This window comes from Pinus tabuliformis, chromosome 6 (assembly GCF_031772625.1).
Source record: "Pinus tabuliformis cultivar Carrire ecotype Pingquan chromosome 6, CPIR1, whole genome shotgun sequence".
Taxonomy (NCBI): domain Eukaryota; kingdom Viridiplantae; phylum Streptophyta; class Pinopsida; order Pinales; family Pinaceae; genus Pinus; species Pinus tabuliformis.
Window position 1 is genome coordinate 25,847,665 of NC_142292.1, and position 144,179 is coordinate 25,991,843.

The 144,179-nt window shown below is 39.3% G+C and overlaps 1 protein-coding gene across 1 annotated transcript; it reads left to right on the plus strand.

Annotated features, from left to right (window-relative positions):
* Positions 1–15,837: 15,837 nt before the first annotated feature.
* LOC149257043 (uncharacterized) lies at positions 15,838–93,752 on the plus strand. Its single transcript, XM_089413521.1, has 5 exons — positions 15,838–16,356; positions 16,568–16,804; positions 17,259–17,342; positions 92,209–92,338; positions 92,901–93,752. Exons 1-5 carry the CDS (start codon positions 16,139–16,141, stop codon positions 93,531–93,533), a joined length of 1,302 nt encoding a protein of 433 aa, XP_089269647.1. The 5' UTR covers positions 15,838–16,138; the 3' UTR covers positions 93,534–93,752.
* Positions 93,753–144,179: the final 50,427 nt, after the last annotated feature.

Here is a 144,179-nt window from a genome sequence, read left to right on the forward strand (position 1 = left end):
TAGCCAGGCGTGTTACTAGGCCTTCTGGTTCAATTCCCACAACTAGGCGAGAGTGTTGATCCCTCAAAGCACTAATTTCTTTGATGTTTCACCAATAACATTTTGATCCTCTAACTTGGCATTGGTTATGCTCATCTTCTTGACCCTAGGGGGCAGATTTTTGAGATATAACATGGTCAAAGGAATTTTGTTCCTCTTCACTCCTACTATGATTATCCTTGACTTTGTATCCAAATGTCATGCAAAAAGGCAGATTATTTCTTTGAATTCAAAAACTTCACGAACATGTGCAACATTTGTTATCCCACTAGTCCAGATTTTGTTGCTTTGTTTTTGTTCGATCGACAAATTTACATACCATTGGTACACAATTGACCAATGGAAGTGTTTATATTGTCAGGCAAGCGAGTTAAAAGTGTCACCACAAATTGCTTCCTTATTTTGGCAACCATCTTCCCATTGTACTCATTAACATGTAAATAATTATTGATGTTCTTAGTGGCTCTTAGCTATGAATTCCTCAGTCTCTGACATACTTACTAGTTTTCATCCTTTCATGTGTGAATTACGTTGGGCGGGATAGGCCAATAAATAGGAATTTAATACATTAAGGCATTGTTTATGGGAGGTGATAGAAATAAATCTCGAAATTCCACTGGCATCACGTCCCCTTAACTCGGAGATTGATCTGCTTTTAATGTTGCTTATAATATTCTTGATATTAGTACTATCAACAACTGGGAAATTAATGACTTGAGATGATCGTTATTTTATGAAATATTTTATAATCATGACGAGTGGTGTACAAATGATTTATTGTGTGAAGCAAGAAAATGCGTGGGAATGGGGTGTGTAGGAAATAAGATGTGTGGAATGCGGGAGGTGTGCAGAACAAGAAGGTGTGTGTAGTGGGGGATATGAATTTTCTTCCACACATGTTAAATTTTACTAAATATAAAAATATTAAAGAGAATGCAATTTTGGGGGTCAACAACTCCTTTGGCAATTTGATTCCTTTCTTAACAAGTCAACTTCTTTTTTCAACTTTCTGTATCTTTTCCACCTGGGGGATTGTTTCATTTGTCAAGTATAACTCCCTTTTTTATTGTTCAAGCCCCTTTATTATATGTTTGACTCCCTTTCTTGCCTCCCTAGAGTCACTAAGGACTTTTTGTTTATTTTACCAATTCAAACTTCCTTTTCTTCAACCATTTGAGTCCCTTATTGAATGTTCAATTCCCTTTAATATCCTTACAAGTTACTTGTGTATTAATGTCCAAAACCTGGACCACATTGTTTAATCATTAAAGCAATTATCCAATAAAACTAATCCCCTTTTCATATTTTGAGTTTAACCAAGATATAAAAAAATTTAAGCCATTTTTCTAAATTTGAGACTAAGGTTTAAAGTGCTCATTAGCTAGAAGTCAGTGGTCCCAACTTGAGGATTAGGGCCAATCTCAAAACCAATTCTAATAAATATTCCCAATGTGGCAATCAAGGTCGATCACTAAATAATAACCCCTTATCACTAATTGTAGACAAAGATTGAGTCAATTTTGATATCTGTCCAATCACAAAATTGGGGCACAAGTTTACGTAGAGGAGCTTGATTTCAAAATCTAGACTATATAAGGTTTTTTCACTTTGTCAAAATTGAAAAGAGGGAAAGAATTGAAAGGCTTGAGAAAATTTTGAAAATAAGGAATAAATAATTAACAGAGAAAATATCAAAGTTTTGGAACCTAAGGCCCTATTGGTTCAACACATCTCTTGAGCTTTTAGAGATAGTGAGTCAGAGGATCAAATAACAGAGGATTAACTAACAGGAAATGGTGTATCAAGAGATCAACTATAGTCAAGAGATCAACTATAGTCAAGTGGTTGGATAATAAAGAATTCAACTGTACAATCAACTAAGTGACTAAATGGTTAGTTCAACTCAAGTAGTTGACTAGTTGATGAAAGATGAGTCAACTAGGGAAGTCAACTAATTAATGAAACAAGTAAATTACAATGAAATGGTTGGAACTACTAATATTATGTTATTCAAGGGAGTCAATTAGATTCAAATACTATAAATAAAGGACTTTATGGGTTGAATATGTATTGACCATTTGATTAATTATTTTCTCACTATCGTGAATTATAACATCATGATCACAATGTGTTGTTGTTAAGTGTTGTAATGGTGTCCTTAGACACCAATCATCATCCTGGAGCATGATTACTCTTATTTTTATTTCTTTTATATTATGTTATCTATTCTTTATTCAAGTTCATTCCTCAACATGGTACTGGAGCTATCGATTTTAAATCATGTTGAGATAGATATTGTAGTGATTAACTTTGGGTTGAATGGTTTGTTGACCAAAATCTATTTGAACAAATTCAAATCTATAAGAAATTTGAAGATAGATTCCAAGATTGATCCAATCATTTTGAAAGGATATAATTATGTTTTTTGGGCACCAAACATGGAAACCCTACTGAAGAGCAAAGGGATTTAGCAGTATATGAAGATGTTATTCCGTATCCGAAGGATGACCAAATGGAGTTTGTCATTGATAAAAAGAAAGATTAGAGGGATTGACTATCCTCATGAAATCTAGAAGAAGTTAAAGACAATATTTGACAAAGCCAACAAAAGTCTATTCATGCAATTAGAGAAATAGTTGATCTCTCTTGATCCCCAATCCTTTGAAAGGATTAAGAACTATTTAGCTTATGTCAAGGAGTTGTAGTTGAAGTTAGGAGAATGTGGGATGAACTTTTTGAAGGTGCAGGATAGGGGTGGTTGATAATACCTTTCTTGTTGAGAGGGAGTGTTGAAATGCGGCAAGAAAATATCAGTTTGACTTTGCCTTGGTCAAACTAGAGAAAATTCGAATTTCCACACTGCCCAGACAACTTCGATGTTGTTAACTTGTGTGACATGGCTTGTGTCACCCAGTTTACTTAGTGAATTCGAGTTGTAGGAGTTAGAGTTTAATTCTGCATGTTTGATTGCTAATTTGTAGCAATCTATTTCGGTTAATTTGAGTTGTGGAAGTGGAACTTCAACCAACTCAATGATCAACTAGTTAACTGATAAATCAACCCAAAATAATTGTTGCACACAACAAATTCGAGTTACCCAGTTGAGATGGAGATTCCAAGGTAGTGTACTAACATTTGTAGAATATTCCAACGTGTACAGGTGATGAATGCAGTCAGAGGAAGGACCCCAGGAAATTGCGCAATTCAATAGTAGGAAATTCTTAAATAATAGTGGCCAATTTCCCAAGGAAATAACACAAGGAAATAGGAGCTTGGAGGGATTGAAAATTAGCTAAGTGTTGAACAGAGTTAGTCAGTCAAGCAGAGGGATATACTATACACTTGCAGGGTGTGCTCAAACTTGAGCAAGCATATGTATTTCATCTCTATTCTCTGATTAATGCAATATAGATAGTAAGGGGTTTTGAGCAGTTGCTTTCCCCTAGATAAATCTCTATGCATGTGTGATGTTTCCTTTTGCATGTCTATGATTCTTGTTCTAGATGGTGAATTAATTTTCACAGATCAGTAGAGTAATTTCAAGTCTTGTGATTTAGCAAATTTCATGAGTAGTATTGAATCTACACATTAATTTCTACAGTAAACTTGAGTTGAGGGACACTATGATAAGACTCAACCTATATGAGTTTAAGAAAATGGAGTCAACAACTTAATACCTTACTGATTTCCCTTAGGTGTTACAGGACCTCCAAGAGCTACCCAACCCCTCACAGTGTCCAACCCCTGAGATAACTCTCTTTTTCACTGATCTGGGCTCTTAGTTGCTCCCTTAACAAGGCCTCTAAGCGACTGTAAGCCTCCAGTTGCTCCCATAGGCCTGCTTCTGAGTGACTATGAACTTTTTTAGTCAGTTATGTGCTATCGACCTGGAATTCTAAACCACTTTTTCAAGGCTAGGACTCAGGCCTCTGCCCAAAACTCGATGAAACTTCCATAAACGATGAATAACATAGAAACAAAGCTTCTAAACTAAGAACTTGAGCAAGGACTTGACCTTACCCCTCCCAACCAGGATAGACATTATGTTAAACACATGGTAAACATGCACCCTACAAGTCATGAATTCACATCTAAACATAGGGATCTGAAACTTATATGAGGCTTACCAAGAAGGACTAGTGCCTTCTCACAATAGTTGTTGTAACACCAATTAGGTCATGCATTCATTAACCAAACATTCATTAATTAAAATGTGATAAGATCCATACTTAGATATGTCATATAACCATGCTTATAACCAGCATATAACCATGTAGATAACAATGATAAAACAACCATTAAAGCCACATAATACAAATATAGTTAAAAACCAAAGACAAGAGAAACTTAGCTCTTATTAACCATCTGCAAAAGCCAACCAATTCAAGACTTCCACGTACCACCTGGCCATAGATTGGGCTGAACTAAATCTTCCTTTCAACGAATCACCCCCATGTCATATTCCAAGCATGAATATGGGATCTCATGGGATAAACCGATCCATAAACAACCAAGGGAATCCAGAGGTTAAACCACCTCCACCCTCACCATATAGTGATCTCACTTAAACTGGTCCCTAGATCACAAAACCAAACTGAGCTTGGATGCCTCAGAATTCCTTCACCATCCCTTGAGGAATTTTCCTGTATCCACCCACTTGTTGAGGGTTTCCTGGAGAAAACCATCTCCACCCCCAACCCTTGGGATTTTACTAATACCACCTCACCCAAATCCAAAATGTTCAAGCAATCCAAAGGTCAACCAAGAAAGAATCCCATCACACCATGGTTGTCCGAAGATGGTAAGGCAAGGCTAAAACCATTGTCGAAACCCGACAAAACCCATGTTAATGACAACAAATGAACCAAATACACACATGCACATACCATGCATGCCAAAACCAACTGGGAAATCATACATGCAACTTGTTACCTGCAAGTATTCCCATTGAAGCTACTTGATCCAACCTTTCCTTGCTTGACCCTGGATTTTCTTTGCTTTCCTTTTCCATCCTTTGCTTGCTTGTTTTCCTTCTTCTCTTGGTGCTCTTCTCCTCTTTAAGACTAAATTTAAAACAAAATTGAAAAAAGGCTGAGCAACAAAAGCTGAGAACTGATCCTTAGAAGCCTTTTTATTATTGAGACCTCTATTTTCTTCATTTTCCTTAGTTTTCCTTCATTTTCCTCCTCACATGCAACTTGTGGCCTTTCACGTCCCTCTTCTCCTATTTTTCTTTATTTTCATAAATAAAATACCAATAATGCCTTTTTGCCATTGTCATTGCCAATTTCCCCTTAGCCATAATACACGACAAGTGATGCCCATTAGGATGTTTTTCCTAACATTTAGCTTGGAATACGTGTCCCATGACCTTGGTCTTATTTTTCCTTTATTAACTTTATTACATGAGTTTTTAACCCATGGTTGTTACACCCTGAAACCCTCATAGTTTTCTAGCCATTCTGTTTTGGAAAGCTAGGGTTTTAGAATTAGAAGCTTTGTTGCAAGCCCTCATGGCCTATCCCTCCGACCACTAATTTTAACATGTTTTCATCAATCTTTAGATGTCCCAGGCATTGGTTCCCTTATAGCCAGGAATTATCTTCAGGGAAATACCATATTTGACATGTATTAGAATTGGTTTCTAGTTATGACTGGACTTGTCAAGGATTTGGAGTCCCTTGAGAGATGATATATGTACGTGTTCAGTTACAAGGCAGTGTGCTTGGAACAACAAGGGGATCACATGGAAAAAGAGACTACCATGAAATCTTGATGAAGGGTCAGGCTGCACTTTCCATTGGAAGCACTAGGAAGCCATGGGGGTTGAGTCATAGTAATTGTTTCTAGTTTTGTGCTTTCAGTCTTTTGTGATTTGTTTGCACTTGATTTGTGGTTTTGATTATGTCTGGTGCATGGGCATGGCACTTTGTTTGTGGTATTGTATTATTATCAGTTTTTCATGGTTTTTATTCTTGTTTACTTTTTGTTCTTGCCTTCTATGTTTTGAGGGTCTTGGGAACTGGTTGGGGAAGGAGGAAAGTTAATGGAGTACGAGGGGAGTTGAATGAAACCCAATAGGTAATGTAAGACGAGGGTGAAGCCCGATGCATTTATAAGGGAAGCTGAAGACAAGAATATGACAATCAGTTGGATTGGTTGGATCCATTGGGATAAATGGACGGTGGCATGATAGTCATGAGAAAGGTAATCAGGAAAGGTAAATCAAATGGGCTTAAGGTAACATATGCCTTGGTTAATTTGGGAATTGTTGTTCTCAGTGTTCAGCACGTTGCACACGAATAAAGGCAGTTCTCTTAACCTTAACCTTATGATATCTGGTAATTATGTTGTGATCATGATTATGCTAATGTCTATATATGTATATATGTATGTATGTATGTATGTCGTTGTCTGAAAAGGTCGTCAGGGATCATGATTGCTTATGCAGGTGAATGGCATGAAGAGGTTCTTGGTTTATGAGGAATCAAGAGTAGCCCTCACAGATCTATGAGGTTAGTATCATGTGGATAAGATTTAATATTATGTGCTTACAATTATACCTATGTTTATGTTATGGATAAGTAATGTTAAGGGATACATCAGCGAAATGAAAGCAGTGCGGTCTGTGACATGCTAGGACGAGCATGGATAGTGAAAAGACACTAGAAACAAGGTTGCTTGTTAGAGACAGTGTGGTCACTGGTTATGCAGTACTACTATTGTTTACATGTGCAGGTGGTGCTATGTACATGTGGTGTCGTGTACATGTTGTATATGTGGTGTCGTGTACATGTGGTGATATGTACACGTTGTGCAAGTGGTGTTATGTGCATGTGGTGTTGTGTGAATGTTGTACATGTGGTTTTGCATACATGTTGTACATGTGGTGCTGTGTGCATGTGGTGTTGTGTACACGTCGTGTAGGTGGTGTTGTGTACACATTGTGTAGGTGGTGCTATGTACATGTGGTGTTGTGTACACATTGTGTAGGTGGTGTTGTGTACATGTGGTATTGTGCACATGTCGTACATGTTTGTGTTGTGTATATATGGTACTATGTTACGAATATTGTGTATTCGCTGTATTGTATAGTGTATATGTATATGTATTGTGTTGTGCACCAGGTGTATGTGTATCTATTGTGTTGTCCACCAGGTGTAGGTGTAGGTGTATGTGTGGTGTTGTACACCGAGTGTAGGTGTATGTGTCGTGTTGTACACAAGGTGTAGGTGTATGTGTTATGTTGTACATTATGTATGTGTATGTGTATGTGTATGTGTTGTACAATGTGATGGGACATGCAAGTATGGGACTGTTTGGGCCCTTGTTGTTAATATTGAGGGTTGAGGTGGTTTAGTCTCTAGATGCCCTTGTTATTGATAATGAGGGTTGAGGCAGTTTAGTCTATGGATGCCCTTGTTGTTGATATTGAGGGTTGAGGAGGTTTAGTCTCTGCATGCCTTTGTTATTGGTATCGAGGGTTGAGGCGATTTAGTCTTTGGATGCCCTTGTTGTTAATATTGAGGGAGGAGACGGTTTAGTCTGCAGATTCCCTTGTTGCTTTGAAGAGAAGAGAAGGCACTGGGTGCTTATCGGGTTTGACAACTGATCTAATGTGTGTACAAGATTGAAGATAAGAGAAGGCATTGGGTGCTTACCAGGTTTGGAAATTGATGCAGCGTGTGTACATAAAGGACAAAGAACAAAGGAAGAAGTAAATAATCATTTGAAAGATAAGTATCCATATTTTATTTCAGTTTTAATTATGCATGTGATCTATGATTTTGATTAATGATGGTTGAGTTTTGAGCTAACTGGATGTGATATGTTTATACATGCTGATTTTATCAAAGAGCTAGTTTGACTTGTTGTGACAGGAAGTAAACTTAACTGCAAGTGTACCTTATTAACGAGCCACCAATGAGGTATGATTTGAATTTATTTCAATTCCTTTTTAGTCTAATGTCAATTATGTGCTTGGTACAGGAAAGCAAGGAAATTCCCTGTTTGGGTGATTGAAAATAACTGCAAGAATTAGTAGCAGTGACAAAAGGAATTGGAACATGCAACAAGATGCTGGTATAGTACTTCAAGAGTAGGGTCATTGTGGGACACTGGTACCCAATAATGTCCATTGATTGCCATGAGAATGATATAACCAATATGATGGTTTTGAGGTAGGCACATGCCTTGGTTTTTGGACCTTTTGATGTGAGGAAACCTTGCCAAGGGATAGATTGCTCAGGAAGGGAATGTCGGGGAACTTGGAAGCTGAGTGAGTGCACAGAAGGGGTGATCGGATTGCCCAAGGGATTGTGTAGCAGAGAAGGGAAGGCTGACGAATGAATTTGTTTTGGTCATTAGAATTGCTAGATGGAATCAGAAGCACCTTGGGAGTGTGCCCTAATATAATGAGTCGGTAATTATTCACTGAGGGAATTTGTAGCACAAGGATCGTAGTGTTGGACATTGGATGCAAGTTTGACTTTGGTAGCGGATTCTGCACTTCCTAGGAAGGAGGTGAATCTTGGTATTTATTTTGAGGGTGTATTTGTGAAACTCTGGACTCCCTTGTTGCAGATGCATGCATCATATCCTTTTATTTGTTATTTAAAGGAAATGTGCATGCGTATATATGTGTATATTATTGTAAATATTGTATTGAGCTAGATTTATAAAGCTCCATAGACAACATGATTATTTGTTGGTGGAAGTAAATGTACCGAAGTATATGTGGTTGCTATTGTAAATACCGCAATGAGTTGTGTTATAAAGCTCTAATAAGCGGTATGATTGTCATGTTTGTCATGTTGGTCATGGTTTTCAACAATTCTTCATTGTAAATACATGAGCTGGGTTATAAAGCTCCAAAGGCAGCATGTTTTATTTTCAACAGTTTGCTGGTCATAAGTGTCATAAAGCATCGAGGACAGCGTTCCCCTAAGGGGGGGGCGGTTGTAACAGCCCCAGGTTAAGTTTCCATGTAAATAAAATAAGACCAAGGTCATGTGACACATATTCCAAGCTGAATGGTAGGAAAAACATCATAGTGGGTGTCACTTCGGTTTATTTATGGCTAAGGAAATTGGCAAAGACAAAGTGGTATTAATTGGTATTTTATCTATGAAATAAAGGAAAATAGGAGAAAAGGAAGGTGAAGAGACACATATTTTCATACTAAGGAAATTAGAGGAAAAGTGAAGGAAAAATGAAGAAAATAGAGACATCAATGATAAAAAGGCACCTAAGAATTAGTTGACAACTTTTGGTTGAGCTTTTGCCAAATTTTAGAGCATGCATAAAAAAGGAAAGAGAGTAAGCAAAAGGAAGGACAAGGAAGCAAAAGGAAGGACAAGGAAAGCAAATAAAGGAAGAGGACAAGCAAGGAAAGCAAGGATAAACAAGGAAACCAAAGACAAGCAAGGAAGGTTATATCAAACAACTTTAGTAGGAAGATTTTGTAGGTAATAGGTTGCATGTGTGATTTCCTAGCTAAGGTGTGAATGCATGGTACATGCATTTGTGTATTTGGTTCATTTGTTGTCATTGGCATGCGTTTTGCCTAGTTTGACAATGGTTTCAACCTACCTTGAAATTTCCTAGATATCCATGGTGTGACGGGGTTCTTTCTTAGTTGAGCTTTGGATTATCGGAAGGTTTTAGAGTTAGGTGAGGTGGTCTTAGGAAAACTCCGAAGGGCTGGGGGTGGAGATGGCTTTTTTCGGGAAGCCCTTGACATGTGGGTGGAGATAGGAAAATTCTTTAAGGTGATGGTGAAGAAATTCTGAGGCATTCAAGCTTGTTTGGGCTTTGTGATCTCTTGATCTGTTTTGGGAAGGTCGCGATAGCCTGAGGGTGAAGGTGGTTTAATCTCCGGGAAGCTCTAGTTGTTTATGTCTTGAGATCCCACATTCATTCTTGGAATATGGCATGGGTGTGATTGGCTGAAAGAAAGATTTGGCTCATCCCAATCTATGGTTGGGTGGTGCGTGGAAGTCCCTGACTTGATTGGCTTTTGTAGAAGTCAATAAGAGCTATTTTCCTATTGTAATATATGAGCACTTGTACTTGTTATTATGGTGATTTGATGGTAGTTCTGTCATGGTTAATAATATGGTTATATGCTAGTTATAGGCATAGATGTTTAATGTGTTCTAACTACGACTTGATCAGGATTTGATAAATATTTGATGGTTAATGAATGCATGGGCTAACAATTGTTAATGCAACTATTATGAGAGGGCATTAGACTTTCTTGGTGATTCTCAAACAAGTTTCATACTCCTATGATCAGATATGCATTCATGACTTGCAGCTTACATGTTCACCATATGTTTGAGGAAATGACTGCCATGGTTAGGTCTAGTTAAGTCAATTTCTTGTTTAAGTTTTGTATGAATTACATTGTCATTATGTCATTTATCATTATAAGAAGTTACAAACAATTCTGGGTAATGGTTTAGAGGTTAGCTTGGAAAGGTGGCTCAAATCTCGAGATTGCGCCCTCTAGACTAGGGATTTTGGGCTATAATCGCACCCTTGCAAGCTTGTGCATGTAGTTGGAAAGTCATAACCGCACCCTTACTGGATTGTGCATACAGTTGTGGCTGAAGGTCAAGGAAAAAAAACTTCAACTCAGGGTTTGGTCACATGGGGAGGTTCTTTGGCCCCTGAGTGTCCTGTAAGCCTTGAGGGATATATGTGAGTTTTCAGTTGCCGACCCCACTTCCATAACTGAACCTTGGAGGTCGGGTCATGTCATAGTAACTCTTCGTCTCATGTTTACCCTAACAGGGCAATGAAATTGGGTAAATGTGGGAGGGGGAGGTTACAACCAAATCCCTGAAAATATGCTGATGAGGGCATGATCTCTCATTACTCTGAGAGGCACTCTACAACCTAGTAGGGGGGAGATGTGTAGGTGTAGTGTAAGAAAGTATGTATGTCAACATTTTTTTATCATCTTTCTAAGTGGGTTAAAATTATAATATTCTTAATATCCATCTATTCTTAATATTTTTTAAAATGATTTATATCTATTGGTTAGGGTTAAAGCATGAGACATGGGATAATATATTTCTTGATATAATATTTTATAATTTACAACTATCTTAGGGTTAACCTCATTTAATATACAAAACATTTATTATAATAAAAATATATACCTATAAGTTAGGGTTAAAGAATTATAAATTAGGTTCAAAGCACCAATACGAGTCGGAGGCAGAAGCAATGTGCGTAGTCAAGCTCGAAAGGATACACAAAATGGATAGAGTTGGCAGGTCATCGTGAGGAGAGGATTGCATAGACAAAAGTTTAATAGCAATCAATAAATTTCTATTCACCATGTTTTTACTCTCCTTTTAGATTTCTTCTCCTAGAGCTTGGAGCATATTTGGAATAGGATTGAGGGGTCATTTTTGGGCATCTTTGTGGAATGATTTTTTGGGTTTAGTTTGTGAGTGTATTGTTTCACTTTACTCAATAGATCAACTTCAACAATGCATGATAAGTAATGACTATTTATTTTTTGTGGATCGTGTATCTAGGCTCATAATAAGGTTTTGAATCAAAATTAAGTTTTGAATCAATGATGACTATGTTTGCATTCAAAGTAATAACAACTAATTCTAGTATTACCAATATATGAGGAACGTTACCAATACGCTAAGAAAATTTAAGGTCAAACAATTTTACCTTTTTATATGCTTTTATAATTGACTCAGTTTTGCACCACTTGTAAAATTTAATAAATTTAAATATAAAATTCAAAAGTGAGAAAATTGTTTTTTAATTATGAATGTAAATAAGATTTTATAATATTATTATGTTAAGGTTATTAATATTGTCAAAGAGTTTTATAAAGATTAATAGAGCCATCATAGTTTAAAATATAAACTCTTTATCACATGATTTCACTTGATCACGAGGTTTCTCTCTTTTAAACTTATTCTCCTCGGTTTTTGGGCATATTTGAAATAGGATTTAGTTGTGAAATGTTTTTTTTGGGTTCAATTTTTTTTACTCTCTTTTTAAACTTATTCTCCTAGATTTTTGGGCATTAGGATTTAGTTGTGAAATGTTTTTTTTGGTTCAATTTGTGTGTTGTTCCACTTTACCCAAAAATAAAAGAGATTGACTTCAACAATGCATCATATGTAATGATTATTTAATTTTTTTTAGACTAGACATCTAGGCTCATAATCAGATTTTGAATCAATGGTAACAATTTTGTTTGTTTGTTTGTTTGTCAAGTTGTCTTTGTTCCTCCAGGCTTGACCTGTGGTTTGAGAAACTGTGACCCAGGGACATCTAAGCCGTTAAAGTCACCCGAGGATCGCACCTGGCCTGGGCCACACCAACCCTAAGTTGACTAGATTTTAGCATGTCTCTTCCCCTGAGCACGGGTGCAACAACCTCCGTGAGGTTTGATCCTGGGCCGCCTTTCTAACAAGGCCCATTCTCAACCGGTTGTGCTAGTGAGACTTGACCAATGGTTACTATGTTTACATTCAAAATGATAACCATTAATTTTTTAGTATTACCTATATATGAAAAACGTTACTAATATGTGAAGAAAATTTAAGGTTAAACATTTTTATATGGTTTTCTAATTGGTTTAGTTTTGCATGGTAATTTACAAATTTTTTTATAAAGTTAAATATAAAATTCAAGAGTGAGATTTTTTTTTTTAAATGTAAATAAATTTTTATGGTATTGTTTTGTTTAGATTATTAATGTTTTCAAAGAATTTTATAGATATTAATAGAGGCATTAAAATTTAAAATATAAATTTTTTACCGCATTATTTTACCTTTTTTTTTGTTTGTTAAGCTTGGTAGGACCTTTCATTTTCTATTCATAATAGGCAAGGTTACAACACATGGATTGGCTAGGTGGCCTCAACTTGCCTAATGGGAAACCAAGTCGGTTGGCCACCTATCCTCATTGTAAGTCATCCAAAAACAATAAAGTTTCAATCTCTATAGCCAAGCTATATATGTCTTTGTTTCATGACCAAACTCTATATTTCTATTTATACATATACTTGCACGACGAAAAGTAAATGCGAACCACATATATAACAAAAGTAAACATGAGAAACTGACTAGCCCTTTTGCTCCTTTGAGGCCGATTCCATTGGCGCAAGATCCTTAATAGTTGCTCCAGGAATCTCCGACAATTCCAGGATGCATGGAATGTGTCTTTCGATTATGTCTAGCTTAATATCCTGCTTATCGAGTTGGAATTGAATTTTCTGCAAATCTTGTTTGTAGCTCGGCATACCTTGGCGAGGGACCGCCATACCAACCGAGATATGTTCCATGGACTTACCCAACAGGCTTTTCATTAGCCAGTAGAGGTACAATGTTTGCTTAAATTGTGTTATCTTGCCTTGGTGTTCCAAGGATTTGGGACGAGTGTCCTCCAATTTTCCATATCCTCCTCCATCTCACTGCCCTGCTTAATTTCCTCTTCCCATTCCTCTAACAGATTCCGGATGCCTTCATCCGTGCCCTCACGATATGCCTCAACAACTTCACTGATAAGATGCTCTACCGATTTCCTCCCTCTGCGGGGCTCCGACGTGCTTGGGTCCTTATCCTTTCTGGGCTCTCGACCCCGTCTTCCACGTCCGCGACCTCTCACAGGCCGAGCCATGTCAACGATGCTCGAAACCTGTTCACAGCAAGAATTTGTTAACCAAAAGCAATTTGACATACTATGGCATTGTTTGCTTCCCTGAATTGAATTATTGATGCCGTCAGCCTCCCCATGCTTCTCCCTTTTCCTTTTACTATCAGTACCGGAGCCATAATGGGCGGAGAGCCAGTCCTTAGAAAGGGTTGGTCTCCAAATCCCTTCTGTCATCTCACACCTCCACCCCTAGTGCCTCTCATATGCTGTAAGGTTGGCAATCCCTGGCCAAGGGCACGTAAGTGAACCCAACTTCAGACCAACAGGTTGCCATCCATGAATTGCAACCCCTTCCCCTCTTCCCGGTAAACTAGAGCAATACCACTGTCATTTTCATACCCGATGTCCCCCTCAAGGGCCCTAGCAGTTCTCTTAACACGAGAATTTCTCACAGTACCCCAACAATTGCAATGGTTTCGGCAACAACGCCAAGCGCCTATGCAACATATTAACTGACCCTCACTTCCATCAGCATCAGACTCATAACCTCTGCCTACCAGACCCCATCGACCAACCCCACTTAGCCCTCGGGGTGTTGTACCTAGGTTCTGATTGCCAAACAATGCAAGATCAATACAACGAGAGGCATAGTCGATACGCAACAAACACAATACATAGACGAATAACCAAACCATTGCAGCCAGTCGCCTCCTCCATTTCCCCCAATTACCATTCCCATTTATCCCCCTCTCCCCCTAGCAGAAACCCAACCAAGTCGTCATTGCAAAGGAGGCGAAGAGCCAAGAAACATACCTGTTACCGATTGTAGGTTGTCTCCAAGCTTGATGCCGCGGATGTTGACACCCTCCCTTTCCCCTGCTCCAGCTCCTTCATCCGCAAGCAAACTCACCAGCCTTACCCACCTGTCTGCCCTTTGCTTCTATAAATCCCGCCCCTCCGCTATCGTCTCTGCCACCTTTCCCACCACCCTTGCATGCACTCATGCCAAGGGCCACCGCACCCATCGCTTTGAGCGTGTGGGGGTGGTGGTAAGTAAATCATAAGTACGCCTCATTACTTTCCACAGGCGTTTCCAACCACCGACACGCGCCCCAATCGGGGTACCACATTATTTTACTTTTACTATACTACTATATTATATTAAGTTTACAAATTTTGATCTATTAATTTATAAAAAATAAATACTATATAGATTTATAATATTTTTATTAAAATAAAATATATGAATAAGAATAAAACATCTACATATATAGTATTACATATATTGTAATTTATAATTAAAAATTATAAATTGAAAAAAAAGATAGAATGAACTTGGTATTAAAGGATATTTTATTTAATTTATAATTATGAGAGAAATAAATTAAAATATAATAATAATATATAACATATAAACGTCACAATATATAAAAATTATAAATGAGTCGATCCATCTTAATTTTAGATCTATCAAGCTCTAGAGATCAAATCTCTCAAAGTATAAATTTTTCCTCAAATTTTACACTCTAAAAATTTAATTACTAAACACTTAAATTCAAAATTAAAATAAATCTAAATTAATATATTTACTATAATCCGCTATTCTAATGCATTTAACCTCCAATTTTAGATCCACTACTTTAGGAAGACAACTGCTACCACGGTATCAACATTTAGCATGGATCATGGTTAAGGGATGGTTTGGAGAATCTGATTGTCATGAATTGGTTGTGTTTTGGGGGATCAAGTAAGATCATTGAAAAATCTATTTTGTGACTCCGAACGAACCTCACCGAATAATATTTTACAATAGGAGGGAGACCCACTAGCCCCACTCCCTCGTACAACGATTGCCATGGGCAGAGCTTCATATGGAAGTGAGATTGAGAGTGGTACAGTGCAATTTTTTATTTAAATTTTTGAAAAATAATATATTCAATTTCATCACAATTCCATAAAATAAATATATTTACTATAAACTAAATTAGCGGATTTATATGAAGTTCAGTTTGCATTATATCACTTATTAAAAGTGAATGTCAAACTGGTACCCACCAACCAACGCATGCGCCGCTAAACCTTGGTTTTCTCGTCATTTTTTAAATGCGACCGCCACTTTTCAAAAAAAAAACACCATCCTTACTCAATTTCTGACCATTTCCAAAAAAAAAAAACCTTTTTGATTCATGTAGTGCAAGGTACAGGGTATGGCACTTGCAAAATGACCGTTGAAGTACTCTTAAAAATTAATGCTGCACAATGCCCACAGCCTCAATGTCTTTGATAAGTGCGTATCAACATTTCCTCTTCCTTTTCTACTCGCCATATCACAACTGAGCAGCACAAGGAGAAAAGATCATAGCTGGAGGAGGAGGAGATTACTTAGACTATTATACATACCTTCAGCTCTGCCCTTCCCTGACCAACCTGAGCTATTGTTATCAAAATAGCAGCAGAAATGGAGGAGGGAGGACATTCACAGCCGCAGACAGTGGATTATGAGCATCTCAGGAATGCACGCATAGAGGAGAACAAGAAGCGAATGGAGCAGCTGGGTTTGCCTAATCTATGCCAAAGCCTATCCAAGCGGCTTTCTGCAAAGCGCCAAAGGCCATTCCGTGCAATTCCAGAGAGTAGGCCTGTTTGGAGCCCTGCACCTTCTAGGCGTTCTTCAAGGTAACCGCCAATTCAACCCACTCGCAATGATTTCTTTTCTTTTAGGCTTATTCGCTTATTTCGCCACTTGATTTAGGTTTTGACCATTAAGTCTTTCCTCTTTTTCGTAAGGGATTCAGTGAGATGTATACATATATTTGGTTGTTTTTAAGCTTCAATTTTTTTCATTGTAATTAGCTTTTCAATATTTTTTCACTTTTTTGATTTGCAGGCTGCAGAATGTTACCCCTGTTTCATATGTGGAAATTCCGCCAACGTTTAAAGAAAATTCCGATTCGAGGTCCATTCGTCCGCTTCAACAGGGAAACAAACCTGAGATTTATACAGAGGAGCACGAAAAACTTTTAGGGTCATGCGAGACTGAATGGGTTCTTTTCCAAGATGGGTATGGGCCTCATGGAAACAGGATTTATGACCCTGTTCGGGGAAAGACATGTCATCAGTGCAGGTAATGACATTTCAATGTTACGCTGTTCTAATAGCATTTGCCCCTAGGGCTGAGTACATGTATTAGATTGAAGTGTCACCCACCCGGAGAACGTTGCTCTTTGAAGAACTAAATTGATGAAATTTGTACCATATTTGACTTCGTCATTAATTCCTGGAGAGCATTGCTCTTTGGAAAAGTGAACTGATGAGACTTGTGCTATACTTGGCTTCGTCATCAGTCCCCAGTGTTGTTCTTAGTTCCTTGAAGTAACTGCGGAAACCCTTCTTTGAAATGTTCTGCAGATATTCAGACACTGTTTGAGATAGTAGCCACTTAATAATATAATTTTTTGCTAGCATTGCACCGTATGGTTGAGGTTCTTGTGACGCATAGTTAGAGTAGGGTCTTGTACAAAAATGTCATTGACCAGCGTTTTTACATGAAGACTGATGCCTGATTATTGTAATTTTAGGCAGAAGACACTTGGGCTACGGACACATTGCAGCAAGTGCAGCTTACGTCAAGGCCAGTTTTGTGGGGATTGCTTATATATGAGGTTAGTATTGGTGCACTCTAAGCAGGCAGTTCTTTGATGCTGTCTTTTGAGTCATTGCTGTTTGCTCCACAGTTTTTGATTGCGCACAGCTCTCTCATCATCATTTCAACACAAAATACTTATGAACCTTTATTGAGTTATCAAAACAAACATTGCAGAAGGCATGAAGGAATGTTTGTCTAGACTCCATGGGAGGAGTTGCTAGACTCCATGTATGCTTTTTTCTCCAAATTTTTTGATTGCGCATAGCTCTCTCATCATCATTTCAACACAAAATACTTATAGACCTTTATTGAGTTATCAAAACAAATTTTGTAGAAGGCATGGTGTGATGTTTGTTAAGTTTCCATCGGAGGAGTTGTTTGCTCGTTGTGTATGCCGTGATATGGTTACTCAATCAGATGCATTGTCTTGATTATTAGTGTTAAGGAGAAGATTACATTCAACACTAAATCACCATGGAAGCTTTAACCCCCATGCTCTTGCACATGACCTAGAGGGAAACTGTTGGAAAATATAAAGTGGTAGCTTATTACTTCAATTTTTCTTATCCTTAATATTTGCTTGTGAACTTAATTTATCTTCTTTGTGTTCTTTAGTTAGATCTTTTCATCAAACAAATATCAAGAACAAAACAACAACAAAGGACATATAAATTAGGCTCTTCTCTTCTCTTCTTATAGAATCTACTTAAATTGAGATACAAAGACCCAAACCCTAGACCAAGTCCTTCTCCAAGTACCAAGTCAGCCCTCCAACAAGTCTTTCTTGATCCTGCAACAACCAACCTCAATACTGCGACTTTGACTTGCTGGCTTCAATACTGCAACACGTACTGCTACTTCGACCTTTCAATTTCGGCCTTGCAGCTTCTATGGAAACCCTAATCAAGCCTCCTCCTGAGACCTACCTAGAGCAAGATAGCTCTCCAAGGTCAACGAGGTCAATATAGGGCTTTCTTCCTTCCAGCTACAAGAGTCGACACTTTGTCCTATTGCAACTTAGGACTGCAACTTCGGCCTCCTTTTGCAGCACCAGAAACCCTAGAACTTTGCACCTGTGAGAGAGATAGAGCCCAAAACAAAGATTTTTTGTCCTTCTTTCTTCTGCTAGACCTTCGCTCTTCTCTTTTCTACTTCTCAGCGACAGATCGAACTCTTTCATGATAGAACGAACTTGTGAAGTGAGTGAGTGTTAAATGAGGTCAAACTACACCTTTATATAGCCTTCTTAAGTGGTCAAATTCCCTCCTTTAGGTTGACTTGTAATTGCCAGGGCTGACTTGTACTTTTGGAGTTTCTAGGACTTTCTAGACTAAAAAATAATTCTTTTTACAATTACATTTTGCCTGGAAGGGTCTTATAAACACGATGTTGACTTCTTTGACTCATGACAATAAATCCTAATACCTAACAAACCCTAGAAACATGAAGAACACGCTTTTACCTAGAAAACCATCAATAAAGAGCATGAAACCCATGCTTTTAATAATAATAACTAATTTTTTTCTTCTCTTGTTTGTTACATAGGATACATATTATTTTTCCCTGTAAGAGAAGTCGTAATTTTATTAAGAATAACAAAATTACATTTTTTAGATACTAAATCGCATATGCAAAAGCAGATCAAAAGACTGCTGTCAAAAGAAAAGCCAGAAAATAGAAATTAATGTACAATTGGGAAAATTTATGTTTTTCTCCCTTTTTTCTTCTCAACCTTTCGCCACTCCCCTTATGTTGGTGAGGACGAAAAAAGTACTAGAGAAGTGTCCTCCACAGGGTGAGGATTGTCTTTGTTTGAATCGGTGTGGTCTAGAGAATGATGTCTTTTGGCTCCACTGGTGTCCGCTATGTCTGGTATCTTCTCCGACAAAGAGTCCATTAGATCCTGTGCTATAGATTCCTTAGTTTTTGGCGCCTTGTGTGTCTTGGGAATGGTTTCTGTAGCTACCTCCTCAATTGGCCCATCATCAGGAACTGGTGGAGGGATAGTTGCCTCCTCATCCTTTGCTGCTTCATATAGATTCTCTGTGCGTTGCCAGCCTCTTGGTTTTTGTGATTGCTTCTTATTTCTTCTGGTGTCTTTTTTGACTTGCAGGCAGTTACTGAGAAGGTGACTTGTTTGTTAACAGCCATGGCACCTGAATGCCATATTCTCATAATTTAATGGTTGTTTCCACAGTGTGTTATTATGGATCAGAATTATGCTGTCGGGTAAGCCTTGACTAAGGTCTACCTCTACAAAAATTCTCGCAAAAGTATGTATGCCTCTTGAAACTCTTTCCACGTCTATCTTGAGGTATTTTCCTATCGCATTCCCCATTGCTTCGAAGACTCTGGGTAGCCAAAAATGTAGCGGGAGGTTGTGTAGTCTGACCCATACTGGCATTTTGGAAACCACCATAGTAGTGGCATCAAAACCTGGGAACCAGGGAATCATGAAGAGTCCTGCATTGCCCCAAAACCATGGACCCTCATGGAGGACATATTCCCTTTCCTTGACCGTGTCGAAACTGACAATAAAAAAACCTTTGGAGCATAAATGGAGATCACAATTTGTTTTCCATGTGGAAAAGATCCATTGTTGTAATGCATCTGTTTTAGGCCAGAAGAATTTGCATATGACGGCCTTTGTGTAAAAATTAGTATAAAAGTTATTTACCTCAGGCAGATCAATTGTCAGTACTGGAGTCTGCGCTTTTTGTTCCACAATATAGGGTCCAGGTAGGTCTTGAGGTGGTGTTGGTTTGTTGATGGCTTCCCCCTTCCCTTTGACGACATCCTTGAAAGAACCTGTGCCCTTTGAGCTAGATCCAAAGCTGCCACCTCTCAGCCTTGTGTTTAGGATGATAGTTGAGTCTGACACAATTCCATAGTCCTATACTGTGAATTGGTCTTGTAAGATTTGTCCTGCATATATCAAGCTTTGCATGTTTGCTGGTATGCATGTATATGCTTGTATTTCATACTTTATTTCTTCTATCAACGTCCCCTTCCCAGTTCGCTTGCAAATCATTCTTCCTGACAGGGTTCTGATAAAGATTTGTATCAGTTCCTTGCAGACTGTGTTCCCTTCCATAGATTTGATAAAGAGTGAACTTTGTTTATCCTCAGGTATTTCAGGATCTGATCCCTCCAGATCTATCTTAACAGATGCAAGTCCCTGAGTCAGATCTACGCTCTGGGGCTGTGATCCAGTGCAGAAGAGAGCCTTTGTGCAAGCATGCCTCCAGGTTTGAGCTTGGGGTGGGCTGATCCATCTGTTTAGCACCAGAGCTATTAGATCATTGGCAGATCTGAGATTAATCCCTTCCATGATGAGGGAGATCGATCCAAGGCCATGCACTGCAGAGATTCCTCGATGAGAGGAGTGTAAGCTTATCAGATTCCATGCAATTTCAGGGGGCACCAGATCTAAAGTACAAGTGCCTGCTATTATCAGAGGAGCCCAAATCTCCTGATGCAGGATGGATTTTGCTTGGAAAATCCAGGTCATGAGACTTCCCTTGAGGGCCTCATAGAGCTTTGAATACTGCCTATTCCGTGTATGCTCTGGATCGGACTGGCCTTTGTCAAACACTGGTTCCTGGAGGAGATATGCATAGGGCAGTTTGTCCCTAACCTCAGAGCCAGTGGCATGTGGGCGGTCATATCCAGGATTGTAGTCATCATTATTCCTCGGATCGCGGATCTGGGCGTACCCATGAAGGAGTCCTAAATGTACCCTCTCTGCCTGCTTCGCGCTTGTTTCTTCTCCATTTTCCTTATACCTTATTCTGATGTAGGTGATTAGAGCTTTGAATACTGCCTGTTCCGTGTATGCTCTGGATCGGACTGGCCTTTGTCAAATGCTGGTTCTTGGAGGAGATACGCATAGGGTAGTCTATCCCTAACATCAAAGTCAGTGGCATGTGGGCGGTCATATCCAGGACTGTAGTTGTCATTATTCCTCGGATCGCGGATCTGGGCGTACCCATGAAGGAGTCCTACATGTACCCTATCTGCCTGCTTCGCGCTTGTTTCTTGTCCAGTTTCCTTGTACCTTATTTTGATGTAGGCGATTGGGATCTCACGGCATTTGTTTTTAGTCTCATCAATCGGCCTCTCAAGGGGAAGAGTGAAGTCCTTGAGGTCCCCGCAGACGCTCGCCGGCCACCAGTATTCTGATCCGCGTTCGTTCTTCCCCTTACCAATCTTTGCCCCAAATAAATCGAAAGCACCATCAGATTGCCAGAGGACCGGACCAATGGGTCTCTCAACGTTGAGCAGTGGCACGACGGCAACAGTGAAACTGCTTCTTCTCGGTGATTCGCTTCCCTTGTGGCAGTAGAGCCGTGTAGGTGAGAACACGCAAGAGCTTGTTGTTCCAGCCATGGTTTCCTACATAGGATACATATTGAAATGAGTACAACAACAATTATGAAGACTAAAACTAGTTACATTTTCAACACTCCCTTTTAACTAGGAAGGTATTCATAATTGTACAACATCATTCTCAAATTGAAGAGTTCTCATAAGAAGAGTCAGATTGATAAGTCATTTTGTAAGCATCATTATTATGACCAACGCTATCTCTAAGGCTTAACTAGACAAACTCTTATTTCAATCAAGAGCATTATGCTGGGAGGCCTTACGTGTGATACCACACTACCTCTAAAAGGCACATAACCCATTCGGATGTCCACAATGTATGCCCTTTTAGGACTATTCTTATCTTGGATCTCCATACTTGAGTCCTCAAAGAATATCAGACCTCGGTCCTCTTCAACCATTCTTCTCTTGGATTCATGTTCCATCCTCAAAGAGTGTCGGTATATTTCCTTTCTTGGATGTTATATCCTCAAGGAAACCACATATGCTTATCCAATCCTCTGCCATTCTCTCTTCATCACTTGAAGAGGAAAATGCACATGTAATGTCAAATCATCAGTCCCTCTCAACTAGAGAGGATATCCCTATTCTCTTTGTAATAAGAGAATATATCCTTGCTCCTATTCAAGGAGACTTCCTTACTCGCTGTAAAATCTAGAGGAGATTCCAGACTTCCTTTCTATTTGGGAAGTCAACACCATAAGTCTTATAGCTTTTCTTCATCAAAGTATCAGCTACTTGATCTTCATAGCTACATGGCTCCCTCTTTCTTCCACATCTTTGGCATTGAGCTTGCTTCCTTTCAAGGTATCAAGGAGCCACCTTCGCTCTTCAATCTTGTGATAGGATCCAAGTCATCTTTCTTGCTCATCACTTTCATCTACGACATAAAGGCATTGCATTAAGCCTTTCCAAACTTTATGTTGATCATAGCTTCCTCATGAAAGTGATCTTCTTTGACCTTTAGGTTATCTTCTCGTACTGCTACCTTTCAATCCAAGATGGACACATCTTGAATCTACAATTGTTAGGTACTAGATATTGAGTTTCCCTCAATACTCTTCATTCATATAGTTGAACTTGTCTCAACTGTCATCATGTATTCCTACAACACTTTTCTAGGCAGCGAAATAATAGGTTAACCAAATAACCAACAATTAAAATCAGACTTACCTCATTATGAAGACCTTCTCATTCCATTAATATCCTCATGGTCCAGATCCATATGAATCTTCCTTTATGCATCAAAGTGCCTAAGGATTGAACTTATCTCCCAGAGATTATATTAGGATGTTAATCAATGTTGTATATTCTAGAGAAAGTCTTAATTCTACGTTCATCCTAGAGAAAGTCAAATTCTTTGTTTTCAAGCATCAAGCATATTTTATGAACAACTTTGTTTTCACGAGATTCTATACAAATGAATCTTATCCAAAGCTTTATACCCAACATGCATTCCTGTGCCTTCATCGAATTATCTAGCTATCTATCCTAAAGTGAGCTTGCAATCTGACCCATTGCATTCTTTCATCCCTTTAACAGTATTGATTCCACATTACATCGAATGTCTACTAACCTTGTCATGACGCTTTTCCCAAAGACCTTCCAAGTATTGAAATGTGTATCTAGTTTCGGTCTTCATAATATTCTATGTACTATTGATTTTATATATTTGATGTAAAAGAGAGAAAATTATTATTGTTATTTTTTATAGCATGGGTTTTATGCTCTAGGTCAAAGCACCCATTGTGTGCTTCTAGGTTTTGTCATAAAGCCAATAAGTCAAAAGAGTCATTGCCATATGTGAAAAACCCTATTGGGCATTTGTATAGAGTCAAAAGAATTTATTTTTAGTCAAAATGTGTCAAAGTATCCCTCCAAGACCAAATCAGCTTTCTGAAGATAAGTTAGCCCTATTTAGGGCTATTCGTTCTCCAAGGAAGGAGACAATCCAAGCAAGTTCGATCACAAAAAGAAGAAGTCAAAAGGTCCGCCTCAGATCTGCACTCCAAACGTAGTCCAAAACTCGTCCTCCTGGCCTTAGATTCCACTGCCCTGTTTCAGAGGTATTTCATGATGAGTTGGATGTATCAATAATGATATCACACCTTGTATTTATACCAAAAATAAGGGCTCCACGAATTTGTTGAAGAGACATGTCTCTTAGACCAAGCCTTGACTGTCCATAATTAATTTTCAATTTCAAATATTCATATTTCAAGTTCTAGAGCTCCGATTTGGGTGATTTTTGAAGCATTGGAATCGACACGCAAAGATCTATCACCTCAAATTTTCTCATGCTCAAATTCTTCATGGTTTTGGCCCAAATCCCAGTGGGTGCAAAGCCCCATGCTTGGGTTCCAAGCCCACAAGCCTACTTGTGGCGCTTTTCCCTCCAAACCCCAAACACTAGCTCTTGGAGTACCTCCCAAGCTACACAAAAGTCAACACACTTTGCCATATAACCCCTAGCAGATTGGGGTGGCAGGAAGGAAGAACAATGCCATAGTAGGGGCAACGAGAGCCATGTTACATGATCAAAAGCTACCTTTCTTTTTGTGGGATTAGGCTTGTAACACTGTAATATATTTGCATAATGTGGGTCCACATAGAGTGTTGAGGAGTAGGATTCTCGAGGAGGCTTTTTTTGAGAAGAATCTTGAGATTTGACACATAAGGATTTTTGGGTGCCTTATTAACATGTCCACGAGGAGAAGAGGATAAAGTTGGAACCGACCGCAAAGAAGGACATTTTGTGGGTTAGGACGAGACCTCCAAGTCCTATTGCATATATATTTCTGCCAAAAGGAAAGTTTGTTGTTTTTCCATGGCACATGAGAATCTAGGTTTGGGTCTTAGAATCTTTGGCATGACGAACTCAAATGCCACGACAAACTGCTTTGCACTACAGATTATAAACAACAGTAAATCAACACATGCACAAACACACAACTTTTTACAAATTTTCAACAACCCAACTTCGTTATATTTTCAACCTATAATACAATAGTCTAGGGCTTTCGTACTAGGGATCATGGCCCTCATACATTCACTGATACAAGGAATACAACTAGGGTATGGTGTCAACAATTATAACAAACAATCTACCCTAAACAAGATACAACTGACGGTCTAGCTGGTGTAGTGCACAATCACAACTCCTCTTGGTCGTACCCTGAACACATTTGCTGGTCCTTATGCTGCTCCCAATCTGCAACTTTGCCTCTATATATGGTCCTGCTCCTTAAGGTCACTAAACACGACTCCACTATGCCTTGTAGATGTACATTAGTCCATCAATGAATCAATACATAGAGACTTCCTGTGAGTTGTTCACAATTTTGTTTGTGAACAACTCCTTGAATGGCCACTATTGCTCCTCAGCTCTTAGGGACTTCTTTCCTCTATTGCCTTCTTGTGCTGCTCTGATGAGGCAAACTTAGGGTATGGAGGGCTGCACTCTATTGTTGCAAGATGTCCTTCTCTTCCACAACTTGGGCTAAAAAAATTGCTCCACTTGGCTTCCTTCTTTGGTCCTTCAAAGAGCAGTACCTGAAGCTCCAAATCCTCGCCTCTCCTTGCACAACTATAGTCCTTCAAGGTCCGCACTTAGGGCTCCCTTGAACACCTACTTGCTGCCCTCGTAACAACTTTAAGATCCTCCAACAATCTGTCCTACACTATGAAAACTCATCCACTAGCAACAACACAACTTGAAACACCAATCAACATTAACTTCGGCCTGATTAGGGCTTATTAACAATCGTTGTTAACCCTCTTCATCTGCTGCCAAAGTCCTTCCTCAGTCGCGGTCTTCCCTCTTGAAGCTTTCGACCCTCTTGAAGCTGCTCCAACAGAGCTCGACCTACCTACAATTTACTCAAAATTTTTGTGGCCCAAAACACAGAGACGTACCACTAACACTCACATAAAACAACCCAGAATTGCTCTTCTAGCCTTGACCAACATTCCCAATCAACTTGACCCCTCAAGAAGTCACACAACTCGTCCTCCTCACATTCGCTTGAGCTCCTTCTTATATGCGGCCTAATCAGATGATGTTTCCTTATGAATCTTTGCACTTGGATGTGGTAGAATGAGCCTCCAAATGACTTCTATTTATATGCTTTTCAAGGGTGTGCAACAACTAGCCCTTGGAGGCTTATTTCATGTTAAGCCTTACATGAAACCCTTTTGCAAAACCCATACAAATCATATCAAAATTATTTTCTCAACTTAGAGACCTCCTCGTCTTGGTGCTTGAAGTTGCCCCTTGCTCCTCTAAGGGTGCTCTTCCATCTCCAAGTGTCCAATGAACAAAATCATCTTTGATTTCACACCCACAAGCTTGGGTGCAAAGCCCACATCTTGGGTTCTTAGGTCACAAAGACCCTTTTGTGGTGCCAATTCCTTGACAATGCTGAACCCTAGTGTTTGGGCTATCTCCCAAGCTACAAATCTCAACAAAGTTGTCCCAAGGCTGAACGTGATGTTTGAGGAGGAGAGGGCCTTGAGGAGGTCACGAGAGGATGATCATATAGAGTTGTGAGCTTCTGAGTAGAGGAGTACACCACAGGTTTAAGGATCTTTAGATTCACAGAGTTCGGAAGGATCACTGACTTTTGGGATGACAGGTTCACAGAGGTCAGGATCATCGAGCACAAATTCCTAGAGTAGAGGTTCACGACATGTTACAGGAGAAACCAAGAGGTAGAGGAAGAGGCTAATTCAAGGAAGAGGAAGCCAAGATGGCTTTATGAGACCTTGAAGGAAGCATAAGAGTCAGTGGGAAAGCCCAAGTGGTTAGTTAGGGAGAGAAGATCACCAGAGTAGTTGGGTGGCAATGTGGCTAGTGTAGTGGAGACTGAGACATATAGTTACAAGGAGGTTGTGAGTCAACAAATTTGGAGGGATGCCATGGTGGAGTATGCTTCCATCATGAAGAATTATGTTTGGGAGATAGTGCTGAGACCCGAGGGGAAGTTACTGGTGATTTCTAGGTGGCTTTATAAGATCAATCACGTTGCGGATGGCAGCTTGGAGAAGTTCAAAGCTCGATTTGTGGCAAGGGGGTTCTCACAAGTAAGGGAGTTGATTATGAGAACACCTTTTGTGGCTCGATACACCTCGATTAGAGCAGTGATCTCCATTTCAACAGAGTTGGGGTGGAAGATTCAACAGACAGATGCGAAGATTGTGTTTTAAATTACTCAAGGAAGAGTTCTTGATTGGGTTTTAAGCGTTTTGCCCTGGATGAGTGCCTATATCTTGTGTCCGTGATCTTTGGGTTTTGATTTTGGTAACTACTTCATGAACTAAGATAAAAAGGAACATAAGAAAGGTAATAAGAATTCAAAGATATCACAAGTAATTATCAACTATAGAAAATCTCTCTGCCTCTTTGATTTTCTAACAAGAAGTGTTAAAAAATATATAATTTAGAAATATATTTTAAAAAAGGTACTTGGAAGTAAAAGTTAATGAAGTGACTATTTTATAGCAATTCAAAAGTTTATAAAGGGAGTTATCAAAGCTTTTTAAATATATATACACAGAATTATTAAAGGAGTTATAAAAGGGTTTTGTGATCGGCACACACAATTACTTGAGTTTATTGTGTCGCATTCACAAAGGCTAAGTGTGAAAGTATCTCTAAAAAGTAAAATAATTCATATATCATATGGAATTGAGCTTAATACTATGGGCATTGACATAAGAATAAATGGGGTGTAATTTGGAAATGACGGGAAGCCCTAGAAGTTGGAAAGCTGATTTGAAAACTTGAGAGGACTTGAAAACTTACAACGAAGACCTTTTAATTGACCATTTGTAATATTAAGTTACAATTTATTCATAAACATGTTCATTTCATCATAAACTTGTAACTTAAAATGCATGTAAAAGAACTTGATCAAACAAAACATGAAACTGTTGATCTGGATTGTCATTAATGTCAATATGGCAATATTCTAGGATACTAAATGATGATATGAAGCCAAGGAGAAGTAGAGCAGATCCGTGAAGAAACAGGAGCAAGAAGCCAAGGAGCAAAGCCATCAGGGAAGCCATTGGAAAGACATTGGAAGCCAAGAACAGGAGCAATCAAAGAAGAGCTATCAGAAGAGTTCATCGGAAGTAGTTTATCGGAAGCCATCATGAAGTCAAAGCGTAAGAGGAAGAGGTCATTGGAAGCCACGAGAAGCAAAGAGGAACACATCGACGGAGGTGCATAAACAATGTTATCAGAGGAGTTAACATATCGGAGGAGTATTGCAGAATATCAGAGCAGAGAATATCGGAAGTCATAGGAGCTATCAGAGCAGAGAATATCAGAGTAGAGCAGAGCTATCAGAGCAGAGAATATCGGAAGTCATAGGAGCTATCAGAGCAGAGAATATCAGAGCATAGAAGAGCTATCAGAGCAGAGAATATTAGAGCAGAGAAGAGCTATCAGAGCAAGTAAAGAAGAAAACAAAGAGCACAACTATCGGAAGAGCGGGGGTAGGAGTGTATGTCTGTTTTGATCGTGGCTGAAGGCCTGCACTAAATCCTAGCCGTCGATCAAGGAAGTCAACCCTTAGATCACGGTCAAACTGCGGGGGTTAAGGCCGGCTTTAATCCATGTGCTAGTCAAAGTCCCGCAAACCTCCGATTGCGATATGTAATACGGACCCGACTGCACCACTATGACATAACTTAATGCAATATCACATCCGCCTGTTGGAACTTTCATATCGCAATTCATAAATGGATGTCACATTAATAACTGCGATTGCGATATTATTGTGGACCCGCTACACCATTATAACATGATTTAATAGTATATCGCATCCGCATTGGAAGTTATGTATCACAAAGGAATGCCACTTGAAAACTGTGATTGCGATAGCATTGTGGACTGTCGCACCATTATAGCATGGTTTAACTAAATATCACATCCGTTGAATCGCAAAGTTCAAAAGGGTTGACACCGTCAGACTGCCGATTGCGATAAGTCTTGTGAACCCAATCGCCGATTGCGATATAAGTTGTGGACTTGATTGAGTTATCAAAAGAAGCTTATTGGAATATCACATTCGTCGGAAATAGGGGCATCGACAATGTTATATTGTGAAGCCAAAGGGTTGCGATTGCGGGAGTTTCCGAAAGTTGTGATTTCGAATTGAGGTAGTGACGTGGCATGTGGGACCTCCCTATTGGTATAGCCTCTCCTATGAAATCCTCCGTAAGTATTGAGTCTATTGTATAAATATTTAAAAGGGCCTCTCTGATATAATTTTAATATGCAACACTTTTGTAATTCAGCCTCTCTTCCAAATGAACGTGTTTTTTGAGTATTGGTGAACTCGAAGAGACAGAGGAAGCTGAAGAGCGAGAAGCCAGAAGATCAAGCGAGCGAAAAGGAAGCCAAAGGTCAGGGTGTATCGGGCATCTATAACAGAGAACAAGGAAAGTTTACAGGTGTGTACTAGAAGAAACAGAGGAAGCTGAAGGTCTAGTAGACGTGGAAGAAGCAGGAGGACAGAAGTAAGTCGTAGGTCCAGTAGGGTTGGGAGCAGAGAATTACTACCAAATATATCCAGACAATTTACAATAGAGGGTTGGAGCCCTTGGGATTGGTGCCTCAGAACTGGAAAGATTGGTGTCTCGGGAGTTGGTGCTCCTAAATCCAAGGTTGGTGCCTTGACAAGATAGGGTTGGTGCCTTGACAAGACAGGATTGGTGCTATGGAGGTTGGAGCCTCACAAAAAGTCTAAGTTGGTGCTTGGCAACTGGGTGAAGCCCTATATACATTATACTTGATTTGTTGCAAAGATTATATTAATAAAAGCATTTATTCCTGTTATTTATTTCTGTGTTCTAAATATAAATGATTTAACTGATGAAAATAACAATTGAAAAGAAACACTGATTCACCCCCCCTCCCTCCCCCTCTCAGTATTTCCAACAATTGGTATCAGAGCCAACTTCTTCATATCAACCTAACAGCTTGAAGAAGGATTCTTAGTCACGATGAGAAATCAAGTAGTGTCAGGAAGACCTCCCTTAATCTCGTACTACTTAATCTCCCTTGGATTTGAAGTTTTTGGCATTCGGTTTTAAATGAGTACACATCTCCTTCCACTCTTCCAACAGATCAAGACGAAAGGAAAGCTTACATTGCAAATGCAAAAGCCTTAAACTCCATCACTAATGGAATCACTGATTCTGAATTTACAAAAGTCATGAATTTTAACTCGGCCAAAGAAGTATAGGATAAACTAATTAGCTTATATGATGGGGACTCCAAAGTTAAGAAGGCAAAGCTTCAAACTCATAGAAGGCAATTTGAAAGTCTGAATTTGGATGATGAAGAAGATATTGCATCATACTTTCTTCGAGTCGCTGAAGTGGTCAACTCTATTAAAGGATTGGAAGAAAACATTGAAGAAAACACTATTGTTCAAAAGGTCTTAAGATCTCTCCCAAACAGATTTGACTCCAAAGTAAGTGCTATAGAAGAAATGAAGGATCTAGATACTCTTAAGATGGATGAACTTCATGGAATCCTCATTGCCTATGAGTTGAGAAAAGGATGCCCAAGTTCCAAAGATGCAGCATTCAAGGCCTCAAAATCAAAAAAGGGGAAAGAATGGAATACCAGTAGTGATAACTCCGATGTTCAATCCGATTTGGCGCAATTTGTACGAAGACTAAAGAAAGGATCTAAGCTAAAAGGTAAGTACCCTCTTATATGTTTCAAATGTGGAAAAATAGGTTATTATGCTGTAAAATGTCCTCATAAGCATGATAGTGATGGTGAGGAAAATTCTAAAACGATGGTATACAAAAAGAAAGGCTTCAATAAGAAGAATTTCTTCTCTAAGCAAGATGAGTCTGATGAAGATGAATTTGTAGTCATAAAAAGGAAATCAACTAATCAGTTCCCTCACCGTAAAGGAGGTAATGAAGAATCAAATGAAGAAAATGACCATGCTGGAAGCCAAGAAGTATTATTCATGGCATTCACAAATGATGATGATTCAGGGCTAGAAGGAAATGTAGATGAATTGCTAATGAGTGCCATTGAAGAAAATGAGAAATTACGAAATAAAATCATCTCTCTCAAGGTAGAAAATGAGGAAACAAAAAGAAGGGAAGACCTCTTGAAAGATAAGCTAAAAGAAAAAGAAGAAGTTTGTGAAGAACGTGAAGCCGAAATAGTATCTCTGAGGAAGGAATTGGAGCAAGTCAAAAGGGGTTGGGAAAGCTCTCAAATACTTGACACTATCCTAAATAATCAAAAACCTCAACAAGACAAATCTGGAATAGGTTTGAAGGTAGAATAATCAAGTATTAAGAATAATGCGAAAAGCTATGTCGACGTACTTTCCAGCAACCCAAAAGAAGAAAGATTATTTCATCAAAGGCCCATCTCAAATCCAAAGAATGAAGAGAGAGTAACTCCAAGGAAGAATGTTGATTCAAATCATGGCTATTACAACAGGTACAAAACTATCTTTTTTGGGCATTGTTTTTATTGTAAAAATTTTGGTCATCAAGCTAGACATTGCATGGCTCGTAAGAATGAAACACCAAAATTGAAGGATCAAACAAACAAACCATATGGTCCCAAAGGGCAAGGACAAATCAAGACCTACAACTCTTTTGACTCCTTGGCCAAATTTGATCCGATCTGCTCATTATGTAATGATAATGGACACAATGAACAAAATTGCCCCCTCAAAAGAAGAAAAGCAAAAAATGAGAATCCCAACACGGATAAATGTGGCCTAGCTCTATGTGCTCACAGTGATGAAAATCATTGGTTTGTGGATAGTGGGTGCTCTAGACACATGACAGGGGACAAAAGGAAGTTTGTCTCATTGAACAAAAAGGAAGGAAATGTATCCTTTGGAAGTGGATCTGCCAAAATTGCTGGAAAAGGAACTGTTACCCTTATTAATGGAAAAGGAAAGGCTCAAAATGCTTTGCTAGTAAACGGGCTCAAACACAATCTCCTGAGTGTTAGCCAAATCTGTGATCAAGGAAATAATGTTTTTTTTAGCACTAAAGATTGTGAAATAAGGAACTCTTCCTCAAGGGAACTTGTGGCGAAAGGGGTTAGAACACCAGACAACATCTACATTCTGAACAAAATTCAAGAAGATAAATGTTACTTAAGTCAAACAGATGAAAGTTGGCTGTGGCACAAGCGACTTGGACATACAAGCTTCAATAACTTGATCAATATCAACAAGATTAATGCAGTGCGAGACATCCCAAAGTTATTCAAGCCAAATCAAGGAGTATGTGGTCCATGTCAACATGGAAAGCAAACTAGAACCAGCCACAAGACCAAGGAGTTTTCTACATCAAAGCCTTTGGAGATCATCCATGTTGATTTATGTGGACCAACTAGAACTCTGACACTCCAAGGAGAAAGGTACTTTGCTTTATTTGTTGATGACTATACTAGAATGATGTGGGTATATTTCATAAAATATAAATCCGAAGCATTTGAGTGTTTTAAGAATCTTAAAGCTCTTGTAGAAAATGAAAAGGACTCTAAGATTAAATGTCTCAGAACAGATAGAGGGGGAGAATTCACATCAAAAGAATTTGATGAATTCTGTAAAGTACATGGAATCGAAAGAGAACTCTCTGCTGCTAGAACACCCAAGCGAAATGGGGTAGTTGAAAGAAGAAACTTGAACAGTTCAAGAAATGGCAAGAACAATGTTAATAGCAACTGACTTACAGCCAAAATTCTGGAGAGAAGCAGTCGGGACAGCGGTCTATACATTGAATCAAACTCAATTAAGACCAAATAATGAGAAGACTCCTTATGAATTATGGAAAAGAAGACTTGCTTCAGTAAAATACTTCAAGATCTTTGGAAGCAAGTGCTTCATAAAAATCAATGATGGCTCACCAGGAAAATTTGATTTTCGGGTTGATGAAGGGATATTCCTTGGATATTCTACAAGGAGCAAAGCCTACAAGTGCTACAATAATCGACTACAGGAAATAGTGGAAAGCATTGATGAAGACCTTCCAGAAAAAGAAATTTAAGAACATGAAGTTGACCCTCTCATTGAAGAAGAACCTAAAAAAGAAGAAAAAGATCAAGAAAACACAAGGAAAAAGAACCATCTCAAACCCCTTCAAAGATGAAGTTTCTCCAAAAACATCACCCAGAAGAGCAGATTATTGGCAATTTAGATGAAGGGATGCAAACTCGAAGAAGGATGACAAGTACACCAAAAAAAAATGATGTTGCTCTTCTATCCATGATAGAACCAGAAACATTTACTCAAGCAAGTAAGAATCCTCATTGGGTAAAGGCCATGGAAGAATAAATGTCTCAAATCGAGAAGAATGAGACATGGGAGCTGGTACCTTGTCCAAAGGATAACAATATAATTGGAACCAAGTGGGTGTTCAAAAACAAAATAAATGAAGATGGACAAATCATCAGAAATAAGGCAAGTCTTGTTTGTAAAGGCTATTCACAAATTGAAGGAATTGACTTTGAACAAACCTTTGCACCAGTAGCTCGTGTGGAAGCTATCAGTATGTTCTTGGCATTTTCTTGCGCAAAAGGATTTAAAATCTATCAAATGGACATAAAATCAACGTTTCTGAATGGGGAACTCAAGGAAGAAGTCTACATGGAGCAAACATAAGGGTTTAATCTAGTAGAAGGAAAAGACTTTGTTTGTAAGTTGAAAAAGGCATTATATGGGTTGAAAACAAGCTCCTAGAGCTTCGTACGCAAGATTGGATCACTATCTACAACAACAAGGCTTCAAGAAGGGGGTGGCAGGAAGTAATGTCTACATAAAGACGGATGAGGATAAGTTACTAATCACACTAGTCTATGTTGATGATTTGATTTTTGCTAGTAATAATGATGAGATGAGCCATGAGTTTGCTCAAAATATGTCAAAAGAGTTCGAGATGTCGATGATAGGAGAGTTATCTTACTTCCTTGGACTACAAGTATCTCAAACCACGGCAGGCATGTTCATATCTCAAGCCAAATATCTTAAAGACATGCTTAAAAGATATGGAATGGAAGACTATACACCCATGAGCACACCTATGACCACAAATTGCGAAAAGCAAAGATGACGATTCTCCTCCGGTAGATGCAACTCATTACAGGTCAACAATTGGAGCCCTTCTATACTTAATTGCTACGAGACTCGACATTATGCAAGTAGTAGGAATGGTGGGAAGATTTCAATAAGCTCCTAAACAATCCCATTTGTTGGCTGTAAAAAGAATTTCTCAGACACTTGAAAGGAACTCCTGGTTTCGGTCTTTGGTACCCTAAGAGCTCAACTCTTACTGTGACTGCATACACCGATGCTGATTGGGTCGGAAATGTTGATGATCGAAAAAGTACTAGTGGAAATGCATTCTTCCTGGGAGACTGTCTAGTATCTTGGCTCAGCAAAAAACAAACATCCATTTCACTATCTAGTATCTACAGCTGAAGTAGAGTATATAACTGCCGTAGATTGTTGTACTCAAATATTATGGATGAAGGAAGCTTTGAAAGATGTCAACATAGGTACAAATCAACTAATCATCTTCTATTCTGATAACACAAGTGCTATCAACCTTAGCAAAAATCCAGTGATGCACTCAAAGACTAAACATATACCAATAAAGTATCATTTCCTTCGTGAACAAGTAGCTGAACAAAACATCATCTTGGAATATATCAATACTAAGGAGCAGACAACTGATATTTTCACAAAACCTCTTCCGCGAGAATCATTTGAACATCTTCGTCAAAAGATGGGGGTTATTTCTTCAGCATCACTTTAAGGTAAAGGTAATATTTAATTTCAAATAAGTCAATGTTGCAATACACTACCTCACCTCATCATTCCTCATAGGGACATGTTTGCTTCAAAATATGTTTCTAACAAAATGGAGAATAATTTTACAAAAGTGAAAGAGGTTTTTGTCCATTATAGTCCAAGGAACAAAAACCTCCTTTAGTTTATGCACAGGTGTTATGATTTGAAAGAAATGCCCAAAATACAATTGCTATGGGAGAGTTGCTGCACTTCTAGACAACTTGACTTCAAGACAGTTTTTCAGGGGTTTGGAGTAGGTTTTGGCAGTGCTTGAGGACTCTATTGTGTAGCAGACATCCTAAGCTTTCCAATGGTACCTTCAGCTTGTGATTTGGATTAGTGGAAGGCATCCAAGATGGCGCTGCGCTCTTGTCAGAGAAACCCTGAGTTTTTGGAGTGACCTTGGGAAAACCATTTTTTCTCCCTCATGGAGTGTCCAAATTACATGCTTGAGGTGTCCATCTTATCGCAGACTTCAAGAGCTTTCCAACGAGCTATCAAGCTCTTGATTTGGAGGAGTTTAAGGTCTCCAAAAGTGGTTTGGAAGATCGGCGCTGCGCTCAGGAACATTGTGCTGTGCTCAAGAACACTGCGCTGCGCTTGGGCTAGAGTAGCTCAAATTTGCCTGAAACTCACCCAAATTCAATTTTTAAGCTTGCTCACCTGTTTTATTGCAATCCTAAGCTGAGCTACAAGTAAGTACACCATCTTACTTACCTTTTTGTTTTGCAAAATGAATCCAAGCCAAGAATTTCTTCAATTAGGGTTTCTAGTGAATTTCTCTTGAAAAATGATAGGGTGATAATGGCCATTTTTATTTTTGGCTTCTAAAACATGTAAAATGGTTTCCTACACCTGCATACTATTAGAATATATTTCTATTTAGTAATGCTCAGTCTTTTAGATGTTTCTATTTTTCTTTTAGCAGTTTCTTAGATGAAACTGTTTGTTCTATATTCTACATAGAAACCTGATGTTTCTATTATTGTAAATATCTTTGTATTATCATTGAGCTGTTAGCTCCATGTGAATTAATTCATTCAACATTCTTTTATGGTATCAGAGCAAGGTTAAGAGATTTCTTGAAAAGTAATTCTCTCTGCATCATAATTTCTTGAGTCTTTTCTAAGGTCGAGCCCTCTGTAAGCCAGGCAGCCTTCACTGAGTCTTAGCCTCGGCTTTGCTCGCTGTGATAAAAGCTTACAGTTGTCCATCTCGATACAGAAATGGATTCTTCCCTTGCATGATCATTTTTCTAAGGAAATAACTTTGTGGCGGTGACTGTTTTCGTGGAAGCGGAATTTTTTTTTGGCTGGCCAGTTTGCTTGGAATATTGAATCCAGCTATTTTCTTCGACCACATCGTGGAATTCCTCAGCAATCGTGATCCAGGTGTTTTCTCTCGGTTTATAACTTATTTGTTTTTTTAAAATCGGAGTCGTGGTCTGAAAATTTGATCTGCGGGCAACTGTCTATTTTTTATTTTTCAAACGCTGTCAAACTTGTGATATACGCTTATTGATTTCAAGCCCGAGGATATTTGAAACCCGTGGATGATATTACAGTTAAAACTCGTGGATATATATATATATTTCAGAACTCTTAGATATATATCTGAATCTCTGTGGCAGAGATATCTGTCAAACCCGTGGATATTTGAAACCCTGTAATTCGCGTGTAATTTCAAACCTGTGGATATACGCGTTGTTGTAAAACCCGTGGATATATTTCAAACCCGTGTATTCTGATATATTACCACGTAGCTAAGACGTGTCGTAAAGCTTTGAAAATTCTGTGGCGTGGATATCCGTCAATCTCTGTGGCGTGGATATACGCGGGTGTTTTATTTCAAAGATTTATCAGACCCGTGGATATAATACGGGTCCTCATTACCGTCCAGAATACGGGTATTTATATACAGTCCATAATACACCTCCATATATACAGTGAAACCCGTGGCAGTTGAAACCCATCGTATACACCTGTGGATCTATATAGCTGAGCCGTATAGTATATCTCTGAGTCGTTTACAGCTGAGACGTGACGTGAAGCCTTGATAGCTCACGTGGGCCATTGTTTAGATCTTCATCTATTTTCTGTGGGCCATTTTGATACCTGAGACGTATATATATATCCGTAGTGTTTGCTGGCAGTGGGTTACCATTCAGCAGAAGCGTGAAACTGAGACAGCACATGTGGGTCCATTTTTCAACATTTGTATTTGCTGTATTTGTGGTTCTGGTGGCCGGCAGTGTGTTACCAATCAGCGGAATTTTTTTTTCTTGTGATCCTGACAGTGTTCATTACAAACTCAGACCTGTGACATCTGTAGACCGGCATTCTCTTGTGGAAATCTGTATTCTCAGAACTGTATTAGCAGTATTACTATTGTTTTAGACAGCAGAAAGTTTGTTCTTTAAATTTTCACCAGCATAAGCAGTCAGCTACATTGTTCTTGTGTGTCATACTTTTGTATTCTCTTTGTGAAAATGGCCACACTTCATCAGACAGCGAATGTTGCAGAACATTCCGAGCAGACAGATTCTGCCTTTTACGCCTTTATGGCTAAAAGGTCTTCAGAACATGTTCCTTCCTCTGCATGGTACATTGATTCTGGTGCATCACGCCACTTCTCTCACAGGCGTGACTGGTTTATTGACTTCTCACCTTTCAGTGATTCAGTAGTATTTGGTGGCGGTGAAAAGTACACTGTTGCTGGCAGGGGTACAGTTCAAATTCAGTCTGGTGGACGCACGCTCATATTTCTAAACGTATACTATGTTCCTGGTATGGAGATTAATCTGCTCTCTGTCAGTCAGATTATGAGGAATTCTCCTCAGCTCGATGTTGTGTTCAGTGCACACAAGTGTTCCATCATTGACAGGGAGACCAGTCTGACAGTTGCTACTGGCCTAGAGGACCATGGTCTATACAGGCTACTTGACACCAGTGACTTTCCAGAAGTGGCTCTAGCAGCTCGTGTCTCTCCCATCAGTACTCTATGGCATCAGCGATATGGGCATCTCAATATGCAGTATCTCTCTCAGCTCTCTCGGGAGGGACTTGTGTCAGGATTACCTGATATTCAGACTCAGCAGTTGGGGGTATGCAGCGCCTGTCAAGCGGGAAAGCAACATCGGTCGTCATTCAAAAATGGAGAATCTTGGCGCGCATCCCAGGTACTTCAGTTACTTCATGCTGATATTTGTGGTCCTATGAATACAGCTTCTATCACTGCTTGCAAATACTTTTTACTTATTGTAGATGACTTCAGTAGAAAGATGTGGGTGTATTTTTTAAAAAATAAATTTGATGCTCTTAGTACCTTTCAGAAGTTTAAAACTTTAGTTGAAAACGAATCTGGTTGTAATATCATGACCCTTAGGACCGACAATGGGGGGGAATTTTGTTCCTCAGCTTTTGCCAACTTCTGTGATATTCATGGCATCAAACGTCAATTAACCACACCTTACACTCCCTAGCAGAACAGTGTTGTCGAGCGTCGCAACCGCACGGTTGTTGAAATGGCTCGTTCCATGTTACAACACCGGAGTGTTCCAAACAAATTCTGGGCTGAAGCAGTATTTACTGCTGTTTACCTTCTTAACAGATCCCCTACTCAGGCTGTTAAAGGGAAGACTCCTGAAGAATTGTGGTCTGGTCGTAAGCCTAAGATCAGTCATCTCAAAGTTTTTGGCTCAGTTGCATATGTTTGGATTCCATCTGCTAAGCAATCTAAGTTGGATTCCAAAAGTCAGAAACTCATGATGACAGGTTACAGTGATCATCACAAGGCCTATAGGCTGATAGATATAGCCACTGGTCGACTTAGCTTCAGTCGAGATGTAGTATTTGATGAAGACAGAGGATTCTTTCAGTCCTCTTCCTCTGAGCAGCTCTCTGAGGATCCGCCTCACAGTGTTCTTCTTCCAGTTAGTCCATCTGATGGGAGGGATGATGTAGCATCAGGGTTTGATACTACTCTATCTGAGCTTCCTCCAGAAGCTAATCCTCCTCTTGCTGTTCCTATTGCTCTTGAGCCTGCTTCTCTTCCTCCTGATATTGGTTCCTCTAATCCTGATATTGGTTCTTCTTCTCTTCGGCCCAAATGGTGGGCTAAAACCATAGGTGATCTCCGGGATGACGAGCTCCTTGAAGGTAGAACTTCTAGGCATAAGAACAGACAACAGTCTACAGTCAATTTTGCTCTTATGGCTAACCTTCACAGTACTTTTGAGCCTCAAACATATTCAGAGGCTAAGGGTACATCTGAGTGGGAACAGGCTATGGAAGCAGAATTTCAGAGTCTTCAGAAGAATCACACATGGACCCTTTCTGATCTTCCTGCAGACAAAACACCCATAGGTTGCAAATGGGTGTATAAAGTAAAATACAAAGCTGATGGAACCTTAGACAAGTATAAAGCTCGGCTTGTGGCTCGAGGATTTTCACAGAAGGAAGGCATCGACTATGAGGAGACTTTTGCTCCTACAGCCAAGATGAGTACCATAAGGCTTGTTCTTGCCCTAGCAGCTCAGTTCAATTGGAAAGTTCATCAGATGGATGTAAAAAGTGCTTTCCTAAATGGTGATCTCCAAGAAGAAGTCTACATGACGCAGCCTCTAGGATTCAAGGTTGCTGGTCAAGAACAGAAAGTGTGTCGGTTAGTTAAAGCAATCTATGGATTGAAACAAGCTCCTCGGGCTTGGTACATGAAAATTGATCAGTACCTGACAGATCAAGGTTTTCAGCGTAATCCATCTGATGCAAACCTGTATATCAAGCATACTGGTGATGATATCTTATTTGTAGTCGTCTATGTGGATGATCTTATCATTACTGGCAGCTCTGCACATTTGATCCATGGGATCAAACAAGATCTATGCAGAACGTTTGAGATGACAGACTTGGGACTTCTTCATTACTGTCTGGGAGTTGAAGTGTGGCAGACTGAAAATCAGATCTTTCTTTCTCAGTCCAAGTATGCTAAAAATCTTGTGGAAAGGTTCAGAATGCAGGATTGCAAACCGGCCACGACTCCTATGGAACCAGGGCTCAAACTTTCAGCACAGTCATCCTCTCCTCCTGTGGATGAAACTTTATTCAGGCAATTAGTGGGCAGTCTCATCTATCTTACTGCTACCAGACCTGACATCAGTTTTGCAGTAAGCTACATTTCTCGCTTTATGTCAGCTCCTAAAGCTGATCATTGGATAGCAGCAAAGCGGGTACTACGATATGTGCGTGGTACTTCTGATTATGGCCTCTTATATACCCGCAGCTCCAATCCTATTCTCAGTGGCTACACTGACTCTGACTGGGCCGGTTCGGTTGATGACCGTAAATCTACAGCTGGGTATGTGTTTAGTCTAGGGTCTGGAGCTGTTACTTGGACTAGTAAGAAGCAACAGGTAGTGGCTCTCTCCTCAACAGAAGCAGAGTATCGGGGAGCAGTTAAGGCAGCCTGTGAGGCAGTTTGGCTTCGTAGTATGCTTGCAGATATGCATGTTTTTCAGACAAGGCCTACTTCTTTGTTTTGTGATAATCAGGGAGTGCTCAAACTTGCCAAGAATCCAGTCTTTCATGAACGAACAAAGCATGTGGAAACTCACTGCCACTACATTCGACAGCTGGTTGAAGACGGCACAGTTCAGTTGCACTATGTTCCCACAACAGAGCAGCCCGCCGATATTTTCACCAAGCCTCTTGGTCCTGATAAATTTGTAAAATTTCGCGGGTCTATTGGTGTTGTAAATAGATTGAGCATTAAGGGAGGGTATTAGAATATATTTCTATTTAGTAATGCTCAGTCTTTTAGATGTTTCTATTTTTCTTTTAGCAGTTTCTTAGATGAAACTGTTTGTTCTATATTCTACATAGAAACCTGATGTTTCTATTATTGTAAATATCTTTGTATTATCATTGAGCTGTTAGCTCCATGTGAATTAATTCATTCAACATTCTTTTACATACATGTTTAATAAACCATTTTAACCATTCAATTCACCTCAAAACAAAGTTTTACCCCTCAAAAAGTAAAACCCTTGCTCATTCCTAGAGGTTTTGGGCATTTTTCATTACAAACCTTGTTTTTCCTCCTTGCAAGCAGATCACTCTTCCATTGTTTCTTCACTCATTTTCATCAGCTTCCAAAGTTCATATCCACCTTTTTCAAACTCATTTTGTCAAAATCCACCTTCACATCACTTCATTTCCATTCATACCTCACAGTTTATTTTTCATTGCCTGCTGCTAGGGTTTTTTGTCATCACTGGTGTTGAGTTCATTTTTTCAGTGGTCTCCATCTCACTTGCAACAGGGTTACCGGACAATGGTGAATATTGGTTCAAAGGAATGAGCCTAGATCTTGAATACTACAAGCCTTTCTTAAAAACACCATACAGGGAAAAATATGCCCCTTTCAGGGAAGGGTATCTTTGTGGGCTACAGTGAGACCTCAAAGGCATTTCAGATTTACATTCCCGCACAGAGGAGAGTTGTTGTCAGATGGGATGTGAAGTTCGAGGAGGACAGGGCCTTTAGGAGGTCACGGGAATTAGAGTATCTGGATCAGCCAGACCCTCGGCAGCAGTTGAGTCAGTCGTAGGGATCCAGTGGGCAGGGATCAGGAGGATCATGAGGTACATCTATGAGGATGTCAGGTCCGTCAGTGAGCAGTGGCTCACCGAGCCAGAGGGGTGGTGCTTCGGGCAGCATGCAGAGCAGTTCACAGAGCAGTTCACTAGGGAGTTCACTGATGGACAGTTCACACGGTACCTCAGATTCTACAGGTTCAGGTGCAGGCAGGAGGACAACAGACAGACAGTTAGGAGTTCAGGCTCTTGATGATGATGAGGAGGAGGAGTTTCATTCTCCGTGGGAGAAGTGCGCTCAGGGAAGAGGAAGCCCAAGTGGCTTCAGGACACCTTGAGAGATGCCACTTCTGTTGCTGAGCCGAAGAGGCCGGTCAGAGAGAGTAGACCACTTGAGAGGTTTTGTAGCTATATGGCGATGGTTACCAGCATCCTTGACTCTGAGCCTTCTAGCTATGAGGAGGCAGCTAGCCAGCAGGTCTGGAGAGAGGCCATGCAGGAGGAGTATTCTTCTATCATGAAGAATGATGTTTGGGAGGTGGTGCCGAGGCCTGAGGGCAAATCCGTGGTTACTTCCAGATGGCTTTACAAGGTAAAGCATGCTGCAGATGGCAACATTGAGAAATTCAAAGCAAGGTTTGTGGCTAGAGGGTTCTCCCAGGTAGAGGGAGTTGATTATGAGGAGACCTTCGCTCCCGTGGCTCGATATACTTCGATCCGCTCCATTACATCGATAGCAGTAGAGATGGGTTGGAAGATCCACCAGATGGATGTGAAGACTGCATTTCTCAATGGCTTCATACAGGAGGAGGTGTACATTGAGCAGCCAAAGGGCTTTGAGGTGCATGGGAAGGAGTCCCATGTGTGCAGACTGAAGAAGGCCCTTTATGGCCTGAAGCAAGCTCCCAGAGCTTGGTACTCCAGGATAGATACATATTTGCAGGGGATGGGTTTCACAAAGAGTGAGGCAGATCCGAACCTTTACTTTATTGTGATTGGTGAGGAGCCTCTCATTTTGGTGCTGTATGTGGATGACTTGGTCATTACAGGTGTAGAGAGACTCATAGAGCACTGCAAGAGAGATCTTGCGACGGAGTTTGAGATGAAGGACATCGGCTTGATGCATTACTTTTTGTGCTTGGAGGTGTGGCAGGAGGAGGGGCATTTCTTCCTGGGGGAAAAATATCAGTGTTTAAATGTGTTTTAATGGCTGTTTATTACTGCTGATTTTTATTTCTGCAATTTCCAGCATTCTGTAAAATTTCCAGAATTTGTGTTTTCAGCAAATTTATTTTTTCCAGCTTGTTAAATGTATGGTTATGGGAAAGGGCATTTAACTATATGGGAGAAATAAGGAGAAATTGAAAACCGGGGTGGGAAATGAGAAATTTCTACATTTAGTTGCTTTTCGCTCGTGAATTTGTAGGGACTTTTTTGCAGACATTAAAGTGGGCTATTTGTGGACCTGTGGAAGTTTGGAACTTGGACTATTGAAGACACTATGAGGCTAATCTTTGCGGATGACTAGAGACTTCTAGCATAGACCTACATTAACAACTTTTTGCAAGATTTGTAAAGATATACTGAGGTTATTCTCTGTAGATCAGTGGAAGACTTCTAGTGTAGACCTACAGTGACATTCTTTGAAGACCAACGAAAATATTCAAGCATCGCTAGTGCAAATCTATAGTGACAGACTTGTAAAGACATTGGTTAAAGGGAAAAGATTGTCTTGCAGTGAAATACCTCTCGTGTGTCCAGGTTGGAGGCTAATCTTTGAAATCATAATAATAGTTCTTGGTTTGCAGGCGTTAAGGATTGGGAGTACAATATAGAAAATCTTGTTTGGAGGAACATCTTTGGAGCATTGTTAAGGCCTGGAGCAACATTGTGAGTGCATCACTTGTAGTAGGCAATACTTGAAGATCAGTGTTGTGAGTACTTTGGCGAGTTATCTAGAAGTCCATATTACCTTGGAAAGTATATGGGGCAAGCATTGTTGAATACCTATTGAAGACTCTCGCAGAAATTGATCTTGGAGGCATTTTTGGAGACCTTGATGCATGATTGAAGCTTTGATGGAGTAACCTTGGAGAAAATTGTTGGGTATCGTGAAGAGTGTTGGAGATACCTTCTATGGTTACTAAAGTTGTTGTTGATGAACTAAGTGTTTTGGAGATTGATTGAGGACATTGTTGGAGGCGATCTTGGAGGGATTAGTAGGACTTGTTGTAGAAGAGTTTGGAAGTCTTGTAGCACTACTTGTACCTATTTTGAAGAATTGAAGTAGAGGGTTGGAGCCCTAGAGGATCGTAATCCTCAAGGAGTCGAGGTTGAAGCCTAAGCCAGAGTAGAGGGTTGGAGCCCTAGAGGATTGGAGTCTTCAAGTTGACTAAGTTGGAGCTTGGTGAAGTATATAGGTTGTAGCCTGGTCACATTGATGATTGGAGTCTTCATCTAGGGTTGGAGCCGTTAAGAAATCATAGGTGTGATTGTATCGATTGGAACTTGAATTATTGTAAAAGAGGATTGGAGTCCGCATTATTTTGATTAATAAAATTATTTATTTGTTGTTCATTTTATTTTCTGTTATTAAGTGATCTTAATTGGCATAAAATAACAATTGTAAAGAAACGCTGATTCCCCCCCCATGCCCCCCCCTTCATTTTTTCCAACAACTGGAATTCGAGCTAGTGCCTTCACTCACAACCTAATAGCTTGAAGGTAGATCATTAGAACACAAATGGAAAAGTCAAGAAAGAAGACCTGTAAACCCTTCGAAGTTGTCACCTCTTCAATGGATAATCAGATGTGCGTTGCCCCCATATTCAATGAAACAAATTTTGAAATATTGAAAAGAAAAATGCAAGCTTATTTGATGACCTTTGGATTTGAGGTATGGGAATTAGTGACTATGGGAAGCTCAAGAGAATTAAATGAATTCAATGGAGTAGCTATGAAGGCGATTATAAGCAATCACCAGATCCTATAAAAGTCAAAATAAAGAAATGCTCATCAACAAAAGTGTTGGAATCACAATTGTCGTTAGAACAAAATCCGCCGGCATTAGTCTCTGACACAATCCCCAGAGTTAGGATCCATGAGAGTGATCTGATAATGAGATCTTAGACAATTATTAAGGTATTACAGACTCATGTGCATGGATTTGCCTATGTTACTTTGTGCAATGGATCGATAAGATTGCGAAATACATAGACAATGAAGCAGTTAAAGAACATAATAGACAAACACACGTAAACACAAGTTTAATAAGGAGTTCACCCAACACTCCTGGGTTACGTCTCCTGATCCAGCGTTCAGTGGTGACTTCTTTGTTATGTCTTCAGAAGCAAAGTTTTTACAAAAATGAGCTCAATTTGAGTCTCACACAACAGATACAAAACAACAAGGCTTTACTTGGATCCCCCAAGTCTTTCTGAGTACACAGACTCTCCTCACTGACTCTCTGTCTCTGTTTGCTCTCTGTCTCAGCACTGCTTGTCTCTATCTTCTGTCTTCTGTGGCTTTAAAGCCAATCGGCGCTGTCTGTTCATTTCCCCTTCTTGGGCTCTCTGGCTCCTGGCCTCTGTTTGCTCGAATCCCCCCTCTGAGCATTAGCAATCATTGCTAAACGCCTTTAGGGGAGGTGGCCACCTGTTCTGCAACGGAAGAGTCCATCGGGCCTTTGAAATCCCCGAAATACATTCAAATACGGGAAAAATCCGCCAAAGCACAGTTCATTAGACTTCAAATATTCATAAATCCGTTTTATACTTCCATCGGGTCCACCTATAATCGCTTATTGCATGTCGCAAGTGCTCGTTCCATGGTTTCGCTTTGTATTAAAAAAATACATTGAAAACATTGAAAAATCCCGTAAAATGGCTTTAGACGGATTTGAAATATTATATATTGGCATCTACAAACCCTTTTGGGTCCGGTTTTGTCGCATCGCTCATATATATGCAACCCCGCTCCGTTGTATTGCTCCGGCGTGATATTGCGATGCGACTTGTCGCAATCGCATATCGCATAAGCCCCGGGCCGTCTGGTAAGCGCTCCTTTGTATTTCTCGATTGCGATATCGCACGTTAACCTGGGTCGTCGATCTGTGTGCTTGATCGACGGTCCTCGTTGACCCACACTAGTCGTGATCGTAACTGTTATATGGTTGTCCTCGATAGCCTCCGCCTGTCACCGCTGATTGTGATGTGCCGATCGGATCTGGACCGTTGATCGGCCAGATCTGACGGCTCCTGTGCATCGCTGCCAATAACTTGCTTTTCCACTGTTTCTTACTGTTTTTCGCTGCCGATAGTGTTTTCCGCCTTTTCTAAGGGTTCTTCCTCATGCGACTTTTAAAAGATTTTGAAGACTTAGAGGGTTTTTGGATCCATTTGGATCACGCCTTCCCACTGGAAAAGCTTTTGGACCACCAAAAGTTGGTTTTTAAGCATCAATCAAGTGAGGATACAACTTCCTCACTTGTCCAATCTCTATCCATCTTGCACTACTTGGTTTTGAACCCTTGAGTCCAATTCTGAGGTAGTCAATATACCCTCTGCGCGTAGTTCTCACCTTCCTGTCCAGAACTGTATCTTCCTGCAACTCATTGAGATATTCAGGCAATAGATCATCAATAGAAGGCAATTGACTTTGCTCTTCGGGATCTTCAATTAATGAAGGTTCAAACAATCTTAAATTTTATGTATTAACCATTGTTGTTAAAAGCGCGATCGGGATTTAATCGGCGTCGGGAAAAAATCGACAAAAGCGAGAAAAAAGCGTTTGGCATAAAAATATTCATTTTTTTTTCATTTTTTTTTCAATTTTTTTAATATTTAAACCATCTACAACATAAAATAAATACATTGACACATAAATATGATAAAAAAACTAATATATAAGATGTTTAATATCATTTCTAGCGCTAAAATCACACATAACATTGAATCATGTCCTGAATAGTAAGTCCTGAGTCCCAACTCAGCCTCAAAATATCAACAAAAAATATGATAATGTATCTCATCATGTCATAATGTCATATACAATAAAATGAAAGTCTAATCCTATTGATTTCCTCTCCCCCTCTTGCGAGAAAATGGCACAACTTTCTCTTTCCCTCTAGATGTAGAAGCTAGTGCCTGTGCTGGTGGAAATGGCAGTGGAGTCTGACGTGCTCTAGAAGCTGAAGAACTAGTAGTAGCAGCTACAGGAGGCTAAGGTAGACGGAGACCACGTCCTCTACTGGTGGTAGTGGTAGCCCGGGTAGGCGGTGTCACCTCCTCCTCCTGCTCCTCCTCCTCCACCTGCTCCTCCTCCTGCTCCTGCTCCTGCTCCTCCTGCTCCTCCTCCTCCCCCTCCTCCTCCCCCTCATCCTGCACTAACCAATCATCAGTGGGATCCATGAGAGGCCTCTCGGTCTCAACCCTCCATTCAGCAGTGGTGTCAATCCCATCCAATGAGATGGCTTCCGTATCAGGTGTCTTCTCTAGTTGTCTCACCCACAATCGAAGATTGTAGTAGACATAGACCATGTCATTAAGTCTATGGGACTCCAACCTGTACAAAGTTCATGAAATAATAATTAATAATTAATATTATACAAAAAATATTGTTTAAAACTTTAATGAATTCAAAAATTTATTTGGAAATTTGCAATATTTTAAATGTTTAAGTGTTAACCTATTGCGCTTCTTGTTGTGTATTTTTTCAAATACACTCCAATTCCGCTCACATCCCGAGGAGCTGCATGTTTGGCTGAGGATGCGTACGGCAAGCTTTTGCAAAAGGGGTACTCTGACACCATACATCTTCCACCATGCATCTACAACAAAATTACAAATAAAATTTTAAATAAACATAAGAAAAAAATGGAATTTGAAGAGACAATGAAATTTGAAACAAAGTTACAAAGTACAAACTAAAAAATACCTGGCATTTTAATCGTCCTATCAGTGACAGCCATCTCAAAGCCAAATGTGCCACCTGACATCTTATATGTCTCAATTTGTCTAGAGATCTCTATACGTTCTTCTGGAGATCTCACCATCTTCTGGACACAGGTTAATAATCCTTCCACGACCTCAACATCAAAATCAAACCCACATGCATAAGAAAATGCAGGGTTCAGGAAAAGCCCAGCAGCATGAATGGGACGATGGAGTGTGTTGTTCCATCGCTCATCAATGACTTCCCATAGAAGGAGTTGTCTCTGAAACCCATCATCTCCCTTATCATCATAGTAGGACCGAATGGCTTCTTTGGCCCTGTCCATGGCTTCATACAAATAGCCCATTGCGGGCTTCTCACCATCAACCAACCGAAGAACCTTTACCAAAGGTTCAGTAACAGCGCACACCTCCTGCACTCCCGCCCAGAAGTCTTCCTGGTATGAAACTAGTCTGCACACGGCCTCTCCTTCTGGTTTGCGGCTCATTGACGAAGCACGCCACTCCTCTGAAAGAAACATTCTCTTCAAATCCCACATAGAATTCAAGAGGGATTGAAGAGATATGAAACTCGTCGCAAACCGTGTAATGGCGGGGCGCACCAACTCTTTGTTGTTGGTGCATTTTCTCATCAAGCTAAGCACAGATGTGTGATTGTAAATAAATTTTGTGATGCTTTTTGATGAGTCAACAATCTCTTTGACAAAGGGAATTTTCCCTATGTCCTCTAACATCAAATCAATACAATGGGCAGCACAAGGTGTCCAAAATAAAGTAGGATGCCTGTCCATAAGCATTCTACCAGCAACAACATAATTTGCAGCATTGTCCATTATGACTTGGACAACATTTTCTGCACCCACCTCCAAAATAAACACATCCAGCAAATCACATAAAGTTCTTGCATCTTTGATTTGATGAGTTGCATCAATAGATTTGATAAACATAGTCCCCTTGGGACAACTAACCAAGAAGTTTATAAGGGTTCTCCCCTTTTGGTCAGTCCAACCATCTGACATAACAGTGCATCCTGTTTGTGCCCATGATGCCCTAAAATCCTCCAATCTTTGGGTGCAGTCACGCTTTTCATCTTGAAGAAGCCGACCTCTGAAATCATGAAGAGAAGGGATTTTGTACCCCGGGCCAACACTGGCAATAGCATCAACAGTAGGTTGGAAAAATGGATTATTCCTTATAATGCTGAAAGGAATATCACTCCAGAGGAGAAATTTTGTCATCAACCTGTCAGCTTGTTCTTTTTCAGTTCTTTTTAGCATTGAATAGATAGTTGGTTGTGAACCAGGTGTGGTTCGAGGAACAAAATATGATGATGCAGCTACCGGATTGACTGACGCTGCAGTAGAACCAGTGCCACTTGGCCCACTTCCTTCAGCTGACCTTTTTAGTTGCCTTTTGAGTTCTTCTTTGGCCTCTCTAGTGTGCTCTAATTCTCCCAATGCTCTCATGGCTCTTTGGATAATTTCAGCAGTTGTATTTAGATAGGGCCCCACATCATGTCTAGGGATTTGTGCAAGGTGGAACTTCAACCTGTACACCCCCCCGAATATCTCCTTTCCACACAACTTGCAATACAAGTTTTGTCTATCATTCGGAGTTTTAGGTTCACCATATTCCCAGAAAGGATCCAATTTCCTTGGCATGTTTGTTTTTGAATTTTGAATTTGCAAACCTATGGAAAAATAAGGATTAGGAAATAGGAATTTAGGATTACATAATACAAATTACAATTTAGCATTTACAAAATTACAAGTTAATTATTTCCAAAATCCCAATTTCCAAACCCAAGTTACCCAACCAAATGCCAATGGCAAATGCCAAAAAACAATGAAAATTCAAAAAAAATAAACAATGTTTAAAAAAAATGAGAAAACAAAAATACAAAATTGGTTCTCATAGTCATAACAAATTACCCATCCCAAATCAATGAAAAATTGCAAAAGATTCTTTAAAAACAATGTAAAACAAAGTTTTTATAGAAGCAAAACAAAAAAAAATTAATCTACATACCTTTTTTATGGACAAATTGGTGATCTTGTCTTGGATTTCTCCTAAAACCACTTGGATTCGCTCCCAAATTCGACGGAAACCCTTCAGCTCCTCTCCCTCACCTCTTCTCCTCCTCCTCCGCGCGCAGACAGCATAATGAGAAAACAAAAATACAAAATTGGTTCTCATAGTCATAACAAATTACCCATCCCAAATCAATGAAAAATTGCAAAAAATTCTTTAAAAACAATGTAAAACAAAGTTTTTATAGAAGCAAAACAAAAAAAAATTAATCTACATACCTTTTTTATGGACAAATTGGTGATCTTGTCTTGGATTTCTCCTAAAACCACTTGGATTCGCTCCCAAATTCGACGGAAACCCTTCAGCTCCTCTCCCTCACCTCTTCTCCTCCTCCTCCGCGCGCAGACAACATAATGACATAAAAAAAATCGTTTTTGCCTATTAAAAGCCCGCTGCCCCGACCCTCTGCGATTTTTATGGAATTTTTTTTCAAAAAAACGCGATTTTTTCCAAAAAAATTGGTATAAAAAAAAGGCCGCGATTTTTTGGTATAAAAATCGCAATTTAAGCGGGTAGGGGATAAAATCGCGATTTTCCGAAAAAATCGCGATTTTAACAACACTGGTATTAACCACTGAATTGATGTGCATGTACGCTGGAAAATCAAGGTGAAAAGCTTTCTCACCAATTTTCTCAAGTATCTTGAAAGGCCCATACCTTATTGGCTTCAACTTTTTTCCTTCACCTTGCATTCTATCTTTGCTGATGTACAAACAGACTTGATTGCCAACTTGGAAGTCAATTCAATGCTTATCATGCCTTGCCTTGTACTTGGCCTGGCTTCTCCAACTGTTCCTACACTGCTTGGTGAATTTCTTGGATCTGTTCAATGAACTTGGTTGCTTTGTCCACATCACTGTGTCCATCAACTGCTATGTCTTTACTAAAGACAAAATCCAAGGGAGACCTTCGTATAAAGCCAAAACAAGTCTCAAAAGGAGATCTTTGTGTAGAAGAGTGCTTGCCACGGTTGTAAGCATGTTCCACATAACACAAATGTTCATCCCAAAGCTTGGGATGCTTGCTGCAATAGCCTCTGAGCAACTAGATCACTGTCCTGTTGACCACCTCTGTTTGGCTATCTATTTGTGGATGAAAGGTTGTGCTCTTCTTCAGTTTGGTATCCATCAGTTCCCATAGATTCGACCAAAACTTCCCAACAAATCGGGAATCTCGATCAGATACAATGGAAGTGGGTAACCCAAAATGAACCCATACATGCTGAAAGAACAACTTTTTTGTTTGTTCAGCTGTAATCTGCTTGTTACAAGGTAATAAAATACACATTTTGCTGAACTTGTCCACAATAACATATAAATAATCATGACTTTTTCTAGATTTTGGCAATCCCCCAACGAAGTCCATGGAAACACTTTCCCAAGGATGAGAAGGAACTGGAAGTGGAGTGTACAAGCCTAGTTTTCTATTGCTGGGCTTGCTTTTTAGCACACATGGTACACCCTTTAATATATCTAGACACTGTTTCATGCATTCTTGGCCAATAACGGAACCTTTGCAGTGGTACAACTGTTTTACTTACACCAAAATGACTCGATATTAGAGAAGTATGTGCTTCTCGGATTATGTAACTCTTTCAGTGTGAAGAATGCATAACTTTCCCAAATGATACAAGAGTTGGTCCTTAACATGATAATCCAATTCTTCTACTTGTTTGCCCTGACTTAAAGTTGCATATACATCTTTAAAATCTACATCTTGAGCATATTGTTCAATATAGCTTTCATGCAATACTGAATTATGCTCAAGTATAGCAGATGCATTTATGATTGGTCTTGATAACATATCTGCAACTTTATTGTGTATGTCCTCCTTATATCTGATGACTAGATGAAACTGTTGTAGAAAACCCATCCACCTATAGTGTTTTGATTGCTGCAATTTAGTTTGTGAGTGCAAATACTGAAGTGGTTGATGGTTTGTATGGATGATTGTTTCTTTGCCCATTAAGTAATATTTCCACTTTTTCACACTCTGTACTAATGCATACAATTCTTTATCATATGTGGGATAATTAACTACTGTAGAATTAAATGTTTCAGAATGATAACATATGGGCTTACCATGTTGCATCAACGCTGCTCCCATGGCATAGTAACTGGCATCTGTTTCAATCTCAAATGGTCTTTGAGGATCTGACAATGCTAGTACTGGTGCTGTACTAATTTTTTCTTTCAAGGTCTCGAAGGCTTTCTGCTGTTTGCCTCCCCACTAAAACACCTTATTCAATCCTGTTAAAGCATGTAAGGGAGTTGTAATCAAGGAAAAGTTAGCAATAAACTTTCTCCAATATTGTGTTGCTCCTAGGAAGCTTCTAACTTTAGTAGTAGATTTGGTTTTAGGCTAGTTTACAATGACTTCAACCTTAGAGGGATCTATCTTCAATTCACCACCCCCTACAATATGACCCAAATAATTCAAGGATGTTTTGCCAAATTCACATTTTGATAATTTAACATAGAGATTTTCTCTTTTCAAAACATCTAGAGTCTGCTTTACATGCTTCAAATGTTCTTCCCATGTTTTACTGAAAACAAGAATGTCATCTAAATATACAATTACAAAATCATCAATAAAAGGTAGGAGCATTAGTTAAGCCAAAAGGCATAACTAGCCATTCATACAGCCCTTGCTTTGTTTTGAAAGCAGTGTTCCATGCATCTTGTTCTGCAACTCTAACCTGGTGTTAGCCACTACGCAAGTCCAATTTGGAAAAGTAAACAACTTCTTTCAATTGATCTAATAGATCATTTATGCGAGGAAGAGGATAACGATCTTAATCATTATTTTATTCAGTGCTCTGTAATCAATGCACAACCTCCACGAACCATCTTTTTTTCTCACCAACACGACTGGAGATCCGCATGGTGATGTGCTTAGCCTTATGAACCCTTTATCGAGCAGCTCTTGTACCTGCGTCTTGATCTCTGCATTCTCTAAAGCGGATAACCTTTTATACCTGTAGCTGTGACTGTTGTTTCATCACCTGAGTCTGACCCCAAATCTTTTTGAATAGCAGCAACAATCTTCTTCTTTTTGCCATCGAACTTCTTGGGTTTCAGCTCCAGATGCAAAGACCAACAATGTTCATCATCATGTCCATCCTTTTTGCAGTGAGTGCATGAAGGTTTGTCTTTCTATACAACGTTTGCCTTCATCTCTTTCCATTTCTGCTTCCTCTTTTCCTTGTTCTTGCTTGCAGTGGGTTTTGATGATCCCCCAAACTCTGGGTTCACATTCTTGCCTCTAGCCTCGAGATGTGTAGCCTGAACTGATACCACATCTATGCTAGTAGGGTTAAACATGAGAATGGTGTGCCTCAAATAAAGCTATGTAGACCACTTATATACTTCAGCAAAGTTTCAGGTGAGTCTAGAGAAATGCCTAGAGTTAAAGCTCTTTTTCTAAATTCTTGGGTATAGCTTTGTACACTTTGCCCCTTTAATTGGTTAAGAGTTTTCCAACTCATCATTGCTTGCCGCCTATAAGCTAGTGGATAGAATTGTTTTTTAATGGCAGAAACAAATTCACTCCAGGTAGAAAGAATTTTACCATGCTTCTTCAAATCAGCTTGGGTCCTGCCTTGCCACCACACCAGGGCAGTTCCTCCGAGGCGAAGGCTAGCCAACTGAATCTTACTCCTTTCTGAATTGATGTTCTGCACCCTGCAGTACACATCAATCTGTCTAATCCAGTTATATGGCTTTTCTGCATTTAATTCTCCATCATAGATTGGCAAATCAAACTTTACATCTAATTTAATCAAAGATGTTTTTTTTGTGTTGTTTATATTTTCAGGGCTAGAAGGAGGTGTTGATAGAGGAGGCTTTTCTCCTTTACCTTTGTCTTCTGGATGGCCATCTAGAAGAAGTTCCTCTGTCCCTTTGTCTTGTTTGGAGGTTGAAGGACTTTCACCTTGACCCTTCTTAAATTCTCGATACATTTCTTCCACCATGGCTCTCATGGTCATGAAATTGTCCATGACCTGAGAGTCTGATTCGAAGGGAATTTCTTCTGCCATTTTCCTCCTATGATAGACTCTTCCAATTTTTAGGTTAGCCTCAGCCAGTTCTCCTTCTCCTAATTTGAGCTTTGACCTAGTTAGGATTCAACAATCCAGCACAAGCTTGTCTAACCTTAGCAAACCTAAAGCTCTGATACCTCTTGATTTGATAATGAGATCTTAGACAATTATTAAGGTATTACACACTCATGTGCATGGATTTGCCTTTGTTACTTTGTGCAATGGATCGATAAGATTGCAAAATACATATACAATGAAGCAGTTAAAGAACATAATAGAAAAACACACATAAACACATCAAGTTTAATAGGGAGTTCACCCAACACTCCTAGGCTACGTCTCTTGATCCAGCCTTTAGTGGTGACCTCTTTATTATGTCTTTAGAAGCAGAGTTTTTACAAAGGTGAGCTCAATTTGAGTCTCACACAACAGATAAAAAATAACAAGGCTTTACTTGGACCTCCCATGCCTTTTTGAGTACATGGACTCTCCTCACTGATTCTCTGTCTCTGTTTTCTCTCTGTCTTAGCACTACTTGTCTTTGTCTTCTGTCTTTTGTGGCTTTAAAGCCAATCGACGCCGTTTGTTCGTTTCCCTTTCTCGAGCTCTCTGGCTCCCAGCTTTTGTTCGCTCGAATCCCCCTCTGAGCATTAGCAATCATTGCTAAACGCCTTCAGGGGAGGTGGCCACTTGTTCCGCAATGGAAGAGTCCATCGGGCCTTTGAAATCCCCGAAATAGCCATTCCTTGTTTACACAGAGAAATACATTCAAATACGGGAAAAATCCGCCAAAACACAGTTCATCGGACTTCAAATATTCATAAATCTGCTTTATACTTCTATCGGGTCTGCCTGTAATCGCTTATCGCATGTCGCAAGTGCTTGTTCCATGGTTTCCCTTTGTATTAAAAAAATACATTAAAAACATTGAAAAATCCCGTAAAATGGCTTTAGACGGATTCAAAATATTATATATTAGCATTTACAAACCCTTTCGGGTCCGGTTTCATCGCATCGCTAATATATATGTAGCCCCGCTCCGTTGTACTGCCCCGATGCGATATTGCGATGCGAAATCGCATATCGCACAGCCTTGGGTCGTCTGGTAAGCGCTCCTCTGTATTTGTCAATTGCGATATCGCGCGTTAACCTGGGCCTTCGATCGGTCCTCGTTGACCCGCGCTAATTGCGATCGCAACTGTTATATGGTTGTCCCGATAGCCTCTGCTTGTCACCGCCAATTGCGATGTGCTGATCGGATCTGAACCGTTGATCGGCCAGATCTGATGGCTCCTGTGCATCGCTGCCGATAACTTGTTTTTCCACTATTTCTTACTGTTTTTCGCTGCTGATAGTGTTTTTCGCCTTTTCTAAGGGTTCTTCCTCATGCGATAGTTTTGATCTTTTAAAAGATTTTGAAGACTCAGAGGGTTTTTGGATCCGTTTTGGATCAGAGAGGCAGTTAGTCCATCTCGTGAAACACACCTGGAGTGCTGAACCCAATGTCCAACAATCTCCTCTCCCTAGCGCAAGCTGGGTGAGTATCGAACTCGAGACCTGTCGCTCTGATACCACTTCTGGAATCACGATTGCCATTAGACGAAAATCCGCAGGCCTTAGTCTTTGCTACAATCTCTAGAGTTAGGATCCATGGGAGGTGATTAGTCCATGTCGTGAAACACACGAGTATTGCTGAAGCCAATGCCCATCAAAAGGAACTTTGGGAGAATTTTCAAGATCTTCACTCAAAAGGATTGTTGGTCGTGAGCTTTAGTCAAGAAGATGATGGCAAAGAGCATAAAGATGAACCAAAGAAGACAATTGAAAGCAAAGATGAAGGCACCAATTGCATAAAGGAATGTCATGATGAAGAGACCTCTAAAGTTGAAATTGAAGTAGACCTCAAGAAAAAGCTTGTAGTTGCTTGCCCTAGAAGAGATAAGAAGATTGAATAAGGAAAATGAGGAACTCAAGAAGCAAGTACAAGATGCTAATGAGAACCTTGACAAAACAAAGGAAGAAGTTATTTTTAAAGCATCAAGAACAAGAAAGAGATAGGGAGCTTAATAAACTTGAGGAATTGGATTAGAACAAGAAGAGACACCGTGAAGAAGTCATTTCCATGACAACCCAATTAGAAAAAGAGAAAAGAAGTGAAGATATTTTGGAAACTTGTCTCAACAATAGATTTGAGGAATTGAGTAAATATGTAGCAGAAATTGGTCAATGTAGAGAAGAAGTCACCTCTCTAAAAGTTCAACTAGAAGTAGCAAAGAAACAAATGCAAGGAGTTAAAGTTAAGAATTTAAAGGAAGAATTGGTCCTCCTAAAAGGACAAGTTGATGAAGCAGAAAAGGAAAGAAAAATCATGGCATGCCAACTAAAAGAAAAAGATGAAGAGACTAATAGATTTGAAGTAGATGTCATCTCTTTTAAAGTCCAAGCATGTGAAGCAACAAGGATGAAGGAAGAAATGGAGAGTCAATTGGCAAAGAAAGATGAAGATTGTGAGAAGATGAAAGAAGAGATTGTTTTTCTAAAGAAAGAAGTTGATCAACTAAACAAGAACTTGAAGAGTTCTCAAGCCTTGGATGACATCCTCAGTCATCAAAGATCCCCTCTTGACAAATTTGGTCTTGGATATGCAGGTGAGTCTTCTAGCAAAAATGATGCAAACCTTAATGCATCAAAAGACAAGAATGTGGAGAAGCTTGAAAGTTGTGCTAATGGTTCGAGTTCCAACAAAAGCAAGGATAAAAGTCAAAATAACCTTGAAAGAACCTATGCTCCAAGAAGATATGTTGATGATGTAAAAAATATAAGTAGCAATAAATATTATCAAGGAACTTCAAGGCAGAACAAGTTCAAAAATGGTTCATGACAATTCTCATCTTCCAAGTATCAACCAATATTTTTTGGCTATTGTTACTCTTGTACAAATTTCAAGCATATGGCAAAGGATTGCGAGGCATATAACAAAGAAGACTTCAATCAGTTTCCCATAAGTAAATTTGTCGGGAGTTACAAAAATTATGCTCCATCATTCATGTAACAAATTGAATGCTTCAAATGGCATAATGTTGGACATATAACTAGAGATTGCAAATTAAAGTGGGTCACTAGGCAATCCGAAGAATCATCAATCGAGTATGGAAAAAGAGTCACAAAGGTTTGGAGGAGGAAGTAGGTTGCACTAGAAAAATATCATGTCGAATATGCTTGAATGCTTAAGATCTGGGTCGCTGATCAAATTAGGGCATCACAAGCAAAAACTATGTTCCACCAAGGTTTTGCCTCTTAAGAAGATAATGCATACTATTAGGGGAGCACATGTCAAACACTTTGATAGCAGAAGCAACTCTATGACATGAAGACCAACATATTGTCAGGGTGAGTTATCCTTGCGGAAGATAGGGGGAGCAACATGATGACAAGGAGGAGAAACACCATGACAGGTGGAGCGTCATATGAAGAGGTTTCCATTGATGTCTGTTGTCGCTTCGATTGTGTACAGGCACTGTGACAACGACTCAGGTAAGGGGCTGTCACTCTGATCCCCGACCTCTCTGTTCTAGTTGTCTCCCAACAACAAGGTATGGGGGTTAGTCCCTATGGAAATGTGAAGGCGAAGGACAAGCTGGTAACCAACAAGTCTGGGAGACATAGTTGAGTGGCCTAGCTACTTGGTTAAATTTAGCAAGTTCTTAAGGATTAGATTAGATTTAGATATGAGACCAATGCCTTATGGAGTCAAAACTCTTGCGTATTATTAAATTAAGACCAAGTAACTGGATGGGCTGCTTGGATGATTAACTATGCTATATGCTATTATGCAAATCCTGGGATGTAGGTTTGATGCAAGGATCTTTGTTAATTTTAAGCTATATGCCTAATCTAAATATGACCTTCCCTTAACTGTTTTGAGACCAATCTTTACCTTAACTGTTTTGAGACCAATCTTTAAAGTAGGTTGTGGGATGGAAGCCAGCGGGGAGAAAGCAGAGGCTTGATTAGTGATACCTCCCCCTAATTATTTGAGTTAATTCTTTTATTGATTCTGGTGCTTCTTCCTTTATTTCTTTTCCCTTAGATTTGACCAAACCTCTTTCAAAACTTGAGATCTTTGACTTACTAAAGCATTCCTATCTTTTTCTAACTCTTTAGCTCTACTCTGGGTAGCAGCGAAAGTAACAGGCTTGGCACGTTTAATCTCATATTGAGTATCAACATTGAAAGCTTCTAGATACTGTTCTAACACCATCTTGTCAGGAGGCCTATAGTCTTGAGTCATGTCCTTTAGAAGACCATTAAACCTTTGGTTAATTTCTTCCATTGTTTCATTCTCCTTCTTAATAGTATTGAGCTCTTTATCCAAATACTTCCTTTCTCTTTTATCCCCAAATTTATCTTTAAAAGCATTAGTGAGGGCTTTTAAAGAGTTAAAGGCATTGTCCGCTTTGTCATGAAACCATTCAAGTGCATTATCTTCCAATGAGAGGACAAATGGCTTCATTGTGACATCTTCATGATTATAGGCAGTGGCATGAGCATATATCTGCACGAAGGTGTTGAACTTCTTTATGTGAGCTTCGACATTGATGGTGTTGTTCTCTTGAAAGATCGGGAGTTTGTTCATGGTAGAGTCATCTGGCAAATCATGCGGATATCCATGGATGTTGGTGAAGTTGCAAGGCTTGTAATAATCAACCATGAAGTCTTGATTGGCAGGATTAACGAAAAGCAAATGGAGATTAGGGAGGGTTTCCTATCCAAGAAATAATAAATGCACACTAGAATGTAATTTGTTTAACTAAGCTCTTAAAACCTTTTTAGGATTGGGAGCGGGGTTAGCCAAGCTACTAGGATTCCTTCTAGAGTAAGCTCTTGTGAATAGATGAATAAGTGGAGTCACCAGCCAAACAGGAAACCAACCTAAATTTTTAGGTGCTATAGGTGCGAATAAACAAAATGAAAGGCTTAGTGAGACGAAAAGGATAAGGTGATGAAACGATGAAAGGAGTGTGCTAGAAAATGTTGTGGAGATGCTAGCTAAGATGAATGAATTAGAACATTATGAAGGTTATGAAGATTGTTGTAAACACTGACAACAAGAAACTTGTCTTCGACAACGGCGCAAAAAGATTTGTCGATTGATGGGCTAATGAAATCACGAGTAAGCTCTTGTGAATGGATAAATAAGTGGAGTCGCCGACCAAACAAGAAACCAACCTAAATTTCTAGGTGCTAAAGGTGTGAATAAACAAAATGAAAGGCTTAGCGAGAGAAAAAAGGATAAGGTGATGAAATGATGAAAGGAGGGTGCTGGAAAATGTTGTGGAGATGCTAGCTAAGATGGATGAATTAGAAGATTATGAAGATTGTCGTAAACCTCGACAACAAGAAACTTATCTTCGGAAACAACGCAAAAAAATGTGTTGATTGATGGGCTAAAGAAATATGAAAGATGGAAGATTGAGAAGATGTCGTTGAAGCGCTGAGAATAAGATATCCTCGACAACGACGCCAAAAAATGTTGTCGCTCAGATTGTACAGGCACTGTGACAACGCCTTAGGTTAGGGGCTGTCACTCTGATCCTCGGCCTCTCCATTCTAGCTCTCTTCCAACAATAGTTTATGGAAATGTGAAGGCAAAGGACAAGCTGGGTAACCAACAAGTCTGAGAGACATAATTGAGTGGGCTAGCTACTGGGTTAAATTTAGCAAGATCTTAAGATTAGATTAGATTAAAATATGAGACCAGTGCCTTATGGAGTCAAAACTCTTGATTATTATTAAATTCAGAGCAAGTAATCAGATGGACAACTGCTGCTTGGATGATTTATCCTATATGCTATGCAAATATTGGATCTAAGTGATGCAAGGATCTTGATTAATTTTAATTTATATGCGTAATCTAAATATGACCTTCCCTTAACTATTTTGAGACCAGTCTTTAGAGTAGGTTGTAGGATGGAAGCCAACGTGATGAATCGCTCGAGTTAGGTGAGAAGGGTGGCGCTAAATGTTTCTCAACCAAGCGTATGCTTGAAGGTAAATTATTAATGCAACCAAGCCTAGAAGGATGTGAGTGAGTTCTTAGTTTAAGATTGACTTAATGTTTAAGTACTTAAAGTTATGATTAATTTTCAGTGACAAGAGTACTTATCAAATAAATGGAAAGACAATCTTATTACGAAGAATGTGCCAATTATTAATTGCCAATGCCAATGATGATCTTATGCCAATATTGAGATATGTTCACTTAGAATAATAATCAACATAAATTAAGATGTGAATGGTTAAATTATCAAAGCTTCTTAAGATGGTGAAAGAGAACAAGATTATGTGCTTAACTTAGAGCAATTATCCAATAATTTCTAAGCAATGTTTAACAATAATGCCAATTAGATTGCAAGATAATCAAGAAGGAAATAACTACCTCAATGCTTGTGGAGTACAAATAGAACAAGATACTCAAATGGCAATTTATATCAAGAAGCAATATGACTTATAATCACAAGATACCAATATGCCCAAAGAGAGGTAAGATATTCAATACCGAGAGATTGTAAGATATGAGTGCTTTAGTGAGTGTTTATTAGATGTGAACTTGAAACTTACAGATCAACTCACAACAACAAATGTGTTAGTGCACTTAAGTCAATTTGCTTCAAAACCATGAAACAAGAGCAAGTATAAAGCATGAGCACAGATAGAGCTTATATCTTATAAGCACTTGTTAAACTCTTAAGACAACAACAAGTAAATCACTCTAGATCAATAAATTATCAAGCATATCAAAACTAAATATGACCAATCAGGGACCCAATTGTTGAGAAATCTAGGGCATCAATAGTTAGGTGATTTCTCTTCTATTAGTAATGCTTTTTACTTCTCTAGATTAGGATCTTCTTCTTCTTATATTATTAGCGTTCTTCTTCATCAAACAATAACCAATGCATGAACATAAATAGACAAGAGACACAAAATGTAGGCTATCAGCCAGGGCCAAAACCTCTCACTCTTTGAGAGGAAAACCCGCACAAATTCTTCTTATAGAGATTCCAATTGACGAATACCAAGACCAAGACCCTTGACCTATTAGCCACTCCAATACCAAGACACAAGTCCTCTTCCATCTTTTTGTTTGTTCTCTCTCAATGCCTTCTACTTCAAATTTCACACCATATGTGATGACACCGAATTGTGATCACTGTGTTTTGTTTAGGATACCAAACTTTCTCCTTTAACAGTAACACCGAATCCTGAAGACATACCACTGAACCATAGTCATTGCCCTTTTGAGATACCACCGAGATCTTCTTCCTTGTCACAACAATGAGATCTTGTCACACACTTGTGAACTTCCTAGTGTGGGGTACCTAATATAGAAGCCCTTGTCATTGTAATCCGAACTTGTTTCTTTTTGTGTCACTTTAATGTATCCATCTGAAGTCAGAGAGAGATCTGAACTTCTGTTGACTGTGATCAGCCCTAAACAGAACCTTATTGTCCCTTCATTTCTTCCTCGTTGTCCCTTCCATCCGAACTTGTCTCCGTATTAGAGGTACGAACTTATATCTGTTCTGTCCATTCGAAAATCTCAGATTGATGTCTGAACTGTCTTCTTTGCGGAGATCTGAATTGTATACTGTGACTACCCATCCGAATTCAGAGAGAGATCTGAATTTTTGATTTGTCCTGATGCGAGGACCCTTCACGCCTATTTATAATTGTTGTCCTATAAATAAGTTGACCTGTGCTTTCCGAATAGGTGTGTCTCTAGTTAGGTGAGTCGACTTGATCTTTTACTTCATCTTGAGGCGAGGAGGACATGTGCTTGTCATTGGAGGGCTTCTAGACAATACTATAGACTCATATACATGTGTCATATCCCCAAGAAGGGTTCTTCATACATGACATTGACTCTTTGACTTTTATGACAAATCCTAAAGGTTCACAATGAGAGCCATCTACAATAAAATCCCTTGATCATGAAACCCATGAAGCAAGCCTTACAATAGTAATTTTATTTTCTTTTTTTATATCATTTACAAAAGTCACAATTACATGTCATTATGAAGACCGAACCTAGTTACACTTTTCAACACCAATGACTTGCCAAGCAACTGTATGAGGTGTTTAACCTTCTTATGGTGAATTATTCAGAGCTATATTAGATCTGAAAACACTTTTAACAATGGTAAGACAAACATGCGAAAGTGTGTGACAAATTGTGTCCTAGAATTTCCAAATGCTAGAAAAAGTTTGACAAATTGAAAAATTAGATTTTTTAGCCTTCTTAGATGTGATCTTTAGGTTTATATCAGATCTGATCAAACCTTACAAACAAAAAGATCCTTGTTTAAGAAACAATGCCCAAATCACCAAATAATTAGCAAAAATTTACCATGAAACTCTTAGTGTGTTTGGATTACTTGGATATGATTTTCAGGACATTCAAACACAAATTTTATCACTGTTATAAATGATTCAGAGAGTTGTAGAAAACAATGAGGAAATATGAGGGTTTAGAGATCAAACCCTAGGCCCCCAAGGCCTTGAAGAATGCTTGCCCAAGTTGTCAAAATTTTTCCAATGATTGTGCCTCCTAAAATCACATATTTTGAGCTAGTTTCACCTGCAAAACCCACCAATCTTCAGTCCAGAAAATTTAGAGATGGACAAAGAACAAACTAGGGCGAAGGAAGGCTAACACTAGGCCCCCAATAGGGCTAGTGTTGGGCTAGAAGAGGCCTATAAAAGGCAACGACTAGGGAAAAAGGTTGAAGAGAGGCTGGAAAGGGTGAAAAAGAGGCCAAAAGGGAGAGTAGAGGGTTGAAGAAGGAGGAAAAAGTGCTAAAAGGGCTGCAACCGAGCCTCCTTGGAGGCCTTGAGGGTCCACGACAAGCCTTCTAGGACTTATGGCCAAGCCCTGTAAGTGTTAGGATATTCCAACACATAGGAAATAGTTAAGTATAACTTGGTATAGTGTAGAGTTAAGTAAAGTGTGCTTCTTTACTATGTACTTTTGTAACTTAAAATCTGACGGTCACAATATGTTCTAGACATGAAGTGATCTGACGGTTCATTCTCTCCTCGGTGTTATCGACACTTGATCCCTGGCTTAACACCCGATTGGTCCATGATCTCTATTTAAAGAGCATGGAGGAGGGTCATTTGTAGCGTAACTGTTCATGAGAGAACTGGCTTAGACCGTGCACTGTTTCCTTCTTTGAGGGTTTTAACCACATCAAGAATACTGGTGTATTGATCTGTGATCTGTTTGTGAGCGGTGTCCTTTGGTGTTCTGTCTGAGGAACTTACCCTGTAAATTCCTACATGGTATCAAAGCTATTTGAGGGCCGCATCCGTTGGCGATCCAAATCTGAAGCGGGTACAACTACATCCGACTGTCGTTTCCTAGATCTACTGTTTCTGACTGCTTTCGGGCCGAGAGGATTGCTCTATTGTGTCAGGAGCCTCTGTTCCAGTGAGGAATCGCTTTCGTTTCACGCGAAATGGTTTGCGGTAGCCCTAACTACGTCATTTTTAAGATCTGGAGGTATACATTCTTTGTTTGCGGTTCTAGCTATTCATCTCTCTGTTTATTTCGGTTTATTTAGCTCTCTGCTTTTTATTACCGGATCTATACTTTTCATTTGTGTGTGTGCTCTTTGCCCCACGACTCTGTGAGATTTGGACAAATCAGAAACAGAAAAGAATGATTTTTCTCATGCGTATGCTATTTTGTGATCCCGGAAAATTAGAAACATTGAGGAAAATATTTAGTTTCCGGCTAAAGCTAACTTCAAGCCGTAAGGTTTGTTTTTTTTGTATGTCCGTGTTGGGTTTTGTGGTTTTTGTTTTGTAGGCAAAAAATAGCTTTTTCAAGTAAGCATGCAGCCAAAGCTTCAGTGACTAAAAAAAATGCCCGTCCTCTTTTCCAAAAATTCTAAACCTTTTAATAAACTAGCTCACTTGGTCCAAAGTTACTTTATGAGAATAGAGGTCTTGAGTTCAAGTCTTTCTTTTTGTTGAGTTACTTTTTCAAAAAACACATGTAACTTATGTTTTAAAGTTACTTTATGTAAAAGTGTTTTCACCCATTATAAAAAGTGAGTCACTTATAATTCTAAAGTCTTTTTATCTTTTATTTAAGTTACAATTTAGTGGGTAGCTCAGAAAGTACCATTGTGAAAGTGACTTCCACTTATTTATAAAAGTGAGTCACATAATTTTTTTTTTAAAGTGAGCTAATTAGATTAAGTTTGGAGGGGGGGATTTTTTTAAATATAACATTATCATTCATTTCCGCATATTCACGCACTTCATCGGCATCTTCAACAACTTTTCTTCAAAAAGCCATAACTTCTTCATCTGGAAGCCGTTTTTTTGAATCAACCTAATTTTTCGAGATCTTTCCATTGGAACACTTAGTTTCAACATCTACAGTTTCAGTTTATGTTAAAATGGAAAGTCCATGCCAAGTTATTCTTGACAGCACCAACTACTTCTAGTGGTGGTTCTGCATTGTGGATTTACCAAGAAACCAAACTTCAAGATGAAGATAAGGCAACCAAACGGGAAAATAGGCAAAGATCAAGCATGTGGGTTGATAAGGATGTCTATTTCTCCAGACCTTAGATTCCATATCGTAGAACTTGATACTATTAATGAAGCAATGAAATAACTCACTAAAGTTTTTGGAATTAAAAATGAAATTAGAGGTCGTCAACTCAAAAATGAGTTGCTTACATTGGATTCCAGCGATTTTTCTTCCATTGAAGATTTTTTGTCCAAGTTCAAGACCCTTAGACTTCTTTTGGAAGATGTTAAGGATAAGAAAGAAGATGGTAGCCTTATCTATTCCATTCTTACTAAGTTGGGACCAACCTACTCTGTGTTTGTTTCCACCTTCCATTCTACTAAAGAAGCCTTTATTTCTCAAGGACAAGACTACAAGTCCCCCTATTTTGATGCCTTTTGTGATTCTTTAATAAGAGAACAAGAAAAACTCTTATATCTTGGTCTTCATAATCTTGGAAACTCTTCTAAGAAAGTCTTAGCCGCCCAGCAGCAACCAAATTCAAAGAATCCTAAGAAGTAGTATCTTAAAAAGAATGGTCCTAAACCAAACAAGGGTCCTAAGCAATTTCAGTCTCAAAAAGAAAAATCATTTCAACAAAATGATAGGGCAAATAAAAACAAAGGGAAGAAGACTGATAGACATTGCCACTTTTGTAATCAAGATGGCCACTTAGAATCCAAATGCTTTAAGAAGATGGAATCCTTGGAAGCAACAATGAAGAAGCATAATATCCATTTGGAGCACTCTTCAACTTCAACTTCAACTTCATTTTCAGGAATAACACTTTCTGCATGTAGTTGTCAAGCATCTCTTTATGGTTATGCACTAAATGTATCTTCTTTTCATTCTCATGAGTGGCTAATTGATTCTGGAGCTTCTTATCACATGGCCAAAAACAAAGCCATGTTTTCTTCTTTAAATGATTGTAACACCAAAAATATATATGTTGGTGATGATAGATCTCTTAGTGTTGTAGGGATTGGAATTGTTCATCTAGACAGTGGTCAATTAATGATGTATTATGTGTTCCAACCTTATCCTGCAACCTTCTATTTTTACATTGCATAACTCATTTAGGTGAAGGTGAAATCGTTGAATTTTCACCTCACGATGTTGTAATTAAGGACCTAAGAGATCCTAGACAAATTTTAGCTACTGGCATTGCTGATGATTCTACAAGGTTGTATAAGTTTAACAACTTTGGGTCATCAAATCTTCCCTCAGTATTTGGTGCTCATCATGATGAAGTGAACAAACTTTGGCATGAGCGATTTGGTCACTTAAACTATCGCTCCCTTCAGAATCTATGTAAAGAAAATATAGTGACAGGTCTTCCAATGGTATCTTGCAGAGATGGTGTTTGTTTCGGATGTGTACTCAGAAAACATCATCGGGATAGTTTTGAAAAACGTGCCTCTTGGCACGACTCAGCCCCTTTACAGCTTATGCATAGTGATTTATGTGGTCCGCTTCCAGTTGTTTTATTCTCTGGCTACAAGTATTTCGTAACTTTCATTGATGATTTCTCAAGACGCACTTGGGTATACTTCTTAAAACTCAAGAGTGAAGTATTTAACATGTTCTTGGCCTTTAAGGCCTTTGTCGAAAAACAATCTGGACATCAAATTCTTAAGCTAAGATCTAATAATGGCGGAGAATATGTTAACAACAAATTTATCAACCTTTGCACTGAGAATGGAATTCAAATGCAACATACTGTTCCATATACTCCACAACAAAATGGTGTAACTGAAAGGAAGATTCACACCTTAAAGGAAATGGTTAATTGTATGCTTCTATTTAAAGGACTTAGTCTTAATTTTTGGGCAGAAGCAATTAATTGTGCAAATTACATAGTAAATCGCACTCCTACTAAGGTTTTAAAGAATATCACTCCAGAAGAAGCATGGAGCTCAATTAAATCAGATGTAAGTCACTTTAATGTTTCTGGAAGTGAAGCAAGGGCCCATATTCCAAATGAGAAATATAAAGCTTTAGAACCTAAGAGTGAAAAATGTATTTTTGTTGGATATTTTGAAGAAGTCAAAGGATATAGACTTATTCCACTTAAGTCCAAAAATGTTATCATTAGAAGAGATGTAAAGTTTGCTGAAAATATATCGGCCTACGAGCCTAGTTTGGTGGATGTGCCACCTCTCTCTATCCCTTCTATCTCTGAAAATATTTCTTCTTTAGATGATGACATCGAGGATGACAATCCTCCCCCACCTTCTCAGGATCCTCCTTTAGCTCCTCAGCTTCCAAAATGGGTCCGTGCTACTCGGGATGCAGCTGGTGCTCTTGCCGATGATGCTACAGATCAATGACGTACACGTTCTCAGTTCGATAGAGCCTCTTCTTTACTGGCTCAAGCTTTAGCGAATTATGATCTTGACACCTTTGCAGAAGCTTCAGGCCATCCAGATTGGGACACAACTATGAATGAAGAATATCGTTCATTATTGGCAAATGATACATGGGATCTTGTTCCTCTTCCAAAGGGATGAAAACTTGTTAGATGCAAATGGGTTTACAGAACCAAGTATGGACTAGATGGAAAAGTTGATAAACATAAATCACGTCTTGTTGCTAAGGGGTTTTCACAAGTTGAAGGCATTGATTATACTGAAACCTTCTCCCCTGTTGCCAAAATGAACTCTATCCGCCTTGTTCTTTCCCTTGCTGCCTCTTTCAAATGGGAAGTCCATCAGATGGATGTTAAATCTGCCTTCTCACACGGGGACTTGCATGAAGAAATCTATATGGAACAACCTACTGACTTTATACAAATAGACTCCAGCCTTGTATGTTGGCTTAAGAAATCCCTTTATGGTCTCAAGAAAGCCCTCCCTCGTGCTTGGTATGCCAAAATGGATAGCTTTATTTTAGAAACTGGCTTTTCTAGGTGTCATTCTGACAATACTGTCTACACCAAGAAAGTGGGCAAGTCCCTTATCATTCTTGTTTTTTATGTTGATGATCTTATCCTTACTGGTAGTGATCCCAACCTTATAAACCATGTGAGGTCTAGCCTTGAAAAGAAGTTTGAAATGACAAATTTAGGACACTTGCATTATTTTCTTGGTGTTCAAGTCTTGCAATCCAAGGAAGGTATTTCCCTTTCCCAGTCCAAGTATGCGTGTGATCTTCTACGCCATTTTCACATGGAAAACTATAAGCCAACCCCTTCTCCCTTTCAGTCTGGAGCCAAACTTTCAGTCACTTGTACTTCCCTTGAAGTTGATGCTACCTTATACTGTCAACTTGTAGGAAAACTTTTGTATCTGACCCATACTCGTCCTGACCTTTTCTTTGATGTTGGCCTTATTGCTCGGTTTATGCAAAACCCACATGAAAGTCATTGGAAAGCAGCTAAAAGAATACTTCGTTATGTTCGAGGTACAGTTCAGTTTGGGATTCATTACAGTGCTGAAGCATTTCCTCTATTGGTTGGTTTCACTCATTCCGATTGGACTGGTGACCTGATGATCGGAAGTCTACTGCAGGTTATGTTTTCACTCTTGGTTCAGGACCTATTACATGGGCTTGCAAGAAACAAAGTGCCATTTCTCTTTCTTCAACAAAAGCAGAGTATCGTGGTGCCGTAGAAGCTAGTAAGGAAGCCCTGTGGCTTCGTCAGATCCTGTCAGAATTTGGCTTTTAGCAACAACATCTGACTACACTTTGGTGTGATAAACAAGTGCCATTCAACTATGCAAAGATGCAGGCCAACATCAGCACAACAAACACATTGAATTGCACATGCACTTCATCAGAAAGCTCATTCATGATCATGTTCTTGAAGTGCAATATTGTTCAACAGATGATCAAGTTGCAGACATCTTTACCAAGGCTCTCACAGAGGCGAAGTTTACTAAACTTCAATTTATGGTTGGAGTTCAGGAAGTTGTCACTAAGGGGGGATAGGGTCTAATGCCTCCTTCCTTTTCCTATTATGTCATATTTGTAGATCGTTCAATCCTATCCCAAGTCGTTCTTAAGGGGGGGATGTTAGGATATTCCCACACATAGGAAATAGTTAAGTATAACTTGGTCTAGTGTAGACCAAGTTAGGTAAAGTGTGTTTCTTTACTATGTACTTTTGTAACTTACAATCTGACGGTCACGATATGTTATAGAGATGAAGTGATCCAACAGTTCATTCTCTCCTCGGTATTACTGAGACTTGATCCATGGCTTAACACTCGATTGGTCCGCGATCTCTATTGAAAGAGCATGGAGGGTCATTTGTAGGGTAACTGTTCATGAGAGAAGCTTATGTAAATTTTCATTCTTTTATTAATAAATTGCCTGAAGTCGCCGCATTGGCTTAGGTCGAGGACTGTTTCTCCTCTTTGAGTGTTTTAACCATGTCAAGAATACTGATGTATTAATCTCTGATCTGTTTGTGAGCGGTGTACTTTGGTGCTTTGTCTGAGGAACTTACCTTGTAAATTCTTATAGTAAGGGCCTAAAAGCCTATGGCTAAGGGAGGAAGGCCGAGGCCCTTAAGGGCTTGCAGCCAACCTTTAGAGGCCAAAAAATATGACTCAAGAGGAGAAACGCTGATGCAGGCGGCCAAACAGGTTAGATGGCTAGCCTGGAGGGGAAAACTAGGCTAGGGTAACTTGAAAAATGGAAAGTCTTGCTTCGAAAAAATATTTTGCTTAAGATCTTCAATTTCAATGCAAAATCCTCAATGGCTGGACTTGTAAAAATTTTAGATGCTAGATCTTCTCACTTGATCTCACATGCACAAATGAATTCACAAATACCCAAAACCCTAATATATACAAAATTTCAAAATAATATCAAAACCCCAAAAACCCCAACGATGGACAAGGATTAGAAAATAAAATTGTTTACAAAAATCTATTTTACAAATATATTGACAAACTATACATGTGTACAACTTTGAAAATTTTGAGATTTTTTCTTTTATTAAATTATAAATATAAATCTTTGATAATGGCTAAATGTATTTTCGAAAAATATTTGCAAGCTACAACCTTAGCGAAGTTAGAAAAACCATAAAAATCTTTGTAGTCCAAACAAGGTTGGTGTGTGCCCATAGTTTGTGAACTTGGAGCTGAAGGACGGTGGGAACTTGCAAACACTATATAATTCGTTTAGCATAAATCGTTAGAACAACAATGAATCAGATCATCTAAGATAAGCCCAAAACTTATCAATACAATCTGCCTATCATTTACAATGAAATAACGATTCAATTTTAAAATTTAAACACAGTAAAGGAATGCTCGTACCCAACGCATATCACAAATTAGTAGAACATAGACACCATGAATTGCACCTCAAAGTCTTTATTATGGTTATTCAAAAACGTTCCCAGCAGGACAATAAATTTACATCATTTTTTTTTGCAGCATCACATTAGCCAAACATCAGATGGCTTGAGACACAATGACTCAATTTATATATAAATCCTCCGAGTGGAAAATAATGGCTAGTTGGCTTGATCCCCGTCAAAATATATTGACAAACTATACATGTGTACAATGCTTGAGAAAATTTTGAGATTTTTTTTTTTTATAAACCCTTGATAATGGCTAAATGTATTTTTGAAATATAAATGCAAGCTACAACCTTAGCGAAGTTAGAAAAACCCAAAAAATCTTTGAAGTCCAAACAAGTTCAACATCTGTCGATAGTTTGTGAACTTGGAGCCCAAGGATTGAGGAACTTGCAAACACTATATAATTATTCAAGCATAAATCATTAGAACAACAATGAATCAAATCATCCAAGATAAACCAAAAACTTATCAATATAGTGTTCTTGTCATCTACAATGAAATGACTATTTAATTTAAAAATTTAAATACAATATAGGAATGCCCGTACCCAACACATACTACAAATCAGTAGAACATCGACAACATGAACTGCACCTCAAAGTCTTTATTATGATTAATCAAAAATGTTCTCAGCGGGACAATATTTTTACATCAACGTTAGCCAAACATCAGATGGCTTGAGACACAAATGACTCTTAATTTATAGATAAATCTTAACAGCGAGTTGGCTTGATCCCTATCGAAATAGTCTCGGCCGTTGATAAATCTTTGATGATCTTTTAATTTCAAGTGTTAAAATAATCATTTTTTGAGGAATTTTCGAATTTTTCATTAAACCTCTTTTTTATTAGCTCAAAAATAAATTTTTTGAGCTAATTTCCCCAAAAAAATAACTTCGACTTGACCACCAAGGCTCAAGGTTCCAATTTTTCTTGAAATTTCCAATATTCCTTTGGTGGGGGACCTCAAAAAATTAATTTCTTTAAGACCCACAAATTATTCCACTTGGAGAATTTAATTTTTCTAGGACTTTAATTTTTGACGCTAATTAATTAATTTTTTGGCTTAATATTAATTTTATTTTTGCTAGAAAAACTAATTAATTGACATATGGGGGGATTAATTGTTTTTTCCACCCTCTAATATTTTAACCATGATGTCTAAGTATGAGGGACCATGCACTAAAATATTTTTTACATAAGATAATTAAATTTCAACTCTCAAAGGGGGAATACTCGTTTGTTATAGACCCCCAATTAATTACCAATTTTGCGACATAATATGATCCAGTAAACCAAACGATTTGTAATAAAATCACTTAGCCAACTAGCTTAAATTATTCCCAAATCACGTTTACATAAGACTCGACTAAAACATTAGGACTCACCTAAGACTTTGACAATAAATTCCACCTTAGCTTTGGGGTGAGGCTCAAGGGAAAAATAATGCCGATCATCTGTGTTTAAAAACACAGTTGAATTAGTGAGACTAAAACCTCCTAGGCTAGTTTACATTAAAAATTTGCAATGACTCAAAAAGTGATGATTGATGATCTCGATTCTCTGAAGAAATTGGTACATCTGCGTCATTGGAACTTTGGTAAAATGTGGGCAACAATTTCAAAGGGGGAGAGAATGCTAAAAGGAGATTATTTCCATCAATGACAAAGGGGGAGATTGTTGGATAAGGTTGTCATTGATGTCATATCTAACATCGTTGAAACTAGCCCTTTCTGTTATTGATGATGACAAGCCCTTGATATTTGATGGCTATATGTTGCCCTGACACTAGTGATATTCGAAAAGTCCTTGTATGCATTTATGAAACCGTGAGATGCTCTATTAAAGATGCTCATTATGACCTTGTCATTGTTCCTTATTTAATGAAGAAACCCTAATCCCAGGAACCCTTGTTCATGATGATGCCCTAAATAAAACTGTAGATGCCATCGCCTAACTTTGTCAAAGCCCTAACATTAAAACCCTAGTTTATATTGAAGCAAACCCTAAATGCATTAATAAGACCCTAGCATTATATGTTGGAGCTAGCACTAAGTCCTAAATGCATTGCCAAATTTAAACCAAACCCTTAGCCCTAAATGGAAATGTATATAACAAATATGTGAATTAACAACCTTGCTTATATATGTAACCAAGTCATGCATTTTTTAACTAGATCAATACATAGTCAAATTAAGTTGCCAAACGCTGTATACAAGAACGTATTAAAAAAGATTTTTAATGTTGTACGTGTTGTATACTGGTCTACTCCAAATAACACTTGGTCGACTCTCCCACAATCATGACTATTTGACTCGTGAAAAAACATATAAATGCAAGATCGAGCACATCGGTTTTTTGAGCAGATCTCTCGGTGAAGAAATGAGAAGAAAAGCATAGAGCAAAGCATTCGGTGTAGTAACAAGGACAAGTTCACATCTTGTTAATGAAGCAAGGAGATCGAAGACTAATCTGAAGCTTGCGGACCAGTAAAAAAATTGTTGTAGAAACTTTCTTGCAGATTTGTGGTAATTTTATTGCAAAATACGAAAGCTCTCTTGCAGATTTTGTAGTGACCTTATTGTTAGTCATATAGTAGCTATGTTCTTCTGGACGTGTATAGATATTTCATTGTAGATTAGAAGTAGCTCTCTTGCAGATTTGTGGAGGCTATATTGCAGAAGATTTATTTGTTTGTAAGAGAAGCTATTTGTGGTCTTGCGGAAATACTTCATTATAGATTTGAAGTAACCTTCTTGCCGATCTTTGGAAACTTTATTACAGATAGGGACTTGATTATAGACATTAAAGTGGGCTATTTGTAGACCTGTGGAAGTTTGGAACTTGCATTATTGAAGACCTGTAATAGTTTTCTTTGTGGATTTATGAAGACATTCTAAGGCTAATATTTGCGAATGACTGGAGATTTCTAGCACAAACCTACAATAACACCTTTTTGCAAGATTTGTAAAGATATTATAAGGCTATTCTCTGCAGATTAGTGGAAGACTTATAATGTAGACCTACAGTGATGCTCTTTGCAGACCAACAAATATATTCAAGCACCTATAGTGCTGATCTACAGTGACAAACTTGTAAAGACATTGGTTAAAGGGACAAGATTGTCTTGCAGTGAAATACCTCTCGTGGATCTAGGTTGGAGGGCTGATCTAAGAAAGCACAATAATGGTTCTTGAATTGCAGGCCTTATGGATTGGGAATACAATATAACAGATCTTCAAGCACTGCTTGTACCTATCCTGAAGAATTGAAGCAGAGTGTTGGAGTCCTCAAGTCGACTAAGTTGGTGCTTGGTGAAGTATAGGTTGGAGCCTAGTTACATTGAAGATTGGAGTCTCCGTGTAGGGTTGGAGCCCTGAAGAAATCATAGGCATGATTATAGTGATTGGAACTTAAAAATATGATAGATGAATCAGAAACCGAGGAACATTTGCATCTCAGAAATCACAAGCAAAATCTACTCACTCAAATTAAGAAACTTAAAGATGATAATAAATCATTTAAAATCAAACTAGAAGAACTTCAGACGTAAGTCTTCAGACGTAATAGTGCAAGTTGAAGAAAAAGAGAATAATATTGATCTCGTCAATATCACAACTCAAGATGATGATAAACTAGTGGAAGTAAAAACTTATCCCTTGAGCTTGGGAGATGATGATATCCCTTGAGCTTGGACTTGGAGCATCTAGAACGAGCTCAGATCTATTAAGGACCAGTGATCAGAGTTGTGCTTGACCTTTGGCAGTTTGGATTTGGAATATTTGGCACCATTTGGAGCAGATTTTGAAGTATTGAAGTCAAGACATGCAAAATATTTGACTTCAGACCGTTGGAGGCATCCAGGCATTTCTATTGTAGACCTATAGTGACAAAGTATTGCAGACTTTCGTTGGATACATAGTTTTTTGTTTGCAAGCACATTTTTGGCCTTGGTTTGTTGATCTCTGGAAGCACAATCGTTGACAGAGATTCGAGGCATTTTGAAGCCATTATTTGTACAAGGTTCTATGTAGACTGTTTGAAGCAAACTTGAAGGCTATCTTGACATTGTTGAGTTGCTTGTTTAAGGTGCTTACAACAGTGTTGAAGGCGCATTGTTTCTCGAGATTTATCTTTAGACCTGGAGCAATTTGTGGAGAATTTTGGAGCTGTTTGAAATCCTTTTCAAAGCAGTGTTTCGAAGTTGTTGTTGAAGTTCTTGTTAGAGTAGCTTTGTTGTGTAAACCTTGGGTTGGTTGATTCAAGGCATATCTTGGAGACATATTTTTGAAGGCTTGTTGAAATAGATCTAGTAGAGCATTGTTAAGTGCACTTGAAGATACTTGAAAAGCAGACTTGTTGAGATTAGCCTTGTGAGTCCCTTGGAGAGTCATCTTGAAGCAACTTGATCTTAAAGACTATCTTGGAGCAGTTCACAGAAGACATCTTGTTCGGAAGCATTGTTGATGACATATTAAAATCATTTTGAGAAGTAGAATTTGGAGTTATTCTTGGAGAAGTTGTTGACCTTATAGCCCTCATGGAGTAACCTTGAAGAAAGTTGTTTGGGTATCATGAAGAATCTTGGAGACACCTTCTATGGTTACTAAAGTTCTCAACGATGAACCAAGTATTTTTGAAGATTAATTGAGGGCATCATTGAAGGCGATCTTGAAGATATTTTTAGGGCTTGTTGTAGAAGATATCTGAAGCCTTGAGGAACCGTTGAACCCACATTGAAGATTTGTTGAAGCAAAAGGTTGGAGCCATAGAGGATTGGAGTCCTCAAGAAGACTAGGTTGGAGCTTCAACCAGTTGACAGGGTTAGAGCCCTAGAGGATTGGAGTCCTCGAGAAGACCAAGTTGGTGCTTGACGAAATACAGTTTGGAGCCTGCTGGATTGAAGATTGGTGTCTTTATTTAGGGTTGGAGCCTTGAACTATTATTGTATTTGATTTGTTGTAAAGAGGATTGGAGTCCTTGCCAATCTTATTAATAAAATTATTTATGTTATTATTGTTCATTTTTTGTGTTCTATTTAAGTGATCTTAACTGGTAAAATAACAATTGTAAAAGAAAAAATACCAATTCAACCCCCCTTTGTATTTCTAAGAAACTTGAAGAATTTCAAAGAATGCGATATTGCAAGACACTGAGACAGATGACATGCCTTGTCCTCAATAAGCTTTGAGGACAAAACTTTTATGAAGAGACATGTCTCTAAGGACATGACCGTTCATGAAGGGGCATGTTAATTTTAGGTATGTTCTATGCTAGAGCAATTTATTTAATTTCTTTTCCATATTAGCAATCACATCAGCATAAAGTAAACTGCAGATAGAACATAAACATAAATCACACAAGACAAGCCAAGACAAGAGGACACAAGATGTGGCACGAGCCAGGGACAAACTCCACAATGTGTGGGGAAACCCTTTGATGAAATCTTCTTTTATCTTCAAAGTTTAGCAGAGAAAGAGAGAGAGAGAGATAGTACATTTACAACAGAAGTCAACACTTTGACCTGTCTAGATCTAAGCATAGATCATATCCTATAACGATGAGATTAGTTGAAGACATTCTGCTTCCACTGATACCTATCATTGTGTTGCACCTGGTCCTCTAGTTGCACCATTGCATACTACACCATGCTGCTACCCATGTCCATGATCTTATCCATCATAATGCCACTCAAACTAATGTGCATCATCATCATGTTGCTGCCCCTGCTAATGTATCATTGTACTGCCCATGCACATGATCTCATAGTGCTAACCACCATGCTACTGCCTCTGCCTTCTCGTTGCTTCATCATGCTGCAACAATTTGCCTATGTTGATGTCAGCCTTAGCTGCTTGCTATGGCTTGCAGCCTAGCAAAGCAGCTAGGGTATAGATCCTATTCAACATACTTCTTAACCTATCCTTTTTTCTACGTTAACAGGTCTCCATGTGTTAACAGTTTTCCATTACAATGTTTACAGGTCTCTATTACAGTGTATAGAGTTTCTCCATGAACCAGTGTATCATGTTGTTACCATGATAGCGTATGAACATGTACAGTGTAGGTGTCTCCCGATCTGCATATATATATTCATCACTGTATTATCATGTACAACATAGGTGTCCTCGAATCAGTGCATATATGTCTTCATCATGTACAGCGTAAATGGCATCATGTTGACTGCGTGTAGAAGTCTCCTTTTGTAGCGTATTAACTTAGGTTTATGTACAGCGTATATGGCATCACATTGTACGTGTCTCCATTGCTGTGCGTTAGAACTCATTGCTGCGTACATGCATTCCAGACATCATTGCGTCCCATGACTGTCCATATGACTTGTATATATCTGCATTCAATATGACTGTGTCCCATGACTATGACTCGATTGCCCAGCGTATATATTGCCAAGAGTTTGCTGCATATCCACCTACGATGTGCATATATATATTGCTTGAATCCTGTGCCTCTATGTATTTGCACCTGCGTATGTCCATGACTATTTTCCATACGTCATGAAGCATATATATATGATTGCATTCCAAGATATGGTGACTGTGTGGGATATGACAACGTTCCAAGATATGATGACTGCCTGGGATATGACAACGTTCCAAGATATGATGACTGCGTGGTATATGACAACGTTCCAAGATTGCGGTGCTCCCTTTGATTGTGATCATTACAACGTGTTGGGGTTTACAACGTATCAGCGTACCATAAATAGCGTGTAGGGTTTCTCTAGAAGATTCCATATATTGCGGTGGTTCAATTCGTAGATGAATACATCTCAGCGGATGGCCTGCGTATACATATATATATATATATATATATATATATATATGTACGCAGGACATATATATATATATATATATATATATATATATTGCTGTCCTGCGTATATATATGGCTGCAGCTCTTTTATTTTATTGCAGCTACATTTATGTTGGACTGTGTATAGCTGTGTATATACTAGTATATCCATCCATGCATAAGCTAGGGCGTCATCCCTTACATCTTCTTGTGTGTCTCTCCTTCACCAAAAACCCAAGACGTGGTGAGGAGGAGATCACATGAAGAGTGTATCTAAATGACATCAAATCCTCTTGTATTTATAACAAAACGTATAGGTTGAATAGACATGACGTTTGGGCTTCTTGAGCCTACATAAGTGTTGGTCGGCTGATAATAATTACATAAACAAAATAAATTCATATCTCCATAAATACTTATCGGAATTGGATGATCTTTGGATCAATCCTCCACCTCTCGACGAGAGGGATCCAATAAAAATATCAGCTGCCATAAATAAGCCGAACCACATGGAGTTTGGCACTAGTTTCCAATTTAACACTCCCTCTCAACTAAGGAGAACTCCATCCGTTGATCCAATAAAAATATCAGCTGCCATAAATAAGCCGACCCACATGGAGTTTGGCTCTAGTTGCCAATTTAACACTCCCTCTAACTATCAGTGCTCTCATAGTATGCCTAGGGTGTTTTGCTTCAAGTCATAGAGGGCTTTCTTCCACCTGTATACATGAGATTCCCGTTCATAAATCTCAACCTCAACGGTTGTTTCAAACCGTGGGGTCTGCTACATGAGGGGAATGGTCCCTTTGTAAGATTTTCCTTTGGTACATCTCAGACATGTACTTTCATGCTCTTTTTGAATTCAGGCTTCCCTGTCACCATCTGACCCACAGACCTCAGGTGCTATGTGTCAATGGACATGGTCCCTAGTGGACTTCTTGTAACTTAATACAACCCTGAATGCAAAAGCATCTTTGAAAATTCTATTTTTAAACACGTACCTTTCCATCGACAAATGCCACCTTAAAAACTTCGACTTCCGTTCCTGGGGTTCCTTGCTTCCTTGAAGAGTCGGCCGTGTCCTTGATGAGCTGCATCTCTGCCATTCGGACACTCCTTCGCATAAGGGCCGAACTTATAACCAAGACATCTGCCTTTCCTTCCACCCTTAGATCCGAACTTCCCAATGAAGTGATCTTTAGGTAGGCCAACAGAAGTTCCACTGTGCCATTCTGATAATATGTTAAGCTTTGACTTCACCCTATGTGAATTATGAGGAACCCATTGATCCTTCCGTGATGTCCCAACTGCCTTTGGTGATTGCTCTTTCACTCTTGCTTGGGCATTGTCTTCACCTCACCTCTGATACCATGTTAATTTTAGGTATGTTCTATGCTAGAGCAATTTATTTAATTTCTTTTCCATATTAGCAATCACATCAGCATAAGGTAAACTGCAGATAGAACATAAACATAAATCATAGAAGACAAGTCAAGACAAGAGGACACAAGATGTGGCGCGAGCCAGGGACAAACCCCACAATTCGTGGGGAAACCCTTTGATCAAATCTTTTTTTATCTTCAAAGTTCAGCAGAGAAAGAGAGAGAGAGAGAGAGATAGTACATTTACAACAGAAGTCAACACTTTGACTTGTCTAGAGCTAAGCATAGATCATCTCCTATAACGATGAGATCAGTTGAAGACATTCTGCTTCAACTGATACCTATCATCGTGCTGCATATGGTCCTCTAGTTGCAGCACTGCATACTACACCATTGCTGCTGCCCATGTCCATGATCTTATCCATCATAATGCTGCTCAAACTAATGTGCATCATCATCATGCTGCTGGCCCTGCTAATGTATCATTGTACTGCCCATGCACATGATCTCATAGTGCTGCCCACCATGTTGCTGCCTCTGCCTTCTCGTTGCTTCATCATGCTGCAACAATTTGCCTCTATTGATATCAGCCTTAGCTGCTTGCTATGGCTTGCAGCCCAGCAAAGCAACTAGGGTATAGATCCTATTCGGCATACTTAACCTATCCTTCTTTCTGCGTTAACAGGTCTCCATGTGTTAACACTTTTCCATTACAACGTTTACAGGTCTCTATTACAGTGTATAGAGTTTCTCCATGACAACATATGAACATGTACAGTGTAGGTGTCTTCCGGATCTGCGTATATATCTTCATCACTGTATCATCATGTACATCGTAGGTGTCTTCGAATCAGCGCATATATGTCTTCATCCTGTACAACGTAGATGGCATCACGTTGACTGTGTGTAGAAGTCTCCTTTTGCAGCGTATTAACTTAGGTTTATGTACAACGTATATGGCATCACATTGTAAGTGTCTCCATTGCTGTGCGTTAGAACTCATTGCTGCGTACATGCATTCCAAACATCATTGCGTCCCATGACTGTCCATATGACCTGTATATATCTGCATTCGATATGACTGTGTCCCATGACTATGACTCTCATGCCCAGCGTATATATTGCCAAGACGGTGTTATTACTGTGCGTGTATATATTCATTGAGTTTGTTGCATATCCACCTGCGATGTGCGTATATATATTGCTTGAATCTTGTGCCTCTATGTATTACGGCCTGCGTATGTCCACCACTGTTTTTCATAAGCCATGAAGCGTATATATATGATTGTTTGGCCACTACAACGTCATTCCCATATATGATTGCATTCCAAGATATGATGACTGCGTGGTATATGACAACGTTCCAAGATTGCGGTGCTCCCTTTGACTGTGATCATTACAACGTGTGAGGGTTTACAACGTAACAACATACCATAAACAACGTATAGGGTTTCTCCAGAAGATTCCATATATTGCGGTGGTTCAATTCGTAGATGAATACATCTCAGCGGATGGCCTGCGTATATATATATATATATATATATATATATATATATATATATTGCTGTCCTGCGTATATATATGGCTATTGCGTTTATGGTCTCCTCATGTTATCACTGCAGCTCTTTTATTTTACTGCGGCTACATTTATGTTGGACAGTGTATAGCTGTGTATATACTAGTATATCCATCCACGCATAAGCTAGGGCGTCATCCTATATATCTTCTTGTGTGTCTCTCCTTCACCAAAAACCCCAAGATGTGGTGAGGAGGAGATCACATGAAGAGTGTATCTAAATGACATCAATCCTCTTGTATTTATAACAAAATGTATAGGTTGAATAAACATGACGTTTGGGCTTCTTGAGCCTACATAAGCGCTGGTTGGCGTGGTAATAATTACATAAACAAAATAAATTCATTTCTCCATAAATACTTATCGGAATCGAATGATCTTTGGATCAATCCTACACCTCTCGACGAGAGGGATCCAATAAAATATCAGCTGCCATAAGTAAGCCGACCCAGATGGAGTTTGGCCCTAGTTGCCAATTTAACAGGGCACCTGCCTAGGTTTATATGCAGACCTTCATTTGTAACAATCTGATCATTGCACACACACACACACACACACACACACACACACACACATATTCTCAATTTACGTTTTCATATTCCAAGTATTCTGGAGTATTTAGCTTGTGAGAATGAAGTCTGTTCATTACATGTAACCATCCAATAGAGAGGCCCACTGTGGAGGGCTGCATTTTTTGATGAAACACATCCACACAAAGATTGAGCAGCGCTATTCCCCTCACAAATATGTTTGATTGTTTGCATGTTCTCAGAAGTTTCAAACAGAGTTATTAGAGAAAGAAAGAAAATATGCACTTAAAAACCCTTAATCAAAGGTTATTAGAGAAAATCAGAGTTTTAAAAGATGAAAAGCTTGAATGCCAAAACAATGAAAATAAGGTTGATGAAATCAGACACTGAAGAACCTTTTCATCTCAAGAATCACAATCAAAATCTACTCACTCAAATTAAGAAACTTAAAAATGATAAGAAGTCATTGAAAAACAAACTAGAAGAACTTATCACGTAAGACACATCGAATTCTTTGGACATAACAATGCAAGTTGAAGAAAAAAGGAGGAATACTAATCCAACCTGTATCTCCACTCAAGATGATGATAAACTAGTTGAAGTAAAAACATATCTAGATGTTGTAATTCAAACGAGGAAGATTTCAAGTGAAGATCTAGCGATTGACCAAAAGACTTTTGTGTACTTGAAGAAAATCATATACTTCAAGTAAATTAAGTAATCAACCCAAACATGCTAAGGGGAAATCAAATCACAAGAACTCCTTATCGACATCCGAATCAAAAGATTAGACATCTCAATCAGTTTGCAAATTCATATTTACTTAGTCTAAAAACAATTGACTTGTGTTTCAAAGACCATTGATGTCAATTCAATTTTGTGTTATTTTAAAAATTCATCCAAAGTATCTAGTAACTACAAAATTCCACAAAAGGTTGATTTAGGATGGTTAGACCCCTTCTCTGTTCTACAATTTTGTCTATCACTCAGGGGATCCTATCACCTTGTATGATAGACTTGTTGAAGTAAAAATAGATTAAGATGTTGCAATTCAAATGAAGATCTAGTGATTGACCAAGAGATTTTTGTGTACTTGAAGGAAATCATATACTTCAAGTAAATAAAGTAATCACCCCAAACAGGACAAGGGGAAATCAAATCAGAAGAACCCGTTATCGACATCCGAATCACAAGAATAGACGTCTCAATCAGTCTGCAAATTCATATTACTCACACTAAAAACAAGTGACTTATGTTTCAAAGACCACTGTTGTCAACTCAATTTTGTGTTATGATCAAAATTCCTCTGAAGTATCTAGTAACTGCAAGATTCCATAGAAGAATGATTTAGTATGGTCAAATTCCATCTCTGTTTGACAATTTTGTCTATCACTCAGGGGATCCTATCACCTTGTATCATCAAAGATTGCAAGCAATAAGCTTTGAGGACAAAGCTTTTCTGAAGAGGAAGGCAATGTTATGATAATAATATATATAAAAATAATGTAAATATAAATAATAATAACAATCATAATAATAATTAATTAGTGATTAGCATAGAAGAGGCATGTCTCTAACGAGACTGTTCATTAAGGGGCACTTGCCTAAGTATATAAGTGGACCCAAATTTTTAACAATTTGATCATTATATTGTCATATATATATATATATATATATATATTCTCAATGGACGTCTTCATATTCCAAGTGTTCTAGAGTATTTAACTTGTGAGAACGAACTTACATGCAACCATCTCGTAAAGAGGCCCAATGGGGAGGGTTTCGTTTTTTGATGAAACATGTTAGTTGTAATATTCCTAATTAGCTATGGCTAATTGGAATATTCGATTTTGTACGATTTTTGCCTTCTATAGTTATTTGTAAATAAAAAAGTGAGGATGGGGGACATAACTCACCTTTAGAATAAAAAGTCACTTTCTAGTAGCACAACGTTGTGACTTAGAGGGGAGCCAAGGGGGCCAAAGTGAGACGCAGAAATGGAGCACACGCAGACACATGGAGGGACTGCGCAGGAGGGAAGAAACACGTGGCAAGAGAGGAATCACGCAGGAGGAGGTGAGCCTTGGGATTGAGAGAGGCAAAAGCTATAAATGAGAGAGGAGCCCCCTCATTTTGATCATTCTGGTTATGAGCATTTGTGATAGTCATTTCGACTTAGAGCACGGTGGCTGTTTAGCTAGTTTGCAGCACTGTTTAGTGCATTGAGTGTCTCCATTCAGAGATCTCACCCTTAGCCCCGGGGGACTTCGAGTGCCTGCTCGGGCAAGGTATTTCCATTGGCATTCCAGCAGTAGATTTATCAGCATTTCAACAGCGATTTTATCAGCACTTCAGCAACAGTTTCGTCAATGTCTTTGAGGAACTGCACAGAACCCCAAGGGGGTGATTTTCGAGGGTCGGCCATTTTAGAAAAGCTTTCTAGGTTTTTTTTTGAGTAGAGTCCGATTCTAGAGTTTCAGCCTTTTTCTGAGGAGGGGAGCAACCCCAAATCCTCATTCGGTTTCCAGCAGTAGCAGTAGCACGATAGTTTTCCAGCAGATGGGATGCAGATCAATGTGAGGCTATTCCAGGAAAGCTTTCTGGGTTTCTTGAGTAGAGCCCAAATCCAGAGTTTCATCTTTTTTCGAGGAGGGGAGCAGCCCCAAATCATCATTTTTTTCTAGCAGCAGTAGCAGCGCAGCAGCAACATCCACACAGAGAAGCCATTCTTGTCATTCTAAGAGTATTTCTTCACTTGCCTTGTGCAAGTCGAGGTGCCATCTGTCTAATCACCTCTTGTACTCATTTATTGCTCAGTATAATAAATTGGCTTAGCATTTCTCGCTGCATTTCTTGTGTATGTGCTTATATTTCCGGTTTACATTATTATATGCTGTTCCATTGTTATTTTATCACTTCTGGGTTATTATATCATTCACACACATTTGGTTGGAGTTTTTACGAGGGTTTGAGGAATATTATGGGTTAGGAATAATGCATTAGTTTTTTGTAGCATTAGAGGTGTTTTAGTCTCGAAACTTTGTGGAGAGGCTAAAACACATGAGATCTCGAAAACCCATAAATCGTTTTTGGAAATTCCACCTAGAGCTAACTCAATTAGATTATTAGTGATTTTTAAATATTTCCTAACTCTAAACTTATGGAATATGGTTAATTAATCAGTATTAATTGAGATAAGGTGAGAATTCTATAGAAACACTCACATGGATCGACAGGGAATTAATTTAGGCCCTTGATTAAGTTCTAACCTTGGCCGTTGGTGCTCCAACAAAGGATTATGAAAAGAAATCGATGTTTAAATGGAGAAGACATTTGTGAGAAGCATAGAGAGTTTGCTTTCTTTGGAGAGTTCGATTTCCAAAGAGCAGTAGCAGTTGCTGGAAATCCATAAAAGGAAGCAGAGACAGTGCGGGGCAAAGACAATGAAGCTGGAGGAAGATTTCTAGATTCGGCGAATGCATTTGCAGAGAGGCCGAGATTTCTCTAGGAGGCTGTGTAGTCCCAACGCAGAAACTTCATTGGGCAATTCGATTTGCCGAGTGCCGGCGAAACATTTTTCTAACTGACAACGGGCAGGATGACTTGATTAGTAGACGATTCGGGCAACACGTGTGGCAGGCAGCCTCAGGTTGACGCAGAGCCTGTGCAGGCCCAATTCGACGACTTACTTATTAGTGGCAGTCGAGTGCTGGGATTGCTCGGAGTGAAGGTAATTTCCCTCAAGATAATTTTGCTAGTAGTAATAAAACCCTCAGCGGCTGCAACGGTTTTCCCAAGTTGAGTTTTTGTGGGGACATTTGTTCAGAAATAATTGTCATACTTTTATGTGTGTGTGCTAGATTTTCTTGGTTTCCAGTGCTATTTTTCTTCCGTAGTTTATTGGTGAAAATCATAGTGTGAATTATTTGATATTTGCCATAGTAGATAAATTGTTAAATAAAATTAACAATTAGGAAAATAGTTTGTAGTTGCTGTGATAGATGAAATTTTCACATGCTATCAGAGCATGAGTGATCAACTGGGAAGGTCAGAGGCGAAGAAGGGAATTTCGCTAATCAGAGGGAGCAGTAGGCCGAAATTATCAGAGGCTACACAGTACCCAAACAGGGAGATCAAATTGCTAGGGCAAGGGTTTGTTTTTTCGTTGGAGGTTGCAGAAAAATCGATTTGTTCAGAATAGTGATTCCTGATAGTCGTAGGTTCGAAATGTCGATTTAATATCAACCTGAATGGGATGGATCAGAAAATCAATTACAACTAATGAACATGGCCATAAATCTTAAATCTGAAATAGTGATTCCAACGGTCAGAGGGAGTAGCAACAACTTAGATTTTCCCTAAGTAGATTCTTTGGTTGGACGCAAAGGATTTTGCAACAGCAAAATCAACGCCGGGTGGAAGAGAAAAGCACACACGTTGGAGAATTTCTCTCAGGGAACTTCGAGTTTTAGAAGTTGGAGTTTCTGGCAACAAATTTGCAGTAGCTGAGAGCAGATTTCCTCACTCTAGAAGGGAGTGCATATAGCATAACCAACAACCAAGCAGAGGGAAAGAGGGAGTTTCTGACAGATTTAAAGATGGCCACAATAGGGCTCGGAGATCAGGATATGTTGGAGGAAACCTCCAACTATTTCATTTGGAAGACTAAGATGTCCTTCCTTTTGGATGAACATGGCCTGAAGATCTATGCAAAACTGTGGTAGTAGTTCCTTAGGACCCCAATCAACTAAAGGAGTACAAGAAGGAAATGGCAAAGGCAAAGAGGATGATTTTGGATGGAGTTCGAGATCATCTGGTCTCACATGTGGCAGACAAGGGAACGGCCAAGGAAATGTGGGATGCTTTATCTGCGCTGTTTCAAAGTTCATCCGATCAACGAAAGATGTTTCTCCACGAGACGCTGAGGAACACCAGGATGCAGAAGGGTGAGAGCATAAATGCTTTTCTCACTCGGATTTAGGAAGTCCAAAATCAACTTTGAGTCTTTACGGAGCCACCCCAACCCACAAAGCTTGTACGATTAACACTGAATATTGTCTCAAAGGACTGGCAGGTATTTGTCCAGATTATCTTGGGCAGATACACCTTGCCGATGTGGGACAGAATGTGGTCCGATCTACAACAAGAGGGGTTGAGGAGGGTTCTCTGTTGAAGAGTACCATCAACGTAAAAACATCAAGGATATGAAGAGTGAGGAGGAGAATTTGGCTCTAACATCTAAGGGTCCCAGTTAGGGGTAGGGGGAACAAAAGAAGAACAATGACTTGTCAAAGGTCAAATGCTTCAGATGTGGTGAGCTCGGTCACTACAGTACGTAGTGTCCTCTCAGGAAAGACAAACAGGAGAAGCAAGACAAGGCGACAACGTGTGTAGAGATTGACAAGTTGTCCTCCAAGCTGGGGGATGAGTTTGCCATGTTTGCAACCAGTCCTCCAGGAGAGATGTGGGGCGATTTGGAGCTGTAGTTCGAGAGACTGTAGAGATTGGGCAGGGTCCATCGAGGAGTCCACCTCATCATCAATTGGCTGCAAGGGCCCATGATATTCAGTGGCAGGATGGATCCATGTCATATACGCAGTGAAATTTTAGTGTGACAGTTGCAAACTAGTATCTGTTAGGTGCTAGGGAGCAAAGTGCAGAGTTAGCAGTAGCGCAACTTCCTCGGTGGACAATGCAGTGGCTAGTAGCAGTCAGATACTCAGGAGACAGATGCATCATACTGAACGCAAATGATTCAGTATTTTGGATGCCTCTCAGTTGTAGTTGTTGCGTTTGCAACAACAACAGTTGAGAGGGAGTTGCAGCGCAGTGATTGAGGAAGCAACACTGTGACTAAGGGAGTAGTATTGTGATTGAGGGAGCAACATAGTCATTTCCAGCAGGGTTTCCTCCTAGAAATAAGCAAAGTTATAAAGGGCTGATACAAATATAAGGTGTTGTAGCAACGGTCGTGTAACATTAGAACATCTTCCTTGTTAAGAGGGAGTGTTAATTTTTTGTTGCATCGAAGGTGTTCTAGTCTCGAAACTTTGTGGAGAGGCTAAAACATATGAGATCTCCAAAACTTATAAATCGTTTATGGAAATTCCACTTAGAGATGGCTCAATTAGATTATTAGCCGATTTTTAAATATTTCCCAAGTCTAAACTTGGGGAATATGGTGAATTAATCTATATTAGTTGAGATAAGGTGAGAATTCTGTAGAAACTCACATGGGTTGACGAGGAATTAATCTGGGCCCTTGATTAAGTTCTAATCTTGGTCGTTGGTGCTCCTTGGAGAGTTCGTTTTCAGAGAGCAGCAACAGTTGCCGGAAAGCCAGAGAAGGAAGTAGAGACAGTGAAGCTGGAGGAAGAATAGCAGATCCGGTGAGTGCATTTGCAGAGAGGCTGAGTTTTCTCCAGGAGGTTGCGCAATCCCAACGTAGAAGCTTCAATGGGCAATTCGATTTGCTGAGGAAGGAATACGTTTTCAATTCCAGAGGCTGGAAAAAGGTTCCAGATTGTAGGAGAAGTGTGTAGGACGACTTGATTAGCAAACGATTCAAGCTACACATGTGGCAAACAACCTCAGGTTAACGCAAAGTGTACACAAGCCCAGTTGGATGGCTTGCTTTTCTGTGGTTTTCGAGGGCCGGGTGTTGTCGCTCACATTGTACAAGTTCAGTTCAACAATGACTTAGGTTGGGGGCTGTCACATCGATCCCGACTTCTATTTTTTCGCTGTATCCCAACATCAAGCTATGGGGGGGTAGTTCGTATGGAAGCTAAAAATGCAGGACTTATTGGCAACCAACAAGTTCGAGAGACACAATTGAATGGCCTAGCCGCCTGTTTGATTTTAGCAAGATTTTGGAGATTAGATTAAATTACTTATGAGACTAGTGCCTTACAGAGTGAACTTGCTTTATACCAATTATGGACCAAATGACCGGATGAACAATCACTGCTTGAATGCTTAACTCTCCTATATGCTATGCAAATCCTATGACTCAGGTGTGATGCAAGAATCTTGGTTACTTTTAATTAAATGTCTATTCTAGGTGTATCCTTTCTCTTAACTGTTTTGAAGCTAGTCTCTAGAGAGTAGGTTGTGAGAAGGAGGCCAAGGGGAAGCAAGCAAAGGCTTGATTAACGATACCTCCCCTTAGGTACTAACCACCCGGTGTCTTCGACGCTGTAGAGGCTGTGGCTCTAAGGATTGCAAGGTCTCCGTATTAACCACTAAAGAGGTGCTAGGCTCCTCAAGCTAGATGAGAAAGGTGGTCCTATTTTCTATTAACCAATCTTATGCTTGGAGGTAATTTTTTAATGCAAGGTTAATCTTAGGAATGAGATGCAAGGTGATTGAGTGCTTTCCTAAGGTAAGATTACTTCAATGTTTATTTAAGTACTTAGTTGTGATTTACTTCAAGTTAAGATATCAAGTACTTAACAATGCTTAGAAAGGTAATCTCGTCCACAATACAAGTGCTTAAGTTCAACGTTGTCAACAAGATACAAAAATATAATTGCTCAATATAGATCACCAGTATGCTCAAGATAACGGTAGTAACTACAAAGTTATTAACCAAGAAATTATGATTATGATCCACTTAGATTAATTAGCCAATGTGACAATACAAAGTGCCAATGATAATTATCCAAAAGAGACAACAAGATTGTGAATTTCCTTAGCCAATATTTCTCAACAATTAGCCTCTTCAATGTTAACAAGAGAAATAATGTCAATTATTTAAAAGATATGCAGTTATATTTTCTAATGAAGATTGTTGGTGCCATAATTATAACTATAACTATTGTTAGCTTATTTGTTGAGACTTCTTGAGCTAGATTGAAGTACTTAATATAGAATGCAAACAGTGAAAAAATGTTTATGCCATTAATGTATTTCAGACTTTATTATTGTTGATTTGGGATAGCATCGGATGTGCTCTAGGCCTCAAATTTTGTAGGGAAATTCCACATAGAAACAATTTTACTAAAATAATTAATATTTTTTAATGGGCCCCTAAGTTTAAATGTAGGAAATTAAAAACATTAATGGGTATTAAGCTAATTGTGGGTGTAACTTCTAGAAGAATATGAGGATCAAGCGAAAATGATCTTAGCCATTGATTAGCTTTTAATTTAGGTCGTTGAATGTCAACGAGAAGATTATTTAAGGAAGCTTGAAGGGTCATTTGGAAACCACACCGAGAACTTAAGAGATTGAATTTCTGAAGTGAGAAGTTCTCAGGAGGGAATTCTGATCGAGTAGATTTATTACAGTTGAAGGGCAGAGATATCATTTGGAGAGAGAGATTTTCTCAACTGGAGAATCATCAGCAGAGAGAGGCAGAGAGTGATCTAGCAACTCTCACGCAAAGGTGGCGCAGGGCAGCACAAATGCTGAGAGAGAGTCCAAAATTTTGTAGCAGAGTTAGTTTTAGAAGCTGGGAACTAGGTTGTGAGATCGAGACGCTGAGAGCAGTGACTCTAGACAGCGAATCGATCAACTAGTTGGGTGACACAGTGCCTGGAGGGGTTGATGCAATGGCAGCGCAAGGCCTGCCAGAGGCAGCACAGGGCTTGCCAGAGGCACCTCATCCATTGACTGGATCAACCGAGATTTTAGAGGCACCTCATCCATTGACTGGATCAGCCGAGATTTTTTCTCAATGATTGTGTGAGGTAATCTCACAAATATTTCGCTAGTATTTCTCTTTGTGTAATTTGCTACTGCTACAGATCTGCTACACTGGTTTTCCTGCATTGGGTTTTTCTGGGGACGTTTGTTCAAAAATAACGGTCTTATTGTGTTGTATTTTATTTCTTGCTTAGTCTCTTGTTTTTGGCATATAAATTAATTAAGTGAAGGCTGCAGTGTATGTATTTCAATATTTGCCGTAGGAATGATCCAGGTGGATATTGGTGGCTACCTACCTATTCCACTTGGACCCCCAACACTGTCTGTTTCAGTTTTTCGGTTTCCTTAATTGTAGCACAGTTTACTATCTTTGGCAGTTTTTTGGGTCCTGAACTTCCGGAGCCATTTTGAGGCCTTAAAGAACGTTTTTAGGGAAAATGGAGAGATCAGAAACATCTCAAACCGTGTTTCTAGTTTGTTTTCAGCGTTCTCTTCGAGATCTTCGAAACGAGGTATTATGATAGCCAAACGGAGATCGTATGCCAAAGTTACGACCCAGGGAAATTGATGTACCAATTTACCCCAACGGGGCCCATAGTTTTGGTGCTTCATCTCCTAGGGTTAGGTTTATGCCAAAGTTACGACCCCGGGAAGTTGATGTACCAATTTACCCAAATGGGGCCCATAGTTTTGGCGCTTCATCTCCTAGGGTTAAGTTTTTGGATGTTTAGGGTTTTCCATTGTTTCTCAATAATGAATAGGCCTTTGAGTGTCATTATAACACAATTTTAAGAGATGTAGCCGCCACATCTCTTCTCAGAGATAAGCTACCATCGCCCGAGCTAGTCTTATTTCCATTCTATTTGTAAGCATATTTCAATATTTGATATTAATGAAATGACGTGCTATTTCTACTGCATCTTTGTATTTATGGTTATATCTGTGATTTGTTGTGTTCCTGTTTAAATCCGAATCAAGGAAACTGCAAATAACTTGTTCATGTAAATCCAACAAGTAGGAGAAATATCATCAGTGGTTGTAGTAGGAATTCCGGTTTAGGAATTTTCACAATTATGCAGTGTGACAATCATCAATAAATCATGAAGCAAGCCAAATGATGGATGCCCAAATCGTACAATTAATTCCTTAGTTTGTGAAGCAATTTATGAATTATTAGGGCAATTTTTATGTGTTTTTATCACTGTTATGAAATACTTGTTGTAGCAAAGATAGTGAGGAAACTTAGGGATTGAGAGGCAAACCAAAGAGGCCTAAAAGGAGGCTAGGATGCTTGCCCACAATTCTCCAGTAGTTATACTATCTGCAAACACAAATTTTAACCCAAGGGTCTCTGCGAAACACGCCAATGTTAGCTCAAAAATCAAAGATTACCCAACATAAATGAATAGAGGCAAATCAAGGCCACAAAAGGGCAATGCTTAGCCTTGCTAGGCTCAAGGTGAGGGCAGTAAGGCCAAGAGGAGACAACGACTGAGGAAAAAGGCTAAGGAGGTTTGCGATAGAAGGGAAAGGGGCAGGCCAAGGCAAGGAAGAAGCCACGACAGGGATTATGGGGAAAGAACGAGGCTACAACAGGTAAGAGGAGAGATGCTGAGGGGAAGGAAAGGCCTGCGACAAGCTTTTGAGGGTTGGCGAAGAGGAATATGATGGCAGAGGAGGGCAAAAGAGAAGGTAAGGGGGAGCCCGAGGGTAAGGAAAGGCCGCGGAGGCTTACGACCAAGCCTGAAAGGCCAAGAAAGGTCTGACACAAGGCCTAATAGGTCTACGACTAGGTATAATAGCCCTTAAGGCTTGACGACTAGGGATAAAAGGACCAAATTGGCCTACTTATAAGCAAGGAGGAGGATGCTGGGCTTGGAGCCCCTAAAAAAAATTTAAACCCTTGCCAAAAATGCAATTTCCTTCAGATCTTTAGATTCACCCAAATCACTACAAAATTCCTTGATGCTAGCCTTGCAAAAAATTTGGAGACTAGATCTTACCCTCAAGGGCCTAGATCTTACCCTCTTTCAAATGGCTTGTATCTTGCACAAATGAAAATAAAAATACCCAAAACCCCAATATATACAAAATTTCGAAAATAAATCCCAAACGCCATATAGTTGCAAAACAACGATTAGAAAAATTATTCTACAAAAAATTATTTTACAAAATTAATTGACAAAATATATACAAATATACAATGCTTGAAAGCTTTTTTGAAGAATAATTTTTAATGACAATGTATTTCAAAAGATAGATATTAACCACAACTTTAGTGAAGTAAGAAAATCACATAAATGTCTCGAAGTCCAAACAAGGTTGGCCTATGACCACAGTCTGTGAATTTGGAGCCCAAGGGTCGGGGAACCTGCAAACTCTATATATTTTCTTTAAGAAAACTTGTTAGACATATGGCGAATCAAATCACCTAAGATAGACCCAAAATCTACCAATAGAATGTTTTTATCACCATCTAATGAAATAACAAGTTTTGTAAAATTTTAAGCACAATATAGGAAAACACATACCCAACACGTACCATAGATCAATGAGACAAAGACACCATGAATTGTGCCATAGTCTTTTATTATGAATTTCAAATGTTCCCAACAAAACAGTGGCTTCACACTAGCATTTACGAAATTACATCTAGGCCAGAGTCACTATCATTGTGACTTGAGAAGCAAAATGGCTTCTAATTTATAGATAAATCCTCTTAGTGGAAAATAACGGCTAGTTGGCTTGATCTCTGTCAAAATAATCTTGGCCGTCGATAATACTTGATCAACTTTTAATCTCCGTTGTCGAAAATATCAATTTTTGAGGAATTTTCAAATTTCTAAAAAAATAATTTTTTATTAATCCAAAAATACTTAACTTTCAAGGCCCAAAGACTCAATTTTTCTTAAAATATCTATTTTGCCTTGGTGGAGGACCTCCAAAAATTAGTTTTTTTTTGACCCCGATTGTTTTGGTCATTTTCCACTTGGAGAAATTAATCTCTTTAATTTATTTTTTTACTGTAAATTAATTAATTTTCTGGCTTAGGATTTAATTTATTTTTGCTAAAAAATTAATTAATTGCCCACTTTAGGGGATTAATTATTTTTTCAACCTCAAATACTTTAGCCATTGTGTCTGATTGCGATGGACCATTTGTTATAGACCATCAAATAATTTCTCAATTCTGCAACACAATATGATCTAGTAAACCAAGTCATCTGTAATAAAATAATTTAGTTAAATAGCTTAAATTATTTCTAAATCACTTTTACAATAGACTTGACTAAGAACACTAGGACTCACCTAAGACTTTGTCAACAAATTCCACCCTAGCTTTGGGGTTAAGTAGAAAGGAAAAACTCTGCCAATTATTTTGTGTTTGGAAACACACATAATGCGGTGAGATTAGAAACCTCCTAGGATGAAATTCTGTCGCCAAAATTTGTGAGCTAGATTTTTTCAGTTTCCAGTGCTATTTTTTTTTTTCTTTCGCAGTTTATTGTTGAAAATCAGTGTGAATTATTTGATATTTGCCGTAGCAAATAAATTGTTAAATAAAATTAACAATTAGGAAAATAATTTCCTGTTGCTGTGATACACGAAATTTTCACAAAATGCATCCGCACAAAGACTGAGCAGCTCTATTACCCCCACAAATATGTTTGACTGTTTGCATGTCCTCGGAAGCTTCAAAGAGAGTTTTATTTGATTGTTAATTCTGTATTTTTTGGTACATGTTTCTATGATAATGTCATATTTCGTTCGATTAACAAGACTGTTTCTGTCTCATAGATCTCATTGCTTAGTCTCAATAATCAGGGTATTTGGTTCGTATTTTTGTTTTTTGTTGTTGTTTTGATTTTCATTATGTTAATGTCATACTTAGTTCCATTTGCAAGCCTCACAAATTAAGGATCCCATTGGTTAATCCTTTTATCTCTGTATTTTGGTACATTTTTCTGTCATGTCATATTTAGTTCCATTCACAATAGCTTAGTGGCTTATTATTTTTGTGAAGTTCGTATTGTAGAGTCACTAGTTAATATTCGACTCTGAGCTATTTGTTCAACTTAGTACATATATCTGGTATATGTGCGCAGATATGGAGAAAATATTCTGGAGGCTTTAAAAAAATCTGAATGGGTTTGTCCGGTTTGTCGGGATATTTGCAACTGCAGCTTCTGTAGAATAAAGAAAGGATGGGCTCCTACTGGTACAGCTTATAAAATTGTAAGACAGCTTAATATTGTTTCTCTTGCAATTTAACTTAGGATTCCACCGAATTTATTTATTTTGATACCAGTCTCGAGACATATCTGTGTATTTGAGTTTGGAACGTTTGCAGGATTGCACAAGTTTTTGTCATCTTTTACTAAGAAGTTTTGACAGCATCTTGAAACGTGATTTATATTCCTATATATTTCAGTTTCCTTTACGAATCTGGAAGAAAAGTCAGATTCATTGATATTATCTGCAGGTGTCCTAAGCCTGATACAATTTCTTTTAGTATAATTTAATAATTGCAGGCTTGCTTTGTTTACACAACTGCTTTATGTAAATTGCATGCTTACTTTTCTTATGATAAAAGATTCTCACTAGATAGCAAGTGATTTTCCAGGGTTAAGAAGATAAATACCTGAAGAATAAAGCAGTACAAAAGACATTGATTTATGTCATTTCTTAGCTTGTAAATATCTATTTTAACTATTTTGAAATTGGCTGGTTTTTCAGGCAAAGAGTCTGGGTTACAGGTTATCTATTTTAACTATTTTGAATCTGGCTGGTTTTTCAGGCAAAGAGTCAGGGTTACAGGTCAGTTGCACACTGTCTGATCCTTTCTCAGAGGTCTTCGGCAAAAGCGGAGAGTGCAGGAGCTGTTTCTGATAACTGCCTTTCAAAGGATAAAGATGATGTTTTACCCAACGGTGCAAGAAGATCCCTAACATTTACCTCTGCTTCTGAGAGAACAACAGAATGCAATAGTCCTGTGGACGTGACAATGGAAGAAAACAATTCATCGTCCAATGACACAAGAAGATTTCTTTCGTTTACTTCTGCTTCCATTACAACTACAGAATCCAATAGTTCCACGGAGATGACAAAGGAAGAAAACAATTCATTACCAAATTTAGCAAGCTCCAAGAGTGAATTGGGTTCAGATTGCCAAATGAAGTCAGATGCCAGCATTTCTCTTACTGACAACTCTCATGGAGATGTGCTTGTGCCATCGAAATCATCACTGAATTGTTCAGAATGTAGTGACAAACAGTGTGATTGTGGGGATGTTGAAATAATTGCAGTAACTACCCTGAATGATCATAGCAAGCGTAAAACTAAAAGGATTTCATCAAATTCGGAGGATTATTTGAGAGGTGGTATAGCACAGCGCCTAAGGCCTAGAGTTACCACAAAGGAAAGCTGTTGATTATTTTCAATCACCTCTATGAGAAATGGTATGTTTTGAGTTTGCTGATCAAAATGCAAGTGCCTTCCTAGCGTATGACTTTTGTGAGGCTAGGATTCTCATTGCTTTGATTCCCAACAATTCTGTTGATCCTTTAGAACAATTATTTTAAGGAAACCTTGGCAGCTATTTTGATATGAACTTTTAGAGGAAATGGATTTCTAATTCTTTTGGTATTGATTTATTCTCTAAGCTGTTTAGTGGTTTCACCAAAATCACAATTGAGGTTGGCAATTTAAAAAGCACTGATTTAACACCTGAAATTTTCCATTCTTTAGGTATTGGGGATTGTTCAATTTGTGGCCTTCTCATTTACAAATTTAGAAAAAAATATTGGTTGTGTTGGCCTTTTTGAATTGATAGTGTATGATGTGTATTAATCATTTTCCAGCATATAGTAATAGAAGTGGAGTAATGAAATCTGAATAAGTTGCTTCTTGCCAGTGAGTATGAAAGTTAATAGCTGCATTTGGGGACTTTTCTATTTTACTGTTAGAGACTCATGTCCAAGTTTAACAGATGTTCATCGTATATTCATTGAGTTCGAGAATGATACTGTTGTGTTGGCCCTAGATCTTGATCCTACGATTCCCGTTTTGTGCCATATTCACTGAATGCAATATTTCATCTCATCCCCTCTAAGTTGCTTGTTACCTGTAAGCTTTGTTGTTGCAGGCACTTGCGGGTCTATCATAGATTGCCAGAAATGGAATGCAGAGCTGTAGTATAACTGATGTCATAAACATACTTCCCCCCTTTCAATGGCTTGATAAATTTGTTGGGTCTCAGCCATTTATTGACAAATGCATTCATTCTAATATTATAATTGGAATGGTTTTATCGTCATTGTATTACTTCCATCTCAAGAGACTTATCAAACAATTTCCTTATCTTACAAAATATATGTTCATGTTAAAGCATTCAAATGCATGGAAAATGCTTTCAACCTAACATTAAGGATCAGATTTTGATGAATTAAATGCTGCTAAGCAAGCATGAAACGTGAGATCTGCGTACAGTGAATTCTCTAGTTCTCTGTTTGACCACACGCTCAGGATACATTGTTCTGGTTATGAGAAAAGTACTGTTGTTGTGGACCTAATTTTGATTGTGCAATTTGTCTTTGCGCCACATCATTTTTTTGAATGAATATAATGCTGGACTTCCTCATCCCCTCAAAAGATCTTGTTACCTCTAAATTTTGTTCAAGCCAGCTATGGGTGTATCATGGACTGCCACAACAAGAATGCAGAGTGGTCCTAGAACTTATGTCCTAAATTTTTGTGTTTCAAAATGTTTAGGTGTAAATACCATCACCTTTTCAATGGCTTAGATGATTTAGTTAGGCCTCTTAGCCATTTCTTGATAAATGCATTCTCCATTCTACTTTGTATTTTCTTTAATTCACCGAATTGTAAAGGAACACATAGCATCAAATTATAATGGGGATGTTGTACTGTCATAGTTAACTATATTTCTTTAATTTACAGGACAATAAAAGAAGCATGGCATCAAATTATGATTAATCCGAGTCACTGAATCTAATGACACCATATTATCTTGGGATTTTATTCGATTAATCCCACATATTAAACAACTCATCATTAATCCAATCCGCTGAATTTGTTTGAGATATGGAAACTTGTTGCCAAAATATTTATCTTATTAATGATATAAAAACATCTCATCTCTTTTGTTTGTTATTTCAGAAGTTAATGGGATCAGTGTTGGGTTTTGACATGGTATGTTATTTTGGTCAGATAGACTACGAGACAGAGTTCTATTGATATTCGTATATTTCTATGCCATTTACTTGTGTTCTCTATACACATTCTGTTGAGAGTTAGATGAATCCCAAGTTCATTATTACGCTGATGATGATTGATATGTGATTTCGGTTGGATATGTGATGTTGAATGATGCAGAAATGTTTTGTGTTGATTGACTAAGCATTATGATTCTAGTTTGTGAATACACGACATGATTATTGTGCCCTTATGATGGACTAATCTGCAGGCTTTACAAAAGGTTGTCGGTGTGGATCACTTGAAATATTTAGAAATTTATTTGTTTCGAATTTTGATTGAAGAGGTTAATATGATTGGTGGAAAAGGTTTTGTTTCTATGAGATATGGGAACTTGTTGCCAAAATATTTATCTTATTAATGATATAAAAACATCTCATCTCTTTTGTTTCTTATCTCAGATGTTAATGGGATCAGTGTTAGGTTTTGACGCAGTATGTTATTTTGGTGAGATAGACTACGAGACATAATTCTACTGATATTCGTATATTCCAATGCCATTTACTTGTGTTCTCTATACACATTCTGTTGAGAGTTAGATGAATCCGAAGTTCATTATTACGTTGACGATGATTGATATGTGATTTCAGTTGGATCTGTGATGTTGAATGATGCAGATATGTTTTGTGTTGATTGACTAAGCATTATGATTCTAGTTTTTGAATACATGACATGATTATTATGCCCTTATGATGAACTAATCTACAGGCTTTACAAAAGGTTGTCGGTGTGGATCACTTGAAATATTTAGAAATTTATTTATTTCGAATTTTGATTTAAGAGGTTCAGTGATTGGTGGAAAATGTTTTGTTTCGTAGGAAGCTGGGTTTGTCCTTGATTGTTATTTCTATGATAACGACATGTTTTTGATTTTTGTAATTTATGTAGAATAGAGGTGTTTTCGGCCATGTCTCTTTCCAAACTTAAAGTTGCAAGAAGATAGTGTTAATGAAGAGTCACACTTCATTAAGTGTGTGAAGTAAATTGTTGGATGCTAACTAGGGGAGTTAGGTCAATATAGATAACAGTTTAATGTTATGGTTATATTTAGACATAGGTTGGCATAGTCAATGTTGGAGTACATGGTTGGGGAGGGTAAGGAACTTGGAGTACATGGTTGAGGAGGGTAAGGAACTTGGAAGTACTAGCGAGAGGACTATGGTTGAAAGCATGTTGGTGGGCTTGTCTTAAATAATCAAATATATAGCGTACTATGATTAAATCTCTAGTGTTGATTTTTAATGTACTTTGAACAAATGATTTCCCATGGGTTAGTCTCTACCTAGGGAAACGTTTCCAAAATATTTTTTTTTTTAAGTGTGACTTTATAAAATGAAAGTGACTTTGTAAGTGGTAAAGTCAATCTTAAATTATAAAGTGAAAAGTGACTTTAGACATACAGTACAATGTGGGTATTTTATTTAATGGGTGAGTTAAAAAATAGAAGTGAGAATTAAATGCACATTTATTCTCATCTCTTGATGTAAATGAATCTAAGCCATTGGATTTTAGGGTTGCCCAAAAGTCATTTAGGGAAACAAAAGGAGGAAAAGAAAGAAAAGAAGAGGAGACGTTGTATTCATTTTTCATGAGTAGATTGAAGAAAGAGGTTGAGAGCTAGAGAAAAATTATGAAGGAGAAATTTGTCGCAGAATGCTGAAGGAGTGATTTATGGACAAAGTTGAGCATGGAAATCAAGGCATAGAAGACAAAAAAAAGTACAGTATGAACAACATTGAATATTGTGAGTTGCATGCTGTTTGAGAGAAGTTTTTGATTTTTTTTGAAAAAAAATTGTACAGTTTGTACAATGGTATGGAAATCTGTACAGTCGTATTTGTACAGTTCATGTTTTTAGCTTCAAGTAGGCACAAAAATAGAGGCAAAGTGGGCACGGTTTTCAAAGAGTTTTGGGCTAAAAAGATAAGTTGTATTTCGCTGTTTTGTTTTGTCTACAAATGTATTTTCCCTGAATTTGAAAGATAAATAAATTTGAAGAGCTTTCCAACATGTTTTTTCCAGAGAAGATTGAAGGGGTTTTGCCTGGGTTTAAGTTGACCAAAAATCCGTGTATTTTTATGTGTTGCTGGTTTGGTTATGTCCATATTTATTTTCAGCATCTGTTGAGACAAGCCCATGCGTTTTAATATGAAAATTTCATTTTTCAGAATTTTATATGTTGAATGTATGTTTATGGGAAATACCATTCAACTGAATGAGAGTGATAAGATGAAATTAAAACCGGGTTGGGATTGAAGGAAATTTGTTTTTAGTCATCAAATTTCAACATGGTATCAAAGGTACAGGCTGAAAATTGCAGTTTGAACGACAGACAGTGGTTTGGGACAACAAACAGTTGTTTGAAAAACAAATTGAATTTTTGGACAACAAATTTAGTTTGGAAAACAAACTGATATTTTGGGACAGCAAGGTGAAATTTCACATAGACTGAACTTTTGGGACAATAGAGTGTGTTGAAAAGTTCATTTCTCCATTTTCTTAGTTTTGTAAATTTCGAACAGCAGTGATGGCCATGTTTTTAAGGATAGATGACAAACTGGATGGGATATCCAACTATGCCATTTGGAAGAACAAAATTCAGAGTGTTTGATGAGGCAACAATTTGGGACAGTGTGCGGCAAGTGGTTGTAACTCCTACTGTTGCAGATGAACTTCCTGGATTCACAAAAAATAATGCAAAGACAAGTGATTTTGATGGATAATTTGAAGGATCATGTGGTTCCTTAGGGGAGAAGAAACACATGCATATAAGATGTGAACAACTCTGATCATTCTCTATCAGAGTACCAATGAGAGCAGGAAGATGGTACTCAAAGAGCAATTGAAGAATATTAGGATGACAAAGTCTGAAAGTGTAGTTTATTATCTTGGCAGGGTCAAATAGGTAAGTGATGATTTGACTGCTATTGGTGACGTAGTTGCACCCGCAAAGTTAGTCATGATAGTTGTAGCGAGACTTCCTAAGCCTTGGGAGGTCTTTGGAGATGTTGTTACCTCTAGGGAGAATCTTCCCAATTGGGACAGATTCTGGGATGATTGTGTGCAACATGAAATACATAACACTGATAGTGGTGGGGTGAAGATATCAGATGAGGGGGATGTAGCCTTGACATCCAGAGGGAAGAACAAAGGGAAGGCCAAGAAAGGGGCCTCATCGAATGGGGCTAAGGGAAAGGAGAGAAATAAAAAGAAAGATACGGATATATCCAAAGTCAAATGTTGGGCATGTCAGAGGATGGGACACTATGCTGCTACGTGTTATTAAAGGAAAAACAAGGGGAAGAAGGGTATTGCAACTTCAACATAGGTGGAACAATTTGCTTCATAGTTTAACCAAGACTTTGCATCTATTTCTTCCAGATTTAGTAGGAGTACATCATCCGATGTGTTTTACATAGACATTGGGGTTTCCCGCCATATGACAGTTGCACGTGAGTTCTTTTCATAGGTTACAGAGAGGGCACTTGATATTGTGATTGTACTAGGAGATGACTATATTGTGAAAGCTGTTGGTGTGGGGAATGTGATCTTTGAGAGAGTCTTTGGCTCCTCTGAAGGTCATGGATGTTTTGTATGTTCCAGGGATGAAGAAGAACTTGATTTCAGTCTCTGCTATGGAGAAGAAGGGGTTTGACGTCACTTTCTCAAGAGGGCAGATATTGATGCATCCCATGGGAGCTTCCATCATTTCGGTCAAAGTGATTGGAGTTTGCTCTGGAAGCTATACAGGGTCAGTTTTCAGTCAGCAGGAGCATTGGTAGGTAGCACATCTGGTAGTACTCACACTAGTACCACCAGCAGTAGATACTTGTGCGAGTTATGACATCGGAGGATGGTGCATAAGCATCATGGAGCTTTGAGAGTACTGAGGGAGATCACTACTGGAGTGTCGAGCATTATGAGGTTTGCAGAGGGTGTGCTTTGGGCAAGTACACGAAGTTCCCATTCCCAGCGAACGACAACAGATCTACATGTATACTAGACTTGATTCATACTGATGTTAGTGGTCGTATGTCTCGTGTTTTTGGGTGGTTATGAGTATTATGTTATATTCATTGATGACTACTCTAGGAGGACTTATATATATTTCTCGAAGACCAAGGGTGAGGTCTTCAGTCGCTTTAAAGATTTCAAAGCTCTTGTGGAAAAACAAACAGGTAGGAAGATTCGGGTCTTGAGGTCAGATAATGGTGGTGAGTACATCGATGGTGGGTTTTCTGACTTCTGTGCACAAGAGGGAAATATGAGAGAGTTCACGGTTTCAGGAGACTCAAATTGAGCTCCTCATTGTAAGAACTCTGTTTAAAGACACAATAAAAAGAAGGCCACCATTGAACGCTGGACTGGAGACGTAGCCCAAGAGGATTGGGTGAACTCCTTATTAATTTGTTGTGTTCTTGTATTTGCCTACTGTTTTCCATTTTTCAGTGTCTGTGTATTTTGCAATTTGATCGATCCGTTGCCTAAGATAACATAGACACACACCAACACATGAGTCTGTAATACCTACTTTCATTAATTAATTAACTGAGGTCACTCGAGTAATTTTCAGATCAAGTGGTATCATAGCTCTAAATTGTTAATGTTAGACAAGTTTGTGCTGGATTTAGCTGTTGAATGCTAACTAGATTAAAGCTCAAATTAAGAGGAGAGTTGGTCAAAACTAATCCTAAAATTGGGAGGATGAAGGTTCTGTAGGGCCAGACCCTCAATTCATAGATAATTTTCTAGCCATAAGGTCCATGGTAGAGGAAATGTATAAGGACTTTAGAAAACATAAGGATGAAGACTCATCAGGCTCCAAACAAGATAAAGGAGAAGAAGAGTCTCTCCTCTATGGCCACTCAAAAGACAAAGGGAAAGATGAAAGCTTTCTCACATCTCCTAATAGCCTTGAACATAAAAAGAAGACATCTTTGATTAAACTAGATGTTAAATTTGATTTACCAATATATGATGGAGAGTTGAATGTAGAAACGCTGGACAATTGGATTAGACAAATTGATGTTTATTGCAGAGTTCAGAGTATTGATTCAGACAAAAGCAAGATTCAGCTGGCAAGCTTACGCCTTGGAGGTACTGTTTTGGTTTGGTGGGAAGGCAGGACCCAAGTTGACATGAAGAGACATGGTAAGACTATTTCTGTCTGGAGTGAATTTGTTTCTGCAATAAAAAAATAGTTCTATCCATTGGCCTACATGCAACAAGCCATGATGAGTTGGCAAACCCTTCGACAATTGAAAGGGCAATGTGTACAAGGTTACACCCAAGAATTTAGAAAGATAGCATTGATTCTAGGAATCTCATTAGATTCACCTGAGACTCTGTTGAAGTACATTGATGGTCTACACAACTACATGAGACACACTATCCGCATGTTTAATCCCACTACTATAGATAAGGTATCTGTACAAGCTACTTATTTAGAAGTTAGAGGAAAGAATGGAAATCCAGAAGTTGGGGGATCATTCCAACCCACTATAAGCAAGAATAAGGAGAAAATAAAACAGAAATGGAAAGCAAGAAAGGCTAACACTGCACAGAAAAGCAAGGCTTCATGCACTCACTGTAAGAAGGATGGGCATGATGATGAGCACTGTTAGATTCTACATCTGGAGCTGAGACCTAAGAAGTTTGAGGGCAAGAAGAAGAACACTGCTGTAGCTATTCTGAAAGACTTGGGGTTAGACTCAGGAGATGAAACAACCATTGTAGCCACAGATATAAAAGGTAAGAATTCTGAAGCATCTACTAGTAATTCTGCACAATCTAATATTGATGAAGAAAATGAGAGAAAAAAGTATGAGTTTTTCCATATTCGAGTTATTTCCAAACATCAAAAGATTGATACTTTGTTTGATAGTGGCTCACAAATAAATTTAATTTCTGAAGCAATTGTAAAGAAATTGGGATTACTGACTACACCTCACAAGAAACCATATCCATTAGGATGGTTAAATGATAAAGCACAACTACAAGTGACTAGACAATGCAAACTCAAGTTTTCTTTTGGGTCAGCGTTTATAGATGAGGTTGAATTAGACATAATCCCTTTGGATATATGTGGAATTGTTTTAGGAAGTCCTTACTTGTATGACAGAAAAGCTATTTTCTATAGAGCTGAGAACAAGTATTTACTCGTTAAAGATGGAATCGAATACTTTGTAAGAGCTCATAAGCTCAAGAATAATTATACTCTCATAAACTCAGGCCAGATGAAATGAATGATAAATTCATGCAAACAATTTTTACTGATGGTTGTAAAGGAAAAGAAACCTGATAAAACCAATGTATTTGAGCGCTGTGATGCTAAATAGCATGATGATTTAGAAAGAGTTGTTTCAGAGTATGATATCTTGTTTCAAGAACCTAAGGTCTGCCACCCAAAAAGGAAATAGTGCATGAAATTAATTTGCAGCAAGATGCTCCATTGCCTAACGTTAGAATGTACAGGTTGTCCGTTTTAGAGAACGCAAAAATCAAGAAGCAGGTGCAGGAGTTGCTCGAGAAGGGGTTCATCAAACTTAGCACATCACCATGTGGGTCACTAATCGTTTTGGTGAGAAAGAAAGATGGCTCATGGAGAATGTGCATTGATTACCGAGCACTAAATAAGATAACAATAAAAAATCATTATCCTCTTCCTCGCATAGATGATCTATTAGATAAATTGAAAGACGCTGTTTATTTTTCCAAGTTAGACTTGCATAGTGGATATCATCAGGTCAGAGTTACAGAACAAGATGCATGGAAGATTTCTTTCAAAACAAAGCAGGGACTGTATGAGTGGATGGTTACGCCTTTTGACTTAACTAATGTTCCTGCTACTTTCATGAGAATAATGAATGATGTCTCAAACCCTTTCTTGATGATTTTGTTATTGTGTATCTGGATGACATTATGATATTTAGCAGAACATGGGAAGAACATTTAAAGCATGTTAAACATACACTGGATGTTTTGAAAAGAGAAAAACTTTATGTTAAACTCTCAAAACATGAATTTGACAAAACATCTTTGAATTATTTGTGACATATAGTAGGGGGTGGTGAATTGAAGATAGATTCCTCTAAGGTGGCAGTTATTGTAAATTGGCCCAAACCTAAATCCGCTACAGAAGTTAGGAGTAGCGCAATATTGGAGAAAGTTCATTTCTAACTTTTCCTTAATCGCAGCTCCCTTACATGCTTTAACAGGATTGAACAAGGTGTTTCAGTGGAGAGGCAAACAGCGGAAAGCCTTCGACACCTTGAAAGAAAAGATTAGTACAACACCTGTACTAGCACTGCCTGATCTTCAAAGACCATTTGAGATCCAAACGGATGCTAGCGACTATGCCATGGGAGCAGTGTTGATACATCACGGTAAACCCATATGTTATCATTCTGAGACATTTAATTCTGCAGTAGTTAACTACTCCACATATGATAAAGAATTGTATGCATTAGTTCAGAGTGAAAAAGTGGAAACATTACTTAATGGGCAAAGAGACAGTTATACATACTGATCATCAACCACTTCAATATCTACACTCCCAAACTAAGTTGCAGCAATCAAGACACTATAGATGGATGGGTTTTCTACAACAGTTTCATCTAGTCATCAAATATAAAAAGGGCATACACAATAAAGTTGCAAATATGTTATCTAGACCCATTATAAATGCATCTACTATACTTAACCATAATTCTATGTTACATGAGAGCTACATTGAACAATATGCTCAAGATATAGATTTCAAAGATGTATATGCAACTTTAAGTCAAGGAAAACGAGTAGAAGAATTGGATTATCATATAAAGGACAGACTCCTATACCATTGTGGGAAGCTTTGCATTCCACAAACTGAAAGAGTAAAGATAATTCGAGAAGCACACATTTCTCTAATATCAGGTCACTTTGGGGTAAGTAAAACAGTTGCATAGCTGCAAAGATTTTGTTATTGGCAAAAAATGTGCTAAAAGCAAGCCCAACAATAGAAAACTAGGCTTGTACACTCCATTACTAGTACCTTATCATCCTTGGGAAAGTGTTTCCATGGATTTTGTTGGAGCACTGCGAAATCTAGGAAAGGTCATGATTATTTGTATGTTGTTGTGGATAGGTTCAGCAAAATGTGTATTTTGATACCTTGTAATACACATATTACAGTTGAACAAACTGCAAAACTATTCTTTCAACATGTATGGGTTCATTTTGGATTACCCACTTCCATTGTATCTGATCGAGACACCCGATTTGTGGGGAAGTTTTGGTCAAGTCTGTGGGAACTGATGGACACCAAACTAAATAAAAACACAACTTTGCATCCACAAACCGATGACCAGACAGAAGTAGTCAACGAGACAGTGATCCAATTGCTCAAGGGATATTGCAGCAAACATCCTAAGCTTTGGGATGAACATTTGTGTTATGTGTAGCATGCTTACAACCGAGCAACACATTCTTCTACACAGAGATCTCCTTTTGAGACTTGTTTTGGTTTCACACCAAGGTCTCCTTTGGATTTTGTCTTTGGTAAGGACACAACAATTGAGGGACACAGTGATGTGGACATGGCAACTAGGTTCATTGAACAAATCCAAGAGATCCACCAGGCAGTACATGGACAATTGGAAAAGCACCAGGGCAAATACAAGGCAAGGCATGTAAAGCATAGGATGGAGCATAGTTTCCAAGTTGGTGACCAAGTGTGGCTGTATATCAGCAATGACAGAATGCAAGGTGAAGGTAAAAAGCTAAAGCCTATAAGGTATGGACCCTTTAAGATACTTGAGAAAATTGGTGAGAATGCTTTTCGCCTTGATCTACTAGCTTACATGCACATCTAATCAGTGATGAATGCAAATTGCTTAAGATTGTTTGAACCTTCACTAATTGAGGATCCCGAAAAACAGAGTCAATTGCCTTCTATTGTAGACTTGTTACTTGAATATCTTAATGAATTGCAGGAAGACAGTTCTAGACAGGAAGGTGAGAACGACGCGCATGGGAGATGTTGAGTACCTTAGAGTTGGGCTCAAGGGTTTGAAGCCGAGTAGTGCAAAATGGATAGAGATTGGACAAGTGAAACAATTTTACCCTCATTTAGTCGATGCTTGAAAACCATTTTTTGGTGGTCCAAAAGCTTTTTCAGTGGGAAGGTCGTGATCCGAATTGGATCCACGGAAAATTATCAAAGTTCTATGCTTGTATCAAATCATCACAGACTTCAAAAAACTTGTCAACAAAGAGCTATCAGAAAAGATTTCTAGACAGTGGTAATTTGTAGCCAACAAGGAACGATGAGGACCTCGGTCAAAGCGCGCTGACCGAGGCACATGGAGACCGCGCAGGACGCAAACTAGCAATTAGGAAGTCCGGATTGGAAAACGGATGATGTTTCTGATGCGCGATTAGCGCTAAGCACATTGCTGGGCAAAACCCCTCGAGAAGGAATAACCCTGAGCGCACGGTCACAAGGAAAGCCGAAAACCGTGGGAAAAGCGCTGAAATGACAGGTGGGTCCCGCGCTCCAAAACCGACAGAATATCGGAGGCGTTTTGGGCGATAAGCGGAATTGTCAGGAGACCTAGCGATGCCATACAACGAACGACGCGTGTTTGGCGGATGAGAGAGAACACTGCCTTTCATCGCGGGCTAACGTCTGAGCAAGTCAACCGCGCAATAAGCGCAAACATTGTAGGATCTGGGGGCTCCAAATCTAACGACGGAGATTGCACTTGATGAATGACTGGATCTGGAGGGAGAATTAAGTTGCGGCATATAAAACTCTGAAGTCCGATTTGACCGCTGAGTTGGTGGATGAATCATTTCACAAGGTAACCGAAATACCAAACTGTTTGAGGAAGAGCTGGCACAGTTCGTAAAAGGACAAGTGGCCACCTCCTTGTGAGACGTTACACAGTGGCAATGAGACAGAGGCAGGGAATTCCAAGCGGATAGCAGCAGGTGATTCGAAGAGACGGAAGAGGAAGCGAACAGTAAAGGGACGGATTGGCTTTAAGCCATGAACAGACAGAGAAGAGAAGGAGACAATGAGAAGAGAAGGAGACAGTGAGAGAAGGAGACAATGAGCCAGAGAAACCGAACAAAAAGTGAAGTAGAGAACAGAATGCCGAGCTGACCTGCGGAGCTAAGGCAACATTGAGCAGACAGAAGGCTTGAGAGGTTTAAGCAATCCCTGTGAGGATATCTGTTGGGAACTGAGTACCAATTTGGACTCATCCCATTCAGAGCAGTTGAGGTTAAGACTTGGTAAGGAAGAGCCTGTGCACTCTAGTGGCTTGGGGAATCCAAGAACCACCTTACCAAGCATCACCTGTTTCATGAGACTCAAATTGAGATCCTCATTGTAAGAACTCTGTTAAAAGACACAATAAAAAGAAGTTCACCACTGAAAGTTGGATCAGAGATGTAGCCCAAGAGGATTGGATGAACTCTTTATTAATTTGTTGTGTTCTTGTATTTGATTACTGTGATGCAGGAAAGTGTTCCCTCTACGGACAGAGGCAACCCCTCTAGCCCTAGAGTGGGTCTAGTCACAAACAAGGACAGATCAACAATATCTTTCCTTAAACAGTCATAGTTGGAGACCTACCTCAACTGGTGGTCGATGGAGTTCCGTTGCGTTGCTCCAGCTTCCACTTCCTTCTCCTAATGAGTGATTAACCTGAGAGAATGCAAAGGAAATAAAACAAAGCACCTAACCGAAAAACAACAATGATCTATTTACTCACAAAGTCAAGAAGTCTTGAGCTATCAAGTAAATTACATACAAGACATAGGAAAATATCATTGATTGTATTAATAATGAAATAAGAGTAAGCTTACAACCAAAGTCTTGACGTCACATGCCTTCTCAGAGAGATCCAGCCAACTTGTTCTTCAAGCATTCACTCTTTGAAGATGGATCTCCCAACATACAAGTATCTCTCACTCATAAGTTTTACACAAGATTAAGGGCACTTCAAAACCTTCCACAAGCTATCAACAATCCCACACTTGTCACACTCACACCAGCTATTTAGTAAACTCACGAACACTAACAACACTGCTCAACTAGCCAACTATCAAAAACTAGCAATGCATAGCCATGGTGAGAGTTTAAATAGGAGGAGTCTCCATGAAAGGTGGAAGAGTGAGCTTATCCCAAAGGAAGGTAGCACAATTGATGGAACTGCCATGCCAAAGAAAGGAGGGCGATACAAACTACGTCATAAACCAGGTCTGGAGTCATCTAGAAGGCCGACTGTTGAAACAAATTCGCCCAATCTGGATCATCGCGGGGACATAACTGAGCTGTAGCGCTGACATCGCTAGTGAGTAACGTAGCTAGTTAGATCATCGCCAAAGACAATAAGTAACCTCATGCTGGAGCATGAAATCGAACCATCACGGGAATCAGATGTACTTCTGCGCTGGCAGCGCATCTGGACTGTTCATGAGCACCCTTTAGCACGTATATTTAGTCCACAGATGTGATGAGGCAGATAACTTAAGAAAAATGGGTTTTTTGGCAGCATCAGAGAGCGTTTGTTTAATATGAGCATGTTTGACTTAGACACATGACACAGTAGAAAGACTGGAGTTAAGACAGTGACAAATTACTATGTAACAGATGCCCCCTAAAGTATGAAGCCTGAGAGAGTGGGAGGGGTGAAATGCTTTACGAAACTGACTGAGCTGGAACATCATCTGGAAGAACTTGCACACAAATACAACTGATATCTCTGATAATGAATTACATGCAGTCTAGGCATGGGCGAAACCATCTAAAAGACATGCGAACTAGCTCTGTGGTATGGACGCAACCATCCATCAAGACTCAGGTATGGTCGCAGCCATCCATCAATGAGTCATGAAATCATAAACCAATCCACGTAGCGTGAACACATGTAATCTGAGTTCAGGGTCTTGAACCTAACCGTCATAGTACAAATTCTAGCATGCGAATAGATGTGCTGAAGTCGAGCATGATAGAAAGTCGCTTGATTACCGGTGAATGATGAAAACCATTAACAAGCGCGAGAGAAACCACCAATAATGCCAATGGTCCTCAAGGTACTAGCTAGCACAATCGACGAAGTGTGAAAAATGAGCTGAAGTCGAACACTCATGGAATCACCCAATCGACGACCAATGATGAAAGTCGACCGTTAGGTGCGAAGAACTTGCCATTAAGGCATGCAAGCGCTAAGGTACCAAAGGGGATCTCTAGATCAATCTCCTGGATAATGAGCTGATGTCGACAGGAGATGACCCGTCGCAGGAGGGCCATAATGTTTCCCCCATCAACGACACAAGATAAGGAACAAACGGTAAATGGTGAAACAGAGTATCAGAGGAGAAGGCGAGGGTGTAAACTGCAGAAGGATTATACTCTTGAACATGTCGGTGACACGACTCCAGAGGGTGGCGACATTCAGGTACCAAGGGATCGGAGGCTCAATGGAGACGGCGTGAATCGGATGGAATGAGGCTGAATGATAACCCAAACCCACGGAAGGCCAAATGACGATGTATGGATGTCCCAGCCCGACAAGAAGCAAAAGTGTCGATGTTCAAGAGTGATTAGCTACCATAGACAATCAATGATAAACCTGCTGTTGAATCCAACCTAGTAATAATTTAACGAGCCCTAGGAAGGAGAAGCTCGAGTCTTGTCATGGTGACGAGTCCAATGTCGTCAGGGTTTAACGAGTCCGACATAAGTAAAACTCGGAGTCTTTTTCATGTTTAGAGAGTTTGAAAAAGACACGGAAAAGAAAACTCTAGGGGGGTGCTTTTTCGTAGATTTGTGTCTCTCAAGTCCGAAAAAGTATAAAACGATACTCGAAAGAACTGCTCGACCATTACGATTGAGGAGTACTTTTCATAACTAGTGACTTCGACCTGAAAAAGTAAAAAAGTGGCCGGAATCACGTCGTTTCGTAACCAATAACAAGCTTGAAACAACAAAGGGCCGACAATTTTTTCGTGTTTACATGGTCAGAAAAGAGCTTAAAGGTGATTGCCTCTTATTTCTTTTAACGAGTCAAGAGGAACAACTCGGCTATCTTTTCATTTTTCAAGTCGGAAAAGAGCGTAAAAGACGACTTTATGGATCAAGTGTACACAAAGCTGTCATAACTCCACTACCTGTAGCTCTGCACAAAGCACGTCAAACGTAAACCCATTCGATATAAAATGAACAATAGACGTAAAATCATAGTTAAAAAACCATTCTTTAACAAACCATGTGATAAAAAATTAGAAAAAACCCACATTTATAAAATAATTTTTTTAATTTCCAAAAATTACTATAAAAAGGGGGCAATTCATTCATTTTTACCATTGGTTACTGTTCATTTCACCTCGGAGCACCAAAGTTGGCGAGCTGATTTCGGCCCTGTTCGTCCACCATTCATCCTGAAACTTCTTCCAGGTAGATAGACTTCGTCCTGCGCTTCAATTCAATGTTTTTTTTATGCATTTTGACGTTAGATGTGTTAGTTTAGGCAGATTTTTTGAGTCGGGCTCCTCCGCTCGGTCATCGCGGGTATACCGCTCGAGTCCGCGATGACCGCGAAAAAATAGAACTACCAACCTCGCGTCAACAGACGTGATGGCGACACAAAATTATGTTTTTGTGCAAATTACGCGTTGAATTTTGCAAATGAAGTGCTAATTTTTTTTTTCTCGTCATGCAGGTCATAATGGCGTTTGTCTGGCAAGAACAAATGCACAATGATAATGATTTGAAAGCTTTTTCCGATTTTGGGTGCCAAAATGCATTACGGGCATGCGGATTGCTCAAATTCTTCCTTACCCCACACCTTCGGTCTCAACCCGATTTATTGGAGCTACTGATTCGAGCCTGGAATCCCACAGATGGGAAATTCATTATCCGAGGCCGAGACATCGAATTTGATGCCACAAACATATATTTTTTGACCAGGCTATCCCGTCGTGGTGAGAGGCCCATTCTAGAGGGGCAGTGACTCGAGGGCGATTCCTTAGAGATGCTGATGGCTCAAGTGTGCCCACGGGCACGCAAAACGAGGAGCAGGAAGGTGGCAATCCCGACAGTGGAGGACGTAGTTCTTCGCGCTATGCTATTCATGGTGACACGGGCAGCGGGCTCCCAAGCCCAACACGAGGCATCGAAGACCCATCTCCGGTTGGCTCTCGAATGTCTCAATCCAACCATGTTTAACTGGGCAGAAACAGTGACGGCGAATATGAAGAGGCAACTTACCAACTGCCGTCGAGGAGAGACGAAGTAGTTTGGCTACGGGTCGATCTTAGTCCCGCTCATGCTGGAGCGGGTGCCGGCATTGCAGTTACAGGACATGGATTTGGATTTTCCCAGACCACGTGAGACCAGGGCCACACGGTGGGCACACGTCATGCCACGAGGAGGTGGCAGACGACTAGTGTCGTGGGGGACACTATTTCGAGAGTGGCTGGAGTGCTAGACGATCTTCGTTGAGGATTGGCCATATGCCGACATGGACTTCTGCGGAGATCCTGACATGCAGCTGCCCGCTGGAGAGCAGTGGGATGATGGTGGTAAGACACTTGATCACAATTTTTTTTTTTTTTTAATGATGTTTTTTGATTTTTCATGTATATGTCCTAATGACGAAGGCTATGGTATGCAGATGTAGGACCAGTGAAACCCTTCGGGTTGGCTCCAGAAGCGCGGAGGGATGCGCAGGGCATTACAGCACTAGCCTTGGCTCCCCCAGCTGAAGATCCGGTGGAGGCAGTGGCCCGAAACCTTGAGGGTCTTACGGCAGGGATTCCTGATTACATGGGGGTCGAGGAGGTCCCCATAGAATTCCAGATCCACACAGTAGGAGTGGTACCCAGGGTGCACCGCCTGTTGAGGCGGGTGGCACGAGTGGTGGTGTGCTATAGGGAGCATAACCCACCGCAATAGACACCTAGGTTTTATTTCATGCTGATGATTTTTGAGAGACATGTGTCTCAGAATTATGGAGAACACAAACTCTATTTGGAGATGTACACTTATTTTTTGAGCGCCTCGGTGCGCCACACGATATATATATATATATATATATATATATATTCCGATGGTTTATTATTGTGTTTTACATGCTTCTCATATGTTGTTTTGATTACATGTTACACAAATGTCTGTCTGATACATGGTTTGCCAATGCATCAGTTAACGTGTTTAATTTTCGTGGAATATGCTGATATGTGATAAAATCAAAATTCTTTTCCAAAAATTGAACATGTAAATACAACCTTAAAATCCGATGGTCTCTGAAGGAATATCGCCCATTGAGTTGGTGGACGACAAGTTGAGAATCCAGGTTCACGACCAATGTACGAATACCAAGATTGATCGCCTTGGCCAGTAACTCAATAACAACACTATATTCAGCGACATTGTTCATGGTACAATCTAGACAAACACCTTGAAGGTCTATCAACTCACCATGAGGATCATAGGTCACCCATGCCGTAGAAGGCAAGTTGCAGGCACTGCGGCAGGCACCATCAGCGAAACTAACGTAAGGTGCACCAGACATCTGCACAAGAAGCAAAAGACACAATAAGCGGCAATCATGCTTACACAACAAGCCAAAACATGAAAACACACACAACACACCTGCTAAAAACACACGTATGTACAAATCAAAGTGCATGAAATTCACGCATAATACTTTTTCAAGTAAAGCCCATTTCAGGGCTTATCCAGAGGATTCCCTTCATAATCAATCAGCTCGTAGGACCCTTTCTGCAAAAATCGCTTTACAATATAAGGTCTGTGCCACATTGGCTCGAATTTGTCTGCCCCCAACTTATCATTCGCTTGATCGTAGAGCAAGACTAAATCTCCTTCAACAAAAAACCGAGGATGGACAGTATGATCGAAGTGAGTTTTCACTCTCTTCTTTTGTGCTTCAATCGCTAGACGAGTCTCGTCCAGCTGTTCTAGGTAAAGAAGGCGTTCTTCTATCGGAGTAGTGTTAGGGAGTAATTCGACGGCTAATTTCAAAGAAGGGATCTCGCACTCGATGGGAAGGGTAGCCTCCAGTCCGTAAACTAATTGGAATGGAGTGAAACCAGTGGCATCCTTTACAGAAGTTCGGTAGGCCCATAAGGCAGAGAACAACATTAAGTTCCAGTTAGACTTGTGCATGCCAATGGTGCATTGAAGCATCGTAACTAAAACCTTGTTGACAGCTTCTACTTGGCCATTGGCCTGAGGATAGTATGGAGTCGAGTTATCATGCCGCAAGCTTAGCTGGGTTGTTAGCTCAGTCATCATATGATTACGAAAATGCTTATCGTGATCAGTGACGATAGCCTGAGGGACTTCGAACCGTGAGATAACACGATTAAACAAAAATTGTATCGCTGTGTGACCATCTTCAGAGAGTGTGGGCATCGCCTCGACCCATTTTGTGAAGTAATCAACGGCAACGATGATATACCCATGCCCCCCGGTTGAACGAGGGTTACAAGTCATATAATCAATGCACCATTTGGAAAAAGGGCCGACGGTAACAACAGGGTGCAATGGAGCAGGAGGCACACGCATCTTCCGCTGGTAGATTTGGCACTCGTGACAGGAGAGGACGACAAGAATGCAATCCTTAAAGATGGAGGGCCAAAAGTAACTGGCACGGAGGATCTTTTGAGCAGTAGCATATCCGGACATGTGACCACCACAGGCACCAGAATGGCAGTCATTTAAAACTCGCTCAGCTTCCTCGAATGTTAAGCATCGGTGGAGAACAGAGTCGGCACCGAGACGGTATAGGGTGTCCCCAATAATACGATAGGGATGAGATTGATGGCGAATCCGTCGCCGAGCATCCTTAGACACATTGGTGTTGTTGGGAAAAGTATCCAATTCGGAATGCCCCTATCCCACTCTAAGAGGTGATAGTGCCTTAGCAACAAACAGGTAAACTTATTTGAGTATTCTTCTTTATGAAATGTAAGTGAGGAAGAAAGATCTAACTAACCTGTATCTTCCGCTAGTTTGTCGATCCAGATCACTCCTCTCTTCAGTAGCTCCCAGCTTCTTGCTCCTTCACCGGCCCAGCTTCACCGAATTCCTGCAAGATCACAAGAGAGAGAAACTACACAAAGATACAGATATACATTCATAAAAAGCTCAAGATCAGATTAAGCTAAACATGTAAGCATAACAAAACATCATTGGTACACAACATGTAGGAGAAACTCAAATAGTTTATTGATGAAATAAGAAAGTCCAAGAGGAGATACAACCAAGTGAGTTCCGATCCAGCATCTACCTCCCACCGAAGGAATCCCTTCCTCTCCTCCAACAAAGCATAAATCACCCAATGTGCTAATCTCAATCTCAAACCAACAACAATTCTCTGCAAAGTACAAAATTCCAGCCTCCTAAACCTCTGGGTGAGAGATCCATATATAGATGTAAGCAGAGAGGATGAGTCAGCTTATGTTTTGACTTGTGGCTTCTCTCTGTCAGTGCTTGCTTCCACTTGGAGGTTGAGAACCTCTTACTCATCACTAGTCGAATTCATTGAGGCAAGTGTCATTGGAGAAGATTCTGGAAGCTTCCAGGGTCTTTCCACCTCGTTGAATGAGCTTGCCATTTTCCATTTCCCGCTCAGCGCACCCTGGTAGTGCTTCCACCTGCGTTGCAGTGCACCTAGCCAGTGTAGACTTTGCATTTCAACGCAGGCAGCTAGTGGAGCCTCTGAATTGATCCTGAATTGACTGTTTATGAGTGGTTTTTGGTGGAGAACTTCTGGGAGACGCTGTCATTGGTTGACCTTGTTCCTTTAGGAGCTGTAACAACATATTTAGGGACTTTGGATCCCTTGAATTATGGACATTTCATGCTTATAGCTGTAAGGCACAAAAATGTCTATAACAATCGGGACGAAAAGAGGACGTCTGTAGATAGATAATGATATCCCCGTACCAGGGATCGAGGGTGCTAATTAAGAACATAGTTTCGTCCGGAATATGGTCCTCTAACCGAGAGGGCGCGGTAAGAGATGGTAGAGAGCAAAGCAACTCAGCAAAGACAAGGGATTTCTTAGACTTGGTAGTGGTGAATTCCAAGTCGAACTCTTGGAGGATAACAATCCACTTCGAGTACTTGCCCCCCAACAACTGACGTGACATGATGTACATCATCGGGTTGCACTCAGAAACCACTGTCGTGGTCAACAAGATATAATGGCAGAAACGTTGGACGACACAAACGGCGGCCAATGCTAACTTCTCGACGTAAGCATATCGAGTTTCCGTATCTAGTAGATTGCGGCTGAGTTAATAAATGACATGCTCAGTGTCATTGTCATCATCTTGAATGAGAACCATGCCAATAGTGGTATCGGCAGCGGCCAAATACAAAGTGTAGTCACGATGATGATTAGGAGGACACAACAATGGAGCAGAAATAAGGAGAACCTTGAGGTGCTCGAAGGAATCTTGAGAAGCGACATCCCAAAGAAAAGGGGTATCCCACTTCAATAACCACGTATAGCCTTTGTCCACTTGTTGTTGGGAAAAGTATCCAATACGGAATGACCCTATCCCACTCTAAGGGTGATAGTACCTCAGCAACAATCAAAGCAAAGCTATTCGAGATTACTTCTTTATGAGATGTAAGAGAGGGGAGAAAGAGATCCACTAACCGTTGTCTTCCGCTAATGGTTGATCCAATCTTCTCTCTTTGCTGCTTGCTCCCAGCTCCTTGCTCTTTCACTGGCCCAGCTACACCAAGATCCTGCAAAATGGCAAGAGAGGGAAGCTACAAGAAGCATACATTCATAATTGATTCAAGGATTATAATAAATCAAATACACAAGTATAGCAATACACAATTGAGACACATGCGTATAGAAGAACCTCAAATGCTTTATTAATGGAAGAAGTAAAGTTCAGGAAGTAATACAACCATAAAAGGCCCAATCCAGCATCACCTCCCAGCAGAAAGAAATCTCCTCTTCACCTCCTTCAAGCAAATCACCCAATAGTTCTATACTCAAACCAACAGCACTTCCTTACATTCACAAGATTCCAGCCCCCCTTAGACCTCATGAGAGAGCTCTATATATAGGAGTTTTGGAGAAAGGATGAGTCAGCTTGTAGCTGGCATGAAGCTGACTAGTGTCCTCTCCCACTTCAGTTATTCTTCAGTTCTTGAGTCCACTTGGAGGTTCTTGCTTCCACTTGGAGATCTAGACCCTCTTACTCATCACAAGGCGAATTCCATGATCCAAGTGTCATTTTGGAAGCTTCCTGGGAATTGACACCTTGAGGAATGACTGTGCCACTTGGCCAAACTCGCCCAGCGCAGGTAGCCTTCTTTGCAGTTGACATTCAGCGCAGGTACACAGTGGAGCAGCTGACATTCAGCGCAAATGCTCAGTGGAGCAGTTGACATGATCCAGAATTAGCTTGTTTTTGAGTGTTTTCAGGTGGAGAACTGATATTTAGTGCTGTGGTTTGCTGACCTTGTTCCTCTAGGGGCAGGAACAACATGTTTAGGGACTTTGGATCCCTTAGATTATTGAAATTTCATGCTTCATGCTGTAAGACACAAAAATGTCTATAACAGTTGCCCCCTAAAGTATGAGGTCGTTTATCGGGTGAAATGCTTTATCAGGAGGATCCGAAGTTCATTCAATCGCTGAGAGGTGACCTGTAATAAAATACAATACAATACATTATTTTTCATTCTGCTTTCATGATCTAGCTGAGGCGGGCATTCCCATGCTCAGCTTTATAAATTCATTTTAGTACATAGAACAGACGATCGTCTGATGGTAGACTGATAATTCTCTGCTGAAATTATCATCCTTTGAGTAGGATGATCATCTGCTGCAATGATGTACATATCAAATGTCTTTATATTTCCTGAATATATATCGCAGCCCGGATGGATGAAACTAGATCCGGGGTCTTCAAACTCGTTCGATCTTCACTCTAAGTACAAGTCGATCCATGTGAGAATTGCGCTGAAGTCGAACATGGAAAGACATCGCTTGATTACCGGTCAATAATGTAAACCGTTAACAAGCGCGAGAGGAATCACCGATAATGATAATGACCCTCAAGGTACTGCAGTACAATTCACGTGGTGTGAATAAAGGACTTGGCGTCGAACACCACGCAAAATCTTCTGGTCGAAGGTCATTGATGTATACCTGTCGCCGGAAGTGAGAAACTTGCCATTGAGGCATGCAAGCTTCAAAGTACTGAGGGGGGTGTTCCTAGATCAACTTCTTGGATAATGGGCTGAAGTCGACAAGAAGCGATCCGTCAAAGGAGGGCCTTAATGAATCCCACACCAGTGACATGGAACGGAGCTAATGATTTTAGTGGAGGCGAAAACAATCTGTGAAATATGATTCAGAGTGGCGATCATGGGTGGATGAAGGATAATGTATGGTAGTGGATGGGACATGGTTGACTCTTTCTGAACAACATCTCTTGAACATATAACGACACTGATGCGATGGATCGGTAGCATTACCCCAAATGTGGATGGTTTGGCGAAGACCATGGTGATGAGACCGGTGAATGAAACAACCCAACCCGATGTGATACGGAGGAAAAGTGTCATGTTCAAGAGCGACTTGCTACCATTAAAGCTTTGAGGTTCTCCCAATTTTTTCCCCAGTCATTTCTGACCAGTACCTCTTTATTTTTGTCAAGCTTGAGGAGGATAACATATGCTTGTTCTATAACCTGCCCTTCGGGCAAGCCCATCGCTATGTTTTAACGAGCCTAGCGATAGGGAAACTCGTTCTCGTCTAAAGACAAGTTTGTCGCTATTTAATCATTTTAACGAGTCTAACGACAAGGAAAACTCGGTCCTTTTCATTTTTAGAGAGTCTGAAAAGGTACAGAAAGTTAACTCCAAAATTCCTTTTTCGTCATCTAATCCCTTAAGTCCGAAAAAGTATAAAACAATACAGAAGGGATGAATTTTCGATAACTTTAACGAGCCGAATAAAACAAGCGCTCAACCTTTTTGTGTAATAATCCCTCAGGTCCAAAAAGATTAAAATCTAGAGGAGGGATAGCTCTTCCGGTCACTTTAACGAGCTGGAAGGCCAAAACTCGGCAAACTTTTCATATTTTACGAGTCAGATGAAAAGAGCTCAAAGAAGACTCGTCTTTTGAGGAACGAGTGATAAACAGGGATAGCAGCAGATTCCAGGTACAGGTTGGAATTTTCCAATCACGGCAGTGTCACAAGGATGGCTAAGTGAAATCACTCTTCGCAGCTGTTCCTCAAAATGGGTAAACAATCATATGGAGGTGAACGATCGGCCAAATGAAATGGAGGTGGCAGGTGCAAACACGACCAAGGCTTTTTATGGCTAATAAATTTATGATCACAATGGTTATTTACCGGAATAGGTTCATTTTTTAATGAGCTTAAACTCTGGAGGAAACTCTTGCTCAATCTTATGTTTATTTTTTAACGAGCATGAACTATGTGCTAAAACTGCTCGGATCTTCGCTTTTCTATTTTTTAACGAGCATAAATTCCGCGGTAAAACTGCTCGATAATACCAGTCATAAGATAAGAAATGTCTCCTGTAAGATCCCATTTTTTATAGAGCTCGCGCCTCACATAAGCTATGCTCCCTCTCATCCTTTCTTTATGCAAGTTCGGAAACGGCTAATCCCAAAAACAGATAAATAACCGCTCTTAGCTTGCACTCCAAAAGGTTTGCATGCCCCCAGGTATAAAATACAATTTCAAGGTTGCCCCTACTTATCCGATAAAACATTTGTTTTAAAGGGTGAGGCTTGCCTCTTTCTGGTTACCCAAAGATTGTTTTGTTAACACCATCAAACGAAAACATCTCCTCGGCACTGTCTACCGAAGTAGACAATGGTGAATGACCTTTGTCAAACAAGTAACCTTAACAAAAGAATCCTATTCTAGAACAACCCCTCTTCCATCCACGGACGGGGTACGGACTAGTCATATTCTTTCGCGGAAATTCTACCTTATACCCAAGGTTTCCTCTGCCCGAAGCAGACCAGGATGCATGCCCCCTGGGTTCCAGTCCCATCTTTCCGAATCACTCGCACTCATCGGGAAGGAGGACTGGGGGTGGAGACATTTCTTGAGTGAATAGACCATTGAGGGTTGGTATGTGACTATTTGCGATGCGTGATCCCGGAAATGAAAGTTGGTCTACGAGCTTGACCATTCTTCCTTCGTGTGGAAAACACATTACTCTAAAGAGTGAGGAGACTATAGCTCCCATGCAATATATATAGTCTCGTCCAAGGAGTAGGTTATAATCCAAGGGTCCTTGAACGACCATCACGTTCATTTGAACGGTCTTCCCTTTCAATGTAACAGGCACATTGGGGAGGATCCCTAATGGTCAACTGGTTCCTTTATCAAAACCCGAGAGATTTCTTATCTCAGGCAAAAGCTCCGGGGAACCCAGTGCTTTCCAAGCAATAGAGGAAAGGATACTCACAGATGCCCCTTCATCAATGATAGTTCCAGCCATTACCATTCTATAAATTTGGACTATGATTCTGAATGGTATACTGGCTGGCAACCGGGGTCTGCCTAGTTGGTTCCAATCAAAGGACACAACCAGGTTGCTTGGCGGTGGGACCGAATACACGGCCGGATATGACCCTGAGGATGTTCCTTCCTGCGATAAAGGAATGGGCGCATTGCCCTGATGCTCATCAGAGTCGGTGTTGATGAAAAGAATCTGGATGGTGTCATCCTTATTCTCTTCAGTGAGGGTGTCATTTGAAGATGAATCTTCAGTGACGGTGTCATTTGAGGATGAAACCTCTGAAGGAAGAACCGGGTCAACTGCCGTTTCGACCTTTGGACTTTCGTCCGGTCTGGATTCAGTAGGTTCATTCTCAATGACTGACGCTTCAGCTGACCACTTGAGCGGGCCAGCTGTATTTTCAACCAACGAAGGACTTGGCACGAGTTTTTTGTATCCAGGAGGAAGTCTCAACGGTGAAACCGGACGATCTTCCAAAACTCTCTTCGCTTCGTCTAAGAAGGGACAACGGTGGATGGCGTGATCGCCTTCACACAGTCTGCAGGGGAATCTTGCTCCCCCTCTTTGTCTTGAACCTTCACTTTCGCTGGTTGACGGTAAGCATTCAACATGACTATCAGAGGTTGATGCTCCCGAATTGTGCAACCGAGGGGACCAGTCCCTTAGTATCCGGGGAATACAGGGACAATCTCCATGGAAGTGGTCTCCTCTACATATGACACATGGCGATTTAGGCCTGGTCTGTGCTGTGTGTGGATTTTTGTCAGATGTCTTTTGCTTGCCTCCAGTCGCCTTAGGCTCCTTCTTCTTCTTCTCTTTCTTCTTCTTCTCCTTCTTCTCCATGGGAGCTTGGCTTTTGCCGGCTCTACCTTGCGAAGATGAAGGATTGGAGGAAGAGTTATAGGAAGTAGAAGGCTGGTGGGCAGCTCTAGACTGATCTAACTGTTGACTCGACTGTTCAGGAACCATGGTGTTCTGAACTACATTGGTTGAGAATAGCCAAATAGGCAGGCCAATTGTCAGTCCTGGAAGCGACAATGTGGCCATGTGGGGCGCACCAACTTCTCCCCAAGAGGAGAAAGGACTAGGATTTCCATCATGTGGAATTCCTTGGTTGGGGCGTTCCATGTTCTCAACCTATAGATCAACGCAGGAATAGGAGGTGATTATGTTCCGTTTAAAATAAATTTTATAACGACGCTTTAGACACAACTTGCTTTTTCACTTTTTAAGAGTCGAGAAAAAGCTAAAGATGACTCTAGTCTCCTTCGATGTTTTAACGAGCCCGAAGTGACAAATGCTCGGATGGACTTTTTCAGTTATAGAGTTTGAAAAAGGCCAAAAGAAACTGCTCTGGAGTTCTAGGCAGAGGGTGTGCCAAACTTTTCGCAAAACCACAGAATACGTTTTACGGTACGAGTGGTCGATCTTCGTGAATGCTGTGTTCACTGCATTGCGATCAGTAGGGCGGCCGACACGGTTTCCTATGGATAAAGGCTTTGTTCCTATAGGGGTCTCCCAATATATACGCGACGGTACGTGGGAGCACAAGTCCGTATTGATACTTATCGCTTCACCGTGGAGGAATCACCCAACCACTCAACGCTAAGATATCACGTTTAACGACGCCGGAACACGTCTCTAGCTTAGACCTCTATGTGTTTGCGTTATGTTTCAATGCGTTGTTATGTAAATTCAATTTATTTTAAGGTTGATCTTGTTTAGCAGTTTGCCTTTATGGATCACCACGAGATGTATAGTAACACTCCTAAATGCAGTCTAAGATGATAAGCAAGCTTTTCAATCTTTCAACTTTGAAAATCTTAACTACTGAGGGAAAAGAAAGACAACATCTTTTCACACAGATCATAGAGCACACACTAATGCATTTTTTCCTAAATCAACATGCAAACTGTCAAAATGCACATGCACAATGCAGGTATTTCTTTTCTCTTTCTTAATGTTGGTGCAATACAAAAAAAAAGTTGTTGTATAACTTCGAATTCAATTTCAAGTGAAAGCAAACAAGCTTGTCCAAAATCAAAAGACACCTTAAGATTTACTTGTTTCGACACTAGAAATATATAAATTCAAACCATATGACGAAAAACAAAAGCTCAATCAGCTATGAACAACAAACAAACTAACTCTTAAGATCAAAACGAAACTTATCACAGGTCTAGATCTAAGAGGCCACAGCAAGACTAGTTCACTTTTCGTTATGGGAAACTGTAAATGATATAAGAAATACACAAAGAACAAACACAGTTTCTTTATACAACCGAGGCGGAATAGTGGCAAGGAAAGTTGGTTTCAGATAGGTACATTGACTGGTAACAGGCTGCAAAAACAGGAGTGAAAACAGGGCAATAAACAGGAGGGAACCCCAGTAGCACTAGGCAAAACTGGTTCAGCGCAGGTAGTACACTGTCAGTTTGACCTTCAGCGCAGGTAGCCCCTTCGGGAACTACGCTGAAATGCAGACTGCCTTCACAGCACCTGCACTGAAGAGACAAACTTTCGTTTTTCTCAGTTTCCGGGTCACAGATTGCTCAAAAATTCACAGTTTTTGGCCAAATCAGAAGCTATCAGTCAAGTACACACTAAGGGATGAAAAGGAGGATGAAAAGCTATCACTAAGAGCTATTTAGAGTCCTTGTGGATCAGCTCTTCAAATCATAAACTTGCCCAGCAACTGAGCTAGAGTAGCTGCCCTCTACTTTGCATTTGAAAGATTCAAATGCAGTTCGATTCGGTACTCCCTGTGTTTATGAAATGAATAGCAAAAACACAAACAACCAACAAGATACGATTCCCCAGCGGAGTCGCCAATTTGTTGTTGGGAAAAGTATCCAATACGGAATGACCCTATCCCACTCTAAGGGTGATAGTACCTCAGCAAGAATCAAAGCAAAGCTATTCGAGATTACTTCTTTATGAGATGTAAGAGAGGGGAGAAAGAGATCCACTAACCGTTGTCTTCCGCTAATGGTTGATCCAATCTTCTCTCTTTGCTGCTTGCTCCCAGCTCCTTGCTCTTTCACTGGCCCAGCTACACCAAGATCCTGCAAAATGGCAAGAGAGGGAAGCTACAAGAAGCATACATTCATAATTGATTCAAGGATTAGAATAAATCAAATACACAAGTATAGCAATACACAATTGAGACACATGCGTATAGAAGAACCTCAAATGCTTTATTAATGGAAGAAGTAAAGTTCAGGAAGTAATACAACCATAAAAGGCCCAATCCAACATCACCTCCCAGCAGAAAGAAATATCCTCTTCACCTCCTTCAAGCAAATCACCCAATAGTTCTATACTCAAACCAACAACACTTCCTTACATTCACAAGATTCCAACCCCCCTTAGACCTCATGAGAGAGCTCTATATATAGGAGTTTTGAAGAAAGGATGAGTCAGCTTGTAGCTGGCATGAAGCTGACTAGTGTCCTCTCCCACTTCAGTTATTCTTCAGTTCTTGAGTCCACTTGGAGGTTCTTGCTTCCACTTGGAGATCTAGACCCTCTTACTCATCACAAGGCGAATTCCCTGATCCAAGTGTCATTTTGGAAGCTTCCTCGGCATTGACACCTTGAGGAATGACTGTGCCACTTGGCCAAACTCGCCCAGCGCAGGTAGCCTTCTTTGCAGTTGACATTCAGCGCAGGTACACAGTGGAGCAGTTGACATTCAGCACAGATGCTCAGTGGAGCAGTTGACATGATCCAGAATTAGCTTGTTTTTGAGTGTTTTCAGGTGGAGAACTGATATTTAGTGCTGTGGTTTGCTGACCTTGTTCCTCTAGGGGCAGGAACAACATGTTTAGGGACTTTGGATCCCTTAGATTATTGACATTTCATGCTTCATGCTGTAAGGCACAAAAATATCTATAACACCACTTTGGCATAGTTCGGAATGAATCGTCGTAAAAAATTCGATTTGCCCTACAAACTGTGCAATTGCTGCAAAGATGCAGGGGTATGGAGATTCAGGATAGCCTCGACTTTAAGGGGATCCAAACGGATACCCTCTCGGGAGACGATGAACCCGAGAAGTCTACTTGACTCAACGCAGAAGACACACTTATGTGGATTAAGCCAGATGCGGTAGTGTTGACAATGGAGAAAGATTTCACGAAGGTGAGCCGGATGGTCCTGGCGTTTTGCTGAATGAGTTGGCAGATCATCTAGGTAAGGTTGCACAATGTGTCGAATATCATGGAATGCATAAGACATTGCACGTTGGAAGGTAGCACCGATGTTTTTCAAACCAAAAGGGAGATTTTTGTAGGCGAAAGTGCCCCACGGATAGATAAAGGCGGTCTTGTGCTGATCGGCGGGCGCAATATTAATCTGGTTATAACCAGAAAAACCGTCCATGAATGAATACATTTCACTCCCAGCACACTCATCAATGAGCTGATCAATGAAGGGTGTGGGGAAGTTATCTTTGGGACAGGCCCGGTTAATATCACGGTAATCAACATAGACTTTGATAGTGCCCTGTTTTTTAGTCACAGGGACAATATTGGAGACCCAATCTGTGAGTGGGATGGGGTAAATAAAACCAGCCTTAAGAAGCTTTTCAACTTCTGCTTTAATAGTTGCAGCCTTTCGGGGGTGCACGGGGCGTAGACACTACCGAACAGGCTTAGCACCCAGATACGTAGGTATCTCATGCACCACGATGCTAGGATCGATGCCGGGCATTTCTTCATAAGACCAAGCAAAGACATCACGGAATTCGTGAAAAAGATCAGTATAGAGCTGAATCTCCTCCAGAGTACAAGTTACTCCGACATGGATATGCTCGACGACCCCTGGTTTAACAGAGATGTGGATTGGCTGGGTTTACGTGATGTTTCCCATGTTCCTTTCAGAAGACACTAGATAAACTTGAACAGGTGTCTGAAGGGGTTGGGAGGGGAGACAAGGAGCAAACCGCTCAAGATAGGTAAGCATTTCCCGGTGGGCAGGGAGAAATGAGGAACGATGGTGATGATTGGACGAAGGGGGTTCCTTGAGAGACACTGTTTCGATAATGGCTTCATCAGAAGGAAATATTTCCTTTAGAGGGTCTGAGGAAGCGTTGTCTCCAAGCCAAGGGGGATGAGCGTACGAGTCAAGAGCTCTGCTCGAAGGAGCAGATTCAAAGGATGGAGCCGATGCAGTAACAATTTCGACATAGTTGAGCTCGCCAAGACTCAACGGCATCTCATCGCCCCATGAGTCTATCTAATCAGCGGGGGGAAGAACCCAAGGATTAGAGCGAACATAAATCATATTAATAGGAGAAATGTTGGGAGGTGGGAATGAAAAAACATCCATAATGGCAGGATCTTTAAAGAGTCCAGCTCCCACACTCTCACATGGGATGGAGGTATGCTCCACAAAGGTCACGTTGCCTTCGGAAAAGGAGGCGAAGAAAGACATCTGGTCTACTGTGACGATCTTCCCCTGATGAGGGAAACGAATGACACGAAATAGAGATGAAGCCACGGCTTGCATGGCATATGTCCAGCTTCGTCCTAGAAGGAGGTTGTAAGTAAGATTGGGATCAACAACTTCAACTTCCACTTTGATCGTCTTCCCTTCCAAAGTAATAGGAAAGCATTGGAGTATACCATAAGGGTGAAACTCTCTCCCATCAAAGGTTTCCAAGGTCGTAGGATGCTGGCTCAGAGTCGGAGAACCAATAGCCTTCCAACAAGCAACATACATTATGCAAGTTGAGGCACCTTCATCAATGACGGTACGATGAATCTTTTTAGAATTGATGATGACCTGGATGAGGAAGGCGATTTGGTGAGGCAGTCTCGGTATATGGCTCTTTAGGTCAAAAGTGATTAGATCCGAGTCAACCGGGTCAATGCCACCGATTGCCGATAGCAAGGACTTCCTTTGAGAGGGGCAACTCTGGAGAACTTTTAGAGCGGAGATAGCTAACGGAGCCTAGGCTAAGTCCTCAACGATGCTATAGTGCTGAGCAACACGAGCATTAGGGTTGTAAGAAGATTTCCGGAGTACACCTTTAGGAGGGGGTCAGATGGGCGTCTTAGTGCTTGGTCTCTCAATATGGAGCGGACTAGAACTGGACGGAGGAGCGCTAGAGGAGACCTCAGGCTCTTTCCCGGCAGGCGATGGATACCTTTTTGCCCGAGTACTAATGTGGATGGGAATCGTCCCAGCCATAAACACTTGAGAACCAAAGGGAGAAGAGGATTGAGATGGATCAGCCACCATTTGCGTTTGCTGTGAGGGAAAAGGCTCTTTGAGCACAACAGGAGTCTCGGGAGCACCTTTCAACAAATGACTAACTTCAGACCGCCTCGGGCAGTCTTTGGTATAGTGATCATCATCACAGATAAGGCAAGGATACTTGGGCTTGTGTTTGGCACCTTCCTCGGGTGGAAGTTTAGGGGAATCCTATTTGGGTTGATCAGCTTTATTCTTTTCTTTCCCCTTCTTTTTTCCTTTCGAGGCTTTATCCGTCGTGGCGGACTGGACGGCATTAACCTCGGAAGTGTTACCAGAATTGGATACAGCCTGAGAAGTATTTTCATTCAGAGCATTTGACTTTTGCTTCCCAGGGTTCGCGGAATATTTCTTAGCGAGCGGATTAACAGAACCAATGACGCCATCAACAGATGGTGTTGGCGGGGCTTTCGAAGTTCTGGGCCTTGGGGCATCAGGGAAATAATCATATAGCGTACCGGACTGGGAGTAAACCAAGTCAAGGTACTGAGCACGCACAATAGATTGCTCCTCAGTTACACATGCCCCCATAGCAATGTCCCGCGCTATCGGACCGACAAATGAGGTCGTGAACCAGTCGGTCAGAAGCTGATCAAGAATCTAAAACTTAATCAAACGGCGACGTCATCTCCATTCATGGATATGATCGGAGATATGCGTAGCCGTTGTTTGTTTCAAGGATGTCAGGAGGTGTGTGCCCATTTCATATCGAATCAACAACTGAAAATGAGTTAAAAATTCCATAGCCAACGAGTTTAAATCCTGAAAATATTCGCGAGCTAACTCAATATACCATTTAGCAGCAGAGCTAGTGAGGGTCCCTTGAAAAATGCGGAGCCGAATTGAATCATCAAACCACGAATTTGACAAACACCATAGATGATAAGTCATAACGTGGGCTTGGGGATCTTCTCCAGCTTTACCATCAAATTTGGGACAATCACCGGGAATCTTAATTGGAACCGATGGCCAATACGAATTATGAAGGATAGGATCATTTTTCAGTTTGGACACATCCGGTAACTCCAACGTTGCTAAAAAGGGTAACTGAGGGTTAAAATACATCTGAGGTTGTGGGTAGGAGGTAGCACCAGAGTTCTAGCCAACTGCTTGTTGCCTCCATTGATTCTGTTCGGACGGATTTGGCCCAAGAGTGTTCTGTTCGTAGGGATTTTTTCCATAGGGGTTATAGCTATAACTGGATGGATGACCCTGGATTTCCCCCCTAGCATTCCATTGATTACCAACTTGGCCTGCAGGAGCAACATATGGTTGCTGGTAATTTTGATAAGGACTCACCTGCAGTTGTTGATAATTTTGGTATGGAGAAAATTGGGTTTGCCCTTGGGATTGCTGGAAACCATAAGGTGGCTGGGCTCCAAACTGAGCCTGGGAGCCAGGCTGCGTTTGATCGACAGGTTGAGATTGAGATCCAACCTGCATTTGAAGACCGAATTGGGTCTGGAGCCCAGACTGGGGCTGAAAACCGGGTTGAGCTTGAGAAGCAACAATCATTTGAGTGCTCCGTTGAGCAAGCCTAGATGGATTTCCTTAAGAGAACTGAGGCTGAGCCACCTGGCCAGAAGGTTGACCTAGTTGAGATTGAGGTTGACCCATTTGCCCAGAAGGTTGAGCTTACTGGGTATTGGGTTGTCCTTGCACAACTGAGGGCTGTTCTAATGGACCAGATGGCTGAGCAGACTGGAAAATTGGTTGACCTGATTGGATTTGAGGCTGAACAACTTGTCCAGATGGTTGACCATACTGGACAATGGGTTGGCCTTGCTGAACGTAAGGCTGACCGACTTGCCCAGAAGGGTAGCCTTGCTGGACACCAGGTTGGCCTTGTTGCATGTAAGGTTGTCTCAGATTACTAGAAGGTTGCCTATAATGGGTAAAATATGAACCACGAGAGGCAGAAGGTTGTCCCTGGAAGGGTTGTCCTTGTGGGCCTCCAGGTTTCCCTGGATAAGGCTGTTCGTAATACTGCTGCCCATAGGAGGGTTGCATGTAAGACGACTGACCTTGATAAGGTGGTCCTTGAAAATTCGCAGGGGGTACTTGGCCACCATGATAACTGGTGGTACCCTAAGCAATAGATAATGGGACTGTAACCTCAACCGCAGGCTGAGAGAGTAAAGGTCTGGGGTAATAGATATGATCTCCTCAAGAATCGTAATAATGAAACGAATCTTGGGGGTCCGGATTCTGAAGAGCATGCAAATATTGATCGTATGCCCCCCCTGCTGGAATGGAACCAGAAGAAGGTGGGGCATTTAGTGTAGGATTGACAACTCCAGGTGTAGATGCCAACGGGCCACTATTTTCCGATCCGGACGAAGGTCCAGCAATAGTGGTCACAACTGAGGATGCAGTGACAACACCAAAAACAGGGGTTGAAGAGGCCACACAGACAGTTGGAATAGTCGGGACTGAAGTGACAGACACATTATGAATTTGAGGAATAAAAGACTCCGAGGTCGGAGTGATAGTGTGAGACCACATAGAACTCGTAAGGGAGGTCCTAGAACCCATAACATCCCTCAAAGCCTTATAGTGTAAAGGCAACATGACACCAAGAGGGTTTACACAGAAGGGTGTATTTTCCGTTGAGATAGGAATTTCACCACTCGTCACAATGGATTCTTCACTCGTAACGGGGGATGTGTCCTCCATGTCAAAAGAAGACATTGGGACCGGAACACTAAGAGGAGCATTGGGAATATCTTCTTCGGAAGGCTCCCAAACGGGGTTCTAGTGAATATCGTAAGTCTCGTCTTCTGGAGTGCGAGAGTTAATCGGTTGGATACTTGGAATACCAGGAGAGTATCACTAACAATCGGTATCTCAGGAGCAACAGAAGAGGGAGGCCCTTGGTCACTTGGAACGGGAGACGGGATCAGTGATTTCGCCAGGATGATGATTCAAAAACCCTAGGCAAAATAAAAAGAAAGAACCCTACTCAAGCTAACGCAAACAAGATCTACCAGGGTAAATGTGAACGTGGCCGAATAAATTTTAAGACACAGGAACAAAACTTGACCTTTTCATCTTTAAAGAGTTGAAAAAAGGACAAAAAGATGACTCTAGTCGCCTTTGAATATTTAATGAGCTTGAAGTGACAAGTGCTTAGATGGACCTTTTCTTTTAGGGAGTCCGAAAAGGAACGAAAATGACTACTCTGGAGAACTAGGCAAAAGGTTTACCAGACAAATCTGTAAAACTGCATATACACCTTGGCAGTCATATGAAAACCAAGGACTTTCCGTACGGCAATCAATCTTCTCGAATGCTATGTTTGGTGCGTTACGGTTTGTAAGGCGGCAGAAACGACTTCCTAAGGATAAAGGATGATAACCTAGTGGGGTCTCCCAACATATACTCGACGGTACATGGGAGCACAATTCCGTACTAGACCACTATTGAGTCACAAAAGTTGGAATCACCCAACCTTGAGAGGAAACAAAAGTGACTAGGTTTAATGACGTTGGAGCACGTCTCTAGCCTAGACCTCTAAATAGTGTGCGTTATGTTCCAATGCGTTGTTAGATTTATTCAATTCATTTTAGAGTTGATCTTGGATTATGTTTCAGTTTTCAGGCCTTACCATATGTATAAAAAAAATCCTAGGATGCAGCTAGAATGAATGAAAAATCCTTTTTCTTCAATGAACACCTACCTACGAGAGGGTAGAGAGATCATTCCCAAACCAAGAAAACCAAGACAACAAAGGCAGTCACTCAATGCATACAGACATCAATTCCTAAAGTGCACGGATACTACTAATGAGAGATTTAAACATTCGCTTTCCAATATGTAAACTTGAAATTCAAATTCATTTTCACTTTTGTATACTAAATGAATGCAACCTTTTTGATTTTGATGTCTTTAAATCTAGAAGAAACAAATAAGCAACAAGCAAGTGTGGAAAAAATCGGTTGATCCAAACAATTGTGATCTATGTTCGGTAGTGAAGAGAAATCGAATCAATGCCAAAGATTGGTTCAATAACAGTCACTAAACAATCAACCAAAAACAAGCAAAGGGGAAGGTTCAATCAAACCGACAAGAAGCTTGAGCAAACAAGCAACAAAGCCAAACTGATCCAAGAGACTTGAAACAATGAACTAGGTCACATAAGCAAAAAAAGCAAGATTCATTCAACAAAGCTCACGAAAGAGTGCCTTAACCATAAACAGTGAAAAACAAGCTACTAAGCAGGTGAGAAAAGCAAGGGACCAGCAGGACTGATGGACTCAGGAGGTAGAATTGAGAAAATCAATTCTACAGCAATCAGCGCGGGTAATACACAAGCAACAAGTGCTGATAAAGCACTAGCCGCAGCAACAGAGCGATGTCAGCGCGGAAGTACACGACTTTTCTGCGATGGTCAGATTCTCAGAACCGTTGCGACTGTGAGGCATAATTACGCGATGCACAGGATATTACAAAAGGGTGAGCGCGATGACAACGCGACTGTTAAATTCAAATCTGCAATGACTTTCAAAACAATGACAGGCGAACCAAAACTCCCAAATCAAAAGTAGTCAATTCTTCAATCAAATAGAGGTACTTCCCAAATCAAGCCAGGAAACTCAAGAGACTGATAACTAACCCCCAAACTTCAAAAGAGACCAAATCAAAAACCAAAAACAAGAGAAAACAAAGAAAGAATAAAGGTCAAGCTCCCTAGTGGAGTCGCCAATTTGTGATGCAGGAAAGTGTTCCCTCTATGGATAGAGGCAACCCCTCTGGCCCTAGAGTGGGTCTAGTCACAAACAAGGATAGATCAACAATAGCTTTCCTTAAACAGTCATAGTTGGAGGCCTACCTCAACCGGTGGTCGATGGAGTTTCGTTGCACTGCTCCAGCTTCCACTTCCTTCTCCTAATGAGTGATCAACCTGAGACAATGCAAAGGAAATACAACAAAGCACGTAACCAGAAAACAACAATGATTTATTTACTCACAAAGTCAAGAAGTCATGATCTATCAAGTAAATTACATACAAGACATAAGAAAACATCATTGATTATATTAATAATGAAATAAGAGTAAGCTTGCAACCAAAGTCTTGACGTCACAAGCCTTCTCAGAGGGATCCAGCCAGCATGTTCTTCAAGCATTCACTCTTTGAAGATGGATCTCCAAACATACAAGTCTCTCTCACTCATAAGTTTTACACAAGATTAAGGGCACTTCAATACCTTCCACAAGCTATCAACAATCCCACACTTGTCACACTCACACCAGCTATCTAGGAAACTCACGAACACTAACAACACTGCTCAATTAGCCAACTATCAAAAAATAGCAATGCATAGCCATGGTGAGAGTTTAAATAGGAGAAGGAGTCTCCATGAAAGGTGGAAGAGTGAGCTTATCCCAAAGGAAGGTAGTACAATTGATGGAACTGCCATGCCAGAGAAAGGAGGGCGATACAAACTATGCCAACGACCAGGTTTGGAGTCATCTGGAAGGCCGACTGTTGGAACAAATTCACCCAATCTGGATCGTCGTGGGGACATAACTGAGCTGTAGCGCTGACATCGCTAGTGAGCAACGTAGCTAGTCAGATCATCGCCAAAGACAACAAGTAACCTCACGCTGGAGCATGAAATTGGAACATCACGGGAATCAGATGTACTTCTGCGCTGGCAACACATCTGGACTGTTCATGAGCACCCTTTAGCGCGTATATTTAGTCCACAGACGCGATGAGGCAGATAACTTAGGAAAATGGGTTTTTGGGCAGCATCAGAGAGAGTTTGTTTAATATGAGCATGTTTGACTTAGACACATGACATAGTAGAAGGACTGGAGTGAAGACAATGACAAATTACTGTGTAACACTTACTGCTTTTCATTTTCCAGTGTCGGTGTATTTTGTAATCTGATCGATCCGTTGCCTAAGGTAACATAGACACACACCAGCACATGAGTCTATAATACCTACCTTCATTAATTAATTAATTGAGATCACTCACTAATGATTTTCAGATCAATAGTGGGGTTACAAATTATGTCTTTTCATGACCTTTACATTAAATGATATGTATGAAATATATAACAGAGACCAAATAGCTTAAACAAGACCATGGTAGTCATATGATCTGTATCATCAACAACATCTGTCAACAACATCCAGAGAAACAACCTGTATATGTCCCAAAATATCATCAACCTGCCTCAAAGTATGTCAGCATATACCAACTCATCCTCTTGATCTCATCAAGAACAACTTGCTACATTCCCTTATCATAACCTTCCATGAATCAACTAAGCATATGTCATATCTCCAAGCGGTAGCACAAAATCATGCACATCATATCATATGTATGTGAAAACACCATAGAAATCATTATCAAGAACTGCATGCTTTTTCCACAAGAACCTTCATTATATCATCACTAGGGAACATCCCATGTCATCAAACATGATAATAAACATATGTGAGTATCAACCTATCATTATAAAGTAAGAACTCATAATCATTGATTAGGTACCGAAGACTTCTAGAAATAATGCCAACAATGCTTTATTAGAAGCATACCATGTTCTCCCCTTGAACCTATTCCACCTGTTCATTATCAGATCTGATCATTGCATATGTCAGTAAGAGATATCAAAACATCATCATCAATCAGATATACATCAAGTTATTAACAAATTTATCAGGACCAATATATTTCCACATGTTATCAGTAGATTGTAACCATCATCAAACAGAGCAGATAATTGACAGAACCATAGCAGACCCCTTTTTCCTGAGTCTGGCCCACTGCTTTTCTTCAAACCAACATATACGCAACTGTGCCCACAGAAACCCACGTATATACACGACTATGCTTCATGAAACTTGCATATAACAACCTTTATCTAAAAAATCGGATTTAACAACAGGATGATGCAGCAACTACTCCCAGCTTTTGTTTGAGATATTCAAATGTCTCTCTTGGCAGTGGTTTAGTGAATATATCGGAAACCTATTCTTTGGAGGGAACATACTCCAATTTGGCCTTTTGTTCAAGCACTTGTTCACATAGAAAATGATATTTGATGGGTATGTGCTTGGTCTCGGAGTGCATGACTGGATTATTTGAAATACTGATGGCACTTGTATTATCACATAAAATGGAGATGGGTGGAGTACATGTGATCTGAATGTCTTGCAAGGTTTGCATAATCCAAAGTAATTGTGTGCAACAAGATGTAGCAGCCATGTATTCTGCTTCAGCTGTAGATAATGCAATTGAACTTTGTCTCTTGCTGAACTAAGACACTAACCTGGAACCCATATAGAATGCACCACGACTAGGGATTTTTCTGTCATCAACACTTCCTACCCAACTTACATCTGTGTATGCATGAAGTGTAAGATCCGTATCTCTAGGATAACATAATCCAAAGTTCTGTGTCCCTTTAAGATATTTGAAGATCCTTTTGACTGCCTGAAGGTGTGATTCCTTTGGATTTGCTTGGAATCTTCATACCGCATGCATGATGTCAGGTCGGGTACTTGTTAGATAAAGCAGAATGCCAATCATGGATCTGTAAGTTGGTTGATGTACTGCTGCTGATTCATCATTTGAGCTAAGACTGCATCTTGTTACCATTGGGTTACACACTGGTTTAGAATCTTCCATGATGTACCTTTTCAAGATCTGTTTGAGATATTTGGTTTGTGAAATAAAAATACCATCTTTATTCTGTTGAACTTGTAAACCAAGAAAATAGGTAAGCTCACCAAGCAATGACATTTCAAATTCTTGCTGCATTACTGAAGCAAAATTATGACTCATGGATTCTTCATTACTACCAAAAATGATATCATCAACATAAACAACAATTATTAGCAATTTATCAGTGTCAATCTTTGTATATAGATTTCTATCTGTTGATCCCTTTGAAAAACCCTGTTGGTGGAGATATTTGTTAAGACGATAATACCAGACCCTTGGAGATTGTTTTAGACCATAGAGAGCCTTTTTGAGTCTGCATACAAGTTTTGCATCATTTCCAAGAATGAATCTTTCTGGTTGCTCAATATAGACTTCTTCTTTTAATTCTCCATTAAGAAAGGCAGATTTTACATTCATTTGGTATACTTTGAATTTATGAAAACTAGAAAGAGCAAGAAACATCCTTATGGCTTCAAGTCTAGCAACAGATGCAAAAGTTTCTTCAAAATCTATACCTTCTTGTTGAGCATATCATTTACAAACAAGTCTGGCCTTATTTCGTATAACTTCTCCATTTTCATTCAACTTGTTTTGAATATCCATTTAGTTCCTATGATATTCTTATCATGAGGTATAGGAACTAATTCCCACGTACTATTCTTTTCAATTTTCTCAAGTTCTTCATTCATGGCTTTGACCCAACATTCATCTTTGCATGCTTCATTTACATTTTGAGGTTCGGTGGAAGATATTAATGCTAGATAGCTTGAGGCTTTTGTAATAGTTCTTCTTGTCTGCACACCTGCCTCTTTTTCCCCTAAAATTTGAGTTTCTGGATGATTTTTTTGAACATACCTAGACTGAGTCTTTTCTTCTACCGTTATCTCTTCTTCTGGTGCTTTATTGGTTTCTTCTTCAGAATCAGTGTGATTTGACGTGGGAAAATAATCCTCATCTTCTTCATAATCTTCGGTTTTTATCTGTTTTGAATTTTTGCATGCTTCATCAACCACAACATCAATACTTTCAATAATTTTACCAAGTATTTTATTATAACATTTGTATCCTTTACTTCGGAAAGAGTAACCAAGAAGAATACCTTCATCTGCTCTGGGTTCAAACTTACCAAGTTTTTCATCAGTGCTTTTGATGTAACATTTGTTCCAAAAACTTTGAAGTATTTTACGGTGGGAGTCTTACCATACCAAAGTTCATGTGGAGTTTGAGTGTTGTTTACCCAAACATTTGCTTGGTTGAGAATAGTGACGGCGGCGAACGCAACTTCACCCTAGAAGGTTGCAGGAGTTCTAGATTCATCTAGCATAGCTCGAGCCATTTGTTGAACAATTTTGTTCATTCTTTCTACCACTCCATTTTGCTGAGGAGTCCTTGTGGTGGAGAACTGCTTTTTTATTCCATGTTGTTCACAAAAGTCAAAGAATTCATCCGAGGTAAATTCCTCTCCTCGATCAGATCTGAGGCATTTGATTTTGCGATCTGATTCATTTTCAACCAAAGCTTTAAAGGCTTTGAACTTTTCAAATGCTTCATCTTTATGCTTTAGAAGACCTATCCAACACATTCTGGAAAAATCATCAATGAACAATATAAAGTATTCTTCTCCACGAGGTGACTTTTTCCTTGATGGTCCAGATAAATTAGTATGAACAAGTTCAAGAGGGTTATTAGCTGACCCTTCTTTTTCAATGAAGTGAGATCTGGTTTGCTTACCGAAGTGACATGGTTTGCATATTGTATTTTCAGGAATTCTTATATTTGGAAGATCACGAACAGCTTGGAATCTGCGTGCTTTTCTTATTTGAGAAAAACTTAGATGTCCCAATCTTCTGTGCCATAGCCAGTTTTTGTCATTTTTGCTTAGATAACACTGTTGTTGTCCTCCCTTGAGTATGTATAAGTTGTTTGGAGTTCTTGTACCTTTGATCACGGTTTCTCCTATATCAAGCTCACGAACAACACATTCGTTTGATTGAAACGCCAAAACATTTCCTTGATCACACATTTGACTGATACTCAACAGGTTATGCTTCAGACTATCAACATACAGAACATTCCCAACTTTAACTTTTTCTTTCAAGAAAATAGAGCCTTTAATTTTTATGACAACAGGAGTGTCGTTTCCAAATGAGACATTCTTTTCCTTTTCTAGGAAATTATATGAGTGTAGTTTTTCTTTGTCACGTGTCATGTGTTTTGAGCATCCACTGTCGATGTACCACTGGTTTTCTTGTCCTTCTGCATACAAGGCTATACCACATCTTTCTGTTTGTAGTTTTTTCTTTCTCCATATTTTGGGATTTAATGGAGTTTTCTCCTTTTGAGATATTTGCTGAAATTTACTCTTGCATTCAGATTCTTCATGGCCAAAGTTGTTATAGATTGAGCATTCTATTTCATTTTCAAGAAGAGAAAAGTTATTATAGGAACTTTTCTTGATACTTGTCACGTTCCTCTGATTTCGTGCTTCTCTAGTCATGATGGTTTTGTAAGCAATACATTGAGCAGCTTTGTGTCCAAAATTATGACATGAGAAACATTGACCATCGAAGAAGTTCCTGCGATTATCGAATCTATTGACCTGGTGATTGTAGTTTCTATTCATATTTGAAGCAAATTGAGTATGATTTACCTGAGGTTTGTTGTGACTTCTATTCATCCTTGAAGCAAATTGAGCCTGATTTACATGGTGATATGCTTTATGCCTTTGCTAACGATTGTCATATTGTTCACTATTCTTTGCTGCATCAAGATAGCTTTTAGTGGAGGTCGATGACTTCTGTGATTGAGGTGCTTCTTCAGTATATCCAAGACCTATCTTTATCATAGGAGAACGCTGCACTTTGATAATTTCATTTAAGGTTGCTGATCCTTTAGAAAATCTAAGATTGAGAGATTTTGTTTTCTCAAGATCCTTTCTTAGACCCACAATTTCACATTCTAGTTTTTCATTGTGTTTTTCTCTTTCAGCAAGTTGATATGTCAAGGTATATATAATCATATTCTTTTTTCTAAACAGATTTCGAGTTTAGAGATTTATTCATGAAGGTCATTTTCTTCTAAAGCATCCAAAAATTTATCATCTTCATAAGCCATTAGAAGTCTATAGTCATTACTATTTTCATCTTCATCACAATTTGATAATCCATCGCTATCTTCATGAGTATAGGAACTATTTTTACTTACACTTTGTTTTCTATTCCATTTTGCAGATTCCTTCCCTTTATCATATTTATCTTTATGAGGACATTTGATAGCATAATGCCCGACTCTACCACAAGCAAAACATTTGAAAGGTAGTTTACCTCTAAATCTTCCGGAACCCCGTTGAAGCTTCTTGACAAAGTTTACTTCATCTTCTTCTTCTAAAATACATCCTGATTCATTGATTTCTTCTTTTCCTTTTGTTGAAGCTTTAAATGTAGCTTCTCTCATATCTGATGGGCCTCCTTTTCTCATCTCAAAGGCAATTAAGATTCCGTGAAGCTGTGTCATAGTAATAGTCTGTAGATCCTGTTTTTCTTCTATGGCAGATACTTTTGATTCAAATTTAGCAGACAAGGATCTTAAAACTTTCTCAACTAAGGTAACTTCCTTTATCTCTTCACCCAAATTCTTCATGCAATTAACAACCTCATCTCTACATAAGAAATAACTAGCTATACTTTCATCATTGTGCATATTAAGAGTTTCATATTGAATTATGAGAGTTTGCAGTTTAGCACGTTTTACCTAAGATTCTCCTTCGTAGCTTAGAACGATTTTGTCCCATATTTCTTTGGCTGATTTGAGTTGCATAACTTTGACAAACTCTGATTGTGACAGACTTCCCAATAATGTATCAATAGCCCTGACATTGGTTTCATATTGCTTTTTACCTTCCGTATCTGTAGGAATTGTTGATAGAAATGTATATCCTCCTTCCACGATTTCCCAGACATTTGTTCCAATTGATTGAACATAGGCTGTGGTTCTTATCTTCCAATAAACAAAATTGCTCCCATCAAAGATTGGCGGTCTGATGGATCCTCTGCTTTCTTGATTACTCATGATGATGGATCTTCTTCCAAGTGATCAAGCTTCTTCTGAAGGACCTGCTCTGATACCAATTGTTGGAAATAATACTAAGAGGGGGGGTGAATCAGTATTAGTAACTCAATAATATTTCATTTCCACAGGCAGATGTGTATACGCTACTTTTGTTAAGGGAACTAGCGTGTACACGCGACTGTTATTAAAGCAACCAACATATATGCAGAGAAATTTTGGTTTATCCAATTTATCATGCATTGAACTTTAACCAGTATGTCAGATATTAATTAGATAGTGCATTAAGAGTAGAATAAAGCATTACACATAAGCATCACACATGAACACCAAGATATAAGGTGGAAACCCAATGTGGGTAAAAACCACCTGCTACTGTCGTCTCTGTCTTCTTTTAATAATAAGAAAAATTTGTTTACAATTTTGTACTGGTGCAGACTTGTACCAATACGCAGACTTCTACTTGCAGAAGGTTGCAACCTTCTCTCATTTTCCAGCTACTACTGGAAGGGAGTTACAACCCCCTAGCTCTTGTACTAGCCGATATGTTTGCTAGTATGTAGGTGCCGACCTACAGAAGGCTACGACGTTGTCTCTTCCTCCAGGGACCACGTTTCATAAATTTTTAGACTGGATCCATCAACAACATCATAACTGTGATTCAATCATCAAATACATCTGCATCAACCAATCACTTTTTGAACCAAACACAACCGAATCAATCAATCACTTTGAAAACCCATCAATCTGATCATTCAGAATATTGTCACCAGAATATAGTAACCAGAACCCAAACTAGAACTCAGAACTCTGCAACAGCAAATAGAAGCAACTAAAACATATTTTATAAGGTATACATTACTTCCATGTGTCAAACTTGTGTGTATACGTGATTTTCGCAAAGCCAACTAGTGTATACATTTGCAAATATTAATTCAGAATTCTGTAGCTATTTCGGACTTCAGTTATACCCAAATCATATCATTTACAGAATAATATATGCGTCAATATTCAGATCTAGAATATACATGAGCAAAAGCATATAATGATAGTTCATTTTACGCCTTAAGATCTTGATCCATCATTAGATCTAATCCCTCATCATCCGTTAAGGTTCATCCTTGGTTAAGATCTAGCAATGCACCATAACCCAATAACCTGCATACTAGATCTCACACTTCATCAGATATTCGATACTTGCACACCCTGGCCTAATGATCTTCTCCTCCTTTTATAGTTTTAGGCCTTTCTCAATACCATGGACCAAAACCACTTAGGACCAATACCTTGGACCAAATACCTAGGGTCAATACCTCGGACCAGATACCTTGGACCAATACCATGGATCAAAATACCATGAACCAAATACTTCGGACCAAAAACTTAGTTTTCCAAGGTATATGCGCTTTTCCTTCTGTAAAAGTGTGTGTGCATGTATACACAACTTGTATACAGTGAACCTGCGTGTATACGCAACTTGGTCAATGGTGAACCTGCACATACCTCTCTTTCTTCATTATGTGAAGACTGATCTGTAATTCTTTGCTGTTTACCTGCTATACTGTGATCTTTCATCTGAGTGAGTTGCCATCAAGGACAATCCCTATATCATAATGCCAACAATCTCCCCCTTTGGACTTGATGGGAAAAACCACACCAAGTCACTCTCCCTGTTTGACATCAAGGGCAAAGGGTCATGCTCCCCCTGAGTACATGCTGAAATCTCTGATATGCTGAAGTGTACTGATTGAGCTGCCATGATCGAGTCCATGCTCCTCTTGAGCACAAGCAAAGTCTGCAAAAATATTTTCTAAAATAAGAACATGACTTTATACCAATGATCTTCTTATCACCAATGACTCATACATATATCCATTTCCCAACCAAGTGGGGATATACCAAATTTGACTCATACACCCAACCAAGTGGGGATATACCAATTGTTTATACATGACAAAAACAAAAAACATTACATCATCCATCCCATGCATAGTGGGGTTACAAATTAGGTCTTTTCATGACCTTTACATTAAATGATATGCATGACATATATAACAGAGACCAAATAGTTTAAAAAAGACCATGATAGTCATATGATCTGTACCATCAACAACATTTGTCAACAGTATCCAGACCAACAACCTGTATATGTACCAAAATATCATCAACCTGTGTCAAAGTATATTGGCATATATCAACTCATTCTCTTGATCTCATCAAGATCAACTTGCTATGTTCTCTCATCATAACCTTCCGTGAATCAACTAAGCATATGTCATATCTCCAAGCGGTAGCACAAAATCATGCACATCATATCATATGTATGTGAAAACACCATAGACATCATTATCAAGAACTGCATGATTTTTCCACAAGAACCTTCATTATATCCTCACTAGGGAACATTCCATGTCATCAACCATGATAATCAACATATGTGAGTATCAACTTATCATCATAAAGTAAGAACTCATAATCATTGATTAGGTACCAAAGACTTCTAGAAATAATGCCAACAATGCTTTATTAGAAGTATACCATGTTCTCCCCCTGAACTTGTTCCACCTCTTCACTATCAGATCTGATCATTGCATATGTCAGTAAGAGATATCAAAACATCAGCATCAATCAGATATACATCGAGTTATCAAAAACTTTATGAGGACCAATATATTTCCACATGTTATCAGTAGATTGTAACCATCATCAAACAGAGCAGATAATTGACAGAACCATAGCAGACCCCTTTTTCCTGAGTCTGGCCCACTGCTTTTCTTCAAACCAACATATACGCGACTATGCCCATAGAAACCCGCGTATGTACACGACTACGCTTCATGAAACTCGCATATAACAACCTTTCTCTGAAAAATCGAATTTAACAACAGGATGATGCAACAACTACTCCCAGCTTTTATCTGAGATATTCAAATGTCTCTCTAAGCAGTGGTTTAGTGAATATATCAGCAACCTATTTTTTGCAGGGAACATACTCCAATTTGACCTTTTGTTCAAGCACTTTTTCACGTAGAAAATGATATTTGATGGGTATGTGCATGGTCTCAGAGTGCATGACTAGATTCTTTGAAATACTGATGGCACTTGTATTATCACATAGAATGGAGATGGGTGGAGTACATGTGATTTGAATGTCTTGCAAGGTTTACATAATCCAAAGTAGTTGTGTGCAGCAAGATGCAACAGCCACATATTCTGCTTCGGCTGTAGATAATGCAATTGAACTTTGTTTCTTGTTGAACTAAGACACTAACCTGGAACCCATATAGAATGCACCACCACTAGTGTTTTTTCTGTCATCAACATTTCCTGCCAAATCTGCATTTGTATATCTATGAAGTGTAAGATCTGTATCTCTAGGATACCATAATCCAAAGTTCTGTGTTCCTTTAAGATATTTGAAGATCCTTTTCATTGCCTGAAGGTGTGATTCCTTTAGATTTGCTTGGAATCTTCCTACTGCATGCATGATGTCAGGTTGGGTACCTGTTAGATAAAGCAGACTGCCAATCATGGATTTTTAAGTTGGTTGATGTACTGCTATAATTCATCATTTGAGCCAAGACTACATCCTGTTACCATTGGGTTACACACTGGTTTAGAATCTTCCATGCCGTAACTTTACAAGATCTGTTTGAGATATTTGGTTTGTGAAAGAAAAATACCATCTTTATTTTGTTGAACTTGTAAACCAAGAAAATAGGTAAGCTGACCAAGCAATGACATTTCAAATTCTTGTTGCATTACTCAAGAAAAACTTTGATTCATAGATTCTTCATTACTACCAAAAATGATATCATCAACATAAACAACAATTATTAACAATTTATCAGTGTCAATCTTTGTATATAGATCTATCTGCTGATTCCTTTGAAAAACCCTATTGGTGGAGATATTTGTCAAGGTGGTAATACCAGACCCTTGGAGCTTGTTTTAGAGCATATAGATCCTTTTTTAGTCCGCATACAAGTTTTACATCATTTCCAAGAATGAATCCTTCTGGTTGCTCAACATATACTTCTTCTTCTAAGTCTCCATTAAGAAAGGCATATTTTACATCCATTTGGTATACTTTGAATTTATGAAAACTAAAAAGAGAAAGAAACATCCTTATGGCTTCAAGTCTAGCAACAGGTGCAAAAGTTTCTTCAAAATCTATACCTTCTTGTTGAGCATATCCTTTACAAACAAGTCTGGTCTTTTTTCTAATAACTTCTCCATTTTCATTCAACTTGTTTTTGAATATCCATTTAGTTCCTATGATATTCTTATCATCAGGTCTAGGAACTAATTCCCAAATACTATTCTTTTCAATTTGCTCAAGTTATTCATTCAAGGCTTTGACCCAACATTCATCTTTGCATGCTTCATTTACATTTTGAGGTTTAGTGGAAGATAGTAGTACTAGATAGCTTGAGGTTTCTGTAATAGTTCTTCTTGTCTGCACACCTACCTCTTTTTCCCATAAAATTTGACTTTCTGGATGATTTTTTTGAACATACCTGGACGAAGTCTTTTCTTCTACCATTATCTCTTCTTTTGGTGCTTTATTGGTTTCTTCTTCAGAATCAGTGTGATTTGATGTGGGAAAATAATCCTCATCTTCTTCATAATCTTCGGTTTTTATTTGTTTTGGATTTTTGCATGCTTCATCAACCACAACATCAATACTTTCAATAATTTTCCCAAGTCTTTTATTATAACATTTGTATCCTTTACTTCGGGAAGAGTAACCAAGAAGAATACCTTCATCTGCTCTGGGTTCAAACTTATCAAGTTTTTCATCAGTGCTTTTGATGTAACATTTGCTTCAAAAAACTTTGAAGTATTTTACAGTAGGAGTCTTACCATACCAAAGTTCATGTGGAGTTTGAGTGTTGTTTACCCAAACATTTGCTTGGTTGAGAATAGTGATGACGGCAAATGCAGCTTCACCCCAGAAGGTTGCAGGAGTTCTAGATTCATCTAGCATAGCTTGAGCCATTTGTTGAACAATTCTGTTCATTCTTTCTACCACTCCATTTTTTTGAGGAGTCCTTGCGGTGGAGAACTGCCTTTTTATTCCATGTTGTTCACAAAAGTCAAAGAATTCATCTGAGGTAAATTCCCCTCCTCGATCAGATCTGAGGCATTTGATTTTATGATTTGATTCATTTTCAACCAAAGCTTTAAAGGCTTTGAACTTTTCAAATGCTTCATCTTTATGCTTTAGAAGACCTATCCAACACATTCTGGAAAAATCATCAATGAACAATATAAAGTATTCTTCTCCACGAGGTGACTTTTTCCTTTGTGGTTCACATAAATTAGTATGAACAAGTTAAAGAGGGTTATTAGTTGACCCTTCTTTTTCAATGAAGTGAGATCTGGTTTGCTTACCGAATTGACATGGTTTTCATATTGTATTTTTAGGAATTGTGATATTTGGAAGATCACAAATAGCTTGGAATTTGCATGCTTTTCTTATTTGAGGAAAACTTAGATGTCCCAATCTTCTGTGCCATAGCCAGTTTTTATCATTTTTGCTTAGATAGCACTGTTGTTGTCCTCCCTTGAGCATGTATAAGTTGTTTGGGGGATCTTGTACCTTTGATCATGGTTTCTCCTATATCAAGCTCATGAACAACACATCCGTTTGATTGAAACGCCACTTCATTTCCTTGATCACATATTTGACTGACACTCATCAGGTTATGCTTCAGACCATCAACATACAGAACATTCCTAGCTTTAACTTTTTCTTTCAAGAAAACAGAGCCTTTACCTTTTATGACAACATGAGTGTCGTTTCCAAATGAGACATTCTTTTCCTTTTCTAAGGCATTATATGAGTGTAGTTTTTCTTTGCCACCTGTCATGTGTTTTGAGAATCCACTGTCGATGTACCATTGGTTTTCTTGTCCTTCTGCATACAAGACTATACCACATGTTTTTGTTTGTGGTTCTTTCTTTCTCCATATTTTGGGCTTTAATGGAGTTTGCTCCTTTTGAGATATTTGCCAAAATTTACTCCTGCATTCAGATTCTTCATGGCCAAATTTGTTATATATTGAGCATTCTATTTCATTTTCAAGAAGAGAAAAGTTATTATAGGAACTTTTCTTGATCCCTGTCATGTTCCTTTGATTTCATGCTTCTCTAGTCATGATGGTTTTGTAAGCAACACATTGAGCAGCTTTGTGTCCAAAATTATGACATGAGAAACATTGACCATTGAAGAAGTTTCCGCGATTATCGAATCTATTGACCTGGTGATTGTAGTTTCTATTCATCTTTGAAGCAAATTGAGTATGATTTACTTGAGGTTTGTTGTAACTTCTGTTTGTCCTTGAAGCAAATTGAGCCTGATTTACATGGTGATCTGCTTTATGCCTTTGCTGACGATTGTCATATTGTTCACTGTTCTTTGCTGCATCAAGATAGCTTTTAGTGGAGGTCGACGACTTCTGTGATTGAGGTGCTTCTTCAGTATATCCAAGAATTGTCTTTATCATAGGAGAATGTTGCACTTTGATAATTTCATTTAAGGTTTCTGATCCTTTAGAAAATCTAAGATTGAGAGATTTTGTTTTCTCAAGATCCTTTCTTAGACCCACAATTTCACATTCTAGTTTTTCATTGTGTTTTTCTCTTTCAGCAAGTTGATATGTCAAGGTATCTATAATCATATTCTTTTCTTCTAAACAGATTTTGAGTTTAGAGATTTCTTCATGAAGGTCATCTTCTTCTAAAGCATCCAAAAATTTATCATCTTCATAAACCATTAGAAGTCTATAGTCATTACTATTTTCATCTTCATCACTATTTGATAATCCATCGCTATCTTCATGAGTATAGGAACTCTTTTTACTTACACTTTGTTTTCTATTCCATTTTTCAGATTCCTTCCATTTATCATATTTATCTTTATGAGGACATTTGACAACATAATGACCGACTCTACCACGGGCAAAACATTTGAAAGGTAGTTTACCTCTAAATCTTCCGGAACCCCGTTTAAGCTTCTTGACAAAGTTTACTTCATCTTCTTCTTCTGAAATATGTCCTGATTCATTGAGTTCTTCTTTTCCTTTTGCTGAAGCTTTAAATGCAGCTTCTCTAATATCTGATGGGCCTCCTTTTCTCATCTCAAAGGCAGTTAAGATTCCGTGAAGCTGTATCAGAGTAATAGTTTGTAGATCCTATTTTTCTTCTATGGCAGATACTTTTGATTCAAATTTAGCAGGCAAGGATCTTAAAACTTTCTCAACTAAGGTAACTTCCTTTATCTCTTCACCCAGATTATTCATGCAATTAACAACCTCATCTATACGTAAGAAGTAACTAGCTATACTTTCACCATTGTGCATCTTAAGAGTTTCATATTGAATTATGAGAGTTTGCAGTTTAGCACATTTTACCTAAGAGTCTTCTTCGTAGCTTAGAACGATTTTGTCCCATATTTCTTTGGCTGATTTGAGCTACATAACTTTGACAAACTCTGATTGTGACAGACTTCCCAATAATGTATTGATAGCCCTAACATTGGTTTCATATTGCTTTTTACCTTTTGTATCTGTAGGAATTGCTGATGGAAATGTATATCCTCCTTCCACGATTTCCCAAACATCTGTTCCAAGTGATTGAAGATAGGTTGTGGTTCTTATCTTCCAATAAACAAAGTTGCTCCCAATAAATATTGGTGCTCTGATGGATCCCCCGCTTTCTTGATTACTCATGATGATGGATCTTCCTCCAAGCGATCAAGCTTCTTCTGAAGGACTTGCTCTGATACCAATTGTTGGAAATAATACTGAGAGGGGGGGTGAATCAATATTAGTAACTCAATAATATTTCATTTCCATAGGCAGATTTGTATACGTTACTTTTGCTAAGTGAACCAGTGTGTACACGCCACTGTTATTAAAGGAACCAACGTATATGCAGAGAACTTTTGGTTTACCCAATTTATCATGCATTGAACTTTAACCAGTATGTTAGATATTAATTAGACAGTGCAGCAAAAGCAGAATAAAGCATTACACATAAGCATCACACGTGAACACCAAGATATAAGGTGGAAACCCAATGTGGGTAAAAACCACCTACTGCTGTCGTCCTTGTCTTCTTTTAATAATAAGAAAAATCTGTTTATAATTTTGTACTAGTGCAGAATTGTACCAGTACGCAGGCTTCTACTTGCAGAAGGCTGCAACCTTCTCTCGTTTTCCAGCTACTA

Excerpts from the sequence above, each read along its gene's own strand:
- LOC149257043 (XM_089413521.1), top strand. The coding sequence starts at position 16,139 with ATGGAGGAGGGAGGACATTCACAGCCGCAGACAGTGGATTATGAGCAT. Across the intron at positions 16,805-17,258 it reads AAGACATGTCATCAGTGCAG|GCAGAAGACACTTGGGCTAC; the intron begins GTAATGACATTT and ends TTGTAATTTTAG. Across the intron at positions 17,343-92,208 it reads GGGGATTGCTTATATATGAG|ATATGGAGAAAATATTCTGG; the intron begins GTTAGTATTGGT and ends ATATGTGCGCAG.